Below are 143,225 nucleotides of genomic sequence, written 5' to 3' on the forward strand. Positions count from 1 at the left end.
AAGGAGAGTTTGATGTATCAGTTACATCCTTCTCCATAGCTTTACGAGAGGATTTCAGCCCCAAGATCAAGGCATCTCCCCATCCCTCCAATCTGGAACTCAACTTCCCCTTCACTGACCTTGGTGTCTTCATGTAGCTCCTCTGTGTGCCTGCACTTTGTCCTTTTCTCTCACTCGAGGGAGGATGGAAGCACTGAAAGAGTTCATATCTCACCTGGGGCCTGCAGATGTTTCCGTGACCCCAGCTGGGCTCAGTACTTGCAGCCAGACCTGCTCCCTGTTCCCTCGGTTCCATGGGGCCCCATAGTGTCCCAATGGTCCCTTGCTTGCAGGAGGCCCTGAGGTGTCATAATACCCCCTTGGTGACACCAGGCCCTGAAGGGTCACAATGGTCTCCATGGTTCCATCAGGCCCCACAGTCATAATGGTCTCTAGGTTCCATGAAGCCCCACTGTGTCACCATGGCCCCTTGGTTCCATGGACTCCAGTGGTGCCACAATGATCCCCTTGGTTCCATGGGCTCCAGTGGTGCCACAATGATCCCCTTGGTTCCATGTACTCCAGTGGTGCAACAATGATGCCCTTGGTTCCATGGGCTCCAGTGGGGCCCCAATGATCCCCTTGGTTCCATGGGCTCCAGTGGTGCCACAATGATCCCCTTGGTTCCATGAGGTCCCCACGGTGTCCCAGGAATCTTCATGCGAAGGAAAGAACCCAACCCCAGTGTTGCAGGGGCAGCCACCAGAGGCCAAGGCCAGCCAGACTTGACGGTACTGACAGATTTACCTGGGAGCAACCCTTGGATATACAGAATTTTGGAGGTGGAATCCCAATTTCAGACATGGACACCTGGAGGAGAAGGATGGTTCTTTTACATAGAAAAGAAAGCACGGAACACAGATTCAACAGTGACATTTGGGGATCCATGGGGGCTATTGCAAATCCTTTTTGCACCTCGTGACCAAACAGACAGGAGCTCCTCTAATAAACGTTGCCTGAAGCTTTCACCATGACAGGAACCCCTGTGAGTGTCTGGGACATCCTGGCTCTTTGGCAGCCTGGGGACTGCTGGGATGTCACCGTGGAGCCCCTGTGAGTGCCTGTGACAGATGGGTGCCTTTGCAGCCCAAGGTCCCCTGGGACGGCACCATGGAATGGCTGTGACTGCCTCTGACCACAGGGCTCTTTACCATCCCCAGAAACCCCTGGGAGGACTCTGTGGATCCCCTGTCTCTGTCTGTGACATTTCATCTCCTGAACAGCCTGGAGACTCTTGGAAAGTCCCCACGGAACCCCTCTGGAGGCCTGTGACAAATCTGATCCTTAGTAGGCAAACATCACCATACTCCCTGTTGCTATGGTCAGTTTCCATGGCAACAATCGCCAGAATCCCTGTTGCTGTGGTCAGTTTCCATGGCAACCATCACCAGCCCCCTGTTGCTATGGTCAGTCTCTTGGCAGCTCCATGGAGATCCCATGCCAGGGTGGTTGCCATGGACACCAGCTCAGGCCTGCAGCCAGAGCCCATTGCCATAGCAACCATTGGCAGCCCCATCCCCAGGCTCATGGGATCCCAGGACCACAGAATTGGCTGAGATGGAGGGACCCATCAGGATCCTCCAGTCCAACTGCTGGCCATGCACAGGACACCCCAACAATGCCAGCCTGGGCCTGGCAGCGCTGTCCAAACACTTCTGGAGCTCAGAGAGCCCTGGAGCTGGGACCCTTCCCTGGGGAGCCTGGGCAGGGCCCCAGCAGCCTCTGGGCAAAAACCTTTTCCTGACATCCAACCTGAGCCTGCCCCGACAGCTGCAGCCATTCCCTCCACTCCTGTCCCTGGGCACCAGAGGGAAGAGGTTCCCACAGCCCCGGCCAGGAACCGCTCCCAAGGCTGTTGCCATGGCCATCAGGGCTGGGACCAGCTGGGATGCTCGGTTCCATGGGCCGGGGTTCAGGAATGGGATTCCCCAAAATCCTGCTCCTGCTAAAACCGCGCTGCCCTCGCTGCCCTCCCGCCTCCCATGGAAAGCACAAAATGCAAAGATCCCGGGTTGGGATAAGAACAATTTATTTGGAACAGCAACGAGATAAGGAACAAACAAGAACAGAAACAATATTGATAACAGAAGGGATAAATAAAACTGTTTACAGGAAAAACTAAAACACAACTCACTGGGTCTTCCTGGCCACAATTTCCCCTTCCAGGAAAGGACACCCTTCTCCTTAGGGAGTGAGGGTTCCTTTCCTGCCCCTGGAAATGACCTGAGGTGGGAGTGAATGTAATGAGAGGACCATGGCCAGACCCCCATGTTCTTCCATCCCATATTATGTCCCTGGGAGGGGCAGGACAAGGGACTGGTGTCTTCCCAGCATGGATCACAGGGAACAAGGATCACCAAGGTTCTTCCCAACGTGGATCCTTCAATGATGGATGAAGTTGGGGCAGTGAACAAAAATCCTGCACTTGGGGCACTGGCAGTCCTTCCCTTACCAGTGCCTCCGTTGGTGTCGGGTAAAGAATGGGCGGTCTGAGAAGGTCTTCCCACACTGAGGACACTCGTAGGGCCTCTCCCCAGTGTGGATGCGCCGGTGGATGACGAGGTTGGAGTTGTGCTTGAAGCCCTTCCCACACTCAGGGCAGCAAAAGAGCCTCTCCTTGGTGTGCATCCGCTGGTGCTGGAGGAGATTGGAGCTGGTCTGAAACCTCTTCTGACACTAGGGACACTCATAGGGCCTCTCCCCAGTTTGGAGGCGTTGGTGCTTGATGAGGGCAGAGCTGTCACTGAAGCCCTTCCTACATTCCCCACACTCATAGGGCCATTCCCTGGTGTGGATCATCTGGTGGCTTATCAGGGTGCTGCTCTGCCTGAAGCTCTTCCCACACTCCAAGCACTTGTAGGGCTTCTCCCCATCATGAAGCTGCTCATGGGCCACCAGCTTTGAGCTCTGGCAGAAGCTCAGTCCAGCTTCCTGGACCAGGGTGGGTCTTTCTTCCTCAGAGCACCCTGGGCTGGGTTTGCAGCCCCTCCTCATGTGGGATGTCTGAGGTTTTTCTTCCCTGCTGGATTCCTGTGCACCAGAATCGCTCAAAGTGGCCTCTTTCACAAGGTTCTGCCATGGAGATTTTTTCTCCCTGGTCTCCATCCTCAGCTTCTTGTCTGGGGGAGGAAGGACAAGGACAAGATGGGATTTGCCTCCATGCCACAGGGAGGGGGAAGGAGATCCCCCCAGTGCTTCCCCAGCAGCATGGTGTTGGCAGCAGGGCTGTCCTGCAGTGAGGGGATTTTCTGGGCTGGGAGATGGAGCAGGAGAGAGTGGGAGAGGGGCACTGACTTCCTCCTCACCTACCTGGGTGTCCCGGGGCATCTTCCTGTTCCTCGCAGCTTCCTCCTCCATCCAATCAAGGTTTGGGAATGGGAAATCTTTTTCTGGGAGGAAAGCAAGGGCTGAGGAAATTTTCTTTTGTACTGGATTGAAGGCAAACCCGGGGAGAGTCTAAGTCAGAATTACAATTTAATAAGAAAATGAAGATCAAGACAATGATACAGAAACACTGCCTTAAACTGACAGAGTCAGGATATAACCTGACACCCTGTTGGTCAGGGTGGTGGCAGCTGTCCCATTAAATGGTGGCTACAGTCGTGTTGGAGTAATGAACGTGATTCTATCAAAGCAGTGATCCTGTAGAAGGGTCTGGTCTTCCTCCGGAGGTCCAGTGGTGGTTATGGAGCTCTTGTCCTCTGGGAATCCAGCAGGCAAGGTGCTCCTGGTGTTGAAAGCCTCAGCTTATATCCAGGTAGGAATGCTTGGTTCCTCCTCCTGGGCGGAGCATCCCACAATGGGAGGATGGAATTTTATCAGTCCTGCAGTGACACTCAATGGTCCATTCACAGAAGGTTTGGATTAGAGCTGGGTTTGGGTTAAGGGTAGACATGGGATTGGCTTTAGAGGTGGTGTTGGGATTGGGTCTGGGGCTAGGGAGACTGGGCTGGGATTAAATACAGAACCGTGAGTGTGTCTAAATGAGGAGTGAGATTGAGACCAGGATCAGGGTCAGGTTTGGGACTGAGCTCACCCAGAGAAGGACAGGAGGGATGTCACTGCAGGATGTCCCTGGCATCGTCCCAGCCCTCCTCAGGCACCTCCAAACATGGGGGGCAGCTGGGTGCTCCAAGATCCAGGTGCTCCCACACTGCCCCCCAATACCAGGTGTGCATTCCCTGAGGGCAGCCCTGACTGTGACCCCTGGGGCTCTGGGATCAGCCCTCACATCTCTGTGGGAGAAGCTGCAGAGAGGATGAGAGATTTCCTCCCCTCCCTACTTCCTGTGTAAGGGTGAAGCCCCTATTTCTTCTGATGCCTCCTCCTCTCCTCAGCTGAGGATGTCAAACTCCCCAGGAGCAGGAAAATCCCCATTCCCTGTTTGCTTGTGGCCGCAGCCTGGAACATCCACCCAGAACAAAGAACTTTCTGACAGCCCTGCTGAATGACACCAGTGTAGGAGATAGGGTTAGGCGCTCGGAAAATCTCGCGATGTCACGGAAAGCAGCAGAATTCCTCTCCCCCTAACGCCTAGTGATAAGGGATCACCCAACAATGTAGTCCCCCCTAACACTAGTAACTTTCGACTCCTTATTAACCAATTACAGTAAGGTAAGACCCCCTGACGTAGAGAAAAACCTTCCCGAGTATAAAACCCGACGAGACGGGACAATAAAGGCCTTTGAACCATCCACCACGTTGGTGTTAGCGTGTGTTCTTGGCCCGAGTGACCCTGGAGAGTTTGGGTCGCCGTGCCATTTCCTCAGAACCAGGTCGCCTTGCCTTGCATCAGAAGGCAATAACTGGTGCCGGAAACCTGGGATCGAACCAGCACCTGGGGAACGGGGATTCGTCTGGACAGAGGACGGTGGCTGCACAGCTGGCCTTGTGCAGCGGAGAGGACGCCCTCGAATCATGGAAGCAATCACAAAGGTCGTAAGTGAAGTGTACACACAATGGGGAATTGATTCTAAGCTTTAAGATATGACTCTCGCATTGCCGAGATTGATTAAGCTGGGGGCTATAGAAAGCCTCGTGGATATTTTTACACCCGGAGGTGTGGGATAATTGTACGAAAACCCTGGCCAAGGATACCATGTGTTCAGGCTCGGGGAAGGCCCTAAAATCGTGGGGCAGAGTCATCCGGGCTCTGCAAGAAGCTCGACAAGAGCAAGAAACCTGGAAAGCTGCGAGAAGCTGTTTAATAGCCACTCCACAGCTGGGGGTGGGAGCTACGACACAGACCACCCCGGAAAGTGATCAGATTACAGACGGGGATGTGCGGGGGCTAGGGGCGTCCCACCCCCACCCCCAGCCCGAACCCAAAACCCCCGGAACCCCGGGGAGACCCCCCAAACCCCCGCGAAGCCCGCCAGATCCCACCACCCCCTTGGAGCCTCTCGGCAAAACCGCGGCTCCTCTATCCATCCCCCCCCCGCCGATTGCCGACCCGACGCAGGAGGCAGAGCAACGGGCGCAGTGTTTTTGTGGGGGGCTGGTGGAGGAGGCGCAAAAAGCGGCGGGATGGTCAGAAACCGCCCGGATCGATAAAATCTCTCCACCGTCGTATGGGCTCAAAAATGGCGACCAGCCGCGTGGTCAGGGCAGAAGAGAAGAGGAGGAAAAGGGCGGAAATGGAGTCAGCCCGCCTAACATCGCATGCGCGGGAGAGCGGGAAGGGGGGGCGGTCCCCACGGTGGAGGCCAAGACCAATCAGAGCGCTCTATTCAAATTAAGCCCATATAAGGCAAGGACCTCCCCCAGCAGGGGGCGGGGAGACCCCAGGGGGAGGGAATGGTCCGCCCCCCGCAGGAGGGGGCGGGGTCGGAGCCAGAGAAAATGGCAGAGCAGCCCGGAAGTGCTCGGTCACTCGGCTTCCAACTCCAACGCAGACTCGAGCTGGGACGAGTCCGAGAGGAAGTCGGGGAGCTCCAATTCAGATTCTAGCCTTAACAAAGGGAGAGCAGCAGCATACAAGATCTCTAGTCGCAGTGCTCCCGCATGGGTGAAGGGGTCATCAGAGAAAGACCGGACCCTGCTTACAGATTGGCAAAAAATAAAGATAGCCTGCGCCGAGTAGACCCCTTCAGCCAAGCTAGTGTTCCCAGTCCATGTGGGGGAGGCAGGCGAAAACCAAAGAAGGACCTATTCTCCAGTGAATCCAAAAGAGGTACAGGCAATTGTTAAAGCGATTGCAGACAAGGGAATTAATTCTGCCATGGTTAACACACTCATAGACGGGGTTTTTGGGGGGGATGACATGCTTCCCTTTAACATCAAACAGACGTGTAAGATGATTTTCAATGGCGCGGGGATGATTGTTTTTAAACAAGAGTGGGAGGATCAATGCACAAAGGAGCTAGCCCAGATAATGGGACCTGACCATCCACTGCACGGCTCCAGTATACAGAGATTGATGGGTGGAGACCCCACTATGATCACCCCCCAGGCCAAGGCTGAGGGATTAAGGGCCCATGAAGTTATGACAACCACCCGGGCTGCCCGAGAGGCCATTCGTTCTGCTTCCAAAGTAGTGGCTAACCCTGCCCTGTGGTCCACCATAAGACAGAGTGAAAGTGAGAGCTTCACTCAGTTTGTGGACAGGCTTCAGGCAGCATTAGATTCCTCCTCATTACCCTCAGAGGCGAAGGGTCCCATGCTGGCAGACTGCCTACGCCAGCAATGCAACTCAGCCACCAAGGACATTCTAAGACCACTGCCACCTGGGGCTAACATAGCCAACATGATCAGACACGTTGCAAAGGAGGAACACCTTGCTCCCATCCAAGCAGCAGTCCACACTGCAATAACCAGTGTGACAGCATGCCTTAAGTGTGGCCAGGCAGGCCACTTGGCAGTAAACTGCCCCCAGCCAAGGCACCTATCAGTAGCTCCTCCACCACGAAAAGGGGAACTTAAGGGACTGTGCTGGGCATGTGGGAAGAAGGGACATTTAGCTAAGGAATGCAGATCCAGGCTTCGGGGGAAACGGGAGAGGGAGGGGGTGGCCAGGCCATGTTGAGCCCCCTCCCACCTGGAATATGAAGGGGCTCAGCTTCAGCAACCCCCAGTGGGGCAGGGGACCCTCGTACCCCATGCCCCCACAGGGAGCAGTCAATTTTACATCCCCACCTACATTGCAATGCCAGAACTGCACAACACCACCAGTAATGCCTTCGCACCCCCCACCGCCACAAGCCGCGCCAGTGTCACAGGACCAGCAGGGGACGCCCCAGTGCGGGATCCCTGGGTGGCCCTGGCCATGAGAATAGGGAAGGAGCCCCTGATGGTGTGGGGGACATGCCGCCTTTACGGCAGTCAGGATCCCCAAGTCATAGGACTTCAGTTTTGGGCAGACACGGGATCAGACTGCACGATTATTCCCCAACCACATTCGCCCGGGCATTGGCAATTCAAAGAAGTCCCTCCAGTGAACGGACTGGGAGGGCAGTCCCAGGTGTGCAAAAGCACCCAGCTGGTGGCTTTAACACTTCACACAAAAAAGGGACCAGAACAGACAGTAGCAAGCTACCCCTACATTTTGCAAAATTCTCCACCCTTGTTGGGAAGGGATGTTCTTTCCTTGCTAGGATTCTGGATCACAAATTTATCCTGAGGGCCACTGCCCTACACCCTCCGCTGCCAATCAAATTGACTTGGAAATCACCAGACCCCGTATGGGTTGAGCAGTGGCCCCTGACAGAGCCTCGAATGGCAGCCTTGCTGGAACTGGTCGACCACGAACTGCAAAAGGGTCACATATAACCCTCTGTCAGCCTGTGGAACACCCCTGTATTTGTGATCCCCAAAAGGTCTGGAGAAGGCTATCGCCTCATCCACGACCTGAGAGAAGTGAACAAGACGATCCGACCCATGGGTCCAGTCCAGACACTGCTACCCACGATCTCAGCCATCCCCGCAGGGCAGCCGTGCGCAGTGCTGGACATCAAGGACTGTTTCTTTTCAATACCCCTGCACCCTGAGGACAGAGAACGGTTTGCCTTTTCCGTGGTGTTTCGAAACGGCGAGCGGCCCAACCTCCGCTTCCAATGGAGGGTACTTCCACAAGGTCTCGTTGACAGCCCCGTCATATGCCAAATCACTGTGGACAAAGCACTGATGCCGGTCCGACACTCCTATCCCGACACAACCATCATTCAATACATGGACGACATCTTAGTCACTGCACCATCGGCAAGCCAAGTAGATCACCTTGTATCCACAATCACGGAAACCCTTCAGGCCAATGGCTTCGAGATCGCGAGCACAAAGATCAAGAGAGGACTCTGCGTGACATTCCTGGGAGTGGGGATCACAAACTCCCACGTGACACCCCCCAAGGCGAAGGTCTGTCGAGACATCAAAACACTCCGTGACGTGCAACGCCTGGTGGGATCGCTGCAGTGGCTTCGCAACATCATCCTAGTTCCTCCCGAGGTCATGGACCCTTTATATGACCTCCTGAAAGGAAATAACCCCTGGGATCCCAAGGAGCTGACACCGCAGGCCACGAGCTCCCTCGACTTCATCGAAAGCCAGATGGCCACTGGCATACTTGCCAGGCGGAACACAGCCGTTCCCCTGGACCTATACGTCCACTTTACACTGAAGGGGGGAGTGGGAGCACTGGCCCAAGGACCTTCTGAAAAGGCCCGATCGATTCAATGGGTGGTGCTCGGAAGACCTGCTCGTGTGTTTTCCCCGGGAATCGAATGCATCGCTAACCTCATCATGAAAGGCAGGAAACTCGCCTTGAGACACCTAGGGACAGAGCCGACAAGCATCCACCTCCCTTTCCGCAAACAACCAACCTCGGAGTCAGCCACAATATCAGAATACCTGGCCCTTGCTCTCACCGGCTTCGGAGGAGAAATCTCCTACAGAAATCTCCAAGCCACCCTGGACTCAGCTGCTGACTGTAGTCGACATGGACTTGCTGCCAAAGGTCATGGGTTGACCGCAGCCAGGACCAACGGTCTTCACAGACGCTTCCTCCACGACCTCACCCGCAGCAGCAGTGTGGCAGGCAGGAGAACAATGGCATTGTGTCAAAGCGTGTGACCCCACACTGTCAGTGCAACAACTGGAGGCAGCAGCAGTGGTATTGGCGTGCGGACTCTTCCAAGAAGAACACCTCAACATAGTAACGGACTCTATATTCGTGGCAAGGCTTTGCCTAGCCATGGCAGGACCAGGAGTGTCGACATCAGCAGCAGCCCTAATGCTAGAAGAAGCACTCTCCTCGCGACAAGGCACCGTGTCAGTCATTCACATCAACAGCCACAACCCAGTCAAACGTTTCTTCCAGATCGGCAACGACAAAGCGGACGCTGCAGCAAAAGGCGTATGGATGTTGCAGGAAGCCCGTCAACTGCATGAGTCACTCCACATCGGAGCCAAAGCACTGGCGAAGAGATGCGACATCTCGACAGCGGACGCGAAACATGTGGTAGCCACTTGCCCTTACTGCCAGAAGTCACCCCTATGGACCTGTGGGGTCAACCCGAGAGGTCCCAAGCCCTCAGAAATCGGGCAGTCGGACTTCACTTGGTGTGAACTGCTGAAGCCCTGAGCGTGGCTTGCAGTAAAAGTAGAAACTTATGCGGAACGATCATAGCCACACAGCACCTCAAAACAAACTCCAAGGCCACAATTCAGCACTGGCTGGCAGCCATGGCCTGGCTTGGTATCCCCAAACAGATCAAAACCGACAACGGTTCCAATTTCACTTCTAAACCAGTGCAAGAGTTCGCTTCAAAATGGGGCATCACATTAGTGCGAGGTATCCCGCATAACAGTACTGGGCAGGCCATAGTCGAGAGAGCAAACCAGACCCTGAAAACCAAGATAGAAGTGTTGGTGAAAGCAGAGGGCTTTGCCAATGCCATTCCCCCAGGAGATCAGGCGCGTATACTGGCAACCGCTCTGCTGGCATTGAATCAATTCCCTAGGGGAGATGAAACAAACAGTCCTGTTCAAAAACACTGGGCCACTTGAACGCTAGAGGAGGGCCCACAGGTCGTAATCAGAAACGAACTAGGCAAATGGGAACGGGGTTGGAGGTTGATGCTCACAGGGCGAGGGTACGCAGCTGTCAAAAAGGAGGGCAAAATTAGGTGGTGTCCACTTAAGTCAATTAAGCCGGACCTCCATAACGAGCAGAATGAGACTGATGAGAGTTGCGTGTTTCTGTTTACAGGACCTGCTCGTGGGACGTCCTCGTGACGCGTACATCCCCATTCCAGAGGAAAGAGACAGACCGCCAAGCCCCCAGGAAGCGCCCGAGAGACCCGCAGGGGTGGAACCCAAGCATCAAGGGTGTTTCTGTGTGATTTTGCGGTTGGGGCTTGTCGCCAGAGGGCAAGCCAGCCCAGATCACTACCCCCATCGGCCATTCAGGTGGGTCATGCAACACCTTAGTAGTGACAAAGTGCTCAAAGAAATCACCACACCAAACACCCCATCCTTCGTGCTCCGCATCACCGACCTGTTTCCAGGACGACCAAAGTAGACCCCCATTCCCCACACTCCACACACATGTACCTATCCTACTGGTGCCCAGCTTCAAACCCTGGGAAAAGCTACTGCAACCACCCAGGGTGGGGACATTGTGGGCACTGGGGCTGCGAAACCATTGTCACAGATGCCAGACCGTCGGGGCCTGGGTGGGATCCACAAGAGCCCTACAAATTCTTACAGTTCACCTGGGCACCCATCGGCTGCAAAACACCCATCTTCATACGTGGAAACTTCCATTGATATCGCCATAAAATCCCCAAATTTCGGAAATGCACAGACTACAACATGACAGTTTTGCAGCCACATCACCCTAGCTGGGCAACAGGCAGAACGTGGACAGTAGTCCTTCAAGGGTCAAAAGAAAAGGTGAATGTGCGAATTATCAGGCTCCAACCGTCGGCACCCCGAGCGGTCGGACCCAACAAAGTGATTAAAAGCGTGCCGAAAGGGAGAAATGCGACCCACCCCAAAGCCTTGCCCACAAGGGTTGCTGATATCCCGACCGGCCATGCAGAAGCCTTTTAGGTAGACCGTTTAGCCAAGTCAGACTTAGATCCAATCCTCCGTTTGTTAGAAGCTACCTTCCTATCCCTGAACGAATCTAACCCTAACCTAACCGAATCCTACTGGCTTTGTTATGATGTCGAACCCCCCTTTTACGAAGGAGTCGCTTTAAACACTCCCTTCAGTTACTCCACAGCAGATGCACCCAACCAATGTAGATGGGACACCCCCCGCAAAGGAATCACCCTGAGTCAAGTCACAGGCCAGGGCAGATGCTTTGGCAATGCAACCCTAGCTAGGCGGAAAGGCAACATCTGCACCGAAGTTGTCAAACCCAACGGGAAAAACAATAAGTGGGTAGTCCCATCCGCATCTGGGATGTGGGTTTGCCAGCGATCTGGAGTGAGTCCCTGTGTGTTCCTTGCCAAATTCAACGACTCTAACGACTTTTGTGTCCAAGTTCTGATTGTTCCTAGGGTCCTGTACCACGCAGATGAAGAAGTGTACCATCTTTTTGAGGAACCCAGCTGGCTCCACAAAAGAGAAATAGTAACAGGTATAACTATCGCAATGCTGCTCGGCCTAGGAGCAGCCGGAACGGCCACAGGAGTCTCAGTCTTAGCGACACAGCACCAAGGACTGTCACAGCTGCAGGCAACAATTGACGAGGACCTGCAGAGGATCGAGAAATCCATCTCCTTTCTAGAGAAGTCAGTCTCCTCACTCTCAGAAGTGGTCTTGCAGAACAGGCGAGGTCTAGACCTCCTTTTCATGCAGCAAGGGGGCCTGTGTGCTGCCTTGAAGGAGGAGTGCTGCTTCTACGCAGACCACATGGGAGTCGTGAGAGACTCCATGGCAGAACTCCGAAACAGACTGGCTCAGAGGCAGAAAGACAGGGAAGCCCAACAGGGTTTGTTCGAGTCCTGGTTCAATTGATCACCATGGCTAACCACCCGCATTTCTACCCTAATAGGTCCATTGGCAATGCTACTTTTAGCTATCACCTTTGGACCATGCCTGCTGAACAAGCTAGTCTCATTCGTTCAGACCCGCCTAGAACGGGCCAACATCCTGTTCATAGGCCAGCAACAACTGCTGTGAATTCGACCAGGGAACACTGCCAGTCACAAGATTTTCTACCCAAGTTTCCCAAATCCCTTTCTTTGTCAACAACCTCATGCCTCATCTCAGTACCTATGTATATGACTACTTCGTTCATTTGTGAAAAGGGGGGGGGAGATGTAGTAGATAGGGACAAGCACTCGAAAAATCTCGCAACGTCACGGAAAGCAGCAGGATTCCTCTCCCCCTAACACCTAGTGATAAGGGATCACCCAAGGATGTAGACCCCCCTAACATTAGTAACTTTCGACTCCTTATTAACCAATTACAGTAAGGTAAGACCCCCTGACGTAGAGAAAAACCTTCCCGAGTATAAAACCCGACGAGACGGGACAATAAAGGCCTTTGAACCGTCCACCACATTGGTGTTAGCGTGTGTTCTTGGCCCGAGCGACCCTGGAGAGTTTGGGTCACCGTGCCATTTCCTCAGAACCAGGTTGCCTTGCCTTGCATCAGAAGGCAACAGGTTAAGCCACGAGATCTAAGCTAAGTTAAATGCTGCTAAGAGTTGTTCTTTTGCTAAGTTGTTAAGTTTGATGTAAGTTATTATATAAGTTACATATTGTTAAGTGTTATTCCTCTGTGAAATTGCTAAGTCATAGGTTTTAGGTTAGGTTAAGTATTGTAAAAGCTGTTCTTTTGCTAAATTGTGAAGTTGAAGGTATCAGTTAAATTTAAGGTATGAGTTAAGTCCTGTTAAATTTGAGCACTGTTAACATTTTGGGCTGTATTCCTTTTATCCTTGCCCTTTGTGTCCTTTTGTCTGTCCCCCTCCCTCCATTTATCCCCTGCCACAGGGACAGTTCTTGGTTCATTTCTGGTTTGATTGCCCAGATTTTGTTTGGATTTGTTGTTGCTTTGTTTCTGTGTCAGGCTCTGGGGTTGATCTCTTGGAACATCCTCTGTGGGAGGCTGTGGCGCCAGGGGCAGGGGGACCCGAGGGGACAGGGGACCCCACTGTGCATGAGCAGGGTTGGACTGCTCTGGGGGGAGCTGTGAGGGGGGCTGGGGCAGAGTGACCTCACAGAGCTCCTGTGATGTCGGACACCATCCTGTGATGTCACAGCCCATTCTGTGATGTCACACAGCCATCTCTGTGATGTCACCTTATGATGTGAGACATCTGCTCCGTGATGTCACAAATTCATCCTGTGCTGTCACAGTCTGTTCTGTGATGTCACACCATGCTCTATGATGTCACCACCCCCTCAGTGATGTCACAAAACTCTCTCTGTGATGTCATACTGACACTCTGTAATGTCACCGCGCACATTTTCACCTCACAACCAACTCTATGTTGTAATACAGCCATGTCATGATGTCACAGCCTGCTCTGTGATGTCACAGAATCCCCTCTATGATGCTGTAGCTGCTCAATGACCTCACACAACAAACTCTCTGCTGTCACAGCCCAATCTATGACCTCACACAGCCCACTCTGTGCTGTCACACAGCCCCTTGCTGCCATCACAGCTGCTCTGTGCCTCTATGACACAGTCACAGAGGTGCTGCTGTGACACAGCCCCCTCTGGGACATCCCACAGCCCCGGCAGTGCTGAGCCCCTGTGAGCACTGTCTGTGCCCTGCTGGTGTCCCTGAGGGGCCCTGGCAGTGCCCCAGTCCTGCTGGGCTGTGCACAGGAGCTGCTCCTGGCCAGAGCTGTCTCTCTGCAGCGCTGCCCTTGCCTGGACCTGCCTCTGGGCCAGGAGCCCAATGCCCAGCTCAGCAGCACAGGCACAGCAGAGGGACTTTAATAACCCTCTGGAATTTTGGTGCTCTTTGTGTCTGCCCTGGCTAAAGTGCTGCCCAAGTTGGCTCTGTCAGGGCTGTCTTGCAGATGCTGCCCACCCCTGTGCCCTGTGCAGCGCAGGCTGTCCTACGGTGTCCCTGCCCTGCACCTCTGTCCCTGCAGGCTGTTGGCATCCCCTGGCTGCCCCACCTGGCTGGCCCTTCCTTTGCTGACAGCTCTGCCTCCTGCCTGCCTCTCCCTGCCCACACAAAGCCTTGAGCTTGATACCAAAAGGGTTAATTCACTTTTTACTGTGCCTGTGAACTTTCAGCAGAGAAACAAAGCATTCAGAGGCTGCTCTCCCAGCAGGAATGGTTGGAAGAGAAGATGAAGACATCTGGCTCAAGATTGAAGTGATAGAAAAAGCAAGGACTGAATCTGGGAACTTGGGGTTTGTTTTATGGAAATGAGGAAATTTTAATATACACATGGTGACCTATGTGTATATTAAATATAAATATGTATATTATAATATAGTGACCTATATGTATATTAAATATAAATATGTATATTATAATATAGCTTATATACTATGGTATATATTAATATGTACCATAGTATATAAGCTATACACTAGTAGAATCATGTGTCCACATAAGGAGTTATCCCCTGCTGGACCTCAAGCCTGAATAAATGATGCTCTCTGAAACACCAAATTAATATTAAGGAGTCCTATTCTGATATTTTGGCCATTTGGTGACAGCAGAAGCTCACAGAACCCAGGATCTAGCTGTGACACTTGGAACTCCATGGAACAAGGGGTTCATTGTGATGCAGTGGAACCCCATGGAACCAAAAGCTCATTGTATCAGAGCAAGGCCTCATGAAACCCAGGAGACCATTGCTGACAGTATGGAAGCTCATGGAACCATGGCGTCACTGTGAGAGTTTCGGGCTGCATGGAACCAATGGTCCATTGTGACACTGCAGAACCTTTTAGAATGGAGCCGATCATGTTAGGCTATAGAACCTCATGGAACAAAGGATCCATGGTGACACTGTGGAGCTCAGACCATTGTTGAGTGTGAAAGCTTATGGAACCAAGGGTCCATTGTGGCTCTGTAGGGCTTCATGGAACCAAGGAGACAATTTTGACACTGTGGGGCCTCATGGAACCACCTGCCACTGTGACACAGTGGGGCCACATTGAGCCAAGAGGCCATTGAGACACTGAGGAACCTCATGGAACCAAAATCTCTTGTGATGAAGTGGAACCTCATGGAACCAAAGGTCCATTGTTACACTGTGGAGCCCTGTGGATCCAATGGGACCATATTGACACTGTGGTGCTCCATGGAATCAAGGATTCATGGAACCAAGGAAACCATTGTGACAGTAGAGGGCTCCATGGATCAAAGGATTCACGGAACAATGTGGGACTCATTGAACCAAAGGTTCCTTGTGACATTGCAGGGCCTCATGGAATACTGGAGACCATTATGACACCTCAAGGTCTCATTGAACCAAGGGGCTCTGCAGGACCTTGTGGAACCAAGGACACCCTTCTGACACTGCAGGGTCCCACTGAACCAAGGGTCCACTGTGACACTGCTGTACCAAGGAGACCCCTGTGACACGGTGAGGCCTTATGGAAGCAAAGGGCCATTGTGACACTATGGGGCCCCATGGAAACAAGGGGCCAGTGTGACACAGCTGGATCCAATTTGACACCGCCATTGTGACACTGCAGGGCCTTAGGGATTCAACAAGCAGTAACAGGTCTGCTTGGCTTGGCCTGACTGGCTCAGCTGACCTCAGCATGCTTGGGTCACTGTTCTCGTGTGTCCCTGAAACACTGGGGCTCTGGGCTTTCCCTTGTATTGAAAACAACCATCTCTCCTGCCCAGGTACCCATGGCCAAAATTGGTACTTCTCCAAAATTTCCTTCATGCAAGGGTTTCTCCCAGACAAAATCTGCCAGGACAGACAGGTCTGGCTTAATTTGGCCTCTGGTGGTCGCCTCCAATCTGCCCTGGAAACACTGGGGCTCTGTGCTTTCCTTCCTGAGGGAAAGAACTGGCCTTCTCATCCAGGTGCTCATGGGCTGAAATTGGGATTCTTCCTCCAAAATCCCGTATACCTGAGATATTTATATCTGAGATACAAGATATTTATTCTGTTGCTCCCAGATGAAAGCTGCCAGGACAGACAGATCTGTCTGGCCTTGGCCTCTAGTGGCTGCTGTTTACCAGCTCCTGAAAGACTGGGGCTCCATGCTTTCCTTCCTTCATGTGGAACTATGATGACACTTTAGGGCCTCATGGGTCCAAGGGACCATTGTGACACTGTGGGCCCTCGTGGAACCAAGGACACCATTGTGGCTCTGTTTGGCCGCATGGTCCCTAGGGGCCAGTGTGAAGCAGCAGGGCTTTGTGGAACCAAGAGGCCATTGCTGCATTTCAGGGCCTTGTGGAGCCAAAGGGCCCCTGTGGCCTTGCAGGGCCTCATGGAAGCACAGGGACATTGTGACACTTCACAAACAAGGAGAGCATTGTGACACTGCAGAGTGCCACGTAACCAAGACAACACGGAACAGATCTGGCTGGCTTGGCCTGCCCGGGGCCACTTGACAGGTCCAGCTGATCTTGGAATGTTGAGGGCTGCCTCTCATCAGCCCCTGGAGAACTGAGGCTCCATATTTTCCTTCCTATGAAAAAGAACCATCCGTCTTTCCAGGTGCCCACAGCCAAAACTGATACGCCCCCTGAAAAATTCCCTATATGCAAGGGTTGTCCCAGACAAAAGCTGCCAGGACAGAGAGCTCTGGCTGGCCTTAGCCTCTGGTGCTCACCTCTCATCTCAAGGATGCCCTGAGGAAAGTATTTGAACAGGCTTGACTGCTGGGACATCAATGAGTTTCACACTCTTAGATGCTCTTTTGATCATACGTGTCTTTATTTCTCATTGTGTATTACACCAGAAATATTATTTTCAGCTAAAAAATATTCTTACTACTTTACCAGAGTTATCTGAAACAAAACAACCCCTCTACATATGGATCCTCGTCACCTTTATAAGCAAACACAAGAAAAAATCCAGCAGGAATTATTTGTCCCTGTTCCCATCTATCACATCTCCTCTGGAGCTGGAGGTGCAGCCCCAGCACTTGGGACGGCTCAGGAGGTCAAAAGCTCAGCTCCCACACAGAGAACTTGCAGACCCGGAGGTGCTTTCCTTGGCCCCTGCAAGCTCAGCCAGGCTGAGATGGATACTGATGGTTTCTGGGTCAGGCTCTCAGAGCCCAGCCCAGCTCCCTGCAAGCTCTGCCAGCTGCCCTGAGCTCTGGGCAGCACCAAGGGCCTCTCCCCAGCCCAGCCCAGCCCAGCCAGCTCTGGCCCCACAGCTCTGCTCAGGCCAGGCTGCTCTGGGCACTGCCCCATGGCCTCAGCCCCTGACAAGGGCACAGCAGCAGCTGCAGCTGCTACAGGACTCAGCCCCAGCCATGAGGGAAGGTGCTTAGCCAAGGCCAAAGGAGGCTCCCTGGCTGCCCTGCAAAGTCACAATGAACTTTTGGTTCCATGAGTCCCACATTATTCTAAGAATCCTTAGTTCCATGGGGCCTTGTAGTGTCACAATTTTCTCCTTGGTTTCAGGGTGCTACAAAGTGCCACAATTGCCCCTTGACCCAAGGTCACTATGTGACTTTGGCGTCACATAGTGTCACAATGGACTCCTTGGTTCCATGAGGTCTTTTAGTGTCACAATGGACTCCTTGGTTCCATGGAGATGCAAAATGCCACAATAGCCCTTTGGCTTCACAAGGTCTCAAAGTGTAAAAATGGCTTCCATGGTTTCCCAAGGCCGTGCTGTTTCACAATGGACCTATGACTCCATGATGCCCCAGAATGTCACAATGGCCTCCTTGGTTCTGCACTTTAAGAATGCCCCCTTGGTCCCTTGGAGCCCCACAGTGACACTATTGTGCCCTTAGTTCCATGAGGCCCTGCAATGCCAGAATGGTCCTTTGGTTCCACATGGCCCCATGTGTCACAATGATCTCCTTGGTTCCATGATGTCCCGTAGCACAGCGATGGTCTCCTTGGTTCCACAGTGTCAGAATGGCCCCTTTGTTCCATGAAGCCCCACAGTGTCACTGTGGTCCCCTTGATTCCATGAGGTCCTGCTGTGCAACAATGCTCCCTTGGTTACAATGGGTTCTGAAGGGTCATAATGGTCTCTGTGGTTCCATGAAGCCCTGCAATATCCCAATGGACCCTTGGTTCCAAGGTGGCCCACAGTGTCACAAGGCTGCCTTAGTTCGACGAGGCCCTTCAGTGCTGTAGTGGCCCCTTGGTTCCATGAGGCAAAGTAGAATCAGAATGGCGCCTTGGTTCCGTGGAGCACCACAGTGTCACCATCGTCCCATTGGCTCCACAGGGCTCCACAGTGTAACAATGGACCTTTGGTTCCATGAGGTTCCACTTCATCACCATAGACTTTGGTTCCATGAGGTTCCTTGGTGTCTCAATGGCCCCTTGGCCCTGCTGTCTCACAGTGGCAGGTGGTTCCATGAGGCTCCACATGTCCAAATGCTCTCCTTGGTTCTGTGTAACCCTACAGAGCCACAATGGACCCTTGGTTCCATGAAGCCCTACTGTGTCACAATCAAAATTTGGTTCCATAAGTTTCTACTCTGTCAACAAAGTCTGAGTTCTGCAGTATCACCATGGATCCTTTGTTCCATGAGGTTCTATAGAATAACATGACCACCTTGATTCCAGAAGGTTCTGCAGTGTCACAATGGACCATTGGTTCCATGCAGCCCCAAACTCTCACAATGACCCCATGGTTCCATGAGCTTCCATACTGTCAGCAATGGTCTCCTGGGTTCCACAAGACCTTGCTCTGATACAACGGACTTTTGTTTCCATGGGGTTCCACTGCATCACAATGGACCCTTTGTTCTATGAGGTTCCAAGTGTCACAGCTAGATCCTGGGTTCTGTGAGCCTCTGCTGTCACCAAATGGCCAAAAGATCAGAATAGGTCTCCTTAACACTAATTTGGTGTCTAAGAGAGCATCATTTATTCAGGCCTGAGGTGCAGTGGGTGATAACTACTTACATGGAGACGTGATTCTACCAGTGTATCACTTATATACAGTCTCTATGTGCATATTAAAATTTACCCATTTCCATAAAACCCACTCCAAGTTCCCAGATACAGTCCTTGCTTTTTCTATCACTGCATTCTTGAGCCAGATGTCTTCATCTTCTCTTCCACCCATTCCTGCTAGGTAAGCATCTCCTGCATGACTTGTTCCTGTGCTGAAAGTTCACAGGCACAGTAAAAATTGAATTAACCCTTTTGGTATCAAGCCCAAGGCTTTGTGTGGGCAGGGAGAGGCAGGCAGGAGGCAGAGCTGTCAGCAAAGGAAGGGCCCAGCCAGGTAGGGCAGCTGGGGGATGCCAACAGCCTGCAGGGACAGAGGCGCAGGTTTTCTCAGCACTGGAGACATCTTTTTCTTGCTTGTCCCCACCTGTCATCACTGTCACCAGTGTTCTACTCTATCTGGAACCTGGGGACACTTTCTCAGTCCTGTCCTTCAATGGGACCCATTACCCCTTCAAGAAAACTTCAGTGTTTCAATTACTTTTTGAGTTCTTGAGAAATTTTTTGAGGACACTCTGAGAGACTGAGTCTGATGCAAAGAGCACCAAAGTCCCAGAGGATCATTAAAGTCCTTGTGCTGTGTCTGTGCTGCTGAGCTGGGCCGAGCTCCTGGCCCAGAGGCAGGTCCTGGCAATGGCAGCGCTGCAGAGAGACAGCTCTGGCCAGGAGCAGCTCCTGTGCACAGCCCAGCAGGGCTGGGGCACTGCCAGGGCCCCTCAGGGACACCAGCAGGGTACAGACAGAGCTCACAGGGGCTCAGCACTGGCAGGGGCTGTGGCATGTCCCAGAGGGGCTGAGTCAAAGCAGCACCTCTGTGGCTGTGTCATAGAGGCACAGAGCAGCTGTGATGTCAGCAAGGGGCTGTGTGACAGCAGAGAGTTTGTTGTGTGAGGTCATTGAGCAGCTACAGCATCATAGAGGGGATTCTGTGACATCACAGAGCAGGCTGTGACATCATGACATGGCTGTATTACAACATAGACCAGCCTGTGAGGTGAAAGTGTGTGCTGTGACATTGCAGAGTGTCAGTATGACATCACAGAGAGGGTTTTGTGACATCACTGAGGGGGTTGTGACATCACACAGTTGACTCTGCCATCATAGAGGGTGGCTGTGTGACAACAGAGAGTGGGTTTTGACATCACTGGGTGGCTGTGTAATAACACAGAGCAGGCTGTGACATCACAGAAAAGACTGTGACATCACATGGTGACTTTTTGACATCAGAGCATTTTCTGTGACATCACAGTGCAGCTGCATGACATTCCAGGGTGACATCCCACATTTGGTTCTGTTGCATCTCAAGGGTGCTGTGTGACATCCCAGAGTGGGCTGTGATATCACAGGTGGCTGTGTGACAACATAGGGGGTTGTGTGACATCATAGGGGGGCTGTGTGGCATAACAGGGACACTGTGACATCATGGGGGGGGGCTTTCACATCACAGAGATGGCTGTGTGACATCACAGGTGGCAGTGTGACATCACAGGGGCGGTGTGACAACACAGGTGCTGTGTGACATCACAGGGGCTGTGTGAGATCACTGGGGAGATCACTCTGCCCTGGCCCCCCTCACAGTTCCCCCCAGAGCAGTCCAACACTGCTTGTGCACAGCGGGGTCCCCTGTCCCCCCAGGTCCCCCTGTCCCTGGCCCTGCAGCCTCCCCAAGAGGATGTTCCACGAGATCGACCCCAGAGCCTGACACGAGGACTGGGGGCCGGGGCCCTGGGGGTGGCACAAGGGGACAGGGAACCCCCGGCAGCGTCCCTGGGTCCCTCAGGGCCAGAGCCTAGGCCAGGGCTCCTTCACTCTGCTACAAACGAGGCCTTGAGAGCGCTGAAAAAATCCCCAGCAAGGGATCAGCAAAAACCAGATTTAATATTAACCAACAGCAGCACAAAGTTCCTTGGCAAGAGTCACTCTGCTCCTGACTGGACACTTCAGGCACACCAAGGAAACAAAGCAACAACAAAACCAAACAGAATCCAGGCAATCAAACCAGAAATTAACCCAGAACTGTCCCTCTGTGTGTGTGGGACACAAGGACAGTGAGGGCAAGGATAAAAGTAATATGGCCTAAAAGCTTAACAGAGCTAAAATTTAACAGGACTGAACTTAAAACTTAACCTTAACTGATACCTTAAACCTCACAATTTACCAAAAGAACAGCACTTAACAGTATTTAACTTTACTTATAATCTATGACTTTGCTATTTAACAGAGGAATAACATTTAATTATATTCAACTTAGCTTATAACTTCTATTAAACAAACCAATTTAGCAAAATAACAGCTCTCAGCAGCATTTAACTTCACTTCGACCGTCGTGACTTAAACTTCACTTACAGGCCTGACTGACTCAGCTATCCAAGGCACTCCAACCCCTCAGAGAGCAGCATTTCTGCCACATTTCCCCAGCACAGGCACTCCTGTGTGCACACAGATACAAAGAGTCAGTGCAAGGCACCTGTGAGCAATTCCCCTGAGGGCAGGAAATGCTCACTGTGGATCCTTTGCCATCTCCCCAGCAGGTGAAGGGTTGAGCCTGGAGGAGTGGGGGGATCGGCCCAGGCTCTGTGGTTTTTCAGGATCCCCAAGTGCAGCAAACGGGAGAGTTCCCGGCTGGGAGAGGCCCCACTCAGAGGAAGTCGTGGCCCAGGAGAGCTCCAAGGGCTCCTTTTGGAGCGCTGTTTGCAGGGCCCCAAGAGAGGGGCTTCAGTCCCAGCAATGGTTCATCCTGGCCGCACTTGGCAAAAGCAGCTTTCTTTGGCAGTGTGAGAACAGGTATGTTGTGCCACTGAGGGAACAAAAACAGTTCCCAGAGCTGCTTCTACAGAAACCAGGAGCTGGTTGGGCAGCAGCAGTGCCTGGAGCAGACAGTGTTTGTGATGAGCTGAAGAGGAGCTGAGCCCAGGGGCTGCTGGCCAAGGCCGAGGCCCAAGGAGCATTTCTCAGCTGGCAGGGTGGCCTGAGAAGGGGAGGGGGGAATGCAGCAGAACAGGACCATGGAACCAAAGGGACCATTGTGACACTGTGGGGCCCTGTGACATCAAGGGACCATTGTGACACTGTGGGGCCCTGTGACACCAAGGGACCAGTATGACACTGTGGGGCCCTGTGAGACCAAGGGACCATTGTGAAACTGTGGAGCCCTGTGACACCAAGGGACCACTGTGACACTGTGGGGCCTCATGGAATCATGGAGAGCACTGTGAAATTGCTGGGCCTAATGGAACCAAGGGGACTGTGCTGACGCTGTGTGGCTCCATGGAATGTAGGGATCATTGTGACACTGTGAGACCCCATGCATCCAAAAGTCCACTGTGATGTTGCAAGGCCTCATGGAACCATGGAGACACCTTTAAGAGACTTCATGGCCTCAGGGAACCAAGGGGCCATTGTGACACTGAGGGTACTCATGGAATCATGGAGACCATTGTGACACTATTATGCTTCATGGAATAAGAAAAGTATTGTGACACTATGAGGCCTCATGGAATAAGCAAAGCATTGTGACACTGTGGGCCACCATGGAACCAAGAGGACCATTGTGATACTGTGGGGTGTCATGAAATCAAGAGGCCTTTGTGACACTGCAGGGCTGCATGGAACTCAAGGTCCATTGTGACATTGCAGGGCCTCGTGTCATCAGTGGTCCTTTGTGACACTGGGCAACCAAAGGAGACCATTGTGACACTGCAGGGATGCATGGAACCAAGGGGCCGTGGTGACTGTGGAACTCCATTGAAGCAAGGGTTCATTGTGACGCTGCAGGGCTGCATGGAACCAAAGCTCCAGGGTGACACAGAGGGGCCTCCTGTCATCAATGGTCCATTGTGACACTGTGGAGCCAAAGGAGACCATTGTGATACCACAAACCCCCAAGGTCTAAAGGTCCATTGTGACATTGCAGGATCATGGAACAGAAGAGTCACGTGACATTGTGGGGCCTGTGGAACCACAGAGACCATTATGACACTGCAAGGCCTCATGGAATCATTGGGACCATTGTGACACTGCAGAGCCTTCTGGAACCTTGGGGCCATTTTGATATTGTGTGACTCCACTGAACCAAGGGTCCATTATGACACTGCTGGACCCCATGGAATCAAGGCACCATTGTGACATTATGGGGCTTCTTAAAACCAAGGGGACACAGAGCATGTCTGACTGGTTTGGCCTCCCATAAACTGCCTGAGTGGTCCAACTGACCTTGGCATGTTGAGGGTCGCTTCTCATCTTCTGATGAAACACTGGGGCTCTGTGCTTTCCTTCCCTATGAGAAAGAACTGTCCTTCTCCTGCGGGCACCCATGACCAGAACTGGGATTTCACCACCAAATTTCCTTATATCCAGGCATTGTTCCCACAGCAATATTGCCAGGACAAGTCTGTCTGGCAGTGGTTTCACAAGGGTCACCTCTCATCTGGCCCCAAAACCCTGGCGAAGGCTTTGTGCTTTCCTTCCTATGGATAGGAACTGTCCTTCTTGGCCAGGTGCCCATGGCCAAATTTTGGTTCCACCAACATTGCCTACTGTGACAGACTGGGGGAGATTGTTGGCTCAAAATATTTTCTGTGGGGGAAGAAGCTGCAGGTCCAGCCTTGCCCTGCCCTGGAACCCCAGCCCTGCCCTGCCCTGGAACCCCAATCCCCCCAGGGCCTCTATCCCAGCCCAGCAGGGTCTGCCAGTCCCTGGCACAGCACAGGCAATGCTCCACAGCCACCTCTGCAGCCCCCAGCCCAGCTCCTGAGGGACCAAATGCCCAAGTCCCACCTGGGGGAAGGGCCCAGGAAAACCAAGGGGTATTGAAGGCTGACCACAAGGCAAGCACACATCTTGACCCTACCTCCTCTTGGAATTTCCATCTGAACAACACTAGAATCCGGGTGTGGGCGCTTCTCTGTATCTTATTTGTCATTCTCTCTTTGTGTATCTACTTCTTCTATTTCTGTCTCCTTGTAAATTTTGATTAACTTAAAATTGAATGGGCTTACAGTTAGTGAAGTTGAATGGCCCAAGTTAATGCTTTGAGAAGTGTTTGTTTTTGATTGACTGTCATATATAACCTTTGCCAAAGTTTCTCTGATTTTCTAAATTTCTCAGTAAAGGCTGATTGGTTGTTTTGAGCTCCTGAGAATCTCTTGTAGGCATTTCCCCAGTACATCCAACTCAGAAGACACAAAGAATTGTAATTCCTTTTAAATGTCTCATTGAGAGAATTGTTTGGGGGATGGGAGTCAGGGCCTGTCTGTCCTGCTTGGCACAGCCCAGGCAGGGCTTTCCCAGCCACATTCCACACTCCATTTCCCAGCTGGAACCCCTGGTGCCTCTGAGTTGTGTGTCCCCAGCCCCAGGGAAACTCTCCTTGTCTGCCCATTCTCCCACGGTCTCTGGGCAGGGATGGCCTCAGTGGGGGCTGCTGACATCCTCAGCAACTTGGAGGCTGCTGCTGAATTTTCCTGCTCCAGAGGCTTGAAGTGTATTCAGTCTGAATAGATCATATTTAAAAAGACAGTGAGAAAACATTTTTAGGTCCTGCTTAGATTTTTCTTCCTGTTAATACATGGATATATGCAGTCTCCAATTGACACTGCTTCCAAGTACCTCCTCATGCAGTTTGAATAGATATGAAAATCAAGACCCTTCATGGCTGACAATCAATCAGACTCTGTCCCTACCCCAACCCCACCATTTCCCCCATCCAAGCCCTGGCACTCAGAGCAGCCTTGTGCAAATCTGAGCTCCCTCCAGCCCAGGCTGCACCTGCAAATTTCCGCTCCTTGGCTCCAACTCCCACCTTCTTTCCTTGGAGAAGGAGCTGCCCAAGACACAGAGGGATGTTCATTTATTGTCAGCCAACAAGGCACAGCTTCATTAAATGCAAAAGTCATTCTTCTCCCAGGCTCTGCCCTGCACTTGATCCCCAAAACCTGTCCTGTTTCTTTCATCCGTCCTTTACCAGGGACTTTGTGGGACAAGGGAGCTCTGCTCTGGCTATGGAGGAAGTTCCAAGTCCAGCCAATGGAGTGGGAATCACATGTCATCAGATTTCTGTAATTTGAGGGACCAGGAACTGGTGAGACTCAGAGGCACAGAATTATTTTTCTCCGTGGCACACATAAAAAATGTGAACATGATAAATTTTAATAATAATCAAAACATTTCTCTGAGCGCCTTGTGACATCCCAGCAACATCTGACGTGTCCACCATCCACAAGAGATTGCCATACAGGAAGGATTTTAGACACAGACATAAAAAGAGATGTGTGGAGAGTTAGGGGTCTGTGTGCGGAAGAAATTGGGCTGTACGGTCAGTCAGGACATCCCTCCCCCTGCAGTCAGACCTTTGCTCCATACCTGGCTGCACCCAGCCGGACGTGAGCAGAAGGAAATGAGACTGACTGCCCAAGCTATAAAAACCCTTGTGACCCCTCAATAAATGCCATTTGCGGTCCACCACGTTGGTGTCAGGAGTATATGGACTGAGTGACCCTGGGGTTAGGGCCACCGTGCCAGACTAAGAACCAGGTCGGCACGCCTTGAGAAGGCAACATCTGGTGCCAAAACCCGGGACACGATCACCGCCCAGGGTTTGGGGATTGCCTGGACGAGGGACCGGCGGCTGCACAGCTGGCCTTGTGCAGCGGGGGGGACGCCCCCGGACCAGCAAGGAGCATGGAGGCTATCACGAAGGTCGTAAGTCAGATCCACGCGCAGTGGGGTATCAAGTGTAAGCTTAAGGATTTTATTTTCACAGTGCCGAGACTGATCAAGCTAAGGGCTATAGAAAGCCCGGTAGAAATTCTCCATCCGGAGATATGGGATAATTGCACGAAGGCTCTGGCTGAGGAAACCATGTCCTCAGGCTCAGGGAAAGCCCTCAAATTGTGGGACAGAGTTATCCAAGCTCTGCAAAAAGCTCGGCAAGAGCAAGAAACCTGGAAAGCCACGCGAACTTGTTTATTAGCCACGCCGCAGTTGGGGGTAGGGGCAGCGACGCAAACCATGGAGGACTTTGACCCGGTCGGGCACGTGGAGGCGCGAACGTCAGAACCCCCTCAGCGACCGGACTCACCATTGGAGGGGGGGGAGCGCGTGTGGAGGTTTTTGGCAGGGGCTAGCAGAGGAGGCGTGGAATGCTGCTATAATATCGGACCCCTAAGCGGTTGATAAAAAGGCACCCCAGCCATATGCGTTTGAAAATGGTGCCGGAGCACGTGACCAGGGCTGGAATGATGACACGGGGGATGGAAATGCAGAAGGCTCACTGAACAGAGCAAGCATGGGCTAGCGGGGAGGAGGGGTAGCCCCCAAGAAGGAGCCTAAGACCAATCAAAGCGCTCATTTTAAATTAGGTCCTTATAGGGCAAGAACCTCCCCCAGCAGGAGGCGGGGGGAGCCCAGAGGGAGGGAACGGCCCAACCCCCGCAAGAAGGGGCGGGGTTGGAGCCAGAGAAAATGGCTGAGCAGCCTGGAATTGTCCGGCCAGTCGACTTCTGGCTCGGACTCTGACTCGAGCTGGGACGGGCTCGAAAGGTGCTCGGAGGACAATTCCGACACCGACTTGGGCTTTAACAAAAAGGGAGCAGCGGCATACAAGATCACTAGCTGCAGTGCTCCTGTGTGGGTTAAGGGGATATCAGAGAAAGATCGAACCCCGCTTACAGACTGGCCGAAAAAAAAAATGGCTTGCGCAGAGTGGGCTCCGTCTGCCACACTGATGTTCCCAGTCAGTGTAGGGGGGCAGGCGGAAATCAAAGAACCTACTCCCTGGTAAACCCGAAAGACGTGCAGGCAATTGTTAAAGCGGTTGCAGACAGGGGGATTAATTCTGCCATGGTTTCCACACTCATTGACAGCGTTTTTGGAGGCGATGATATGCTTCCCTTTGATATCAAATAGACTTGCAGGCTGATTTTCCATGGGGCGGGGATGATCGTTTTTAAACAGGAATGGGAGGACAATTATGTAAAGCAGATAGCCTTGGTAACGGGGCAGACCATCCACTGCACGGCTCCAGCATACAGAGGCTAATGGGCACAGACCCCACTATGATCACCCCCCCCAGGCGCAGGCTGACGGCCTGTGGGCCCATGAGGTTATGACAACAACCCGTGCTGCCCGAGAAGCCATCGGTGTTGCTTCCAAAGTAATAGCCAGATCATCGCCATGGTCCACTATAAAACAGAGTGAGAGTGAGAGCTTCACTCAGTGTGTGGACCGCCTTCAGGCAGCATTAGATTCCTCTGCATTACCCTCAGAGGTGAAGGGTCCTGTGCTAGCAGACTGCCTACGCCAGCAATGCAACTCAGCCACCAAGGACATTTTAAGATCACTGCCACCTGGGTCCAATGTTGCTGCCATGATCAGACACGTTGCAAAGGAAGAACACCTAGCTCCCATCCAAGCAGCAGTTCGCACCACAATAACCAGTGTGATGGCATGCTTTAAGTGTGGCCAGGCAGGCCACTTGGCAGTAAACTGCCCCCAGTCAGGATGCCCACCAGCAGCTGCTCCACCACGCCAGGGGAGACTTAGGGGACCATGCTGGGCACGTGGAAGGAAGGGGCATTTAGCTAAGGAATGCAGATCAAGGCCTCAGGGAAACAGGAGAGGGAGGGGGCAGCCGAGCCGTACCCAGCCTCCTCCCACCTGGAACATGAAGCGGCCCAGCTACAGCAACCCTCAATGGGGCACAGGGCTTCCATGCCCACTACCCCCTCAAGAAATGACCAACTTCGTTGCTCAATCAATGGCTCAATCAAACCCATCTGCACCTCAGGAATACCAAGAACAGCTCCCTGGAGGCGAGGCCCCTGGGTGGCTTTGGCCATGAAAGCATGGGAACGAGACCCATGGGTGGCCTTCGCCACAAATGTGGGCAAGCACCCACTGATCGTGTGGGCAGTGTGTCGTCTCCACAACAGTTCCGATGACTCAGCCATCTGCCTTCCCTTTTGGGTGGACACAGGATCAGATGTCACCATCATCCCAGACATACACTGGCCTCTGCCATGGAAGCTAGAAGAAGCCCCCATGGTGGGCAGAGTTGGAGGGCTGTCCCGAGCCCACAAAAGCACCCAACCAGTAGCAATAACCCTCTGCAGCAAGAGAGGACCAGGAAGAACTATCACCCTCACTACATATGTTATGTCGGATTGCCCACCCTTGTTGAGGAGGGATGCCCTAGCCCTGCTGGATGTTAGGGTGACAAATTTATTCTAAGGGCCACTGTTGCATACCCACCACTGCCCATCAAGCTAACTTGGAAATCAGTTGATCCGGTGTGGATCGAGCAGTGGCCCTTGTCCAAGCCTCGAATGACTGCTCTCCTTGAGCTAGTTGGCCGTGAGTTACACAAGAATCATATAGAACCCTCCACGAGCCCATGGAACACCCCAATCTTCGTAATACCTAAACGGTCTGGTGAAGACTTTCATCTCCTGCATGACCTGTGGGAAGTGAACAAGAGAATCCAGCCTATGGGCCCTGTACAAACTTTGCTGCCCATGAACTCGATGATACTGAGAGGACAACCCTGTGCAGTGCTCGACATCAAAGACTGCTTCTTTTCTATTCCCCTGCACGAAGACGACATGGAGCGGTTCGCCTTTTCTATCATCTTTCCGAACAACCAGCGGCCCAACTTACGCTTCCAGTGGAAAATGTTACCCCAAGGAATGATCAACTCCCCTACCATCTGCCAGATCACAGTAGACCAAGCGCTAGCACCAGTCCAGCAGAGCAATCCGACTGTGACCATCATGCAGTACATGGACGACATCCTGATCGCCGCACCATCAACAAGACGAGTAGACCAGCTGGTATCAACCATCTCCGAGACCTTAAAGACAAATGGCTTCAAGATAGCGAGTGTGAAAATAAAAAAGGGACCGTGTGTGACCTTCCTAGGAGTGGGAATCACAAGCTCCTACATAACTCCTCCCCAGATGAAATTCCACTGAGACATCAAGATGCTCCACGACATGCAGCAGCTGGTAGGGTCCTTACAGTGGCTCCGCAACATCGTCCTGATTCCTCTTGAGGTCATGAACCCTCTAAATGACCTCTTGAAAGGAAATAACCCATGGGAGCAGAAAACCCTGACACCAGAAGCGATAAGCTCTCTCAACTTCATCAAACGTCAGATGTCAGTGAGCATGCTCACCAGATGAGATTCAAGTGCACAAGTCGATTTGTATGTCCACTTCACAAAAAAGGGGGGAGTGGGAGCCTTAGCCCAAGGACCCCCCGACAAAGTCCAACCGATACTATGGGTGGTCTTGGGGAAACCGTCACATGCCTTTTCCCCAGGAGTCGAGTGCCTCAGCAGCCTCATCATGAAAGGCAGGAAACTCGCCCTAAGACATCTGGGCATCGAACCTTCCAAGATATACTTGCCCTTCCCCAAACAGCTCTGCGTGCAGTCAACAACAATATCTGAATATCTAGCCATGGCCCTTGCAGGCTTTGGAGGAGAGATTCACTACGCGGCAAAACCCCCTTGGACTCGGCTGCTCACGGTCATCAATATCGACCTCCCACCAAAGATAATCGACCGACCGCAGGCAGGACCAACCATCTTCACGGACACATCATTGCTGACCTCCACCGCAGCGGCAGTATGGCAGTCAGGAGAACAGTGGCAATGTGTCAAGACAACCGACCCCACGCTTTCAGTCCAACAGCTTGAAGCAGCAGCCGTAGTGCTAGCGTGTGGACTGTTCCCAGAAGAACACCTTAACATTGTGACTGACTCCATATTTGTGGCCAAGCTCTGCCTAGCCATGTCTGGACCAGGTGTGTCAGTGTCCACAGTGGCAATGATGCTGGAGGAAGCACTCTATTAATGGAAAGGCACCATATCAGTCATCCACGTCAACAGCCATGACCCGATCAAAGGATTCTACCAAATTGGCAAGGACAAGGCTGACGCTGCCGTAAAAGGCGTATGGACACTGAAAGAAGCTCGTCAGTTGCAAGAATCCCTTCACATTGGAGCTAAAGCACTTGCGAAAAAGTGCAGGATTTCTACCGCAGACACAAAGCATGTTGTTGCCACATGCCCCGACTGCCAGAAGTCACTTCTGTGGTCAAGTGGCATCAACCCCAGAAGCCTCAAAGCCTCAGAAATATGGCAAACAGACTTTACACAATGCCAGCTGTTGAGACCCCGAGCGTGGCTTGCAGTTACCGTAGATATGTACAGCAGTATGATTGTGGCCACACAGCATCCCAAGACTGATTGCAAAGTGACCATCCAATATTGGCTAACAGCCATGGCATGGCTTGGAGTTCCAAAACAAATCAAAACAGACAACGGCACAAGTTTCGTCTCAAAGACAGTCCAAGCATTCGTCTCAAAATGGAACATCGCCTTGGTACATGGCATCCCATACAACAGCACCGGACAAGCCATCGTCGAAAGAGCAAACCAGACTCTGAAAACTAAACTGGAAGTACTAGCAAAGACAAAAGGCTTCACCAATACCATTCCCCCGAGTGACCAGGCGCGCATACTAGCAACTGCGCTGCTAGCGTTAAATCAATTCCCTAGGGGGGATGAAACAAACAATCCAGTGGCCCAGAGACACTGGGCCGCTCGAGCACTAGAGAAAGGCCCACGTGTTGTGATCAAAAATGAACTTGGGGAGTGGGAACAAGGAGGGAGACTAGTGCTCACGGAGCGGGGGTATGCAGCCGTTAAAAAAGATGGGGACATTAAATGGTGTCCACTCAAATCTATTAAACCAGACCTTCAGAGTGAAACTCATGAGAATTGTGAGACTTTGTTTGCAGGACTGGATCATCGGACGTCCCCGCAACCCATACGCCCCACTACCAGGAAAGAGAGAGAGACCACCGAGCAACCCGACATCACCTGAGAAGGTCACACCATCAAAATCAAAGCAGCAACGGTATCTCTGTGTGATCTTGTTTCTAGGGTTAGCAGGCAGAGGACAGGCAAGCACAAAACATTACCCTCACCAGCCATTCAGAGTCCTGTATCGCCAGGAAGAAGAGGTGTACTGCTTGTTCGAGGAACCCAACCGGCTCCACAAACGAGAAGTGATAACAGGCATCACCATCGCAATGCTCCTCGGTTTAGGAGCTACTGGCGCTGCCACAGGCATCTCGGCCCTTGCAACACAACATCAAGGACTGGCACAACTGCAGATGACTGTCGACGAGAACTTGCAAAGGATCGAGGAATCCATCTCTTCCCTAGAAAAATCCCTTTCCTCGCTCTCAGAGGTTGTCCTCCAAAACAGGCGAGGACTGGACCTTTTGTTCATGCAGCAAGGAGGCCCGCATGCTGCCTTGAAACAGGAATGCTGCTTTTATGCGGACCACACCGGAGTCGTTAGAGACTCCATGGCCGAACTGAGAAACCGACTAAACCTAAGAAAAATGGACAGAGTAGCTCAACAGGGCTGGTTCAAGACATGGTTCTACCGGTCCCCATTGCTTACCACCCTGATTTCTACCCTAATAGGCCCACTCACTATAATCTTACTAACCCTAATCTTTGGGCCTTGCATATTAAACAAACTGGTGCTATTTGTTAAAAAGTGATTAGAAACGGTTAACATTATGTTTGTCGAGCGCCGACAATTACTTTAAGGCGTGCCAGTTACTAACACACTTACAATTTTATACTAATTTTACTAGCCCATGAAATTTTGTAACCTCTACATTTTATAATTTTATATGATTTTTACTAATCATGAGGGAGGGGGGAAATGTGGAGAGTTAGGGACATGCGTGCGGAAGAAATTGGGCTGTACGGTCAGTCAGGACATCCCCCCTCCTCTGCAGTCAGACCTTTGCTCCATGCCTGGCTGTACCCAGCAGGATGTGAGCAGAAGGAAATGAGACTGACTGCCCAAGCTATAAAAACCCTTGTGACCCCTCAATAAACGCCATTTGCTCTCCACCACGTTGGTGTCAGGAGCATATGGACTGAGTGACCCTGGGGTTAGGGCCACCGTGCCGGACTAAGAACCAGGTCGGCACGCCTTGAGAAGGCAACAGAGCTGATATAAAAAATAAAACTAAAACTAAGATGCTGACTATGGAGTTATTTAATCTTCTGTAGAAATGGGCAACTCCCTGAAGCTCAAAGCATGAAGCCACTCAAGGGAGATGCATTGGAATGACCAGAGAATAGCTGCAGGAGGAAATCTGGAAGCAGCAGGAAGGACATAGATCGAGCTGATCCCAATGAAGACACATCCTTAGACAAGGTCATTTAAAAAGGAGAGCTAGAAAGACCAGAAGGAAGAGAGTCGTGACATATTAGACTGAATGTTGGTGGCAATGGTAGAGAGGAAGATCTGTATTTCTTCTCCTGCCATCAGTAGAAGAATCCAGTAGATCTCCAGGAAATCCACGCTCCTGGTGGAAAAATTTTTCTATTTCTTAAAAGTACACAAGTGACCCAGATAATAAAGATTTTCTGGTATACTGGGAAACTAACAGGTACTAAAACCTGTGCCCCTTTCCAGGCAGGCATCAGTTGTGTGCCCATGAACAGGCAATGCCACTTGTGCCCTGAGGTGCCCAGCTGGGATTGGATCTCTCTGAGAGCACCTGAGAGAGAGCAGAGCACCTTGCAAGCTGCAGGTCCCTGACAGCCTCGCAGGGCTCCTGTCCCATCAACATCTGCTCCGCTCCAGTCTGAAACAGGGCCCAGCATGGTGCCAGGATCATCAGAGAGCTGAGGTGTGTGCTGGAATTCAATGCCCTCCCAATCCCACAGCAGCCCTGCATTTTCCTCCTGCAGCCTTGGTCTCCAGAACAGCCATGGAGGCTCTTTGGGCTCTGGAGTGTTCCTGCAGCCCCCAAGAGCAGCTGAGCTCTGGCTTTGGCACAGTCAGGCCTGGCCAGCGCAGGCCATGCTCAGCAATTGCTTGTGTGTGCCTGGCCTTGCTGTCAGCCCCGGCAGCAGCTGCGTGGCCCCTTTGTGGCCCTGTGCTGGCCCAGCCATGGTGGCCTGGCCCCTGTGCAGGCCCAGGCCAGGCCAGGAGCATTGCGGCTGGGAACGGCCCCTGTGCCGTGGTGCCCACAGCAGCCTTGGGGCTCTGTGCCCCATGGCCTCCCTGCTGGGCAGCCTGGGCCAGCTCCTGCAGAGCCTGTGGCACCTGTGGGGCTGCACAGACAGCCCTGCCCCAGGCTCTGCCGGCCTCAGGGCCATCAGAGAGGCCAGCCAGGGCTGGCCATGGCCGGGAACAGGCCCTGGGCCACACAGGAGGATGGAGCTGGGCCACAGCCAAACTCAGCCCAGGCCAAAGCTGGGCTCAAGCAGCCAGGGCTGCAAAGGCCTGGGCACAGAGGCTGGCGCTGACAAATGTCCTGGGCCCCCTCTCTGCTCTGTCCATGCCACCAAGGGCACAGAGTAGCCTCCTCTCTGGGCCACTTGCCTGTTTGCAATGCCTTGCACAGGCGCAGGCCCTGCCCCACAAGGCCTGGCCTGATTCCTGCCCCTGCACACTCAGCCAGGCTGAGATGGACACTGATGGTTTCTGGGCCAGGGTCTTGGAGCCCAGCCCAGCTCCCTGCAAGCTCTGCCAGCTGCCCTGAGCTCTGGGCAGCACCAAGGGCCTCTCCCCAGCCCAGCAGGCTCTGGCCCCACAGCTCTGCTCAGGCCAGGCTGCTCTGGCCACTGGCCCCACAGCCTCAGCCCCTGGCAAGGGCACAGCAGCAGCTGCAGCTGCCACAGGACTCAGCCCCAGCCATGGGGGAAGGTGCTTGGCCAAGGCCAAAGGAGGCTCCCTGGCTGCCCTGCTCCCCTCTGGCTCAGGCACTGAGAGCTCTGCAGCCCCTGCTGCCATCCCATCTGCCCAGGGCAGCACAAGAGCCCCGGCCTTGGGGCCCTCAAGAGCTGCTCCTGCTCCAGGCCCAGGGCCCATGCCAAAGCTGGGGCAGCCAGAAAGCTGTGCCCATTTCTGTTCATTGCTGCTCTGATGGGGATGGATCCTCAGCCACTTGGAGGTTGCTGATGAATTTTAATACTCCAGAGGCCTCTTCTTTCTGGAGCTCCTCAGTTCAGGAATTCAGTGAGCAAAGCTCATAAATATTTGTTCAAATACCCAAACAGGAAAAACCACTGGGAATAATCTATGTTTTCAATTCTTCTGTGGTTAATTAGACAGACTTCAGAAGAGTATTCAAAGTGAATCTTCTATATTGAAAACAATGCACGTTTGGTTTTCTTTTCCTGTTTATAGATTGATATCAGACATGTCCAATTGATATTAACCCCCAGACTCTTCTAAAGCAGTCTGAATACACATGAAAATCAAGACCCTTAATGGCTGACAATCAATAACACTTTATCCCCACCACCACCCCCACACTTCCCTCATACAACCCCTTGCACTCCTATGGATCTGGAATGGTGTGGCCAACAGGAACAGGGCAGTGATTCTTCCCCTGTGCTCAGCACTGGTTGGGCAGCACTTTGAGTGCTGTTTGCAGTTCCGGGCCCCCAATTTAGGAAGGACATGGAGGGGCTGGAGCATGTCCAGAGAAGGGCAACAAGGCTGGGGAGGGGTCTGGAACACAAGTCCTGTGAGGAGTGGCGGAGGTAGTTGGGGTTGTTTATCCTGGAGGAGAGGAGGCTCAGGGGAGACCTCATCCCTCTCTACAACTCCCTGAAAGCAGGGTGCAGCCAGGTTGGGCTTGGGCTCTTTTCCCAGGGAACAGTGACAGGACAAGAGGACACAGCCTTCAGCTGCACCAGGAAACATTTAGGCTGGACATTAGGAAATATTCTCCATACAACTGGACATTGGAATGGGCTGCTCAGGTAGGTGGGTGAGTCAACATCCCTGGAAGTGTTTAAGGAAAGAGTGGATGTGACACTCAATGCCATGGCCTTGGTGACAAGGTCGTGTTGGGTCCCAGATTGGCCTTGATGCTCTCCAAGGTCTTTTCCCACCTGGTTGATTCTCTGATGATTGTGACAGTGCAAGGCTCTGGGGAAGCAAAGGGTCACTGTGACACTGCAGGGCCTGGTGGCACTAAGAGGACCATGGTGACACTGTGTAGACATGGCAGCACAGAGTCAAGAGGCCATTGTGACACTGTGGGGCTGAATGTAAGCAAGGAGTCCATTGTGACAGTCTGGGTCCTGGTGGAACCACAGGCCATTGTGAACATGCAGAGCCTTGTGGAACTGAGGGGCCGGGCCATTGTGCCACTGTGGAACCAAGGAGACCCTTGGGAGAGCCTGAGGACAATGGAATCAAGGGGCCATTGCTCCATTGCAGGGACTCTGGGAACTGAGGAAACAATTGTGACACTGTGGTGCCCCATGGAACCAAGGGTCCCGGGTGACACTGCAGGATCTTGTGTCACCAGGGCTCCATTGTGACACTGCAGCACCAAGGAATTCATTGTGGCCCTCTGAGGCCTCATGGAACCAAGAGGCCACTGTGACCTTGCAGGGCCTTGTGGAACCATGCAGAGCATTGTGACAGAGCAGGACCTGGTGTCATGATGGGGCCATTGTGACACTGAAGGGCTCCATGGAACCAAGGGGCTAGTGCTGATCCTCAGGGACTCCTGGAATGAAGGAAACGTGTTTGACACCATGGTGGCCCTTGGGACCAAGAGGCCATTGTGACATGGTGGAACCAAGGAGAGCATTGCTGCACTGCCAGACCTTGTGGAACCAAAGATCTATTGTGACACGGAAGGGCTTTGGTGGACCACGGTGCCATTGTGACATTGCAGGGCGCAAGGATCCAAGGGACTTTGTGACACCAAGGGGTCCCATGGAACCAAAGGGGCATCGTGACACTGGGAGGCCTCATGGAATCATGGAGACCATTGGGACACTGGAGCCTCATGGAACCCTGGTGACACCAAGTTGTGTGGGAGTGTGGATCTGCTGGAGGGTTGGAGGGCTCTGCAGAGGGCCCTGGACAGGCTGGATCCAGGGCCCAAATCAATCAAGGTGAGGTTTAACAAGTCCAAGTGCCGGGTCCTGCACTTTGGCCACAACAGCCCCTGCAGCACTACAGGCTGGGGACAGAGTGGCTGGAGAGCAGCCAGGCAGAAAGGGACCTGCAGGGACTGACGGACAGCAGGCTGAACATGAGCCAGCAGTGTGCCCAGGTGGCCAAGGAGGCCAATGGCTCCTGGCCTGGATCAGGAATGGTGTGGCCGGCAGGAGCAGGGAAGGGATTCTTCCCCTGTGCTCAGCACTGCTTGCGCAGCACCTCGAGTGCTGTGTGCAGTTCTGGGGCCCCCAATTTAGGAAGGACATGGAGGGGCTGGAGCGTGTCCAGAGAAGGGCAGCAAGGCTGGGGCGGGGTCTGGAGCACAAGAGCTTTGAGGAGTGGCTGAGGGAGCTGGGGTTGTTTATCCTGGAGAAAAGAAGACTCAGGGGAGACAAGGCGGTGTCAGGGCACAGGGTGGACTTGATCGCCAAAGTAGTTTCCAACCTTGCTGAATCTGGGATTCTCTGAAACCACCCTTGGAGCAGTTGCAGGATGAGCCCCGGGCTTCCTCTTCAGAAGCTCCAGCAGCCCAGGTCCCTCAGCTTCTCCTGCCAGCCCCAAAGCCCATCCTGTCAGTCCTGCAGAGCCTCTTCAGCTCCTCCTCACTGCCCAGAACAGGGAGCCCCAGAGCCAGACACAGCAGCCCAGATGTGCCCCCCTGGCCTGGGGTGCCTCTGGCAAGGGAGCAGCACCAGGCACTGCAGGAGCCTGCAGACAATTCCTGCAGCACTTGCAGGATGATCCTGCTTTCCAAGGGACGTTCTCATGTTTACTATAGGTGGCCTTTCAGTCCTAGTAAAATATCTGTATTGTACTTGAATATCTGTATATAGGCCTTGCCCCGGTAAGCCCCGGGTGTTCTTGATGGGCTGCAGCTGCGATGTCCTTACTTGGGCTGCAGCTGTGGCTAGTGAAGATACCTGGGATAAAAGGGTGTGGTTTGGCAAGTCAGGGAGAGCCTTGAAGGAAAAACGTGTAGAAGGAATCTGCGCCGTGAAGATCTGTAGCCGTAAGAAAAAACTGAGGACACATGGGACTTTAGCAATATGATACCAACAGTATGGGACTCTAGAAATATAACAACACCCATGGGGCCAAGTCAGGAACGGCAATGGGGAGTGGGGCCAGAGAGGAAAGGGCAAACAGGGATGGGCTGTTTGCAGGGGAGGGAACAGGGGTGGGCAATGGGAATTAGTATGTACAAGGGAAGAGGAAAGAAAGCAAAGGTGAAGCCAAGGAAATGCTCAGGGAAGTTTGGGAGTGGCTGCCAGGCAGCCCTGGCTCTGAGCAACAGCGTCTGCAGTGGGACAGGAAACTCCCAGCTGATGGGAACAAACTTTCTGGCTGAGTGCAGAGGCCAGGACAAAGGTGAGTGATTTCCCTGGTGTCCCCAAGCCCTTGCTGGCCCCAGGGGCTGATGGCATTTGTGCTCCCTCAGGTTCATGTCCCCACAGCAACAGCGTGAGGGTGCTCCCCCTGCTGTGTGCAATGCAAACAGGGGCTGCTGAGCCAGTGCTGCTGTGTCTGTGCCTGCAAGGATGGGGCACCTGTGTGAGCTGGGGGAGAGGCCAGGGCTGTAGACGGGAGATGTTGTTGGCAGCTCCATCAGGACGCTCTGGGACGCTGCCCTGGGCTGTGCAGTGCACTGGGGATGGATCAGCCCCTGCTCTGCTGCTCCTTCCCCTCTGCCCCAGGGCCCTTGCAGAACACCAGCTGTTGCTGTCCTCAGCTGCCATGGCAACCCTCAGGACAAAGCGGTGCCAGGGCTGTTCCAGGTACAATTGCAGTGACACTCCTTGGTGCCACCAGGTGCCATGGCAACGGCCACAGGGACCCGTTCCTTGGTTTGGTGCCATGGCAACCAATGCCCGGAGCCCTTGTGATGGTTGGTGGCCATGGAAAGCTGCCCTGGGCCCTTCCTCAGGGCTGGTGTCAGTGCCCCGAGCCAGAGGAGATCCCTTGCTGGGGGCTGTGCCATGGCCACCTGCCCTGTGCCGCGCTGGCCGCTCAGGCACCAGGAACCAGCAGCCACCGGCACTGCCAGGGCCAAAGGCCAGCTCAGCCAGACAGAAAGGGGCAGGGCTGGGCACTGTTTCCATGGCAACCGGCACTGGGGGGGACACCTGGGTCACCTGGCCTGGCAGTTGCCATGGAAACCCCTGGCAGGGACTGAGGGCACCGCCCCTGGCACTGAGACACTGCTGGGCCGGGTGCTGAGCACAGGGCTGAGCACGCAGAGATGGTTTTGTGGTTTTGTTCTTGCTGAGCTGCAGCACAGCCAAGGCCTGTCCTGCCCCTCGTCCAGCCATGCTGGGGAGGGGCTGGGGCTGCGGGGGAGCTGGGCAGGGACACAGCCAGGACAGGGGACCCCAACTGACCCCAGGCATACCCCAGACCAGAGCACATCATGCTCAGGGTATGAAGGGGGGCATTTTGGAGGGAGGGCTTTTGCCTTCCCAGGTAACACTTAGGCAAGAGGGGACCCTGTTTCACCAGTGTGCAGGGTCACTACCAAAGACACAGACACCAACTGAAGGAATTGTGTCATTTATATCATGCACAGCTGCAGAGATTTACAAAAGGGTAAGCTCAGCAAAGCACATCATCATTAGCAATGAATTACAAAAAAAGCTCAGCAATCCATTATAACTCATCATTACATTTTGATGACTAACCCCTTGGTGAAACACCAGAGGTGTTTGTGGCAGACAAAGATTCTGGCTGACTATCAAGGTACACCTTACAGACATCAGTAGTACTTTAGTGACACCGTTCTTCATCCTTTTTTCTCAATCTCATTCGAGTTAGGAACAAGAATTCTGTTGTCCATGGAGCTGGCACCTTTTTAATTCCAGAATAATGCCCCAAGGCCCTTTGCTGTTCAGCTTTACCATGCTGTCTGTGGCTAACAAGGCTTGGGGGGGCCCTTTCCGCTCTGGCTGGAAGGGGCTGGGTCCCAGTCCCTGAGGGGCACCCAGGCTCCTGGATGGAATTGCTGTGCAAGTCCCTCAGTGTCACAGCAGCCTTCACATGGAGCCCTGTGGATCAGAGCATTTTCCAAAGGGGCCCTTGGGGCATACAGGGAGATCTGGTCTGGCAGGATGTGTAAAACCATATCCTGTCAGATCTACTTGTTCTCACACAGGATCCTTGGATGCAGGGACACATTCCATTGTTCCTTCCCAGGTTTCAGGACTCAGAGTTGCCTTTCCCAGGAGTTGCTCCTTCAGCTGCCTTGGGAGGGCCATTTGGCCTCCAGACCCACATTCTGGCTCCATTATTAGGGCTGCTGGATCCAAACCATTTATCTCCACAAATGGTGGTGACTGGAGGTGGATCTCCTTTTTCACAATCGTTCTTAAAATTGCAAGATCAATAATTGTGCTACCCTGTCATGGGGTTGAATAATCCAATCTTGTTCATTATAGTTTAAAAGAATTACTGTAATTTCTCCTTGATATTCTGCATCAATTCCTCCTGCCATGACAGGAACTCTTTACAAGGCCAAGCTCCAAGGGAACAGTTCCCAAAGCAAAGTGTCCTGGAGGAATCTGAATTCCTGTTTCAGAATTGATAGCTCTCACTTGCTTTGAATTTCTCCTAATGTATTCCAATGCATGAAGGGCCAACCCTGCAGCCTCTGGGCTGGCCCTGCCAGGGGCCATCACAGCCAGAACAATTTCCCAGACAGCTCAAGTCTCACTGCCCATGGTTGGATTTGCAAATTGGGGGCAGCCGTGCACAGCCAGGGGGTTCCATTTCCCCAGTGGGCCATTGTAAGGGCATGGAGCACATCTGGGAGATGGGTTCTCCATGGGCAAAGGTTCCTATCTACTCATTTTTTCCAACTGCTCTTTCAACAACCCTTTCACCCTTTCAACCAATCTTGCAGTTTGTGCATAGTCTGGTACATGAAAAACCCTGCAGGCAAAATCACTGTATTTGTCACAGGAACAGACAAAGCACTCTGCATCACAGTATCAGCACACCCTGTAAAAATTGCCAATTTCCTCCCTTCCTCCCTTTTTCATTGTATACAATCTCACAAAGTTGACCACTGACATGAGGGTCCTGGCCAATCCTGTTCTGTAGGGTATTTAGTGTTACATCCCTGAGCACCAAAGATACCAAATTATTAATGTCAGCACTATTTCACATTATTATTATTCTATATGTACATATTGATATGAAAATATAGATATAGACATATCTACATAAATCCATAAATATAAATATGAAGATCTTATTATCCTATAAATATGTATATAGTTATTTATTATATTGATATTTCACTTGCACAGGTGCATATGAGCTCAAGATTAAAACCTTCTCCTGTTGCTCCATGTGGGAGCATTCCAACAATTATTGTTCCTTCTGAAGGTGCTGTTTCCTATGTACTCTCAATAAATTCATCTCTGTCTGCCCAAACCCACAGGGTCTTTTCCTTTTCCATGTGCAATTTTTGGATGCATTTGATGAAATCCAGGGCTGCAGCTTCTTTTACCCGACTGCCCCACTGCTCCCACGGGGCTCCAAACTCAGCCCACTCCAGAGCCAGGGAACTCCAGGGAAGGGCTTCCCAGCTGGGAATTTCTGATGGGACTGATTCCTCAAATTTACACTGAACAAGTGACATTTTGTTAGCATCTGGCCAGACTGTGCCAGTTTTGTTTCACCAGTGGGCAAAGTCAGCACCAAAGACATAGACTCCAACTGAAGGAATCAGTGCCATTTCCTGCAGTTCAGAGCAGCAAACAATCACAAAAGGAGCAGCTCACCAATGCACCCAGCCATCCCCACCAAAGATTGCCTGCAGTGATTAACAAAGATCCAGCAGCATTTACCCTCAGGCTTTACCATCCCCTAGACCCACACAGCAGCTGGGGAAGCTGTCACAGCCAAGGGCTGCAGAGCCACTCCTGGGCACTGGGCAGTCCTGCAGGTGCCTCCAGCCCCAGGTGAGGCTCCAACCCTTCTGGGAGAGGGCCCAGCTCTGACAGTGCTGAATGAACAAACTGACAGCACTGCTAGTGTGGCAACATCTGCTTTCATCCTCCTATTGGGTCCCTCCCAAAGCCTGGCCAGGGCCCCAGGAGGAACCAAAGGAACTGGGAGCTTCAGCCCCAAACAAGGTCAGATGTCAGATTTCATGGCCTTGTCTGGCTTCTAAATACACAAAGGTCAATACATGTTTCACTAAGGAGTGGCTACATCTATCACAGTGCCATTGACCATGCATATTTTATCAGGAAGCAGATACAAAGAAAACCTTTGCTTGGAAGGCTCATCCAGAGGCCATCTTTGGCTCAGGGCCTGCTGTCCAGGCCGCACTCAGGGCTGGTGTCCAGGCCTTGGCACTTCAGGGACGTGGTTTAGTGCTGGGCTTGGCACTGCTGGGTGAGCGGCTGCACTGGGTGAGCTCAGAGGGCTTTTCCAACAGAAAGGATTCTGTGATTCCATGATTATATCCACTGCATTCAGCTGGGTCTATTTTAGCAGCATTACTTTGCTCCAAAAGTTCCCTCTTGCCCAGCTCCTGTGGCCTGAGGCTTCAGCTCCTTCAGCTCCTGGTGCTGAGCTGCTCATGCTGAACGAGACGGCTTGGAGGGAAGAACACAGTCCATGCAATTCCTTCTGGGACATGGAGAGGGGAGGCTGTAAAAACAGGAGCATTGTTTGGTGGGGCCTCCTCTCTGCCCTTCATGCCTTTCAGCGCTTTGAACCAGCCAAGAGCTTTCTCCAAGAGTGCAATGGAGCAGCTGCTCCTGCTCCCAGGCCTGGCTCTCTCCAGTCTCTGCCCTTGCCTGGTTCTGTCCCTCTTGCTGTGCCCTCTGTTTCCCCAGGGCTCGCTGGCTGCTGCCCAGGACTGTGGCACTGGCACAGATCCAGTGCTCCAGAGCCTCCTTTCTGTGCCCTTGGAGCTGCCTGGGCACAGCAGCCTTTTCCATCTGGAAGCTCCCCATGGACAGGGAGTGCCCAGCTCCGTTCCCTGCACAGCCTCCAGGAGCCCAGGGCTGCCATCTCCAGTCCCTGCTGGCACTGGGGGCTCCCAGGTGCCTCAGGCTGCTGTGACACCGCTGCACATGGGAGGGAAGAGGGGCAGGGGCTGTGCTCAAAGTCAGCTCCATCTGCTGCTGCTGCTGCTGCTTCTGCTGCTGCTGTGGGGTCATTTGTGCAGCCTTGGCCCAGAGTCAGGGATCAGATCCTGCCAGTCTCTTCCAGCCCTGGCTGATCAGAGTTTGGGCCTTGGAGCCTCAGGCGGCCAAAGGCAGCTGCTGCTGGTCCCTCTGTGTGCCCGTGTTCAGCAGTGCTGCTCCATCAGTCTGTGCCCAGCAACGGGGATAAGTCTCAGCTCTGCAGGGCCAGGAGCTGCCGCGCTCTGCCTGAGCAGCTCAGCCAGCAGGAAGGGAGCTGCTCCACACGGGAACCAGGAGCAAAGGACATTCCTTTTATAGGACATGTTTTCTATTGAAAGGAAAAAAAGAAAAAAGGAAAAAATTAGGTAAATTGTAAAAGATAGGAATAAAATCCAGGTGTTAGTGAAAAAACATAATGTTAGTGAAAAAACAAAACACAAAGGCTAAGTTAAATTCTTTGCATTAAGAGGTAAATGATCTTTTTCAAAAGAGAACTCAGTTCTTTACATTGTAAATGTGCTGATGGCATGGATCCATCTTACTGACTTCAGCAGCCTTTTAAAAGATTTTGGGCTTTGTTTCTAAACATTTGAAATTTGTATTTGAAATTGAGGTTGAAGCAAGAGGAAATTGCTTTGTGCCCTTCCAGCTCCAAGCAGGACTGGGAATGGAAACTCTGTCAAACCCCAAATCCTTTAGAAGATGACCTTCCTTCTCAGCCTGTGAATGAGCTGCACATTCCCTTTGAAACTGCCAGGAGTTTCTTAGACACACAAAGTCCCACTTACAGCTTTTTGCTCTGGTTTGGAAGTGCAGAAGGGCAATTCTCCATCCACCAGCTCCAGACTGCACTGCCTCAGGAGCACGGCCTGCTCGCCAGCTTTGGCCCACTCGTGGCACTTCTAGAGGAGGAAGAAAGTGCAATTGCACAATTCCAGCCAATCAAGAAGGAAGAACGGGACACACAAAACACCCTGTACAGATCCAGGCATTCAGCTGGGACTGTGGAGAGTTTGGGTCCTTGCCAGTTGCATGTGTGTCCCCAGCTGCAATCTCTGGGCCTGCAGCAGAGTCTCACTCACCTGCCAAAGCAGAAAGCTCAGGCGCTGTGCTCGCAACAGGCTCGTCTGATGCAGAGCTGTCAGAGCAATGTGAGGGCAGAGCCAGCCCAGCTGGGCCCAGGGCTGAGCCCAGCAGAGCCCTGGCAGAGCCCAGAGCAGCCTCAGCACCCGCAGAGCCCGGCTGCAAGGAGAGAAAGCAGAAACTGCCCGTCAGCTGAGGGCTCCTGTGCCCTTGTGCCAAGGCCTGCGGTGCCCAGGCCATGCTGGCTGCGCCCAGAGCTGTGCCCAGAGCTGCCCATCCCTGCTGCCTTTGGCAGAGCAGGAGGGCAGGACATGTGTCCAGCCTGCAGCCAGTCACCGCACATCCAGCTCCCGGCAGTTGCCCAGAGTAGGATGCTCCTGTGCTCGCTGCCAGCTCCCAAAAGCTCTGATCCCACCCTGCCAAGCACACAAGGACCCACCTCACGCCACCCACGGCTGGAAGAAAAGCTGCTCCCAAACCATGTCCTCAGCCTTCTCCAAGGGCATGGCCCATCCACGCCACAGCTGCTCCCAAGCACTTCCCCATCCACACTGGACCACCTAGAACGCTTCCTCTGCTAAAACCAACAACACATTATTGAAAAGAGATTAGATGCAAAAAGGGAAAACAAGAAAAACGGTAAAAACTCCCATGTCTGTCAGGGCCTTGAGGAAGGCCGAACCCCTGCATGTCTGAGAAAAACCCAGCCACGGCTGAGGGAAGCCCACACTTTCTCTCTTCCCCCCTGCACTGGCCCCCAAAATCACGATGATCCCAAAGCAAACAAGGGCAGTGGAGCAGCCCAAGCCCTTCCTTGCCTGCACAGCAAAGCAGCTGTGCACAGGTTCTGGACTCCCACCTCTGCTCCCACCATGGGGCTTTGTTTGTGTCGGGCTGGCTGCCCCAGCCCCAGCCCCAGCCCCAGCCTGGGGCATTGTGGGTGCTGGGGGCTGTTGGCAGGGCCAGGAGCCCAATCCCATTTCGTACCCCCCTCAGCCCAGGATCCAGCCCTGCCAAAAGCAGCTGGGCAGCGACTGAAGAATGAGTTGCATCTCCCCCAGCAAAGGGGGAGTCTTTGGTTCCCCACCACGCTGGGTCATTCCCAAATCTGGGAGAATTTCCCCGGCTGGGGACTCATCTGCAAATCCCCTGTGGAGTTTGGCTTTGAAAAAAGGTGCCAGAATCAAAATCCATCACCTTCAGCCTCCAGTGGCGAGATTGAGAAAGAGCTTGTCATCCTTGATGTCACCCTCGCTGTCTCCAGCAGCAGCAGCAGCAGCAGCAGCAGCAGCAGCAGCAGCAGCAGCAGCAGCAGCATCCCCACTCGGTACAGCTTCTCCAGGGGCTCCTTCTCCTTCCCTGGGGGAAGACCAGGCTCTCAGGGCTCTGCCCAGGGCCCCAGCTGTCAGGGAACCGGGACAAGCAAAACCAGCTGGGATGGCGGCCACCAGTGCTGGGCAGAGCAGCTCAGCTCCAGCACAAGGGCTGCGTGTTCCCATTCCATGACTCCGGTGCAGTGACACAGGCAGCACAAAAAGCTCTGGGTTCCTTTGCTTCTCATTGCCATGGCATGTGTGGGGCTGGAACTTACCAGGGCCCTGGATACTCCAGGGACCTGGAGAACCATTCCCAGCAATTGGGAAAATCCTAGGTGCTCCATCCACCCATAGATGAGGTCTCCAAAATTGCCTCGAAATTGGGTCCAGCTTTTAGAGGCCAAAAAGAACAAGTCCAAGTGTCCTGATGATATTTTCAGCCCAGAAAGCCCTGCTGCTGATGGCACACTCCACAATCACCAGGGGACACAGCTAGGCTAAAGCCCAGACCTCTGCTGGGAGCCTTTCTCCTCAAATACCCTTCAAACAAACCTCCATGCAAGTCACTTGGGAAAGTTTCTTCCAATGATCCATTTCTGGCACATAACTACACAGGGTTATGAGAAAGATTCTAAAGCAGTTGCTCTGGAGTCAAAGAGCCATCACTAAGAGTCCCTGTCATCTATTTGTAGCTAAATTCCACTTTGGGGGAGTTGAAGGAGTTTGGAACGAGCTAGAGAGCGGATCTCTGAGTTTTTTACATGATGCCATTGCTTTTTCTTCTCCTCTACATAGACAGGAAGGGTGAGTTTGGCTCACATCTCCACCATATGGCTCACAAGGCCACAAGACTTGTAGTTACAAGAGCTTTGAAGGATTTCTTGGCCAAGAAGACACGGCCAACAAGGATATTTGTGTTTTGGAGCCAATCCTTCAATATTTCATCTTATGGACTCATGCTACAGTGTAAGCTTCCTTAGCCAATCATGTTATGACACACAAATCTACAGCACTGCATTCTAAGCTTCTTGTTTTCCATTGTAACTACTTTTATTTTTTCTAGATCTTGGACTCCAAAACTCTAAACTTTCCTCCACTTCAACATTCCTCCCCGTGTCTCTGCGAGAAACTAGAAATCTTCATTCTCGCTTCTAGCACCTAAGTTTGGAAGCCCTTTCCAAGGTCTCCGATCAAATCCTGTGTTTAATTCTAAGCTTTGCTGACAAGACCAAAGGTCTGTGATTTCCCTGTATTTGGGTTTTCCACAGCAGCAATGCTGTTAGTTGCAGAGTGCCCAGGATCCGTCTTGCAAGTCAACTTTGTCAGGATCAAGGCAGCTGCCAGGGGGCTGCTTGTGGCCTCTGACAGCCCATTGCTCAGGGCTTGCCAGCACCCCAGCCCCTCAGGGGCTGCCCCAGCCTGGCCAAGCTGCCCGGCAGCAGCGCCGCAGCCCCACAGCAGCTCCAGAGCAGCCCCATCCAGAGGCACCTGGGAGCCCTCAGCAAGGCAGCCAGCAGCACACGGGCAGGAGGACACGGATGGCGCTTCCTGCCTGGCACAGGGCTTGTGGCCATCTCCAGGCACCGCTCTGGCAGGGATCCCCGCAGCCCCGGCCCCTGCCCAGCCGCTCTGTGGGCAGCACAAAGGCTTCAGCAGCACCAGCAAAGGCCAAGGGGCTTCTGGCCATTTCCCCTTGCCCACTGCACACCTGGGCAGCTGGCTGAGCACAAGCACCCTTTTCCCCCTTCACTGCTCCTTCTGAACAATTGTGCCTACAGGGCCTCATCACCCCTCAGCCTGCTGTGCTGCTGAGCACAAGCTTCCTTTTCACTCTTTCCTGCCTCTTGCCCTGCAGACCTTGGGCAGCAAAGAAAAGCTCCTGGCAGTCTGTGTATCATAACACATTCTAGAATTATTTATAGTAATCTATAATCTATAATAATATATACAATTCTATATACTCTATAATTTATTTATTTACAATATAGATAAAAAATGGAAAAGAAGAAAAGAAAAATCTTAAAGAAAAGGAAAATTACCCCTGGCTCAGGTTGCCCCAGCAAAGACAGCCTCCCAGATCAGCTCTCCTCCTCAGTCATCTGGCAGTGCAGCAGCTGAGCCCCGACAGACGAGGACGAGTCGTCCATGCCCTGCGCAGCTGATCGTACAGCCTCTGGATGGTGGAATATCGCTCACGCTGTATTGCCAGGAGGACATGCAGTGTTTCAAGTGCCAGCTGTGACACAGCACTGCTCGTGTCCTCCGTCAGGCGTTCCAGGGCTGCAAGAGAGAGGAACAGAGGCACGGTCAGAGGCGGACCTGCGAGGACCCCAGAAGAGCCCCCTGCAAGAGCCATCCCAGCTGGCTCTTTCCATGGCCAGGAGGGAGCAGGGAGCAAGGGGATCAGCCCGAAGCTGCTGGCCACTAATGGCCCATGTGGCCCTGAAAGCTCCGTGTGCTCTGCCCATGGGAGCAGAGCCCTCCGCAGGCGGGGCAGGGCTTGCAGCTCCCCCCAGCAGCCCCTGCTGTCAGCCGGCTGCCCTCACTCACTCACCAGTGCCGATCAGCTGAAGCTCTTGCTGCTGCCCCCTCAGGCGCCGCCCGGCCATGCCTGTGAACACAGAGCCTGTCACGGCCCCAGCGGCACAGCTCCCTGCCAGCGGCGCTGCCGGCGCTCTGGCCACACGGGCTGCTGGCCCGGCAGGGCTCAGCCCGACCCTTGCCACACGCTGCCGCCCCAGGGCATGGCTGCCAGAGGGCGGCAGCAGCAATGCCCAGGCCAGGCGGGGCTCCATGGCGCTGGGCCCGGCTGGTGCTGCCAGGGCAGAAGCTGGGGCTGGGGCCGAGCTGCGGCGGGCCGGGGAGGGAGCCCGGACTCGGGACTCACCCATGAACCTGACGGCCGCCTCTCGCAGGGGCTCCTGTGGGCTCTCCAGGTAGCGCAGGGCCTGGTGCACATGCTCGGCCGCTCTGCTCCTGTCCTCTGCCAGCTGGAGAGAGTGGCAGGAGGGAAGGGTTGGCGCGGGCTCAGCCCCTGGGCCGGGCGCTGCCTGCACCCAGCCCCAGCCTCTCCTGCCTGCTCAACCCTGAGACGCGGCCAGCAGCTGCTGGCCAAGGGCTCCCAAGGGGAGGGGGCAGAGGGCCGGCTGCTGCCCGGGGAGCCGCGGTGCCGCACCGCAGCCGCGCCGGGCCGGGGCTCCATGGGCACCCGGCTTGGGGCCATGGGAGCCTGGAGCAGAGCCCGCACGGCCTCTGGGTGCAGCAGCGGTCAGGGGCACAGCTGCCAGCCCTGCACACTGAGCACCACCCTCAGGGGCCTTCTCCAACCTGAGGCTGGGGCTTGCAGGCCCTCCTTACCAGGAACTCAGCGAACTTCCACAGCTTCTTCTTCTTCAGCAGTCTTTCAAGATCCCTCCTCTTCAGGAACTCAGCCACACAAAGCAGCGTTTCCTGAGAAGCCTGGAGAGCAGCAGAGACATGGAGATGGCCCCACAGCCCAGGGCACAGGACCCGCGTTCCTGTGCTAAGGCCTTGAGGAGGCTGCAGTCCGGCAGGCGCCAGGGCAGGAGGCAGCCGAGCCCCCTGCCAGGAGGAAAGCAGCAGCCCACGAGTCCTCACCTGTGCCACACGCTGATTCTCATCATGGCAGTGGAAGAAGAGTGGCAGCAGGCTCTGGCGCAGGGGTGTCTTCAGGTCCTTTTTTGCCATTTTCTCTGGATGAGTCACCAAGGTTTGGAAGAGCAGTATGGAGATCAGCTGCACCTGGCTATTGTCCTGTATGAAAGGAAGAAAAAAAGACCTCAGCATCAGCTGCATGGGACTCAGCCTGGCACAGGCCTGCAAATTCACAGGGCATAAAGTGTCTGGGCAGCACCCAGTGGCTGTGGCTGGGAACAGTGAGCCTTACGTGGTCAAAGAGTGGCAGCAGCGCCTCAAGCAGCTGCAGTGTGATGGGGCTGGGCAGCAGCCTGTCACTGTCCAAGATGATAGAGTTGAGTAGCATGACTATCATCATAACTATCTCTCCATCCCACAGGAGCTCCACAAGACTTTCAGTCAGGCTCTGCATGCTCTTGGTCTGTGCAGAATACAAGTTTATGAAATGCTATCTGCTGCCGCAGGGCCTGGAGGCCAAAGGCCTGTCCTAAAGCACTTGGGCAGCTGAACCGGGAGGCAGGAGAGCTGGGAGCAGCTGCTCCAGCACCCAAAGCCCTGCCAAGCCCAAGTGACCGCATTCCCCAGCTCAGCTGCTGCCCCCTTCTCACCATGCAGGGATCATCAGTGAGCTTGAGAAGGGCCCTGAGCGCCAGGCGACGCCTCTCCCTGCATTCACTCTGCAGCTGCCTTGACAAGATTTGCAGGACTCTGTTAACGCCGCGTTCACTCAAGTCCAGCCACTTGAGGACCTGAAAGGCACAGGGCAGTGACAGGGACCCAGCGGGCAGGAGCCTGGAGCTGCACAGGGCTGGGCCCAGGCAGCAGCACAGGGCGCAGGCACCGTGCCAGGCAGCTGTGGCCACGAGAGGGCAGAGAGCTGGGAGGCAGCTCAGCCAGGCAGCGCTGGCCATCAGGCTCGCCTCCACAAGGAACGCCAGGTCAGGCAGCTCCCAGCGTGGCTCCTGTGTGCTGAGCAGCCGGAGCAGGTAGCGAGTGATCCGGGAACACAAGGGGATGGAGACACAGCACATCCTCCTGGCAGGAGATAAAGTAACCAAGACTGTGGGACAGGGGCACCAACCTCTGCCAGGACTGACACACACAGGTCTGGTCTTTCCCCAGCATCCTGCAAGGGGCCCTGGGCTATTTGGGAGGTGGCTCCCTGTGGGTACCCCCCTCTCCCAGCCTTTTCCAATCCACTTGGCCATCCCTCAGTGACAAGGCCCTCTGGCCCACGACCTCGGGGGACTGTGTGGAGCTCCCTGGGCACAGAGCACACATGTCAAAAGGCAGTGGGGACAAGGGGGTCTCACCTGGCCAGCAGACCCACGGCATAGTGGTGGGTGTCAGCACACAGCAGCGTGTCCCAGCTACACCTGCGTTCCAGTGCCAACACCACATCCTCGTGCTGCATTCGGCAGAGCAGGGACTTCAGGGTCTGCACTGCAAACCTGTGTGCACAGCAAAGCCCAGGTCATGCTGGGAGCACTGGCTCCTGCCCAGGGACGTGGCAAGGACAGAAGGAGTGGGATGGAGCACCTGTTGGGGCTGGTGGCAAGGCCGTGCTCTTCCTGGCATTGCTTCCAGAAGGTATCCAGCTTCTCTGGCATATCCAGAGTGCTGAAGAGCACTTGGAAGAGCAGATGCACAAAGAGGTGGAGGAAATGTGGCTCTACTACAGGTAGGACAGGGGGCTCCTCGAGGATCTTCCACATCACCACGGTTGCCTGCAAAGGACAAAGCCCCCCAAGACAGCGCTCAGTGCTGAGGTGTCCGTGTAGCAGGGCCTGAGTGTGTCAGGGAGAGGCCAGGAGAGACCATGGCAGGGGGAGCACGGGGCCTGGTGGGCCTGAAGCTGCCCCTGGGGCAGGTTTCAGGCCAGCACCTGAGGCAGGGACATGCAGTGGGGGAAGGAGGATGGAGAGCTGCTGGAGAGGCGGCCTTGGGGCCAGCAAAGGCCAGTTGCAGAAACTCACAGCCAGGGCAAAGACACCCATTCTGTCCCCATTGGAGGTGCACATGCTGCACTCTGGCCAGCTCCCCAGGACATCCAGGAGTATTAGCAGCGCCGGCTCTGCAGTCCTGGGCGAGCCCATGATGGTCTTCCACATGGTGATGGCAGCTCTGTAGGGTTAGAGCTCTGTCTCAGGGGGGGTCTCAGACACGGCACTGTGGCCTGGGCATCCCTAGGGGCCCGGGCTGACTGCTGGCTCTGCCTCTGCCCACTGGCCCTGGCCAGCAGCACCCAGGCAGCCCAGCCCTGTGGGGACAGAGCCCTGAGGGGCGGCAAGGGAGCATGGCAGCAGGCTTGGGGGCTGACGTGCCAGGGCTGGGAAAGGCAGCAGCCAGAGGGCCGTGGAACTCTGTTGGTGAGACACCTGGGACAGGTGGTACGGGGTGATGGGCTGGGGAGGCCTGAGCCCTCTGGGCAGGTGGGCCCCATACCTGTCACAGGACGGGGCCACACGCAGGAGCGTCATGACTGCGTCATTTGGCTGTGCTTCGGTGAGATCCAGCAGGGCCTTGTCCAGCCTGTGCTCGGCAGAATCATTGGCCATGAGCCAGCGGTGAATGTACCTCACCATGGCGGGCACCTGGAGAAGGCACGGGGAGACTTGGAAAGCTGCCAGGGGGAGCAATGTCCCCAGGGTCCTCAGAGAAGTCCTTCCCTTCCCAGCGCACTGCCACGGCCTCAAAGGCTCCCAGGGACCAGCAGGCGTGGTTGGGGAAGCCACGGGACTCATGGGGAAATTGAAACCTGGCCCCAGCTGCTTACTTGTTCTGGCCTGGCAACACCCTTCTCCAGCAGCAAATCCAGCATGGCGGCACTGGTCTCATGATTGAGGAGCTCTGAGTGTGCTCTGAGCCCAGTGCCCATGGTGCTGGTCTCTTCCTGCCAAATGCTCCTGATGAAGTCGCAAACAAGCTCTAGGAGAAGGGCAAGAATCCGGGGATGTTGCATGGAGTGCTGCACACACGGGGCTGGACTGAGCAGGGACAGCAGGCCCAGCCCAGGTGGGGGTGGCTGCAGCTACCTGCACTGTTCTTCGGAAGCGGCCACGGCTGGACTCCTGCTCTTGTGTGCGCTCCAGGGCTGCATCTGGCAAAGAGCGAGCGCAGCGAGAGCTGAGGGGCTGCGGGAGAGGCCGGAGAACACAGCCCAGCCCTGTGCTCCCCAGGCAGGGAGAGCCCCGGGATGCTCCAGGGGGAGGGAGCACGGCCCCTGCGGGGTGTCTGCCCGGCCCCTCTTCCATCCTGTCCATGGGCATTTCCCCAGGGGATGGGATGGGATGGGATGGGATGGCATGGCACGGCATGGCATGGCATGGCACGGCATGGCGTGGCATGGCATCCCATGGGGCCAAGCTGGTTGCAGCCTCCAGCCCTGCAGCCCAGCTCAGCCACTCACCCTCCTGCGGTGGTTGGAACAGCACCACCTCTTCCATGTCCTGTGCTGGGGCAGCTCCAGGGCCTTCTTCCTTCTCCTGCTCCACCCAGGCCAGCTTGGGCACTCTCGGGGCTCTCTGCTCCATGTCTGTGCCTGGAGCGCGCCCCAGCAGCGAGCCCAGCCGGTGCCGCTCCTGGAGGGCCTCCTGCGCCTTCCCTGCGGGCGGGACGCGGCTGTCAGCGCTCGGCCCGGGGCCAGCAACGGCCCCCGAGCGCCCCTCACCCGCCCCGGGCCGGCCATGCCCAGGAGTTCGCTTCCGGGAACGCGACACAGGAGGCTGGGGGCTGGCGGCCGCGCTGCCGAGCGGCGGAGCTCGGGCCGGGGAAGCCGCAGCGGAGGCGGCGGGAGCGGCCGCGCCGCCTGTGTCCTCCGCGGGCCGCGGGAGGAGCCGGGGCCGGGGCCGGGGCCGGGGCCGGGGCCGAGCTCGGGCCAGGCGGAGGCAAAGGGCGGCGATGCCGCCCCCGCCCCAGGCACTGATGCCCGCCCAGCAGCGCCACCGCCAGTACAGCCAGAGCCGGGCGGAGGCGAGACCGCGGCGGGACGGCCGGGGCCGGGCACGGGACAGCCCCGCCCGGGGCCGGGGGCGGGCCGGGGGCATGGCCGAGCCCGGCAGGGGAGAGGGAGGCGGGGAGAGGAGAGGGACGCCGGGCAAGGGACCCTGAGAGAAGGGTGCCCGACAGCGGGAAAGGAAGAGAAAAAAAAAAAGAAAAAGAGAAAGAGGAAGAAAAACAAAAAGAAAAAGAGCATTCTAAATTATCTGTTTTGTCGCTGCCGCTGCCGCTGCTACCGCCGCTGCTGCTGCTGCCGCTGCCGCTGCTGCTGCCGCCGCTGCTGCGGCCGCCGCTGCCGCCGCTGCAACTGAAGCACCGAGGCCGTTCGTCCCCGTGTCCATTCCCCGCTCGCCCCACGAGCCCCACGTTCGAGCCCCGCGCGCCCCGGGGACAGCCCCTCCATCTGTCCAAACACGGAAACTTTGCAGCGCTGAGCCCAGATGCAGAGCCCTGACTCCTGCACACTGGCACAGCGATTCCCTCTCTCGCTGCTGTGCATTGTCCTTGCTGAGGGTCAAACACTGTCGGGTCACCTTCCCTTGGGGTAGGATTCCTACCTGACCCCAGCACTGCACTTACATATCCAGTGTTGCTTTCCAGTAAAAACAGGGGAAGGAAAACTGTGTGTGGCTCATGGTGTTTTAGAGTGTCTAAAAATCACTAAGTCATCGATCCTAGAGGTGAGGTGCATCTACAATTACTGGGATGCCACATGGAAAAGGAGAGCATAGAAACAAATAGAGGGAAATATCTTGGATTGTTTCTTTCATTTTCATTTCACTTCTGGAAAGCTGTTTCAGTTTTCCAGGAATCTTCTCCTGTCTGCTCTTCACAAGAATCTCTCATGGAGAACGAGGTCAAGCTTCTGTCACAAGATTTGCCACCAGGAAATTATACCACTGGTGCAATTTTCATGATGACTGTTAGTGCTGGCTTAGGGCAAATTTTGGGAGGAAACCTCCAAAAGGGGTTCATCTAGAAAGCAAGTTCAAGCAGCCCCTACACCTACTAGTTCAGGAAAAGACTTCCCTGGAGAAAAGTGAAAAAACCCTCAGTTTATTAAACAAGTAAAGTATTCACAAGCATGGAAAATGAATAATATTAAATAAAACCTTGGACAGTGCTGAAGAGATGGCAAATTCAGAAAGTCCTTTTTGTGGTTTGTAGTTGGCTCACTCGGTCTCTTCTAAGTCCCTCTGGAGCTGGAATGCAGCGTCCCAGAACTCGGTGGGCCACTGGTGTGAGCTGCTGGTGTTTTTCTGGGTTTTCAGTCCAGAGCAGGTTTAAACAGTTCCAAGAAAAAGGAAAGTCACAGACTTCTCTGCCTAAGCTAGCTAAAACCAAATTGCTAGACCTGGGCTGTGAAGGCATCGGGAAATTTCCAAATCTGGGCACTGGCGGTCCCAGCAAACACAAGATCTGGATAGTGCTGGTGCCAGAACCTGCAGATTTCCAAACTTTGGCTTTCTGTGCCAGCAAATCACTGGACTTGGGCTGTGCCAGCACCGGGAAGTTTTCAGATCTGGGCACTGGCGCTGCCAGCAAACACCAGATCTGGGTGGTGTCATTGCCGGCAACAGAAATCTGCCAGATTTGGGCTCTGCTGGCACCGGGAAATTTCCAAATCTGGGTTCTGGTTACATGAAACACAAGATGTGGGTGGTGCCAGACCCAGTAGCAGGAAGCTGCCACAGGTTTTGGATTTCTGTGCCAGCAAATTGCTGCACTTCGGCTGTGCCAGAATAGGGAACTTTCCAGATCTAGGCACTGGCAGTGCCAGCAAACAGCCCATTTCAGGCTCCAGGCCCCAGGAAGGACTGGATCTTGATGCCTTCCTCTTTTCTTTCCTTCTTTCTTTCCTTCTTTCTTTCCTTCTTTCATGGGGTCCTGCTGCCAGCAAACTCCAGATTGGGTGGTGCTGGCAAGGGGAAATTGCCAGGTTTTAGCTTTCTTTGCCAGCAAATTGCTGGACATGGGTGGTGCCAGAAGAGGGAAATTGCCAGATGTGGGCACTGACAGTGCCAGCGCACACCAGATCTGGGTGGGGAATGTGCTGGCACTGAGAAATTTCCTGATGCTAATTTTCTGTGCCAGCAAATTGCTGGAATTATGCTGTGCAGGCATCTGAAAAATTCCGGATCTGGGTACTGGCAGTGTCAGCACGAGACACGGGTTGCTGTAGGTACCAGGTATTTGCTTGGTTTTGGCTTTCTTTGCCAGAAAATTGCTGCACTTGGGCTGTGCCAGAATATGGAAATACCAAGATGTGGGAACTGGCAGTGCCAGCAAACACCACATTTCAGGAAGGATTGGATCTGGACCCATTCCCTCCCTGCCTCCCTCCCTCAACAAGGTGCCAGAGGGGCTGGACAGCAGCCAGGCAGAAAGGGACCTGCAGGGACTGATGGACAGCAGGCTGGACATGAGACAGCAGTGTGCCCAGGTGGCCAAGGAGGCCAATGGCTCCTGGCCTGGATTAGGAATGGTGTGGCCAGCAGGAGCAGGGCAGGGATTCTTCTCCTGTGCTCAGCACTGCTTGCGCAGCACCTCGAGTGCTGTGTCCAGTTCTGGGGCCCCCAATTTAGGAAGGACATGGAGGGGCTGGAGCGTGTCCAGAGAAGGGCGACAAGGCTGGGGAGGGGTCTGGAGCACAAGTCCTGTGAGGAGTGGCTGAGGGAGCTGGGGTTGTTTATCCTGGAGAAGAGGAGGCTCAGGGGAGACAAGGCGGTGTCAGGGCACAGGTTGGACTTGATGATCTCCATGGCCTGTTCCACCCTTGCTGATTCTGGGATTCTCTGAAACCACCCTTGGAGCAGTTGCAGGAGGAGCCCTGGGCCTCCTCTTCAGGAGCTCCAGCAGCCCAGGTCCCTCAGCTTCTCCTGCCAGCCCCAAAGCCCATCCTGTCAGTCCTGCAGAGCCTCTGCAGCTCCTCCTCACTGCCCAGAACAGGGAGCCCCAGAGCCAGACACAGCAGCCCAGATGTGCCCCCCTGGCCTGGGGTGCCTCTGGCAAGGGAGCAGCACCAGGCACTGCGGGAGCCTGCAGACAATTGATCTGAAGGCCAAAGCTCCTTAGCTCCTTCTGAAAGAGCAGGAACAGTTCTTCATTGCAATGTGGTGGAATGCCGGGCACCCCAGCTCCAGGCGAGGACTGGACACAAGTTTGCTCCCACTGAGTGCTGTGATGGGTTCTGCAGGAGCTCTGGGCTCCTGTGCTTGCCAGGCACAATGAGGAGAGAAGGAGCCAAGTGCACTGATGTGGGAAATGGATTTGTAGAAAGCTTTTAGGGCCTAGTAGAAGGCCCACAGAGTATGCATCTGTATATAAACCTTGAGACAAGAAATGCTAACTTAAAAATGCCATGGAATAGGACAGATATTGTTGAGAGAGAAATGAAGCTGGAAAAAATTTCCAAAAGATGGCCTTGCAAATAAGATTTTGGAAAAACAGAGCTATGAAAGATGCATTGTAGTGGGACCCACGAGGGGTAGTTTTAAATAATTGGCTTTAGGGCATCTACAACGTGGCATGGCAAAAGGCTGATAGACCAAGAAACGCTTATAATGTATTATAATTAGGAAATAGTTGGCTTCTGATTGTGATGGCGTGAATTATAAGATCTGTATTGTCTCACCCTTCTCATGAGAGTGAAAATGGAATAAAAGTTATTAAAACACCTCTCAGTTTCCCCATCTCTAGGTCAAGAAAAGAGTATTATCCAACACACTGACATACCTTTGCCTCGAGCATAACCCAGCCTGGACCAAATACACTGAAACGTTTCCCCTTTGGCCCATGTCTCGAAATATCAGGTCTGCTGTTTGACAACTCAGGTTGGGTTGGTGTCAAGGAGTTTCCCTCAGAAATACTGGGTTTGTCTTCCTCTGTGCCTTCCCCTCAGCAGCCTTGGGGATGCTCCTATGTGAAGCCATCTGTCTCACACAGTTTGAGACAACTTCAAACAGGATATTGTGCAATAGGTTGTCTCCTCTAAAGTGTTCCAACAATCCCTTTCCAGCAATAGGAAATTATTACTGATAGATGAAAGTGGAAAACCCCCAACAGTTTATCACCAAACAGAATCCCCCCATGACATGCGTTACAAGAAGGCGCCGGGGTCTCTCTCGGAAGAACAGGAGCTGTCACGGAGCAGTTCCAGCAGCTGATGGAAGCTCGGGGGCTCGTCCGGCGTCGGCTTTCTCCCATGGCACAGCTCCATGGAGCGGGCAGGGCAGTGAAGCAGCTGGGCTGGAGCCCCTCGCTGCCTTTTCTCCCCGGCATGGCTCAGCTCACAGACTCTCGGGCTGGGAGCGGGGCCGCTCCGCTCCTGCCGGCACTGTGTCCCTTGCTTGGACAAACAGTTTCCTGCCAGGAGAGCCCTGCACACTGCTCCACAGATCTTTCATAAAGGCCCAAACCAACTGCAAACACTCTGTCTGCAGCAGCTTTTCACAAAGGGCTGCAGAAATCCAGGACAGCTGCAAGTGAGTGTCGGAAGGCTCTTGTCTTGTTCCTGACAGCAGAATTCTTGATGATCTTGTGCAATTTTATTCAGATGTAACATGAGAGCCGAGGTTTTTTTGTTAAAATACTTTATGATTAATAACAAGCCTTGGGAGCATGAGGTACAGGACTGACATGCGAAAGCATGAGCATATCCTCCAAAGTGGCCAGTTTCATTGTCCATTTTATTACTCTCGTATTTACTCCACACTAATAAGGAAAACCAAGCTTTGCTTGGAGGCAAAACAGGCATGGGATACACTACGGTCCCTCGCAGGCTCAGCAGGGCTGGCAGTGACACAGCAGGCAGTCTGCTTCATTGTGAACCACTACAGAGCTACATCCCAATCTGGTTGAAGTAGTGTGGTATTATTAAGAGCTCCTTTTCTGCATGAGACACAAAAAGGAGATCCCAAATGATCTTCATGCAAGCATGCAGTAAAGAACTGCTCCTGCTATCCTAATGAAGTGTTTGCTTTGGCAATTACATTCTTCCCATTCATCTTTTGATGCAGACACTTCAGGTTTTCCCCCACACCCCTGCAAGGCTGGCAGTTGCTGTTTCCCATTTCCTGTTCTTCCCTAGAGATGGTGCAGTGGCTGCTTTGAAACAAAAAGCCCTGGGATCTGGACAGCTTGAAGGAGCATGAAATGCTAAATAAGTGCTCATATTGGTAACACCCAGGTGTGCACTGCCCAGTCTTCTGCAGCAGCAGCAGGACCATGCATCATTCCTGTTGGTGGATGTTCATGTTTCTGGTGTGCAAGATCAATGACTTTGAGGAGGGACAAAAATGCCCCTCTTCAAACACTGGCTGTGCAAGGAGATGTGAAGTTTCACAGCCTTTTCTAGGATATTTTAGAAAGATCGAAGAGAATATTGTGGCATGGAGTAGGTCCCTAATTTTGTCTCCAGAGAAGTCCCCAAAGGGCACATTCACTCTGCTGCTGAAGGCAACCCCATAAGCTCATGGACCAGTTTTCCCTGCAATGTGCCACCCTGCCTGGGCTTTACGAGGCTGGGACTAGACCCAGAGCTAAGCAAACACATGCAGCCAGGTGACATTGTGTAACATCAGAGGCTGCAACCATGAGGACTTTGCTGTCAGAAGGTTACATTTTGCACTGGGCCCAGAAGTGTTTTTCCCTAAGGCAAAGCAAATTGAAATGTGAAGTTTAAAAGCTTCAAATGACTATGAAAGGAAACTGCAGAATAATTTCTGGAAGTGCAGCATTGTCAATGATCATGCAGCCCACCAACAGCTGGAGCTGAATCCCGAATTGCTTCTTCCAGCTGTGCAGGAATTCATTCCACTGGCAAGCACTGGTCCATGAGAACAAATGATCCCCTAGCTCTGGGCTGAATGGCACCCAGGCTGCAGTGCAGATTTGAGGAACCCTTGTCACTTGTTATTGGCCTCCCATTGCACTCATCCTTCTGCAAACAAGGTGCAAACAACACAGATGCACTGCTGTCCTGGGTAAATATACATACAGGTGGCTTTTCCGAAGCAGTGCATCTTTTCCCAGTGAAATACATGACCTCTTCTTACCTATGGAATTGTGATTGAGGACACCTGTGAGCCAGATCTGTGGGAGATTTCAAAGGAGCAAAGCTTTGGGATTTGGGCACACTTCTCTTGGTTTCTTTGCTCAGGCCTTTGGTGAGCACAGAACACACCTAGGTAGAAAACCTTTGACTAGACAGGATCTTTTGGATCCATTGTCCCCCAACCCAGACCCCCCTGCATCTCTTCATCGAGCACCAACGCAACCTTTTCCCGGCCTCCCCGCCTCTGCCAGCCCCCAGCCCCACCCTTTTCTCTGGCCTGGGACCAGAAGTGCAACTGACTGAAAACAAATGTGACAGAAAGCAATAATTTTGCGCCTTTTATTTACTATTGAAATACAATTTCCTCCCTTTCTCACAAATTTCCTCCCAGTGTCATTCAGCAGGGTGGTCAGAAAGTCCTTAATTCTGGGTTGGTGTTCCAAGCTGCAGCCACAAGGAAACAGGGAATGGGGATTTTCCTGCTCCTGGGAAGTTTGACATCCTCAGCTGAGGAGAGGAGGCACCAGAAGGAAAGGGCAGCTGGGCTTCATCATTCCACAGGGAAGAGGAGGGGAAAATCTCTCATCCTGTCTGCAGCTTCTCCCACAGGGATGTGAGGGCTGATCCCAGAGCCCTAAGGATCACAGTCAGGGCTGCCCTCAGGGAATGCTTGCCTGGTATTGAGGGGCAGTGTGGGAGCACCTGGATCTTGGGGCACCCAGCTGCCCCTCATGTTTGGAGGTGCCTGAGGAGGGCTGGGATGATGCCAGGGACATCCTGCAGTGACATCCCCTCTGCCCCGCTCTGGGTGAGCTCAGTCCCAAACCTGACCCTGATCCTGGTCTCAATCTCACTCCACGTTTAGACAAACTCACAGTTCTGTATTTAATCACATCCCAATTCCAAACTTGTCTAGCCCCAGACCACAACCCAACCCCAGCCCAAAGCCAATCCCATGTCTAGCCTTAACCCCAATCCCAGCTCTAATCCAAATCTCAGCTCCAACTCCAACCCAGCCCCAATTCCAGCCCCTTCCTAAATCCTCAACCCCAAACCAAATCCCAGGTTCTGCCGTTCTGGGGGTTTGCGGGTGTCTCTGTCCCTCTGACACCGATGATGTTTGGCTGGGGTCACACCAGGGCTGAGAGGGACAGAGACTGCCCCGACCTCCGCAGGTGTGAGAAGGTCGGACAACCCCCCCCAGCCCCAAGCACCCTCATCCGTGAGCAGCACCCCTGCCGTGTCCTTTCTCTGGTGACAGCACAGACATTCCTTTGTGCCCAGGTCTGTGCCAGCCCCGCACACAGCACTGCTCTGCGGCAATGGGGACACCGGAAACGGTGCCCGTCGTGTGTCCCCTTTGTGTTGCCGTGTGTCCCCCCATGTCTGGCTGTGTTCCCCTGGCCAGGGAGCTGCTCTGGCCCGGGATGGCCGGGTCCAGCCGCCAGGCCTCGCCGGCAGCGGGCAGGAGCCGGCCCAGGCTGCGGGACACTGCGGGGCTGCCCGGCTGGAAAGCAGCTCTGGCTCCCGCCAGGGAGCTGTGGGCAAGGGGCTGCCGGCTGTGCGGGAGAAAAGCCGCTGGGCCGGCCCCTAAAGCTGCCCTGCAGAAAGGAAGGGGAGGAGGGAGCTCGGAATGTGGCAGTGCAGAGATGAAGGGACAAGTGCCCTTGGGGGCCGCGGGTCGGGGCCAGCCCTCAGGCATGGCTCCGAGCGGCTCCTGAGCCGGCATGAGGGCTGCCTGTAAGGATTGCAGGCGGCAGCCAAGAGCAGCAGCGCCGGCATTGCCAGCCGGGCCCCATGGCCATCTGCCCGTGCCTTCGCAGCCCGTGAGGGCCGCGGGCTGTGCAGCGCGGCTCCTGCTCCCACAGCCGGCCTGGAGCCTCAGGGCTGCCCCGCAGGCGCCGCAAGAGCAGCAGCGGCCTCAGGGCCCGGGGGCAGAACCACAGCAGGGGGGAAGGAGCTGAAGGAGCACCAGGGAGCCTGGGGAGAGGCAGGCTGTGAGACAAGGCTCTGCCCGTAATTTTAACAGTTTTTATTAACCTAATAACTATATACAACTAACTTAGTTATTATATACAAGTAAAAAGTCAAGTTCCTTATGACAGTTGTCACAGGTGTTTCTCGCTTCGGACAAGATGTCCCAGGTTGAGCATTGGGCACTGAGTCCTTTCCAGCTGGCCGGGGGCTGTTGATGTCTGGCGGGGCTGGAGAGGCTGCTCAAGCCCTGGGGCCCATGAGACCTGTCGAGGAGCTGTGCCTGGCCGGTGCTGTCCTGAGGCGGCAGGGCCTGGGCGGTGAAGGACAAGGGTGAGCCGCCACAGGTGCTGGCCCCAGCGCACCAGGACTCAAGGTCTTGTCCCACACTGGGCATGGCCATTCTCCCACGTTACTCCAGCTCCAAGCTCAGTTGCCCCATGTGCCAGTCCTCCTGCTCCATTCTGCCCCTTCCTTCTTACCCCAGACGCAAAATACCCATGCCACGTTACCCAGCTCTGTACACAGAGCCCTACTCATCCCCCAGCTAGCACCCTGCAGATAATCAGCCCCCTGTCGTCACTGACCCCCTCGCCCTGACAGGGCCATATCTGACACATCCTGTGTCCTGATCGCCGTTTGATGCTGGTCATTACGGCCCCTCGAGATGTGTCCATCACCGTGCAGCAGGGTCACACTAGGCTGAGGAGGAGAGGGCAGCTGGCTGCAATGCAGGGCCCAATCCAGCACCCCCCAATAATCCTCCCAACCCAGGTCTCCCTGGGGACTGAAGGCACAGATTCCTCCTGGATAGTCAGCAATGCTTAAAGCCTCAGTCACCATTCTGTGTCTCTACCTTCATCACACCTACCTTGTTGTGGTGTACCAGGAGACGCTGCAGCTGTGCACTTGTATGTGGGGAAGCCTTGATGTTCTGCATCGTGAAACTGCTGCTTTGATGGTCCCCAGAGATCTGAGGCATACGGGGGACACTGGCACAGACCAGCGGCCTCCTGTGGGATGGGACAGAGGAGGCTCAGTGCCCAGCCCTGTGGCATGCAGGGCATCACCCTGCTGTGCCAGGGAGGGCACTAGCAGTGCTGCTTGCAGGGGCATGTCCCTGCCAGCTCCTGTCCTGCTGCTGCAGGAGCCCCGAGCCCATCCCACCAGGCTTGATCTGCTGGCTCTGTCCCCACAGCAAGGTGTGCTGGCCATGGCCATGGCAGGTCCCTGTGCACAGGACACCAGCTGGCAGGAGCTGCGCTATCCCAGCTGCAGGGATTGGTTTTGGGAACTCCTTTCACAGGAGGCACACAACTCCCCACCAAGCCTGAGCTCAGACTGAAAACAGACACAGCTCATCAGATGTGCTTTCAGCAACCTTGGGACAGAGAAGTGGGCCAGACAGAGCAGTGCAAGGCAAGGAATGCAAAAGCCCCCAGCCCTGGGGCAAGCACTGGCCCTCCACAGCTGCCTTCTGCTCCCCTACCCTGCTCCGTCCCCCCAGGCTCTTCTGCCCCAGCCCAGGTGCAGAGCCCTCCTTGCTGTGTCAGGGCTACCCTGCACCCCAGGCGCGGGGAACGTGTCCTCAGAGCCCTTACCTTCGGCTGGGCGGTGGCTCCTTGCTAGGGGGCATCGGCTGCAAATACGGGAGTTTTTCGGAGTGCCTGGGGAGGGCAGGAGTCACAGGTGTGTGGCAGGGTACAACGAACCTGTTCCTGTTGGAGGCAGCAACCCAAGGCCATGGGATTGTAGCCCATGGCATCTCACTGCCTGTAGCCCTTGGGATGAGCCCCCATAGGCCCTGCTGATGGGCAGGGCTGCACAGGGGCTCCCCACATCAGCCCCTCCCAAGCAGACACTGTCACCCCTGTGCCCAGCACAGCGGGTCACTGCTGGCACCCACCCCCCCCCCCCCCATGCCAGCCCTGCTGCCCCTGATGCACTGGTGCTACTCACTGGCCAGGAACCTGCACACTGAGCATGCGGTCACAGGACAGACATGTGAAAGGGACTGGCAGCTGCCTATGGAGGGTGAGGGAAGAGGGCCGGCTGAGCTCCTGGGGCCACAGGCCTGCAGCACACAGGCAGCAGCTCCCTGCAGCAGCCAGCTCCTGGGCAGGTCACTGCACAGGCTCACGGCCATTGCAGGGTGAACCGTGGCCTGTTGAGCCTGTTTCTCCCCATCCCCAAGGTGCTGGCTGATGCCAGGTGAAGGGCACAGGCACCCATGCCACCATCTCAAGCAGCCCCTGCAGCGCTTTCAGCCCCTCTCTGGCACCAAAGTGCCCCCGTGTGCACGGCCAGGAGGGCAGGGCATGGCCCAGCTCAGGGGCATGGTGTGTGACAGCCCTGCCTGGGAGGAGCAGTTGCCATCTCTGTTCCCAAAGCCATCAGAATCTCCATTGCACTCACTTCTTAATCCCAGCGGCGTTTTCACGCAACAGCCTATCCTCGAGTTCCTCCATGTTCCTGTTCCAGGAGTCCTCCAGGTGTTTACGGAAAGTCTTCAGCTTCAGGCGATCCAGCTGTGAACAGGTGCACAGCCTCAGCCAGCTGCTCCAGGATGTGACATGGAGCTCTCCAGGGAAAAGCCTGGAGGGGGAATCCTCAGAGGGATGCTGCCGCAGGCTGTCAAGTCCCAAAGGTGCCAGTTCCTCATGGTGGGGACGAAATACCCCTCACCTTGTCTTCAATTGCATTGCTGAACTGCTGCTGCATGTTGTTCCAGTGCTGCTCCTGGCCTGAAATCTGGCTCTGCAACTCCTGCATCCTCTCATCCAGCTCCTCCATGTTCTCTTCAAACTGGCTGCAATTGACTTTGCTGTCCAAGGCAGCTTTGTCCGCCTTCTAGCAGAGGGGAACGGCAGGAGAGCAGCGGGGAAAGGGATGAGGAATGCCAGGCAGGGCCAGCGTGTGAGGGGCAGAGGGAGGAGTGCTTCCTCCAGGCCATCACGCCCCTTTCAGGCTGCTGTGGCCCCATTTGCCCCATCACCCTGGTGAGCTTGGTCCCACCATGTGAAGGGTGAGGGACCCCATGAGCTCAGGAAATTCCCCCTCCCAAGGGGACAATTTCTGCCACCCAGCCCCCAAGGGACAAGGGGCATTTGTCACCCTGCCCGGGAAGCCCTGGGCTGGCACAGAGGCCCCTTAGACTGAACCATGTCCATTGCAGCCATCATGTCCTGCTGATCTGCACCTTCTCCAGAGACTGGGACAGCATCTTTCAGCACAGAAAGGAACCCATGACACCACAGCAAGGCTGGGGCACACCCCAGGATGTAGGAGCACACTCCTCTCCCCCTTGTCTGCACACACTCTGTCCCTGATTTGTCACAAGCCTTCTGCCCAGTTGGGTCTGTTAGAGACGAGCAAAATGGACGACAAACAGGGTTCACAGGGTGAACAAAAGGGTTGATAGAAGCAATGAGCAAAGCAATGATAAAAAGGACGAGCAGCCAGACGGCTCCTTCTCCTTCCGAATCTCTTGCAGGACTGAGGCCCTCCTCAACACAACTCCTGTTGCCAGGCAACGCACCCCACTCCACTCCTGGGAGCCAGTGGGTCCCATGAAGTCATAGATTAATGGAGTCTTGGAATGGCATGGGCTGGAAGGGACCTAAAAGATCATCTCATTTCACCCCCTGTCAGGGACAGGTAAAGGAACATTTTCCACTAGACCTGGTTGCGGCAAGATCCCATCTAAGCTGGTCTTGGATGCTTCCAGGAATGGGGCAGGCTCTGTTAAGGCATCACCATGCTCACAGGGAAGAATTTCTTCCCAATATCCCACCTATCTTTCCCCTCTGTCATTGTGACGCCATTTCCATGCCAAGCCCTTGTACAAAGTCCACCTCCAGCCCTTTTATAGTCCTTTTAATTCCCATAAAGTGCTCAAAGTTCTCCCAGGAGAGTACAGCCTCATTGTTTTTCTTTTGATCAGTTTAAGATGTGCATCACATCTGAACCAGTTCCCCCACTGCTGCAAACCCTCAGCCTGGTTTGGAGCATCCATTGGGATCAGCCTTTGCCAGGGGGGCTGTGCATGAACCCCTGGCTGAGCTATGTGGGGGGAGTTGTTGGGGCACAGAATCCTTTCTTCTCAGGAGTTCAGGGCAAAAAGTCTCTGTGGGTGAAGCCTTTGGACATTTTCCTCCAAGTCAGGTTTTATGTCAGCTTGACAGTCCATAAAGAAGACAATGACATAATTTCTCCTGCCAATGTCCCCAAGACTGTTGGGGAAGACAAATCAAGTTCTTCCCTTCAATACCTGCCATTTACTAAATGTTCTACTTTAGGTGTCCACAGAGCCCCATAATTACCTTGGGCCGCCTTGATTTGTTACCAAGTTCTCAAGGTAGCACTGACTGTTCCATTAACTGCCACTTTTGCAAAATTTGCTACAGTTTCAGTGAGGTTTTATTGTCCCCTGGGGAATGGCTTGGGGTGACAGGGACAGGGACAACCCTCCCAAGCCCCTCCCAAGCATCCCCCAGGGCGAGAGGCACAGAGACCCCTTGAGCACCTCCTGGGCACTGGACAAAATAAACTTGGCAGAAGTCAAACTTAACTCTGCATAAATCACTTTGAAGAATATTTGCTCTTCCCACAAGTAACTTGTGATGGAAATGCAAACAAATCCCAAATATGAATAAACTGACAATCCAAGCAGTGATGTGGCAATTCCAAGTTTCATTGGTTCCTGCACAGCTCCAGTTTAGCTTCTGGCAGGTTCTGATAGAAGAAAAGAGAAAATTTGGCCCAATACAGATTATTAAAAGGAAGGGGAAGCGCTGTGTAGCTGTCACAAAGGTGACAGGGATCAAGAGAAAAATGATTCTCACATTTGGCAAAGAACCCAAGCCTGGGAATTCAGGAGATATTCAGGAATTTAGGTACTTGAGCTGGGCTTCTTGTAGGACTTTCAGCAGCCTTATGTTCCTCACTGTGGGGCAAATGAACCTTGTCAGTCTCGCTGGTAACATTTGCTCCCTTTCCTCCAATGATTTTAACACACTTTTCAAGGAAGAACAACAAAATATTTTCTTTTCACTGGCCACCCACAACAGCCATTTTCCTCATCAGTTCTCCCGTAAGTTGCTCAGAGGAAGCTGTGTCCAAGTTTCCAAGAGTTCCTCCAGAGAGAACCACAACCTCCTCAGAGGACAGGAACAGTGCTGTTGTCAAAGGCACTCGGGGACAGACAACAGTGCCCTGAACTCACTGTGCCAAAATCATGTCGCAATCAGGTTAAGAAAATTGTTAGAGAGATGCCTCAGCCCCAATTAAGGCGCTAACAAGACCAAATCCAAAGTGGATTTTATTGAACAGTAAATGTGAGGTAGAGAGAGAGATGGAAAGAAAGAGAAACAGGGGGTAGAGCAAGGGAGTGACAGGGACAGAGACCTCCCCTTGAGCAGGTGTAAGAGTCTGTCCAAATTTTCCCTCACCTGCCTCACAATCGTCATTTGAGGACCACTGAAGAGAAGATCCCCCCGTCTCCTCTGTAGGAGAAAGTCATATGCCACAAGGCCCTGAGACCTGAGAGCATTGCTAAGCTACTGTTTCCACAGGTGTTGTTTGCTGTATGCTACACTGAGCCCAATGAGAAGAAGAGGGCACCGTGCCCTTTTTGCAACAACAGCCTTGGAAGCTGCCCCACCTCTCGGTCTGGCTGGACTTCTCCTGAGTGCTGGAACCCTACAGAAGACCCCTCTCACTTGTTTGCAACCACCGTGACACACAGACTGAGATGTAAGAAGCCTCTTCATCAAGAGACCGAGACATCAAACCCCCATGTGAGAAGGCCCCCTCTTATACTTTCCAAGGACTGGGACTGAGACCCCTGAGGAAGCGAAGGGAGTTGACCACATCCTTATTGATCAGCATCGAACTCTGATTTATTGATCCCACTTACACACTTTTAAAGTGGTGTTAATTAAGCTTATACATATTACAAACCCGAGCTCATCATTGGCCACAGATTACACACCAACCCCTCCTTTGTTGCCGAAACCTGTGGTTTTCTTGTTGAGACTAATACTTGTTTTCCTCATCCTGTTATTGACTTGTTATTTATCATTCAAGGCCTCCATGTTTTCCACCATGCCTTTCTCACCACTTCCTCAAGGATGTGGTGTTTACTGTTGTTAAGGGAAAAGCCTGAGAACTTGCTGCTTACAGCTGCCTTTTACTTTTTAACCAGCTGTATATGTTCATGGCCTTTTTTCCTTCAAGCCATGTCTAAGCAAAATTCTCCAACAGACCCCCAACCCAGGGGAGGTGTGTGGGGAGAGGCAAGCTGACCAAAGCGAGATGGATGCTGCAGGTGTGAGCATTGGACCACAAAAACAATGGTTCACGCCCACTGCCGAACATGGACTGTGTGTACCCTTTCAAAACACCATTCTTTCCCCAAAACTACCTTTGATTCGGTTGCAAAATTCATTCTCCCTTCCCCCATTGAAAAAGAGTATAATTGAGGTCCAGATGAACTGCGCCTCTGAGATCTCCCTGACGTAACAGGCGGATCCTCAACTGGACTGGACCAAAGGAGTTCATCTTTACGTTTGGTAGCTGTACCCCCCTCTCCCTCTCTCTTTTCTCTCTCTTTCTCTGTATTTTTCTCTCCCTTAATCCCTCTATCGCATTTTGCTGTGGTCATTCAATAAAGGTGCATTTGTTTTGATTATTACTGCAAATCCCCCTGTACTGTGTCGGCTTTTTGCACCCTGAGATCAATCCATGAACGATCACGAAACCCGTTCATAAGGATGGATTGTGACACTGGGGTTACTGGGAGCTACCAGGCCCATGCTGGGAGCTCTCTGTGCACACAGTGGGAGGAACTGGGAGCAACTGGGAATGGCAGGATGCATGCTAGTGACAACTGGGATGTCCTGGCAGTGACTGGGATAAAACTGGGGGCAGCTGAACCATGCTGAGGTAACTGGGAGTGCCTGGCAATGACTACGAGAATGTTCAGGGCAGCTGGGATATACTGGGAGTGCCTGAGACCATGCAGGGGATGACTGGGACCGGACTAGGAGCGACTGGGAGCCACTGGGAGCGTGCTGCAGGGAACTGGGACCCTGCTGGGGGCAACTGGGGGCAAGTGTGAATGACTGCGGCCCTGCTGGGAGAGACTGGCATCATACTGGGAGTTACTTGGGGCTACACTAGGGGCAACTGGGAGAACTGGGAACACACTGGATCAAAGAGGGAGCAACTGAGACCAACTGGAACTGTGCCAGGGGCAAATTGCATCATAATAAAGAATGACTGGGAGCAACTGGGATCATACTAGGAGCAGCTCCTGGGTGACTGAGTTCTACTGGGATCATCCTGGCAGTGAGGAGGAGCAGCGCGATGGCTCCAGCGCTGGGGCTGGGGGTGCTCCTGGGGCCCCAGGGGGGAGTGGGACCCCCAGCACAGGGACCCCCCTGCTCCCCTCATCCGGCACAGGGACCCCCTGAATCCCCCATTCTGGACATCAGGACCCCCGGCTCCCCTTTTCCCGGCCATCCCATGGCTCCCAGCCTCCAGACTTGCCATGGGCGTCACCCTAGGATGCCCTGGAGCACCTTGGATCCCCATTCCTGCCTTTCCCAGCTCCCAGCCCCACCTTTCTGCAAAAACAGAGACCCCCTGAACTCCCCCTTCCCGAACATCCTGAGTGTTCCCACCCTGGTCCCCCCTTTATGGGAAACCCTGGACTCCCATTTCCTGGGCTCAAGGACCCCCTGGAATTCCCTTCTACCTCTCCACGTCCCTGCCCCTGTCTCCTGTCCCTCAGCTGTCCCCTGTCCCTCGGCTCTGTGAGGCCAGGGACAGCAGCAGGACCCAGGGCAGCCCAGGGGGAGAACAACCCTCAGCCCCAGCTGGGTCAGTTCCCCCAGTTCCCCCCAGGTCACTCCCAGCATGGGCCCTGTGGCTCCCAGTCACTTCCAGTTACACTCAGTGTGATCCCAGTATCATCCCAGTCACTCCCAGTATGATCCCAGTATGATCCCAGCATGGTCCCAGCACAGTCCCAGCTGTTCCCATTCACCCCTACCATAGTTCCAGGCACTCCCAGTATGGTTCCAGTCCTTCCCAGTATGATTCCAATATGAACCCAGTCACTCTCAGTACAGTGCCGTTTGCCCCCAGTATGATTCCAGTCACTCCCAGATACTCCCAGTATTATTCCAGTAACTTTAAGCTTTCTCTGTGATCCCAGTCACTCCTGGTCTCCCCCAGTATATCCCAGTTGTCCTTAATGTGTTTCCACTCACTCCCAGTTGCTCCCAGTAGTTTCTAGCATTATTCCAGTTGCTCATAACCACTCCCAGTCACCTCCAACATGATTCCTGTCACTTCCTGTATATCCCAGTTGCCCCAGCATGGTCCCAGTTGCCCTCAGCCTGCTCCCAATCACTTCCAGTATGATTCCAGAAGGATCCCAGTCACCCTCAGTGTGGTGCCAGTTGCTCCCAGTATGATCCCATTGGTCCCCAGCATGTCCCCATTTCCTCCCAGTGTGATCCCAGTTGCCTCTAGCACAGACCCAGTCCCTCTCAATATGATCCTTCTCTGATGCCATGATGATCCCAGTTGCTCCTAGTATGGTCCTGGTTGCTCCCAGTTGCTCCCAGTCTGATCCCAGTTGCTCCCAGCGGCCCTGTGTTATGCTTTGGAGTGGGAGGAAATTTAGGGAAGTGATGCAAAGTTTTTTGTGTATCTGACAGTCTGTTGAGCTACTGAAAGCTAGACACGCTTTTGTGAAACACACATGGTAAAGACGAAAAAATTCAGAAACTTTTTTTTCTTTGTTGGTCAGCAGGGAGCTGCTGGGTTTTGGCTTCTGCTCTGTGTCTGGGCTGGGCTGGGCTGGGCAGTCTTGCTGCAGGCTGGGCTTCTTTTCTATTTTCTGGGCTGCTTGCTAGCTTCTCTCTCCATGGGCTCTGGTTTGGCCGGGCTGGGCTTCAGCAGCTGCTGGGCAAGGAGACAGGGGAGGCTGTGGAGCTTTAGCCAGAGCAGGGCTGGCTGTGGCTGTGAAGATCTCACTGTCAGGCTGCTTCTTCTTCTTCTTCTTCTTAGCGTGGCTGAGACCAGAGACTTCTGTGGCTGGTGTAGAAAACGAAACACTAACTATAAAGCTGATCTGAACACAACTGAGCCACAGCTTTCTGTTAGTAGTAATTGGTGGGTTAGGTAGGCCTCATGCGTGAAGTTAAGTTTTTCAGTACTTCAGTCTTCTTCTGAGTGAGAGAAAAGAACAAAATGCAAGTATATAAAAAACAACATGAAGACACTAAACTCAATAAAGAAGAAGTTAAGTCTTAGATGAGAGGGCTGAGAAGATGCTTTGTTTTTAGAGCTGAAATCTTCTTGTAAGCTGTAAAGGAGAGGAATAGTGGATTTGTTTTTACTAACAATCTGTGGGTCTGCTGGTAGATAAAACTAGCTCTGGAAGATAAAAGAAATAATGGGAAGGATTCCACTGATTGATGAATGGAAAAAGATATTTGCTTTTACAAATACACTTTAGGTTTGCTGATAAACGAAATGAGAAATGAAAGAAACAATGGGGAAGAAAAACCCCTAAATACCGTAAGAATTAAAAATTAAAAGGGAGGGTTATACATTAGAGGGAAATCTTTGGGAAATCTTCGGTTTCAGGTGTATCAGGGCATCTGTACCTCTCAAGCACCTCAGCCAAAGGGAAAGAGAGAAGGGAAATGTGGCCAGGAAATTAGGATAAAAAGAAGGCTGCATCCTCCAAAAATTCAAGAGATCCCAGGGGAATGCCCCATGGCCTCTCCCTTTATTGGAATAAAGCCAGAAAGGACTCCTCTGTCTCCTTTGTGGACATAAACCTCTGGTGTTTGTGGATTAATTTTCCTAACAACAAGAAAATACTCTTTTTCTTCATAACACATAAAACTATAAGGAGATGAAAGTGTTCAAATTGATATCAAGTAAAGGCTTCTATGTTAAAGAAAGCAGATGTTAAAATAGCTGTAATCCCATGAGAAGTTCGAACAGAGAAAGAGTAGTCTTGTGCTTCTAAAAAACGAAGAAAGGGCTGGGAAAAGGTTGAGTTGGTGCCGGATAAAGGGGTGTAGGGGGGTCTCAGTACTGAGCAAAGGGGTAAAAGGGCATCTGGGTTCTCAGGAATGGGGGTGCCAGGGGGATCTCAGGGTCATGAAAATGAGGGGGGGAGGGCAGGGACGTGGAGAGGTAGAATGGAGTTCCAGGGGGTCCTTGAGCCCAGGAAAGGGGAGTCCAGGGTTTCCCAAAAAGGGGGGACCAGAGTGGGGACACACAGGATGTTCGTAAAGGGGGAGTTCAGGGGGTCTCTGGTTTTGCAGAAAGGTGTGCCTGGGAAAGGAAGGAATAGGAGACCAAGGCGTTCCACGTTGTCCCAGAGCCAAGCCCACGCCAAGTCTGGAGGCTGGGAGCCATGGGATGCCCTGGAAAAGGGGAGCAGGGGGTCCTGATGTCCACAACAGGGGAATTCAGGGGGCTCCTGTGCAGGCTAAGGGGAGCAGGGGGGTCCCGGTGCTGGCAGTGGCGGTTCAGGGTCCCGGTGCCGGGGGTCCCACTCGCCCCTGGCCCCCCCACGAGCGCCCTCAGCCCCAGCGCTGGAGCCATCGCCCTGCTCCTCCTCACTGCCAGTGTGATCCCAGGATGATCCCAGTAGAACTCAGTCACCCAGGAGCTGCTCCCAGGATGATCCCAGTACAGCCCAGTCACTCCCAGTCCTGGCATCCCCCCAGGCCTCTCTGCGTTCCGACCTGTCCCGGCTCCATCCCCGCCCCTCCCGGGGGCTGCGAGGGCTGCGGGAGCGGAGGAGGAGGAGGAGGGAGGGAGGAAGAGGCGGAGCGGGGGAGGAGAGGGGGAGCCAGGCGGCTCCGGCGCTGCCTGAACTTGCAGCAGCCTCTTGTCCCCTCCTTTCAGGGAGTTGTGCAGAGCCAGAAGGTTCCCCCTGAGCCTCCTTTTCTCCAGGCTGAGCCCCCTTCCCTGCTGCCTCAGCCCCTCCTGCTGTTCCAGCCAGGGTCGAATACTAGTGCTGCAAAGAGCACTGTACAGACCTGGCATAGGTGCCTTTGTCACCACATTTTAACCTTTCATTAGTTACACAAAGACTCTTGGGAAGGCCCAAACTGCAGTCAGTCGCCGCAGTGCCAATCTCCTTTGCAAATCCCTGCGGCCCCGCCCGGCCCCGCTCTCGGTGCCGCGGTTGCCCGGTAACCGCGCCCGGGCCCTCAGCGTCTGTGACAGCGGCGCGGCCTCAGTTGCCTGAGAGCGCGGCCCTGGCTGGGTGTGCGCAGCCTGGGCTCCTGCAGGCGGCTGCACCGGGCCATTCGCCAGGTGAATTGTCGGCGTAGAGAATTGCTAAAGGTGCAGAGCATTGGCCTCTGCAAAAAGCTCCGCAGCGTGCAGAACACTGGTGTCTGCTAGGGAGTCCTGAATTTCATTTGAAGGTAAAGACCGACTAAAGTTGAACTTTTTGGTTTTGTTTCATCTGTGCTCTGAAAGAGAATACCAAAGGGAAATAGAGGATGTGATCATGTCAGTGTTCTGGCGCAGTAGTTCAGTGACATGTACACCTGAGAGGATGGCCAATAAATGGTCTACTGATAGTGCTTTTTTCATTGAAGAAATGCAACATTTTCTAAAGATAGTAGTCTATACATTTTTGTCCTATAGTAACTGCTTAAACTGCTTAAAAGTGAATGAGTTCTGTTCAAGTTTCAGTGGGTTTTATCATCTGGGTTTTAAAAGTTTTAGGGAGATGCCTCTGTGTTGAGGTGCAAACGAGACCATATGTCAAAGTCAATGGTCTGGATTTTATGGAACAGTAAATGTGAGGGAGAAAGAGAGAGAAAGAAAAGAAAAAGTGGGAGAGGGGTGGAGGTTGGGAAGGGGGGGAGGAGAAAGAGAGTGACAGAGAGAGATTTAGTAGAAAATATCAGCATTCCATGGATCCCATTGGCCTACCATTAAATCCTCTTGTGGTCTTCTCTGTGGTGAGGTCTGGCAAAATGTAAGACTCCAATGGATTAATGGAGATTTGGGCAAGATGATACCTTGCCCAGGTACCTCCCGGGGGGGGGCAAGTTGGACTCTGTCTCTTGCTACGTTCAGAAAATACAAAATCTTTAGCACCCATATATCCTTTGAGTCTGCCATGAGTTGGGTTCTAGATTTTCAGATTTGTTGTGTTGCTTTGAATGCCTTGCAGCCGTCTGGTGCAAGGCCTCAGGAATGGGTCTGGAGGCACTGTGGAGGTCTTTGCTGGGAGGTTTGTGTGCAAACCTGGCCTCAGCAGAAGAGTCTGTGGCTATGACTTCCCCAGCCTGAACCCAGACAGAGGTGATTTTCAGGCCAGCTGCTGGGTTTGGCTTTGTTGCGGATAGGTTTTTCTCCTCAGCCTTGTTTACTTCTCCCCAGACCTGAGGTAATGGGACAATAGTGTCACCTTGATCTTGTCTCAAGTTCCCTTAGGCGGCTTAACTCACAGTGCCTAGTTCCAGTCAGGAGGCATTTTCAGGGAAGGGTGGGCTTGGGTGGTCGCAGCTTCTTTATACAGTTTTGTCACAATGGGCAGAAAGTCCTTTATAATGATATTTAAGCCATTAGCCATAACATTCCAGTCTCTCATTAGTGTCTCAGCTGTGAGGAGCAGCTGATAGAGCAAGGCTGCTTTAGCCTAAAGAAGAGGAGGCCCACTCTAGCTATTTTTGAGTAATATTTAAGCTACAGCTTTGTCTGTTCAAACTGTTATTAATGTTCAGATTTTTTGCACCAGGTTTCAGTATGATCTAACTTTGAATTGCACAAGGTAGCCATATAGTTCAAATAAAGTTCAACTAACGGCCTAACTATACTGGCTACTTGCACCAAACAAGCGCTTAGCTACTTTCAAGTAATGTAACATTTTTAGCAGCAGAATATGCCTTGAATCTGCCATGAATTGGGTTGTGGATTTTCAGAGTTCCATTGTTGCTCCTTCCAGTTTTGTTGAGGCATTGTCGCTGATCTGCGACATCGTCCCTTTGAAATGGCGTCTGGATTGCCAAAGAAGACACCAACACCTCGTCTTTTGTCCAGGCAAGGGCTGAAGCCTAATACTGTGAGTACCCACTGAGGCTGTGTTAAGGCTGGCGCTGCCCTGGTGTCCCTGCTCTCCCTGCCCCTGTTGTCCAGCAGTGCTGTGAAGCTGCAGAGCCCCTGCCCAGCCCTTTGTGCTGTGCTGCTGTTGCTGGGGCTGTCCTGGTGCAATAGGGAACACTGTGGGATGCTTCAGCTGTGTCTTGCCTGTCTGTGCCAGCAGAGCCGAGTGAAACCAATGTACAGCTGAAGGCCTGAGCATGTGTTCTGTCCCTTTCCCTTTGCCACAGGAATTCCTTCTGTCAGGCTGGGCACTCACCTGTGCTGCTCTGACCATCCTGCCCTTGGGCACCTGGGCATGTCGGGGGGGGAAGCTCAAACTCTGCCCAAAGCCTTGAGAGCCACGGCTGGTCCCAGCTGGAAGAGCTTCCAAAGCAGCTGTTCTCTCCCAGCTCCTGTGTGGGCACAGATGCAGCCCTGCAGGCAGCGCTGGAGCCAGGGCCTCAAAGGTCCCTTGCTGTCTGCAGCTCACTTGGCTGAAGATGCCCCACTGCTGAGGCTCTGTCAAGGAGATGCCTCTGTTTTCTTCTGTGGAGGGCTCTGTCAGCCCAGACAGAGAAAACAATTAACAGGGAGAACTAAAACCTGGACACGTTCCTGTGCACCTCACTCTTGGTACAGTGTTCCTTTCTTGCATCTCTTGGTCTCATCCAGCAGCGATATCTCCTTGCTGTGAGTTCTGAGCGTTGTGCAGGGATGGAGTTCAGGCAGTTCTGAGAGCTCCTCCCCATTCTCTGGAAAGGTCACTGCCTCAATCCAACGAAACGTAAGAGGAAACAAATGCCCAAAGAGCAGAAATCCCCAACCATGTCCCATGCAATCATGGAGAAGCCAATGGGACAGAGCCATATGGCTGGAGTATGTGTGTTCCACTCTGTATTATTAATTCACTGACGCTAAGTATTTCAGCAGGAAACTCCCAGGGCTTCCAGGACTGTCCTAGTGGCTGTGATCACAAGTTATTCAGCAGTGCCACTTGTTCAAGAAAAGCCTTTCTGAACAAGCACAACTCTGAGGCTCTAGCTGGTTTACTTTTGCTTTTCAGCTGCTTCCCTCTAAGTTCCAGAGGGAGAAGTTTCTCAGCAGGAAGAAGGAGGCCAGCACTGGGGAAGGTATCCTGCCCAGAATTGGCCCATTTCTAGACAGGAGTGAGACTCGCCCAAAGGTAGCCTTTTCCTGCTCTTTTTCTTTCTGCTTCCCATGAAGTTTGAAGAGGGTGTGTGTTTGTGACAGGCTTGCCTCCAGCAAAATACCTCAGTGTCCAGGTCCTGCTGTCATTGCAAGGTGCTGGGAGTGGTGGACTGGGAGTCCTGATCTGCACTAAGGCAACACAAATACCCTCTGCTGAAGCTGCTGGGGTGTGCTGGAGCGCAGCTGCCATTGCTAAAACAATGGGAGGAAGGCTGGGGACACAGAGGCCCAAAATTGCCCTTTGCCATTCTCCTGCTGAAGGAGCCACCTCTTGCTTTGGTGTGGTCACCATCAAATGCTTGGGGTCACAGGATTCCCTGCAGAGTGGCAGCGTTGGCCTTTGAAGGCCAAGGATGTGCAGGAATTACTTCAGATTGAACACAACAAATTGCATTACTGCTTTGGGCTGGAACAATGTGTTGGACCCTGACGGGGTGTTAGATTTTGCAGGCTGCCAGATGTCCAGGGGACTGGCCCTGGGCAGAGGGGAATGGATGTGCTTTATCTGGATCAGTGCCTACTCAGAGGTGTGTTTAAAGCTGCCTTTCTGGCAGGACTAGCTCGGTATAAAGCACAGTCCAAACGGGTAGGTGACTGAGGTGGGCTGTTGAGCAGGAAATTGGCAGCAAGAGACACAATCCAGGTAAAGGATTGTCCTGGAGAGGAGCCTTGGGAAGACCTCAGGGAAGGGCACAGCTAAGGGACAGTGTGCTGCAGCCACTCCCTTCAGCGGAATGTGTCTGCTGTGAAGTCACAGAGGAGAGCTGCTTGCATCTCTGCAGTGACAGCAGTGTGGCTGGAGAAGGCAGAGAAAGCAGGGCAGAGTTTTCTCCAAGCAATGTCTCTGCTCCAGAAGCATTTGCTGTTGTTGTGTCATTCCAGACGTGCCTCTAGAATGGCATGAAATAAGATCGCAGTAATGACAAGAAAGTACCCATTTAAAAGCCATTGAAAAAGGAGATACCAACTCTACTTTTACCCAAGTTGCTGAGAAAATAACTGAACCTTATCCTCATTCAGCATTCACCTCACTTGTCTTTTTATTTTCAGCTCATTTGTCTTTTTATTTTTGCCTTTTCCTCTCTTTGGAACACACAAACTTTTAAATACAATGAAAAGGAACAAAATCATCAAAGCAAAAGAAAAGTGTTTCTTAGTAAGGATTCAGCTGAGCCGGGGATGTCTTCCTCCCTGAGAGCCAAGCGCACGCACACAGACCCTCTGAGAAAATGGCAATCTTTGTATCCCCTTTGTACCCGGCTGGGGCGGTCCCTGTGCCCTTTGCCATTGGATGGCTACTCAGGAGCTTCCATTCTCTACTGAGCACCAACTTTTCTGTCCCCTCCCTTCTCGTCCTCCTTCCTTTTGGTCAGGTCTTCAACCCTGTCCCTCTCACTGTGACACTCAACAAACCAACCGGAACAAATGCAAACCACAAATAACACACAGAACCAACAAATTCCATTCTTTTGCTTAATAACCTTTTGGCTTCAGCCAAGTGTCACTGTCAGATTTTGGGGCTGTTTAGATGGTCTGGGAAAAGCCCAAGATGGCCTTGGGTCGCCCGCGTTCCAAAGGACGAGAAGAAACTTCAGATTTTTTCTCGGTCTCGGTGTTTATTAATTGCTTATCTAAAAGATTTTCTCTTGGCCTGACAGAGTTCTGCTCAGCAGTCAGCCATGGGCACACACTGGGAGCCCCTGGGGCGGCCACCTATCTTTATACCCGGAGTTACGTATACAATATTTATCATTTTTCTCCAATACCCTCTACCCTTATTAACCAGTGTTCCCCTAGTAAGGTCCAATCCCAGAGTGCCAACACCACCACAGAAGATGGAGGCCTAGAGGAAGAAGAAGAAGGAGAAGGGCACGCCCCAATTCCTCCATCTTACTTCTCTAGACCCCCCTGTACAGAAATCTTAAACTCTTTATCTCACACTCCAATTAACTTATCCCTTCACCATTCACCCCGGTGAAATCCTCCTGTCCTCATACTGATGTCATCTCCCCTGTGGGATCAAAGTCCAGCCACCAGACATTTCTGGCAACATTCCAGGACTCCCGAGCCCCCCAGGGGTGGTCTCGTTCACCCTGCACCCCAGTTCTGAGAGACTGAGATCCCACATCTCCCCCTTCTGTTTGCACCAAAAAGATCTTTTTCGCCATCCGATTCATTGCACGTTTTAAACATGCAAATATGCATGGGACAACAAGTATGAGGACTAGGAGAACTATTAAAACATAAAACCCTATCTTTAAGATTCCTCTCCAAATGGGAGAGATGTCAAAGAATTCTTCCAGTTGATCGATCCATGATCCTGTGATCTCGCCAAGCTTATTTATGCTGTCCTTTATATTTTTGATATTTTCATGAATTGACTTTGAATGATCTGAGAGATTCATGCAGCACATCCCCTCGAACTCTTCACACCCATGTCCATGAGCGAGCAATAGATAATCGATTGCCGCTCTGTTTTGAAGAGTCGCCTGTCTCACACTACTGACGTCTTTTAACATGTCATCCAATGTGACAGACACAGACCGCGCATGTTTGCTCAACCAACAACCCATGCGGTCGATCTGAGTCAAGGCCACCCCCGATGCTGTCTGAGGTGAGAAGATTGCTGTAGCAATACTCGTTTTCTTGTCCCAAGAAAACATTTCATCATTGCAATCTGCCGTATATTGCTGTATTGATCTTTTTTCTCTGTGCCTTTCCTCTCTTAACATGTTCAAATCAGGCGATAGCATTGAAATTTCCCCAATGCTGCATGGACCTCCCGTGGCATAGCAGGAATGCCGTGCCAAATTCTGTCCCCGCAAATTAAGAACAGACCCCGCGGCAGTTGCACCGGAACTTGGATCGATCCTTTGGTAGTTCTCTTTGTATATTTACACCAAGCTGAGGCATTCTTATAAAATTCATGAGTGGGAGTTAAATCAATAGTTTTCGCCTTTGTGACTTTCGGAGCTTCAAACTGCATGCAGAGTCTCATTGTCATGGACCCAAAAATCTCCAATTCCTGAGGTTCTGTAGAAGCCACAGGAAGCAGGTGTGTCCAAGCACACCACTCTTTTATAGGATTTTTAATGACCTGCGAAATGTTAATTGCAGAGTGCCCTGGAACTGGCCATTCGTCTACTGGCAATCCAACCATGCATGCTGAAAACGGTTTACCTGGTCTTGAATGTGTCAGGCAGATAGTATCTAAATTCGCTGCCCGAGCTAAAGCCTCCCATACATTTTGCCTTGGTTGACTAACAGGTAAATCTCCCCCACTGCTTACTGCAATGACTGAAAGAACGATGCACATAAGCATCATGAAACCCATTACTTCGCTTTTATGTGAAAACCCCCTGGGGTCCTTAGTTTCTTTTTATTTCTCTTCCGGGTCGTTTTTCGCAGTCTGAGTCTCGACTTCTGTCTGAGTACTCGTCTCTTTGTTTCTTGGATCAGCGTTCTCGCGTTCTCGCGTTCGGAATGGCTTCACATGCCGCACCGACACCCACTTCAGACCTCGATCTGTGGAAATACAAGCGAAACCCTTTCCCCAAGAGATTTGTTTGAAAGGACCCTCTATTTGACCTGTTTCTGGGTTTCTGATCAAAACCAAAGGATCTCCCTTTAGCTTTGCCTGTATGTTGTTTAGAAAATGTCTCACGATTGGTGGATCAGGTTCCGAGGATGGATAATCCCTTTGTTGTGTTAACATTTTCTTCTTCGAGGTGCTTTTCTCTTTATATATTGTTGGAAAAAATTGCTGCATTGTTGCAGTCTCGCCACAAGATGGCGCTGTGGCTCCGCTGAGACGACCCGGCATGTCGTGCACTTCTGCCCTCCTGCCACTAGGTGGCGCTATCACCGGCCTCCCTGGCTCGGATGACGGAGCAATCTCGACTGCCCCACTTCCTCTTCCTGCTCGGCGTCTCCCGTGAGGGGAAGGGACTGGGACTCCGAGGGTTTGAACCAAAGGCACCAGATCTGGAGACGGTGTGGAGCCCCGGGACGTAGAATCCCTAACACGGCCCCTCCTCACCCGCGACGTCACAGGGGACCGAACTTGGGTCCGCCCGCGCCCTACTTTCTGCGCCTGCGTGCTCTCCGAGCCGCTCCCTGTGTCCCCCAAGCTGACGTCATCGTCTCCCCCCTGTCCCACCTCCGAGGTCCCCGCCCCTCGGTCTGTCCCTGAGTCCACCTCCTCCTCCTCTGACGTTGTGTTCGCCTCTCCCGCCGGCACTCCGGCTCTCCCCGCGATTCGAGCTGACCTTCGCACCGGGTCTGACGTCACAACCGCGCGCCTCCTGCGTCTCACCACGGCGGCCCTCTGAGGCTGTACATTTTCCCTCAGTCCGCCTCCCGCGTTCGCCGCCCCCGCGCCCGTATGTGAGTCTACACCCCGGTTTTTGCGAATTTCGCCCTCCGCGCGCGTCTCCTCATCTTCACCCGCGCTGCCCGCGTTTGCCGCCGCTTCGCCGCTTTGCCCGCCGCGAACGAGCGCCCCCCCCCCCCGATCCCTTATCTTCCTGCTCCCCCCCTTCTGCTCCTGACTCCTCTACACTCTCTGGAGTTTCAGGATGCCCTTGGGGTTTGTTGCGTTTTTTGATCGGGGGTTTTAATATTTTTTCCTGCTCTCTTTTTTCGAGAGCCCTTTCCCCCTGGCTTTTTAAAGCCAGAGCTAATTTTTTCCCGGAGCTCAGCCCCGTCCCCACCTCTGAGGGTGCCGCAGCTTCTCGCTGCTTTTCCAGTCTTTTAGACTGCACTGAGATGCCTTGTAACATGATTCTTGCCGGCGAGAGTAGCTTTAACGCTGTCTCATCTTTTTTTGTTGCTAAAATATATAAATGCCTATTAATTTCTTGCCAAAACCCCACTTCGAACAACAGACATGTCTCTGCAAGTGGATAATTAAGCCTTGCCCATAGTAACAGCTGTTTTAATTCTTTCTTTGGGATCCCTTCTGTATATAATTCTGCTACACTTTGTAAGGTGGATAAGATTTCCCGTTGTTCCTGGGAGAGTGTGGCCCCCATGATCTTATTTTGGCCTTCTTACCGAATCTGTCGTCAGAGTGGTCTGAAGGCTCCTGTTCTCCGTCCAGCAGATTACAAGAGATGGGTCCAGAGACGCCTTTCTGGTCCCAGTCCAGGCCGCTCTGCTACGAACTGTCTTCGGCAGAAGCTGAGAGATGAAATTCTCAGTGACTGCTGATTTTTGCAGTTCCTCCTGGCCGGTTTTTTCTTTTTCTTCTTTCTTTCTTCAGGCTTCTCTCCTCTGGAGTTATGAGTGCTGTCCTCTTGGTTCTTCAGCTCTTCAGGGCTTTTCCCCCCCCCGAAAGGTTTGGTGGGAGATAGCCCGCACAGCGGACGCCAGTTGTCGGATTTTGGGGCTGTTTAGATGGTCTGGGAAAAGCCCAAGATGGCCTTGGGTCGCCCGCGTTCCAAAGGACGAGAAGAAACTTCAGATTTTTTCTCGGTCTCGGTGTTTATTAATTGCTTATCTAAAAGATTTTCTCTTGGCCTGACAGAGTTCTGCTCAGCAGTCAGCCATGGGCACACACTGAGAGCCCCTGGGGCGGCCACCTATCTTTATACCCGGAGTTACGTATACAATATTTATCATTTTTCTCCAATACCCTCTACCCTTATTAACCAGTGTTCCCCTAGTAAGGTCCAATCCCAGAGTGCCAACACCACCACAGAAGATGGAGGCCTAGAGGAAGAAGAAGAAGGAGAAGGGCACGCCCCAATTCCTCCATCTTACTTCTCTAGACCCCCCTGTACAGAAATCTTAAACTCTTTATCTCACACTCCAATTAACTTATCCCTTCACCATTCACCCCGGTGAAATCCTCCTGTCCTCATACTGATGTCATCTCCCCTGTGGGATCAAAGTCCAGCCACCAGACATTTCTGGCAACATTCCAGGACTCCTGAGCCCCCCAGGGGTGGTCTCGTTCACCCTGCACCCCAGTTCTGAGAGACTGAGATCCCACATGTCACCTCATCTCTCACACCTCCTCTGGTCCTGTGCTCTTCTTACTGATGTCTAAGTTGTAGAGCAAAAAAGATATTTGCAGTTGTGTGGGCCTCGGTTTCCCTGTCTCAGAGTAAAAGACATCCCAAATCCTTTCCCATGGAGTCTCCTGTAAATTCATGGGTTTTACTTACTCCTTGAGTGCTCAGTCAGTGCCCCAGAGCTCTGTGACCACATGGGCACAGGGCTGTGTTTTAGGAAAGTGCTGCCTGGCATTCTGGAGAAAGAAACCTGGAGAAATCCATGCCAGAAGAGCAGCTTGGCTTGAGCCTGCTCTGTGTGGCCCAGCAGCTGTGGATCAGCTCAGAGCAGAGGTGGGTGAGCCGCTGTTTGCCCAGTGTGGGCTGGGCAGACGTGCTCCCCCAGAGTCTGTACTTCACTGGGGATCAGTGGAAGATTCTCCTGCATGAACTTTCCTCCCAGCAGCTGAAGCTCTCCCTGCTCTCTCTCCTCTCCAGCTGCCGTCAGCTGCCCCGAAACAGAGCTGGTTTGGGGTTTCCCCACCAGAGCTGGTATTTCAGAACTTCGTCGCTCAGGAGGTCTCTGAAATGGTGCTGTCTCTCATGAATAAGGACAAGGTAAGTGCTGGCACGCGAAGCTTTAACACTGTGCTGGAAGAGGAGAGTGCTGTCATTCCCTCAGTGTAGAGCAAAGCAAGTTATATGCTGGAGCACATGCAGAAGAAAATGTCTCAGCACCTTCTTCTGCAAGATGGTGGAAATCTTCCTGCTGGGAACTGTCCCCAGATTTTGGCCAGGCGTTGATGGTGTCTATCCCAAAGGAGTTTCCTTCTCTTGAAAGCTCTGGATTGACAGGAATGTTGAGGGCTGTACAGTTCTTACCTGCTCTCATGCTTGGCCTTGGGTCTATAGCACACCCTGGGTGTCCTTGGTTAATCTTGGCTCCTGGTAGGAATCTCTGCCTCTGTCAGCCAGTTTGGCTCCCTTTGTGCAGCTCACAGGCAAAGCTCAGGGGCTGAGCCTTCTGCACTTTATGCTGGAATCACTTCTCACTAATGGCATTGGCCCTGCAGGAACCGTGTTCTGCAAGAGCCCTGCAATCAGAGTGATGGAGCAGAAGCAGTGAGAGGCCTTTAGGTGCCACTTGAGGCTCCTGCTCAGCTTCACCCAGTTCTGCTCAGCTTTTCCAAAAGCAACACGGTGCGCTGCTTTCCCTTTGCAGAAGCACAGCACATCCACAGCCATGTGCTCCTGGAGGTTTCCACCTTCACCTGAAGAAATTGGGATTGTTTTGCAGTTTCCCAAGAGAGCTGAGAGGGAAACAGTTGAAAAATGTCAGTTGTGTTCCACTGTAAAGAGGAAAACTTGAGACCATTTTAATTTCAGTCAGGGAAACATTTTCTCAAGTGAGGCTAGTGCCAAGAGTGGGCTGGTGGGAGGAGACAGGAGGGAGTCCAAATCATCTGGTTTAGACTTTTGGAGAGCATTTTGGTGCTCAGGGGTTGATGATATCAGTGTGCTAGAAAATGCATGTGTGCTCTGTCTGTGAGCCCCAGAGGGCAGAACCTGGCCTGCTGGCTGCAGGCAGGAATGCCCGGCAGCCCAGCTTGCCTTCACAGGCAGCAGGAAGCCCTGGAGAGCCAAGATTGGCTTTGCATACTGGAACCACACTGTCAGTCAGTGCTGGTCCTGTTTCTCCAGGCAGAAAATGCCTCTGAAGCCCCATGGTCAATAGACACGGCCTGTCTGTGTTTCTGTCACTTTTGGCAAGCTGGTTGCTCTCATGGTTTTATGATTCTTCCTTGCTGCTTTACTGCCCATTTAAATTCTCTTTGCCATCTCCTTGTTTTAGGGATTGTCTTGCTGTGTTCATTCCTTCTTTTGCTTTTCAGGTTTGCTTTTATTCCCAGTAAGACCACAGTGTTTGGTCTCCTGTCTTGCTGCTCTGCCTGCCTGACTGTATCCCCCAGAAAGTCCCTACCCAAACCTGCTCTGCCAGAAGGGAATTTCTTCCTTGCCCCACAGTAATGTGCTGGTTTGCTTTTAGGTAGCACATTCCCCCTCTGGAACATGACAACTTGATGCCTGTGTGCAGGCAGAAGCCAGCAGGTTTTTGGCCTTGTTGAATATGCAGGTGACTTGGTTCAGGTGCTGTGTCTCCATCCTGCTGGTGCTGACCTGCTCAGCCCTTCCTTCCCAGCAGGCACTGCCCTATGGCCCTGGCCAAATGCTGGAGCCAGAGAGAAGGGATTCAAGTTCAGCCTTGTGAATGATGTGCCTGTGCCTGCTCAGCTGAAAGTGCTTTGGAAAAGGGGCAGGGGAGGGATGGTAGCAGGGCATGGACAGGTCTCCTCTCGTCCTGTTTCCACAAGTGGCAAAATGATAATTTCATGTCTTTGCTGCAGTTTCTTCACGTGGTGAAGGTCTCCATGGAGAGCTCACCTTACTTCCAGCTGGTGAGCTCCAGCGATGCGTACTGTGCCGTGCCGCCGGGCGCCTCTGCCCCTGTGCGCATCCGCTTCACCCCCAGCAAGAACCAGGTGAGGCTGGAGGAGCCAAAGCACACAATGATCTCCACAGCCATTGTTTTCCCTGCACTCTGGCTCCAGCCCATTGCATGCTGTGAGCTGGGCTCCAGGCGTGGGCAGGCAGCCTGCAGCCAGTCACACCTTGGCACTGCTGGCAGGCACTGCAGCCAGGCCTGACAGGCTCTGCTTCCCCTCCCTGCACATTGCTGAGCATTGCCAAGGGAAGATGCACAGGAAACAGGATGAAAATGACAGAGGGCTGTTGATAGATGTTGGGCCATCTCTAGGTCCAGTGGAAGGGGTATCATTCTGATGGAAAACACCAGAGGAACAAAGAGGTCAGAGAGCTTTCCTCCTTCCTGGACTGCCAACAGCTTCCCTGCGTGCCCCTGGGGTGGAGCAAAGCCGGTGCTTTTTCAGCCCCTCTGTTGTGCAGCCTTGCAGCTGTGCTGTCCCAGAGCACAAGTGAGCATGGCACAGCTGCAGGGCCAGGGCAGAGGACGTGCTGTGCCCGTGAGCCCGGCCTGGCACAGGCACACTGGGCTCTGGGTGCCCTTGGTCAGCAGGAGGTTGCTGAGCTGCAGGGGACTTGGACACCTGCCTGAAGGAGCTGGTGTAGGGCAGGTACAAGCTGCAGGCAGAGCTGTGAGCCCAGAGCCCGTGGCAGTGACACTGCTGGGGCTCTGTCTTCATGCCTGTCGCTGTGCTTGCTCTGTCAGCTGGCACCCATTCTGTGCCAAAGCTGCTTTTGTGGGGAGGTTTGAACAGCAGTGCTGAGGCCCTGGCAAGTCTGATCTCAGTGCTGGGATCTGGAGGGTTCATGTTCTGATCTGGAGGCTTGTTCATACAGAAGGGTTGAGGGCATGGCATGGAAGGGAGGAAGCCTGGCAGGGAAACAGAGAGGCCTTTTCCAACAGCATCCTGCTACCTCTTAGCACTGTTCTTCTCCTGACTTGGTTGGACAGGCAAAGTTAGAGGGGAGTTGTGAGCCAACCGATGTTTCTGCACCAAGCCAGAGGTGCAGGATGTCTTTGGGTGCAGCTGTTTTCTCCTCTTCCTTTTGCTGCTTAGAGTCAGTTGAACACTTTGTCCTATTCTCAGACAGTGGGAATACAGAAGCTTAAAGAGCAATGTCCTGTGTTCCCCAGCTCCATGTTGCTTAGAAGGGGCTTAGGAATTCTTTAACATCATTAAAGTTTAGAGTAAAAATGATGGTGGCCTAGGGCTGTTATCTGTATGACCCAAGTGACACAAGAGCTGAATGCCACTGAGACAGATTTTGCAAAGTGCACTGGTGCCTTTAAAATGTGACATAGTAGTAGAACTTCGTGTTCATTTGAGGGTGCAATAGGTAAATTGATGGCCTTGAAGGGGTATAGGAAATGGTTTTTCTTCTGCCATGGGGATGGCACTAAATGTCCTGTGCTGAGCCAGTTTCTTTTCCTGCAGGATTATTGCCACGAGCTGGTGTGCCTCACTGCAAGGGAAAGGATCGTTGTGCCAATTCGGGCCATTGGTGCCCGAGCTGTGTTGGACTTCCCTGCCCAGCTGGACTTCTCCAAGTGTCAGGTCCAGGTCAGCACCCAGCAGACTCTGCTGGTGCGCAATGTCGGTGCCCGGGCAGCTCGGTACCAGCTGAGCACCCAGAGGTGAGGCAGCTCATCTGTCCCTGTGCAAACAGCTTTGGGTGAGAGCGGAGTTGGGAAAGAGCTACAGAAGGAACCAAGCATCGGATCTGCTGCCCTGCAGCCTGGCTGGAAGTGAGCAGGATGGAAGGCATCTGCTCTTGCTTTCAGTGGCCTTGGAGCTTTCTGCGTCCCAGATTTCCTGGAGGCTGCTGGAACATGTTGGGAGCTGGCTTGCACCCTGCTGAGCACAAGCAGCTTCTGAAATGCTTCCTCAGCACTGTCAGCCAAACAGAGCCATTCTCTGGTGTCGTATTTTGGTGCTGTCTAGATGGTCTGGGAAAAGCCCAAAGATGGCCTTGGGCCCCCGGGGTTCGAAAGGACAAGAGGAAGCTTCAGAATTGTTCTCGGTCTCAGTGTTTATTATAAATTGCTTATCTAAAAGATTTTCTCTTGGCCTGACAGAGTTCTGCTCAGCAGTCAGCCATGGGCACACACTGAGAGCCCCTGGGGCGGCCACCTATCTTTATACCCGGAGTTACGTATACAATATTTATCATTTTTCTCCAATACCCTCTACCCTTATTAACCAGTGTTCCCCTAGTAAGGTCCAATCCTGGAGTGCCAACTCCACCACAGAAGATGGAGGCCTAGAGGAAGAAGAAGAAGGAGAAGGGCACGCCCCAATTCCTCCATCTTACCTCTCTAGACCCCCCTGTACAGGGATCTTAAACCCTGTATCTCACACTCCAATTAACTTGTCCCTTCACCATTCACCCCAGTGAAATCCTCCCGTCCTCATACTGATGTCATCTCCCATGTGGGATCAAAGTCCAGCCACCAGACATTTCTGGCAACATTCCAGGACTCCCGAGCCCCCCAGTTCTGAGAGACTGAGATCCCACATCTCCCCCTTCTGTTTGCACCAAAAGACCTTTTTCGCTTTTATGTGAAAACCCCCCAAAGTCCTTAGTTTCTTTTTATTTCTCTTCTGGGTCGTTTTTCGCAGTCTGAGTCTCGACTTCTGTCTGAGTACTCGTCTCTTTGTTTCTCGGATCAGCATTCTCGTGTTCTCGCGTTCGGAATGGCTTCACATGCCGTGCCGACACCCACTTCAGACCTCGATCTGTGGAGATACAAGCGAAACCCTTTCCCCAAGTGATTAGTTTGAAAGGACCCTCTATTTGTCTGGTCTCTGGGTTTCTGATCAAAACTAAAGGATTTTCCCTTAGCTTTGCCTGTGTGTTGTTTAGAAAATGTCTCACGATCGGTGGATCAGGTTCCGAGGATGAGCTATTTAGGAAATTCAGCACATACAGTGCCTTATTTAATTTCATGTGAGGTGTTGCCTCTGGCTCACCCCTTCTCTGTCTGTCCAGAAGGGATTTTAGGGTGTGATGTGTTCTCTCAATGATTGCCTGACCTGTGGGTGAATGCGGAATACCAAACGTGTGTCTGACACCCCATCTTTTCAGGAATCTGTCAAGCACCCTGCCTGTGTATGTTGGACCATTATCTGTTTTTATCTCCTGAGGCACACCTAATGCTGCAAATGCCTGCAGAAAGTGTCGGCAAGCATGGTCTGCTGTTTCCCCAGCATGTGCTGAAGCAAAGACTGCACCTGAGAATGTATCTACAGAAACATGAACATTTTTGAGCCTCCCAAAAGATGGGTATTTTGTGACATCAGCTTGCCACAATTGAAGACTTTGCAGCCCCCGCGGATTGATGGCCCCGGTGGAAGAAGGTGGCTGCACAAGCTGACAGTCTGGACAAGCACTAATGATCTCCCTCGCCTGACTCTTTGTGAGACGAAAGGACTCCATTAGTGCTTGCGCATTCTGATGAAAGAACGCATGACTTAACCTTGCCTGCTCAAAAATGTCCGGCAGTGTTTGCAAAATGGGCATTGTCAACCTGTCCGCCCGAGCATTCCCTTCCGCTAAAAACCCCGGAAGTGTTGTGTGCGCTCTAATGTGTGTGATAAAATACTCTCTTTCCCTGCTCTCTAGCAGTGTTTTCAAGCTTGTCAGGTATGAGTATAAAACCTCATTACTGACTTCTTTCAAGAGCGAACCCTCCAATCTCTTGACCACACCCGCAACATATGCGGAATCTGTCACCAGATTGAGAGGCTGTTTGAACAACTGAAATGCTCGGACAACGGCTGCCAACTCCACAATTTTTGGAGAGCCCTGAACCATCCTCACGTCTGATTCCCAATCCCCTGTCATTGAGTCTCTCCACGTGATCACTGACTTGTGTGTCTTCCCCGAGCCATCCGTGAACACGGTGATCCCGTCCAAAGGTTCTTCACTTATCTGTGGTTTTGCTCTATAGCATATTTGCGATTGCAGTATTCTGTGTTGGGGAAAGTGGATTGTGCAAGCTCCTGGGAACGCTAACAATGCGATTAACAGGTCTTTCGATTGTTGCATTGCCCAATCGAAGTAGTCTTGTTTCAGAGGTAACCTGATGACTGAGAATTCTCTTCCTGCCATTGTCAGCAGCCTTGTTCTCGCCTTTATGATGATTTGTGCTGCCATCTCCAGATCTGTGAGAATCGTTTTCGCGGGCCTGTGCGGTAGGAAAATCCACTCTATGATTATCAAAGAGTCCTTTTGTGATTCATCCCATTGGAAGATCAAACCATGGAACTGCGTTTTCTTCCCCAGCACTGCCAACTGAAAAGGCAACGATGGAACAAATCGGTGTGCCTGCCTTTTCTGTATCGCGTCCGAGATTTTCTCCAACTCTTTTCTTGCTTCTGGTGTGAGTGTCCTGGGAGAACGAATGTCTGTGTCTCCTCTCAAGAGATCAAGCAGTGCTGGAATGTCACTATTTGTGATTCCCAAAACTGGTCTCATCCAGTTGATTTCTCCCAAAAGCTGTTGCAGATCATGCAAATTGTTGACCTTTGTGCTGATCTCCACCTTTTGAGGCTTTATTGTTTTCTCTGAGATTTTCCACCCTAGATATTTCCAAGGTGCAACCTCTTGAATCTTTGAAATGCTGATTTCCAGACCTGCCTTTTGCACCTCTGCGATCACACAGTCACGAGCTTCTTGCAGCTCCTGTCGTGTTGATGCTGCAATGAGCAAATCATCCATGTAATGAATGATCTTCGCCTTCGGAAATTTCTTTCGTGCTGGTGCCAAAGCTCATGCCACGTACCATTGACAGATCGTCGGAGAATTTTTCAGGCCTTGTGGAAGACAGACCCAATGGTACCGCTGCAGAGGCGTTTCCCTGTTGATACTCGGGACTGAAAAGGCAAATCTCGGAGCATCATCTGGATGGAGTGGGATACTGAAAAAGCAATCCTTGAGGTCAATGACCACAAGCTGCCAATCTCTGGGAATCATCGAGACAGATGGAAGTCCCAACTGAAGTGGCCCCATGTCTTCTATGACTTCATTGATCTTCCTGAGGTCGTGTAACAACCTCCATTTGCCCGACAGCTTTTTCTTGATGACAAACACCAGAGAATTCCAAGGGCTGTCTGTTGGCTTGATGTGTCCCTTCTGCAATTGTTCTTGGACCAGGTCTTTCAAAGCACTCAATTTTTTCCGCTCAAGGGGCCACTGATCCACCCAAACTGGATCATCTGTTTTCCATGTAAGCTTCAGTGTGGCGAGTGCTGCAGTGACCCCTATTAAAAATCCATTTCGATCTTCGCGCCCCATTGTGCCAAAAGGTCCCGACCCCAGACTGTGATCGGCTTTTGAACGACAAAAGGACGAATGATCGCCGTCTTATCTCCTGGTCCCGTGACAACGACGGAATTCTCACTTTGCAGACACAGAGATGCTCCCCCGATGCCTGAGAGAGAGCCCAATGGCGCGACCAAGCTCCAATTGCGTGGCCAAAAGATGTACGATATTACTGTTACATCCGCCCCTGTGTCGAGCATACCTCTGATCGATATTGTCCTGTCCCCACATGTCAATTGGCACGTGAGCGTGGGTCGGTCTCGACCTATGTGCTTCACCCATGTTGTATGTACTTCAACATGCTCTTTCATAGGGAGACCTTCTTCGTCGAAGATTGACATGACCTCTCCAACTGCGTGTGGTGGCAATGCAAAGGCTCTTGCAACCACAGTATTTTCCGGCACAGTCAATGGTGGACGAAGCGCTCTTGCCAAAACTGTTAACTCTGTATTTTTGTCTGCTGAGACAACTATCGGATAGACAATGAGCCCAAGAATACTGCACTTATCTTGTCCAATTATCAAAAAATCTTGTTTCTTGTATGAGTCCCCGCGGATACCTGTTGGTATCTCCGCATGACTTTCATCTAGAAAGCATACTAGTTTTGAAGCTGCCAATGCACACTGTGCCCCTGGTGGGAGGAGGTCTGGGTCACTGTGGAATCGACTGAGGGTTTTGCTGAGGGTATCTGCTTGTCGCTCACTGATGACTGCCCTGTCTGTTCTTGTGACACAGCCAGTACTTGTGTCGGAGCACGCTGGGGATTTCTCGCGCTCAATTTCCCATTTCCCAGATGCGGCAACGGATTTCCTTCCACATCTGTCCGGGAATAACATTCTTTCACAGAGTGTCTTCCTCTTCCGCACCGTGCGCAAATTGGTCTTTCCGCTCTCTGGGCTGGCGTTGGTATATGTGTCCGTGGGCAATTCCTTTTCATGTGCCCAGATTCCCCACATCCGTAGCACTGTCCTCCTTGGGGTCTGTTCTTTTTCTGCATTGCCGCAAGAACTTTGTTGACATTTTCATCCTGTTGATGGAGTAATTTCTCGAACATCTTCTCCAATGTCTTGTCCTCTGATTGCCCTTCTGAGCGTCCCTTTAGCTGTTTCTCCCATTCCTCTTTTAATTCATTCTTTACAATCGCTGCGACGTGCTGAGGCGTCCCCACCTTGCTGCATGCCTCCACCATCTCTGCCAAGGATGGCCGTCCTGGCATGGTGCTAATCACCCGTTGACAATCCGGGTTGGCATTGCCGAAAGCTAAATTCTCCAAGAGAGGCCTCTTCACTTCTTCTATTGTCACCTGTCGATCCACGGCTTGCGTGAGTTGGTCGATGAATGACATGAATGGCTCTGTGGGACCTTGCCTGATGCAAGAGAACGGGACATCCGGAGCTCCTGTCGGCGTAATTTGCATGATTGCCAATCGCGCTGCTTCTTTGATGTCGCCTAACACTCTTCGTGGAAGCCGCGCTGCTTGTTCCCCTGGATTGTCATCTGGAGGATCCCCTGCTAATTGCCCTTCTGTGAGGTTCGCATTCGGCCCACCTTGGTATCTGTTCCGCAACTCAGCAAGATATTTTCTCCACCTTTTTTCCCAGATAAGACTCTGTGTATCAGTGAGGATCATTGCCACAATACTTCGAATGTCATATGGTGTGAGATCATACATAGAGAATGTCCCTCTTAATAGCTGTTTGAAGTATTGTGAGTTCAGCCCAAAAGTCTGAGCTGCCTTCCCTAAGTCTTTGAGTGTCTCATGACCCATCCTTTCCCACCTTGGATTCTGTCCCTGGGCATCATATGTCACTGGCATTGTCAAATCCCCTGATCCCGGGAATAAATGCTTTTCCTTTTCCAATGCTTCTCTGATTTGCCTCCAATCCATTGTCTTCACCGGCTCTTGAAACCCCTCTTCATCAGATTCCATTGGGATTTGCATGAATAATGGTGTTGTAGATGTCATCGGTGATTCATGGTGTCTCATTTTTCGCCTTGAGGTTTTTGGCCTTGCTCCTAAATCCGAAAAGGAAACTCGAGGATCCTGTTGATATTTCTTCTTTACTGTATCGAATGAATGCAAGAAGCTTTTTGCTGCTTCTGCTGCTGATAGCATCCATGTTGGGACACCTTCCGATGCTGTGATCCTTATGACATCTTCCCCTTGTAGCTGTTCTTCATCTGAGCTTTCATCTTCTTCATGAAATCCCAAAGTGGATGGATAATCCCTTTGTCGTGTTAACATTGTCTTCTTCGAGGTGCTTTTCTTTTTATATATTGTTGGAAAAAATTGCTGCATTGTTGCAGTCTCGCCACGAGATGGCGCTGCGGCTCCGCCGAGCCGACCCGGCATGTCGTGCACTTCTGCCCTCCTGCCACTAGGTGGCGCTGTCACCGGCCTCCCTGGCTCGGATGACGGAGCACTCTCGACTGCCCCACTTCCTCTTCCTGCTCGGCGTCTCCCGTGAAGGGAAGGGACTGGGACTCCGAGGGTCTGAACCAAAGTCACCAGATCTGGAGACGGTGTGGAGCCCGGGGACGTAGAATCCCTAACACGGCCCCTCCTCACCCGCGACGTCACAGGGGACCGGGCTCGGGTCCGCCCGCGTCCTACTTTCTGCGCATGCGTACTCCCCGAGCTGCCTTCTGTGTTCCCCAAGCTGACGTCATCGTCTCCCCCCTGTTCCACCTCTGAGGTTCCCGCCCCTCGGTCTGTCCCAGAGTCCAACCCCTCCTCCTCTGACGTTGTGTTCACTTCTCCCGCCGGCACTCCGATTCGAGCTGACCGTCGCACCGGGTCTGACGTCACAACCGCGCGCCTCCTGCGTCTAACCGCGGCGGCCCTTTGAGCCTGCACATTTTCCCTCAGCCCGCCTTCCGCGTTCGCGTGTGAGTCTACACCCCGGTTTTTGCGAGTTTCGCCCTCCACGCGCGTCTCCTCATCTTCACCCGCGCTGCCCGCGTTTGCCGCCGCCGCCGCGTCGCCGCTTTCACCACGAACAGGCCCCCACCCCGATCCCTTATCTTCCTGCTCCCCCCCTTCCGCTCCTGACTCCTCCACACTCTCTGGAGTTTCAGGACGCCCTTGGGGTTTGTTGCGTTTTTTGATCGGGGGTTTTAATATTTTTTCCTGCTCTCTTTTTTCGAGAGCCCTTTCCCCCTGGCTTTTTAAAGCCAGAGCAAATTTTTTCCCGGAGCTTTGCCGCTCCGCCCCCTCTTCTGAGGGTACCGCAGCTTCTCGCTGCTTTTCCAGTCTTTTAGACTGCACTGAAATACCTTGTAACATGATTCTTGCCGGCGAGAGTAGCTTTAACGCTGTCTCATCTTTTTTTGTTGCTAAAATATATAAATGCCTATTAATTTCTTGCCAAAACCCCACTTCGAACAGCAGACATGTCTCCGCAAGTGGATAATTAAGCCTTGCCCATAATAACAGCTGTTTTAATTCTTCTTTGGGATCCCTTCTGTATATAATTCTGCTACACTTTGTAAGGTGGATAAGATTTCCCGTTGTTCTTGGGAGAGTGTGGCCCCCATGATATTATTTTGGCCTTCTTACCGAATCTGTCGTCAGAGTGGTCTGGAGGCCCTCAGTCTCCGTCCAGCGGGTCACGAGGGATGGACCCAGAGGCGCCTTTCTGGTCCCAGTCCAGGCCGCTCTGCTACGAACTGTCTTCAGCAGAAGCTGAGAGATGGGATTTCTCAGTGACTGCTGATTTTTGCAGCTTCTCCCGGCCGGTTTTTTCTTTTTCTTCTTTCTTTCTTCAGGCTTCCCTCCTCTGGAGTTATCAGTGCTGTCCTCTTGGCTCTTCAGCTCTTCAGGGCTTTTCCCCACCCGAAAGGTTTGGTGGGAGATAGCCTGCACAGCGGACGCCAGTTGTCGGATTTTGGTGCTGTCTAGATGGTCTGGGAAAAGCCCAAAGATGGCCTTGGGCCCCCGGGGTTTGAAAGGACGAGAGGAAGCTTCAGAATTGTTCTCGGTCTCGGTGTTTATTAATTGCTTATCTAAAAGATTTTCTCTTGGCCTGACAGAGTTCTGCTCAGCAGTCAGCCATGGGCACACACTGAGAGCCCCTGGGGCGGCCACCTATCTTTATACCCGGAGTTACGTATACAATATTTATCATTTTTCTCCAATACCCTCTACCCTTATTAACCAGTGTTCCCCTAGTAAGGTCCAATCCTGGAGTGCCAACTCCACCACAGAAGATGGAGGCCTAGAGGAAGAAGAAGAAGGAGAAGGGCACGCCCCAATTCCTCCATCTTACCTCTCTAGACCCCCCTGTACAGGGATCTTAAACCCTGTATCTCACACTCCAATTAACTTGTCCCTTCACCATTCACCCCAGTGAAATCCTCCCGTCCTCATACTGATGTCATCTCCCATGTGGGATCAAAGTCCAGCCACCAGACATTTCTGGCAACATTCCAGGACTCCCGAGCCCCCCAGTTTTGAGAGACTGAGATCCCACACTCTGGGAGGCCACGGGCACGTGGCTTTGCAGTGGTCCTGGAGGGGACCTCTGGAAATCATCTGAGCAAACACACTGCTCAAAGCAAGAGCAGTGTCTGGGGGTTGCAAGGTGCCATTGGGAGACATGGACCTGTCTTTTGATGCCATACAAGGAAACAAACATGTCAATGGACCTAGTTATAAAAGCAGAAGAAAACAACCTTTTAAAACCCCTCCATACCTTATCTTTACTGCCTGTCAGGTGCAGTAGTGATTCATTGAGAGGATGGATCTAACAGGATGGGAAGTGTCTTAAGGAGCAGCTCACAATTAACAGAGAAAAGCCCAAAATTTAGCTTTCCAGGCCTATGTCTTGGCAGTGATTTTCCTTTGGTTCTTACAGTGTCAGGGATGTCTCCTTCACAGCTCTTCTAGCTGTGGGCTCAGGGAACAGTTTAGGGTGTTGGCTGAAATTCAGAGGAGTTAAGTTTAGCTGTGGAGCTTGTGTCTTTGGGTCTTGGGGAGCCAGGTGTGTGCGAGAGATGAGTGCTACAGCAGGAACAGAGGAGTCTGGTGGGTACAGCCCAGGGATGGAGGAGATGCGGGGGCTGATTTGCACTCAGTTTTCCAGACCTGACAGCTGAGTCCTGAACTTGGCTGGATCCTCTTCTCCTGATAATTTGAAAAGAAGAATACACCTTCTTTCTCAGGCAAGCTCTGAAGTCATCCCTGGAATGTTATTCCCATCCTGCCACCTGAAGGCAGGAGCATGTAACATGGGGCAGGAGTGGGAAGGGAATGGAATGGAAGGTAGTGCTGAAGCATGGCCAGGGATTCCCCTAACTGGCAGCTTCTCTATTGCGGTGAAATTTCTGGCCAAAGACTAAGAACAGAATGCTGTGCCTTGCCCCCAGCAGGCCCTGATCCCCCCAGCCCCAGCAGAGCTGCAGCCGTGCTGGCATCAGCCCCGGGGCAGATGCAGGAGCACGAGCACTGATCTGGCTCTGGGGCTGCTGGGGCCTTGTCTTTCCTCCCCTCCCTCCAAAGTCTCACGTCCAGCACATGAACATTGCTGGCCCAAGGCTTCTCCATCAGCCAGCAGTGATGTTCTCACCAGTGGCAATGGGAACAGGTCAGCCCATAATTACAGCAAGAGGTCCTTAATGAGCAGAACCTGAAGCGAGTTCATCAGCTGTTACTACTGACATGAACAAAGTTCAGCTTGGCGGATGTTCTCTTTGTTTTTGTGTGTGATGCATTCATCAGCAAAGTCCCCAGAACACATTTGAAGTGACAGATTGACCAGCAACAAAGCACCAAGGCCAGGAATTTTTGTTTCCTCACTGGGGCTGTAGAAGGGCACAAAGCCCAGCAGCTGCTGGGCAGAAGCACATTTCCCCTGAGCTGTCCCTGAGCATCAAAGCACAGAGTCTTGTGTTTGTCAGGCAAGAGCTGTTTACCTGGTGACTAAATCCTGATTGCTCCTGTTAAATCCAAAGTGCACCAACACATCTGCATCATTATTTCCAACACATTGCACAGAGTTTCTCTGCTGGGCCAAGCAAACAGTTACCAGCCTGCATGACAGCCCAGAGTCCCAGACTGCATTGCTGGTAAACACACAGAAACCTCCTGTTCTGCTTCCTTGATGTGCTCCTTCTCATGGTGCTTCATTTAGCTGGGATTGGACCCTTCAGACTGTAAATGGCATCATCCTTTTGGGTTTCCATGTCACTGTATTGCTCTAATCTGCATTTGCACTCTTTCAGAGTTTTGATTGCTCCTTTTCTTAGAGCAGCTTTCATTGAAATGCTTAGAAAAGTTGCCCCTTTTAGGCTAAATCACGATGATTTCAAGGTAAAATAAACCAAAGAAGCACACTGCAAATGCAACAGGAACTATTCCTTGGTCTTCAGGGAAAAGTTCCTTCTCCCTGTCTGATTCCTAGGGTGTAATCTCCCAGGACAGGGAGTGCCCTAACATTTTCATCTCTTGAGATGAGTTTTATAGGCAGCAGGAAAAGAGAAATTCCTGAGGCAGTCAGTGTCAAGTTGTGCATGCAAATAGCTCTGAACCCTCTCTGTGCTTTTCACAAACCATTCTCTGATGGGATTGCTGGCAGTGGGAGCCTTGAGGCTCATTGCAGAGAGCTGGATGCAGAGTATGGGGAGCTGAGGTCATTTTACCCCCAGGATCTTGTGAGGGCTGGATCTTGTCAGCAGTGGCTCGGTGGCTGTTTGTGATCCTGTCTGTTCTGTCTCTTGTGCTGCCTGTGCTTGGTTTGCTCCCTGCTTGGCCAAGGGCGCTGCAGGGAGCTGCAGTGCAGCAGGAATCTCTGGCCAGGTGTCCCCCAGGCCTGACCCCTCTCTCTGTGTTGCAGTCCTTTCTCCGTGGTGCCGGCCACAAGAGCTCTGGGCGCTGGTGACACCGTGCAGGTGACAGTGGCATTTCACCCGCTGGCCAGCGGTGCCCATTGCGGCTCCCTGGCCGTGTGCTGCAGCTCAGGTGAGTGCTGGGCCCTGCAGGGCACAGGACAGTTCTGCACATGGCTGCCTGCTGTCCATTCCCTCCAGAGGTGCCTGCCCTGTTCACCTTTACCCCAAAGCAAACTGAGAACTCCTTGGTGTTTAGGGGCTTGAGAAAGGCAAAGATTTTTGACTGCTGTTTTGCTGGGACTTGCTGAGTGGAGGAAGGAGGAACTCTGATTCTCCACTACCATGTGGCTATGCCTGGGTGAAGTTTTATTTGATTCCTGGGCAGTGCTGTAGGTGAGGTCTCCATCAGACTCTCTCCAATGCAATGGGTTTCTTGCACAACTCTGTCCCATATGCTGCTTCTCCACTGGCTTGCCAAGGACCCTTTCTCTATGTGGCCCTTACACATAGATGTAGTTTCTGCCTAATAACATTTTCAGGCCCTCAAGTTCCTTTTTTGTGTCGAATCAAAACAAATTTTTCCCTGTCCCCATTTCCCAGGCTGTTCAAGCTGTTACAAACCTCTCACATCTATCTCCCATTTGATTTCTAGACTGAGGGATCCCATTCAATCTTAATGTAGAAACTGCTCGGTACTCACTGATCTTTCCTTTGTCCCTTTCTTATTTGATTTGCAATGCTCCAGCTTGGTTTTTCAGATCAGAACAGTATAAAATATTTAAAGACTGATGTGGCTGTGGGTTTGGACAGGGAGATGATTTTCATGGTGCTCATTCTGTAGTGGTTTTTCACATTGCAGAGCCAGGCTGGTTGTGTTTCCTCACCTGTGTCCCCTCCTGCTGTGGGCTGTCACTTCACTTGTTCCTCTGGGCCTCCTTTTGCTGCCCACCTGCCCCAGGCATATTTGCTGGTCAGCAAGAAGGGATCCAAGGCATCAGGAGAGACAGGAGTCTCCTGGGATGCCCGGGGAGAGCCTGGGCAAGGCAGGACTGAGCAGGGCTCCTCAGCCCTGTCACCTGAAGGACTTGGATGCAGAAATCCTGGTGATCTGAGTGGGTCACTGGAGCACATGGACCAATCTCCCTGTCCATCCTGTCACCTTGGGGCCAAATCTCTACAAACACCCTCAGAAATAAGGTGTTTGAGGAGGTGCCCAGGACATCCTCACGCTGTACACACAGAGCTGAAGGATGTGATCAATGGAGTGGTCCACAGTACTGCTCCTTCAGCGCAAAACTGGGACACTTTCTTCTGTGCCCTGTGCCTTGCTCTGTTCCTTGTGCTTCCATCAGCCAGTGAGCTGAGCAAAGACTCCCCTTTGCTTTGTTCCAGGTGAAGAAAGAATCCACACAAAGCTCCAGGGAGAAGCTGTAGATGTCAACGTTGGGCTGAGCACAAATTCCCTGGAGCTTGACACGACTTTCACCACCATGTCAAGCCACAGAACCCTGTTCATTGAAAACAGGAGTAACATCACAGCCCACTTCCAGTGGAAGGCTTTTGCTGCTGAGGAAGAAGAGAATGAAGAGAAGAGGAGGTTGGTTTGAAAGATGCATTTCAGTGAGATACAGGCCCAAGACTGAGCTAACATGTGGCCTCAGGGGATGTTGGTGCTTTTGAATGGTTTAGGCCAAGTAAACCATGCCTGGCACTGGGGTGTGTGTCCCTGGGCTTCAGGAGCTCAGCACTCAGCATTCCAGGTCATTTATACTCCAACCAGGGATGGCATTTTGGGAAGGAAAGGTTGGTTGTGATGACTGGATTTCCTCAGGTCCTAATTGGGCTCTTGTCTCTCTTCTCTTCTTTCTACATGACCTGGCAACATCCTTTAACATTTCCTGAGTTGCCAGTCCCTCTTTCCAAAGGTGACACACCCTCTTTTTTCCCCTTAGTTCCTTCAAAAGCTCCTTCCCCATGCGGGCTGGTTGTGTGTCCCTGTGCTGCTGTCAGAGAGGTTTTAAGCTCTCAGAGCAGAGAGGATTTTTTGTGAGAGAAGATAGCGCAGGATCCTTTCCCTCTCAGGACATTCTAGTGCCATGCACTGGGATGGGATCCAAAAAGCTCTGGCTCATGAAAAGGTCTCTCCAGGAGTTTGCTGTCTCCCTCTTGCACAACAAAGTTCCTTCCCCTCTCAGAGGCTCTGTTTTCATGCATATTGCATATATAAAACTTGAATGTCCCTGAAGGGATTCGGTGCCTGAATTCATCAATTTCCTGTGGAAGTGCTCTGGGATGCTCTTGTGAAAGGCAGAGTAGGGAACCGGGTAGGTCCAAAATGGAAGAAACAAAGAGTGATGCTGGTAACACGTAGCTGCAAGCCAGCTTTGTCTCCCCTTGCCAGGAAAATGCTGCAGTGGGTGCTCTATGATCTTTCTGTGCCCTCCCGAGCAGCTGAGTGGGAGGAAAAGCCACTTGAAATGGCTGGTTGATTCTCCCTCAGCTGTGGCAGAGGCTTTGAGGCAGGAGGTTCTCTGGAGGGATGCTGTCTTTGGAAACCTCTGCTGAGCTTGCAAGTGTGGAGTGAAACTCCCTGCTGGGCCAGGGAACAGCAAGTTGTCCTCTGATCCCTGTGGGACCCTCATGGCTTGGGCTCAGCCTTTGCTGGGGAGCTGCTGCTGCTCCTCCTCAAGTGCTTTGCTCCCCTGCGCTCACACTTCTCTCTGCAAATCTGTGGCTCATGAAACCATCTGCTGGCCTTGTCTCTCCCTGGGGCTGCAGGAAGTGTTTGCTGTGGCTGCCGAAAGAGGTGTCCCAGGAAAACTTCCCAGAGGAGAAAGAAACAGAGAAGGTGAAGGGCTCTTGTGGAGATCACAGTGCCCTCCTGAGCAGCATGGTCCAGGAGAAGATGGCAAAGGTGCAAGAAGACCCCATCCTGTTCTCTGATGACATTTTTTTCATTGAGCCAATGGTAAGTGATAGCTGAGAACATTCTCTTCCTCCTTCCCCCCCCGTCCTCCCACCCACGCTACTCCCTACACCCACCCCTTCCCCGGCTGCGGTCACTGGGCAGATCCTCAGCTGGCCCCATGTGCTGGCAGGGAGGACATGGAGTTTCTGGTGAGGCTGCAGGGCTCGCTGTTGAAAGCATTTGTGCCCTGCAGGCTCCAGGCAGGGCTGGGAGCCTGACAAAGCCCAGCTCTGCTGCCAGGCTGGAGCTCAAGGCACTGCCTGCGTGTCCTGTCAGTGTCCCAGGGAGCAGTTCTTGTAGGCAGGGGCTCCCCCCACACGTGGGGCTCAGCAGAGGCTGTTGGAGCACTGCCAGCTCACACACTGACCTGGAGCTTGCAATTGTTCCCTGGCAAAAGGAGGCCAAATTCAGCCCAAGGTTAATGACAGAAATGCCAATCCCCTCCTGTAACCATGCCTTGCACTATTTCTGAGTGTCCCTTCCAGCGTCATCTGTGAGCCTGGACACAAGGGTGGAAGGTTGAAATGGGCCTTTGGAGTTGTCCTGCACACAGGGACAGAAAACCTTGTCGTTTTCTGGTGATGCAAGCAAACTGCCACATGCTCCCATCAACCAGAGCCTTGATTCTGAGTACTGGCATTGTGAGAGATGATGAATGCCTGGTGTGTGCACAATGCAACATCCCTTCTCATGTTGGAGTAAACCCTAGAATAATGCCAGCCTCTGCTTTCTTTCAATACAGGTTAAACTAATATTTTTATTTCCAAGGACGGGGATCATGTTCTCTTCTTGGTTACAGCTATGGCCCATCTAAGGCCAAGAGCCAGCAGGGCACAGTGGCAGTTGCATCCCACTGTAGCTGACAGCAGCATGATGTGCCCAAGAGCTTGTGTCAGAGCAGCAGGAATATTGTGGAGAGTGGGAGCTGATCAGCTGAGCATTGAGAGCTGTGTTGGGCTGGGTTTGGAGTGTTTCCTTGGCTCCTTGTGTTGTTCACTCATCACTGATGCTCTAAACAAAGGCTTACAGGAGGGTGGTGAAAACAAGCAATGTGAAGTTTGCAAAGCAAGGTTTTGCTGTCTCTTTCTGCTGTAGGAGGGAGAAATCAGGCCGAATTGTTCAGCTGAAATCAAGGTGACCTTCAAACCCCTGGAAGCACTGGAGTATGGAAGTGTGGCTTACTGCAGCATCTCAGGTGCAGCTCCTTTGCCCTGCCTCTCTCCCCCTCAGTGAAGCCATGGTGCCAGCCTGAGCCCGCTGGGCTCCCATGGAAGTGCTGGGAAGAGTCCCTGGTCAGCAGGGCAGTGCTGGCACATCCCCCCTGGCCCTGCAGCTCCCAGGGAGTCTCCCGTGCCAGGCCAGGGCTCAGGATGCTGTGTGTGCCTGAGTGATCCCAGAACAGCCCAGGCAGTGCAGGGAGAGGTTTTCATGCCATGGCTTTGCCAGCATTCCCTCAAAGGCCAGAGAACTCCAGAGCAGAACAGCTTTAGTGAACAAGCACTCAGCCCCTGCAGGCCCCTGGCCTCCAGGATGGCTCCATTTGCCATGGATCCATCATCAGGTGGTAGGAGCCGAGTTAGAAATGGGCTCCCTGAGCCTGGATCACCTCCCAGTGCCCAGACAGCAGCAGAGCAGAGGGGGCTGAGCCCCCCTGAGCCCGGGCTGTTGGTAGAGGGAGCAGCCTTGGCCAGCAGCTGCTTCTCTCCCTGTGTGGCAGTTGTCACCTTGCAGCTCTCAGTCTGTGGCAATAGAACACAGTGCTGAGTGTCACAAGGGGAGCACTTGGGCAACAAAGTCCTGTGCTCCTGGGCCAGGGAGTTTGGGAATTGCCAAACTCCATAGGAGCTTTGTGCCTGCACTGAATGGATTTCAAAGCTCCTCTAGGTGCATGGGAAGGAAACCACAGAATCACAGTATGGTAAGGATGGAATGGACCTTAAAGATCATCTAGTCCCAAGGCCCCTGCCATGGGCAGGGACACCTCCCTCTAGAGCAGGGCGCTCCAAGCCCCATCCAGCCTGGCTTGGAACACTTTCAGGGCTGGAACCTCCACAACATCCCTGGGGAACCTGCTCCAATGCCTCACCACCCTCACAGGGAAAATTTCTCCCCTAATGTCTCACCTAAATCTCCTTTCTCTCCATTTCTACCCATAACTCCATGGCCTGTCACTACAGGCACCAGAGATGTTTTAAACTCAGCAAACTGGTGGCTCAAATTGGAAAGCAGCCCAGGAAATGGGTTAGAAATTGCAAGTCAGCCTCAGGGGATATGTCCTGAGGGAAGAGAAGGGTGCATATCTTCTCCTGCAGCATCAGGAGCTGGTTGCATCCAGCTCAGAGTCAGGGACTAGCACTGAGGCAGCCTGGAAAATGCAGTGGAGCAGAGGGAATGATTGTACTGCAATGGACATCTCTCCCCAGGCTGTGAGAGCAGGCTGCCCCTGCAGCTCAGAGGGGAAGGCCAAGGACCCTTGGTTGAACTCAGCTCTCCTACTCTGAACCTTGGGAACGTTTTCGTCAACACCCCCCATGTCTATGAGGTGAGCAGCAGGGCTTGGGATGGATGCTGATGGCTCCTGAGGCAGCAGCAAGCCTGGTGCAGCTGTGGAATTGCTGCCAACCTGGGCAGCTGTGAGCAGGGAATATTTGATGGACTGCTGAAATCTGGGCGTCACAAAGGTGTGTCAGTTGTTCCTGAAGCCCCAGTCCCTGCTTTTGGGCAGCCTTCCTTAGGGATCATCTGGGAGGCTTCCTGCAAAACAACTCCTTGGCACGTGAAACCCTCACTGGCTCCAAAAGCTGCATGTTCAGAGGCTTTTGTGGCAGTGCCAGACACAAGGCACCTTTGCACTGGGCTCTGCAGAAGCAGCTGCAACAAACTGGCTGCCTTTGAGCTTCAGCCCACTGCCAACAGCTCCCAGCCAAGTGTCTTCTGCTTATTGCTGCAATCACAGGAAATCCTTGGGAGTTCTCTCCCTTGCTGACCAGTCCCTCACCACACTTCAGCCTCGGTGCATCTCTGGCTCTAGAAAGAGAAAAGTGTTCCTGGGCATAAAGCAAAGGGTTTTTCTACCTATTTGCCTCCCCCCCACTAGAGTCAAGCTTGCAAAAACTTCATGAGGCACTGCATCATGGCCGACACTTTCAAAATCTTGGGCTGTGGATGGGAAAGACGCTGAGTTTTCTCACCAAAAGATGGTGCTGTCTGTACGTTTTGATGCTGATGCCTCATTCTCAACTTATTGTTTTCATGGTCTGGAAAAAGTGAATGAGCAGATGGTGCTGTTGGAGCTGTGCTCACTGGGGCAGCAGCAGCTCTGGGGTGATTCCCTACGCAGCTGCAATCAGTCCACGTTGCTCTCAGGGCCAGCTCTCAATGCACTTGGTGCTGCTGAGCAGAGGGGCACTGCTCTGTGTCCATGGGATAAGCCCAGGGTGACTGCAGTTCTGTGGAGTTGCCACTGCTCTGCGTGAAAACCCAAAGGCAGAACTTGTCCTGTTGTATCTTTGGACTTCTGCCATTCAGCAGCACAAAGCATCTTCTGCCTTTTCTGGGTGTTCATTGCATCATTAGAAAATTACTCACAAGAAGGGAAGATTCCACACGTATTTCCATTTTGCTTTCTTGCTGCTGCAGGTGAAACTGATGAACCAAGGAGCTATTGATGCTCCCTTCACCTGTCTCCCTTCAGCCACCAACATGGGTTTGTGTTTCAAGTTTGCCCCCGAGGAGGGCATCATTGCAGCAGGTGGGAGCCAGAGTATGCAGATCTCCTTCAGTGCCACCGTGCTGGGGAGCTTTGAGGAGGAGTTCCAGTTCAGTGTGGCTGGATCTCCTGTGCCTGCCATCCTGACCATCAAGTAAGGACCCTGGGAGCTGGGTGGGCACATCTGTAGCTGTCTCGGGAACATCCCCCACCTACCTCTTTTTGGGGTGGAGCAGAGGAAAAAGGTGTTTTCTGAGGTGTGAATCTCTGCTCTGCTGCTGGCATTGCTTTAGCGTGAGGCTGCCTGCTGCCCTGTGTGGTAGCTGGGAGCTGGAATGACTCCTCCCTGCAGGGATCTCCCTGTGCCTTGGGCCATGGCAGGCAGTGGGATGGATCAGCTTTGGGCAGCAGCTGCTCTGGGATGTCCCACCTGAACCCCCAGCAAGGCCCCCAGGGCTTTGCAGATGGGCCAGCCTGGCTGATTCTGCAGCAGCAGCAGGGTTTGTAAAACCTTGTGTGAATAATCCATGCCAGATGGGCAGCAGCAGCCTCAGCTCACCTCTCATGGCCATGCTGTGGGGCACAAGCTGTGCTCCCAGCTCCTGTGCCCAGAGGGCTCTGGTGCCTCCTTTGCACAGCCAGCAAAGGGCTGATGTGGGAGTCAGGAACTGTGCACCAGGAACTGTGCCAAGGACTGGGGCACCATCCCGTGGGCAAGACACAATCCTGGCCCAGCCAAAGGGAGAAGGGCGGGTCATAGGAGAGGCAGAGCTCAGTGCTCAGCACTACAGCAGCGTGAGGCCTTGTCCCTGCCAGCCTAAACCATGTGCTGCAGGATAATGGAGTGGAAGCAGGAGAACTGATGCTGGCTGCTCTGCAGCTTTGGAGCTGGGCTGCTGCTCTTGGGAGGCACTGGCTCCAGGCAGTGAAGAAATGAAAACAATCTGCACTGCATGATGCCAATGAGATATGGGAGATGGTGAAGAGGAACAAGGAAGTTATTCCTTAGCAAGAGAAAAGTGGTGAGCAGGTGCGCCCGTAGTGGAAAAACAGTGACGCTGCCTTTGTTTTTGGAGGAAAAGTGCTGCTTTTTCATTTGGAAATCAAGAGTGAACCTTTCACCATCAAATAATTGATTCTCCTCTGTCCCTCCCCCAAAGTGGCCATGGGGTGTTTCTGCATAAGCAGCTTGCTCCTTGAGCAAGGGCAGGTGTCTCTTGTTGAGATGTGCAGAGCAGAGCCAGGGGCAGTCCTGTGAATGCAATAGAGAACACAGTTCACTGGTTCTTGATTTTGAACCAAAAGGCAGAGTGGGCACTGATTGGCATCAACCATGAAATCAACTGGTGAATGTTGTGCAGCTTCAAGTGCTGATTTCAGTGGATGTTGGTGGCTCTTGGAGTGTGTCTGCTGAGTTGAAGGACAGGTGAGGTGCTGTGCTAGATTCAGGACAGCCATGTTTGGTTGTTGAAGCTCTTGCTCTTGGCTGTGCCAGCTGGTGCACTGCTGACAAGCTGGTCCTTTCCTCTAGGATTCATCTGTGCCCTGGGTAGAACTGTTGCTGCTCTTTTCAGAGGATGTTTGGGAATGTCCTGGACTCGTGTCTCAGAACAGTGTCTGTAATGATTGTGTCATTGAGAGAATTGAGAAAGCTCCTCCATGGGAACAGCAGTTGCAGCTCAGAAGGAGCAAAGCAGGGAAGCTGTGGCTGGAAGGGCTGCTTACAGAAGTTTGTGGGGACACCTTGATGTCCATACCATTGCAGATGGGGAAACTGAGGCACGGAGCCATGTCTGGGTGTGTGTTCAGGGTCCTTCATGGGACCCCCAGCAACCCGGGGGCTTCTCCTGCCTGCCCTGTGCCCAGAGCCCATCAGGGGCTGTTGGCTGCTGCCCCTTGGCTTGAGCTGCCTCCTGTGCCCAGGGCCCTGTGCTGAGCACACGGGGCTGTGTTGGTTGGAAACCCAGGGTGCCCTGAGCCCAGGTTTTGTGCCCCCGAGCCACGACAGCCGCACCTTTGCAATGCCTTTAACCGAGCCATTGCGTGCTCTGTCCTCGGCCTGCAGGGGCAGCGTCACGGCACCGAGTTTACACTTCGACCTCGCTGAGCTCGACTTCGGGGACATCTCCTTTGGTGAGTGTTCCCTGGGCTGGGACACAGCCTCAGGGATGTGTGCCTTCCAACAGAAAAGCATCCCTCACTCCTGCCCTGCCCCAGCAGCCTCTTCAGGCTGTGAACTGCAGGGCTGCTGCTGCTGCTGCTGCCTCAGGGGGCATTTTGCCATTGTGGGATCCAATGGAAGCAAGGAATAGGAAGGCAATATTTTCTGGTGTGTCTGTGCTGCTTTAAAGGACAGATGTCTGCCAAGGAAGGTGGGAATCTTGCTGCAATGGAAAGTTGAGCCCCTCCCTCCAAATGATTATCCCTTTGAAATGACAGGGCTCCCAGGCAAAACTGTGGGAAAAGGAATAACAGTTCTTTGCTAGACTGTCTCAGGAGAGCACAGACAAGAAGGCAAGAACAGACATTTCCCAGATGCCAAGTCCTGTTTTTCCCCTTTGGTAGAGGTCTGGTCACAGCAGGAGGAGCTGTGGGCGCTGGCAGGGCAGGGATCCCCCCCAGCTGGTGCGGAAAGGGAAGGGAAGGAGGAAATGCTCCTTTTGCAAAGCCCCAGAGGGCAGGGGGATGTGGGCAGTGCCCAGCAGCAGCAGCAGCAGCAGCGGGGCAGGCAGGCAGGGTCGGTGCCAGCGCTGAGCTGCAGCCAGGGCAGCCCCGGGCCAAGCACAAACCTCCCGCAGCAGCAGCGGCCGAGCTGCGACCCCCGAGCGGGAGGAAGGGAAGCTCCGCTCCCTGCCCAGCCTCAGCTCCCACTGCACAGCCGCCCACGGCATCATGCCACAACTCCCAAAACCTCCAAGGGAAAAGCCCAGCCCAGGGCCGAAACCCCCCAAAACCCCCCAGAACCCCTATCCCCCTTCCCAGACCAACGGCAACATTCACTGCCAAGCGAAAACCCAGAACAATGAAGTTCATGAACTTCTGAAGGAAACTCATTGCCTTTTTTGAGCTGCTTCTTCCCCAGCCTGCTTTACCACGGAGGCACTTGTCAAGTTGCCTTTGGAAGGAAAGAAACACGAAAGGCAAGAGATGGAAATATGGGTCTGAAGCAGGAGATTGATCCTGCTGAATCCAATTTCATTCCTAAGGGCTCTTCGGCTGAAGGCAGCTGTTGTGTCTTTGCTTCTTTGTAACTCTTGACTGTTGTCTGCATGTGCTGGCCTCAGTCTCCTTGGAGGTTTTGACATCTGGGTTTGTCCTTTTTGTGCCTCTCTTGCCTCCCTGCTGGAGTCCCTGCTGGAGCTGGCAGTGGCCACTTGGATGGGCACAGAGAAGCTGTGGGCTGCAGCTGCAGTTGTTTTTTCTCCCCATCTGTGTCCCAGATGCTCTTGGTGAGCAGGCCTGGGGAGAAGTCTCCTCCCCACAGAGCTGGCCAGCCCAGCCAGATGTGCAGTGCAGAGCAGGCTGTGGCTGCTCTGCGCGCTCTGCAGGACATCCCTACCATGAGTGGCTGTATCTCTGGCTTTGCAGGATGGAAAGCAAATCTCAGAGCCTAGGTGGGGTAAACCCTTGCAGGCAGCACTCTCAGTGAGCAGCATGGCTGTGATGTCCCCGTCTGTTGGGTGAGGTGGGACCTGGTTCCTAATTGCTAATCTCAAAGCAAGGCTTGGCTGTGCCCCCAGTTGAGTGGGCTCTGAGCTTTCACGTGCTCAGTCTGTTTGGCCCAAAGCAAGAGATGCCTTAAGGATCCTGCAGAGAGAAGCTGCATTAGGGTGCTTTGCCTCACGTTCTAGTTCCTGATTCCATCCTCCCTTTATTTTGCTGTAGCTTCTTCTCACTGACAACTCACTCTTTATATGTCTTGAAAAAGGTGGGAGTGTTGGCAGGCTGAGCAGGGAATTGGACAGCTTGAATTCTCAGAGTAAATGCTGGGTCTGGGTGCACACTCATCACTGAGAGAGAACTGGTGCTGGTTTGGGGCAGGTGAGGGAGCTCGTCCCCATCCCAAAGAGAGAAGCTTGCAGTGTTCAGCAGGGCTAGGAGTGGGCATTTTCAAGGCTGCAGTCTGGAATCTGTGTCAAAGGGAACTAAGTGACGATTAATTCCTCACGCAGCTTCTGGGTGAGCTGTAGTTCAGACCATAAAGAGCTGAATTCCAATCCCACTTTGATCCTGCCAGGATCTTGCCCCCAGGATCATGCCCTGCTGGGTGCCTGAATGGATATTTGTGTCCTTGCCCAGGCTTTCCCTACACGCAGCCCTGCCGCCTCACCAACAGCTCCGCGGTGCCCCTGACGTTCCAGCTCCGCATGTCGGACGATGGCACGCAGCCGGCTGTGGACAGCGTGGATCAGATCCGCAGGGACACCGACCCGGCCTGGAGCAAGGGAATCCATTTCCATGTGGAGCCCAAGGAGTTCACCCTGAATCCCAGCCAAGGCACCATCCTCCCCCAGGGACACCAGGACATCGAGGTACGGCAAGAGCCCAGCCACAGCCGCTGCAGCACCAGGGCTGGAGCTGCACTGCAGGGTGGGAGGGCTTTAGCTCTGGTGCCAGCTTGGAGCATCCTGGCACTGAGAGATCTGCACTGCTGGGGGCCTCTGCTAGCTGGCTTACTCGGGATGTTCCTCAAAGAGCACTGTTTGCTTTCCAAAATCATATGCCTGAGTTCACAGACCTTATGGTCAAGGCCTGAAGCCATTCTTGTGTTTTTGAGAGCGATTGATTTGATTGCAACGGGGCAGAGCAAGGATGAGGGCAGAAGGTGGCTGTCAGAGAGATGTCATTGTATCAAGCAGTGAGCTTTTCTTCGTGGTGTCATTTCCCCCCTCCTGGGGAGCAGAAAGAATTGTGTTCACTGCAGGAAGCTCCAGTGGAGACAAAAAAATCTGCAGCCATGTGTAGCGGTTCAAATTTATTGTATTGATTCCTTGTTAAGTGGTTTGTTCTGTTGTACCCCGTGTTCTCCCCGAGTTGGTTTACCCCTGGGATTTACCTTCCCTCAAAGCTGTCCCTCATGCCATTCCCTGCCCCTTGTTCCAGCTCTTTCCCTGCCTGTCAAACCCAGCCCCTTTTGTTCCCCAACCTTCTTTGCCAATTTAACCTGGAGCCAATCCCTGTCTGCAATGCCCCTTTGGAATTCCCCTATTCCTGGAGGCCCCATTGGCCCATGTGAGCCATCCTCCCCACCCTCCTACCCAAAGTGGCCCCAGACACTTGATGTAATCCCCTCAGTGTTCCCCTGAGGATTCCCTTTTGGCTTGCTGTTTGTATTCACCGCCTGATTTGTATCTGTACAAAAGCCCTTGCACAGGAGTGTCCAGGGCTCTTTTGGCTTTGATCCTTTTGCTTGGAATAAACCCTTCCTTGTGGAACTTCAAGACAGAGATCCTCCTCCTTTCTCCTCTGCCTGGTCCCATTGGTGGCTTGTCTCTTGTGGCATAGAGCAAGAGGCTCTGAGGGTTCTGCCTGTGGTCAATGCCCAGCCTGCGGCAGTTCTGGTTCTGAGGGTTCTGCCTGTGGTCAGTGCCCACCCTGGGGCAGTTCTGAGGGTTCTGCCTCTGGTCAATGCCCACCCTGGCACAGTTCCCCACTCCTGGCGTGGGGCCGCAGTTCTCAGAGCCAGCCCGGGCCCGGGCTCCCAGGGCAGCCATGAACTGCCCAGCACCTGCTGGGCCACACTTTGCCCTCAACCTCGTGCTGTAAAGCTGAACTCATTGTGGTCGAGTCAGATTTCCTCTGCATGGATGTCTTTGTAGCCAGATGAGAAATTGGCCCCATAATTTGAATGCAGTGGTGCATGGAGCTGTAGTCTAATGTTTTAATGTAGCTGACCTGTGCCCTGATAGCAAGGTGTGTTTAGCAAATCTGGTATTGCCAGAAGGCTTTTGTTACTCTGAGACTGTGCTCTACACATGGAGCAGCAGAAGAATAAAGGCCAAATCCTCCCTCAGGAACTGGAGGATATCACCCGTGGGTAATGAGCTTCTGTAAGGAAGCATTGACTGTTCTTCTCTTCCACCAGGTGACCCTGTGCTCCAACACGGTGATGGAGTTCTACCGGAGGTTGCTGGTGGACCTGGAGGGTATTGGCAAGGGAGTGGCAGCCCTGATCATCACAGCCAGGTACCAGCCCTTGCCTGGCCTCCCGCAGGCACTGCCTTGCCCAGGCTGTGCTGGCTGCAGCTGCCAAGGAGAAGTGCTGCTGAATGCCCTCATGTTGTGCCAGCTGGACATGAGAACAGCAGTGCTTGGGCAGCAGCCTGTGGTGAAAAGCACATTTGCTCACAGCCCAGCATGGTCCTGAGCCCTCTTCTAAAGGCACCAGGAATGATATCATTGATTGGCCTTGTTTTTGGTGCTTGAGGTGGAACAAATTTCCTGAGGGCTTCCTCTCCTTCAGGCTGCAAGAGGTGGAGTTGTGCTGGTTGTGAGCACCGTGCATTGGTTTGGGCCACAGCAAGCAGCTGCTGAGAGTCAGGCTCTGGCTCTGTCCGTGGGGGCACATGGCAGGGGGGAAGTGGCTCCCAGCAAGAGTGGGGAGGGCAAGGTCTGACAAGGGGAAAGCAGCCCTTGATGTGGCAGGTCAGCTCCAGTTTTTGTCCTTCCCTCTGCTTCCCGTTTTGAGCTTTAATGTCGTCAGAGTTGAGAGCAAAAGTCATTGTTGCTGCAGCAGAATTCCATGCTGCTGTGCTGCTGTGGGTGTCAGTGTGATGGCCAGAGGGATGCAGCTCCCTGGTGCTGTTCCCTGTGCCAGGCAGAGCCATCCAGGCAGTGCCTGGGCTGCCATTGTGTACAGCAGGTGGAGCTGGGGCCAGGCAGTGCCTGGAGCTGTGCAGTGAAGGAGCCAGGGAGCTGCAGGGCCTGGCAGGGGCTGATCAGCCCCTCTGTGGGGCAGCTGCTGTCTCGTGCCCTCCAGGGCTGGGGCAAAGAGCTGAGTTCTCAGGCAGGGCAACAGCACCATGGCAGAGAAGGGAGTCATTTTTACGGAGACCCTGGAGTTGTGTGTTCCTTGAGCCTTAGGGAGCACTGATCCTTGTTGGCAAGGCTCCCCCAGAGCTCGTGGGTCACTGGCACTGTTCCAGGAGTCCTTGCAAGCCTTCTTGGGTAAAGCAGGGGCTGAGGCAGCTGTGGGGCAAAGTGCTCTGCCTGGGGCACTTGGCAGCCTCTGGGTGCTGCCTCTCAGGGTTTGCCCCTCCTTGACAAGACATGTTGGAGTGGGAAGAGGTAGAAGGCAATTTATCCCTGTAGGGCTCTTCAATGTGCATTTGACAGTGACCAATGTATTCTGCTCCATTTCACAATCTTTGGGGGTAGGCATTCTCCATTCTCTCAGTATCTCTGATTGTCCTGGGGTCATCTCTTTGCCCAGATGTCTCGTTCCTGAGCTCCAAGTGTCCTCCCCAGTGCTGCTGTGTGATGAGTGCCACCTGAAGGTGCCCTATGAGAGGAAGATCCTCATTAGGAATCCCAGCCACCTTCCTGGCTGCTACCGGCTTATTCCCCAGGTTTGGCATCACATCCACCTCCTCCTGTCAAATATTCCTGAGGAGATTATTAGGGGAACAAAGGGTTTGGATAAGACCTTGCTGCTTTCTATTCAGTCTTAAAGATCTGCTGAGAACACGATCCTACCCAAGTGTAAACTTGAGGAGGCAGTTTAAGCTCCTGAAAAAACAGTTGATGTTCTAGTCATCAGGGTGTTTCCCTGTGGGAGATCTTAGAGGGTAGTGAAAAGCTGCTGCACCCACAGACACCAGTGCCTGTGCTGGCAGCCTCCTTGCAGGATGCCCTGGGAGTGCTAAACCTACAATACTTGCATCTTGTTTGTGCCTTTGACCTTTGTCCTGGGGAGTTTTAAAGGTGTGTGTAAGTTGCTGTTGTGGTGGATGTTAAGGAGCCTAAAGTTTCTTGAGAAGTCCCTCTGAATCTGCGTTTCATTGTGTCCCTTCCAGAAACGCAAGGAGGACTCTGCTGTGCTCTACTCCAGCCCCAAGCCCTGTGGGATTGTGCAGCCCCAGAGCACAGCAGAGATCCCAGTTGTGGTGGCAGTGCAGGCCCTGGGCACTCATCGCACCAACGTTCTCATCGGCGTGTTCGGGGATGAGAGAAACCCCCTGGTGAGGGCAAGGGGAGATGTGAGCCTGTGTGCAGCTGCTCCTGGCAGGGTGCACAGGGACAGGGATTGTGCCCGGGAAAACAGGCACAGGCTGCTGGGGAGAAGGACAAGAGGGATGGGGGCACAAACAGCTCCTGCCTTAGAGGTGGGAATCTCAGTGTCTGACACAGAATGGAGTTGGGCTAAGCTGGAATCCAGGGGCATTTGAGTTCATTATTCTTTCAAATGCTGTTAACTTTGGAAACATCTGTTTGAAAATGTCGTCTCTCTGAGTGCAAAAGAGGATGTCAGAAGACTTGTGGGAACCTTGAGCTTTCTGTAAAAGAAAGGAAAGCTGGCATTTGAAGAGTGTTTGCAAGGACTGAAACTTCGATTAAAACATATGGAAATGGCAATGCCGAATTCCCTGGATGGCACCAAACATCTGAACCCGGGCCATCGTGGCACTGCCTGTAAATCAGTGAACAGGAAGGAAAGGCAATGCAGGCTGTGCCAGGGAGCCTGAAGTTTGACCAAACAGTTGCTTTCAACTATCAGGCTGCTTCCCTTAAAGAGGAGGGTTTCTCCCCACCAGAAGAACCAGTTGTTTAACTGTCAGGCTGGTCTTACCTAGAGATTTCTTGCAAAGATAAAAGCTTTGGGCCAATAATTTTTAGTTTGAAAGGTTCTCTTACCTTAATCCTTTTCAATTTGGAGGTGAACATGTAATTTTCTTTTTCCCCAAAAGCCCAGCATTTCAGCTGGAGAGTGGTAGCTGTCAGGTTGAGCTGTTGAAGCTTTTTTAGGTTTGTCTGTTGTGGTTTGTTTTGGGTTTTTTTAAAATCTTTCTTGCTTGCTTCCTGGAACAGAGAGCACAATTACGAAGCTCAGGACGGCTGGCAGAAATCTCCCCAAGCCCAAGGCTGGCAGAGCTTGGCAGGATCCCAGCACCACAGCCTGTGTATATATGGAAGGATGGATGGATGGATGGATGGATGGATGGATGGATGGATGGATGGATGGATGGGCAATGCGACCTGAGTCACCTGGGAGTGTTGTAAAATGTCAACCAACCCCCCAGCGGTGTCAGGGGAACATTCCTGATAAATCCCCGGCGGAGCTGCCGAGTTTCTGGCCTTGGGCACTGGGTGGGCTGTGCTGGCTGGGCACTGGCTGGGTCTGCCCCTCGGTGTCTCAAATCTCACCTTTTTGCTGCCTTCTCTGTCTTTTCCTCTCCCACTGTGCTTTTTGCATCCCCACCAGGTGTTAATGCCTGTCCTCTGTAGTTGCTCAATGCAAGCAGGTACAGCTCCTGCAGCACCTCAGTGCCATCCCTGGGCTGCCTTTAGAACAGACCTGCCCCAGCCTGGATTGGGAAGGGCTGGATCAAACCATTTCTCAGTTCAACGTGCCAGCACTCAGCCAGGGGCTGCATCCTTGCCAGGAGCTGCTCGTGCAGGTGTCCCTCCCTCCCTCCCTCCCTCCCTCCTTCCCACTGCAGGTCCCTGGTCATAGTTATTTGTTTTCCAGAGATGAGCTCCACCCACCTAAATTCAAACCCCAGCCACCGAAGGAGAGGAGAACCAGTCTGGATTGCCCGGCAACTCGATGGAGGCACTTCAGGACTGGAAAGGAGGAGGCAGCCAGAGCCCTGAAAGAAGTGCAGGATTTTACCCACTCTTCAGGAGCAGAGGTAGATTTTCTTGTACACCTACTGCTTGCTTTGCCTCCCCAGCCTGCCAGCACCAAGTCCTGCTCATGCTGAGCTCCCTTTTTGCTGCCCTGCTGTGCTGTGCCCTGACAGTGGGCTGGGCAGCAGGGCCAGTGGCTGGACATGGGCTGAGGGGGAGGGAGAAATAGGAGAGTTTTCCTTGGAGAAGCTGGCTCAGATCCTACAGGCCTGTGCTGAGTGTGGGATTTTTTGCCTTGTTTCCTTCCCAATGTAAGATGAGGCTTTTCTCTGCATCATCATGGTAACACCTCCAGCTTCCCTCCCAGAGCAAGCTGGGATGATCCTGATCTCCATGGAGCCTCTTCCCAAAGCAGCCAGACTCCCTGTTTGCAGGGCTCTGCTTTCACCCAGAGCTGCTATTGCACTGCTGGCCCTGGAGCTGTCTGACAAAGGGAGACTTTGCAGAGGGGCTGTCTCTTCTTCCCAGCATAAAAAATGGCTTGTTTTTTGGGTGCCAGCACCAACTCCTGAGCACCCTCACCTGCCTCGAGGCTTGGAGGGATTCAGGTGCTCCCTGGACGTGGCGCACACTGCCCTGGGAGCAGAGAAGGCAAGAGGGAATCTGTCTCCCTTGCCCATTGTCAGTGTGGCAAGCAGGGCTGGAGCTGCCAGTGCCACTGGGGGCCCTCAGCATTGGCCACAGAGGGGCCTCCCATCCCTGCAGGCCCATCACAAAGTGCTGCTGGAGCAGCTGCTTGTTGGAGAGGCCGTGCAGGACACGTTGCAGGGCTGCCCAAGGACGCTGTGCAGCACCTGTGGAGGGCACTGCTCCCCCTGGAACTCCTCAGGTGCTCCACAGGAAATTTTTGCAGGAGCTTTTGCTGTAGCACCTTGAGAAAGAAGCATTTAAATCAGAGAGAGAGGGGAAGAGCCTGAGGAGTCAGATGAGCTGGGCTGGACTCCTTCCCTCAGCTCCAAGAGCTCTCACTCTGAGTCTCCTCCTTTTCTAAAAGCAGGTCGTTTTAAAACTTTTTAAAGGCAATTTGTGCATCAGAGAGAATTTCTACTGCCAGGAGACATCCTAGTTCACTTTCATGTAATGTACTAATTAATGCATTGAGCTGTGAGTATGGGAGAAGATTTTCCCCATGGTCCCTGCACTGGTCAATGGCATGGATGCAGGATGAGGTGAGGGTGATTCTGGCAGTGTTTGGGGAATAGGCCCCTCTGGCTACAGCTGCACTTTGCTCCAAGATGCTCCATTGGATCCATTTCCATGCTCAACACCTCAATCTCTCCTGTCTTCCATCCAGGCTTTCAATATCCTGCCACTGGCAGGTGTGCTGCAGCCAGGAGAGAGCCAGCAGGTCTCCTCCACCTTCTCTGGCGACCTCAACACCACCTGCAATGTCCCGGAGCTGTGCCACATGGAGGCAGGCTCCACCTCTGAGGTGCTGGTGCCCAGGGAGGCCTCACGTGTCAGCTCCTCCCTGAGCCCCCAGGAGATCAGCTGTGGCTCTCAAGCCCCTCTCAGGGACAGGTGAGTCAGCCTTCCATGGGTTCCTGCTCTGCCATGGGTTATTGTCCCTGCAGGGCTTCCCTGCTCCAAGGCCTCTGAGCTCAGAGGAGCTGCAGAGCAAAGGCCAGCAGCAACACAGGGATGGCCACTCTGAGCTCCCTGGCTGCCAAGAGAGGAAGGACCTTCTTCTGTTGAGACAGAACATCTTCTTCTCTATTTGAGTTCTGAGCCCTGCTGGCTTAGCTGCTGTCTGCGGGGAGCTGGGCTCTGGGCTTGCTTTGGCACCGCATCTAGAGGTGTCTTGAAGTCCATGGCGTTGAGTGGCATCTTCTTCATCATCTGCCTTCTTCACCAGAACAGTGGGATTGTGGTATGGGCAGGCGTGGGGCACAGAGCAAACCTTGCTTTGGGTCCTGCTCCTGCCACAGATGAAGTCCTTGCACTGCTGATCTGCCAGGGTTCTCCTTATGGTGGTGCAGCAGCCAGAAAAGCTCCTGTCCTTTAGGCTCCCCTGGAGCTGCAGCCGTAGGCAAGCACAGGAGAAGCTCAGCTCCAGCAAGGCAGCCCAGCTCAGGACACACAGGCCAAGTGTGGAGCTGGGAGTGGAGGTGCTTAAAGCAAGCCTGTGCATCAGGACTTCTTCAGGCCAGACTGGAGTTGGTTTCATGGGGAGGAGATGGACAAGGCTGCTTCCAGTGGTTTCCATGGCAGCCAGCACTGGTTTGCTTGGTCCCAGCTGGGTTACAGCAGGAAATCTTCCTGACACGAGCCTGTCTTGCAGGAGAGGAGTTCCTGCAGCCTTTGCTTTCTGACTGATAGGATTGTTCTCATGAAGGAGCAGGCTAGGAGTCGTTAAAACCAAAGATCACGGACAGAGACTCTCTAAATAATTACAGTTAGACAGTGGGATGTTTATTAACACCAGCAGGCGGCACCAGAGCCGTCCCTAAAAGGCGTGCCTGCGTTGTCCGAGGTTCTTTGCCCTCTCTTTATTTCCCAAGATCTTACATAAAATACATCTGCACAACCCCAGCACCTCCCATCCCTGCTCTGTATGAAAATGAGGTCATTGGTCCTTCACTCCTGTGCAATTCTTCCCTTGAATTGGGTTGGTGGTCTCGAATTGGGTCAGTGGTCTTAAGGGATGAAGTCAGGAATGTCTTCATCAGGTCTCTGTGACCCTCTGGCACCATCCAAGGTCCCCTGCTTAGTGATTGATTGACATCAAGCCCAGGTGCTAACCATTGTTCTACTGGTTTCAAGATGTTCTTATAACAGTTCACTTCCTCCACTTCCCTCTAGAAAGAAGCTCCTAATGGTAAACAATAGAACAATCAGCTCCAGCTTAAGCATCTCATAATCATTAACCTATGGTCTGCCTATCTAACCTACATCCTGATCAATGGGAATTGCTTCTAACCCTCAGCTGAAATCTGAACTCTTTAAAATCATGCTTCAGCTATGCCCAGGGAGAAGGGGGCTGAATGAGCTGAGTAAGAACTGTAGGAGAGCTAAGCAGATGTCAGCAATCTGTGCTCTGCTTTAAACTGGGAAGCCAAGAGACAAAGGGCGTTTCCAGGCACCAGTGCAGAGAGCTGCTGGATCCGCCTTTGGCAGGGGCTGGAGGGGTCTGGCTGTGCCTTCAGAGGGAGCTGGCACAGTCAACACCTTATGATAGCAAAGCTCAGGTTTGGCTGGTCCTGGAGGTCCGCTTCCACCCATGCCCTCACTTGGGATGTTCCCAACCTCTGTGGGTTGAGGAGAATTCACGGAAATGGCCTCAGGGTCAAGGAATGAAGTGCAGGGCCAGTCAGGACTAGGGAGCCCAAGGTTCTGGTGGGACTCTCAGCCATGTTTTCTGTTTTGTCTGCAGAAGGGAGCTGAAGGAGCCAGCTCAAAAGCTTGAGCAGGAGGAGGCAAAAGCCTTAGAGGAGGAAGAGAGGAGGAAGGAGGAAGAGAGGCAGAAGAAGGGAAAGAAGAGTGTCTCTGTTGGCAAGCAACCTCCAATACCAGTAAAGGGGAAAACCAAGACCCGAGAGAATAAGGAAACCAAAATCCCAAAAAAGGAAACCAAAATCCCAGAGAGGAAGGAAATCAAAATCCCAGAGAAGAAGGAAAGCAAAGCATCAGAAGGGAAGAAAATCAAAGCATCAGAGAAGAAAGACACCAAAGCATCAGAGAGGAAGGAAACCAAAATCCCAGAGAAGAAGGAAGACAAAGACCCAAAGAAGGTGGAACCCAAAGCTCCAAAGAAGGGAGAACCCAAAGCCGTCAAGAAGGGGGGAACTGAAATCCCAAAGGACTAAGCTAAGATGGAGAAGAACTCTTTATTCTTTATTCATACAACTCATTTTACACAGTTTAACAGACCTTGTGTGCACCTTTAGTTCGTTCAAAGATTTCTTATCAGTTAGTTGAATATTGGTTAATAAAATAGATTTTACTTGTGCATCAAATCTCTCTATTGTATTGTTTACCTCTTCACTGATTCTCATGGGACAAATTACTTGTTATTGCAGGTGCATTTGTTTTTCACCCTCAGAATAGAATGGTCACAAAGTCTCATTCTCAAAATAGCTTCACATGGGAACTTGTAACTGCTTAGTTGCACACAGAAGAGATGATAGGCCAGCTATTGATATGGCTGAACAAGGCTTCATTTCAAAAGGCTTTTCTTTTATCATTATTCTACCTGTCTATGACATCTCCCGTGGTGTCCTTGGACCCACATTGTCACAACTGACCCACGGTTCCATGAGGTTCCCCTGTGTCACCATGGTCACTGTCAGAGGCTGGATGAGATCAATGTCCTGAGACACCCTGGGATGAGCTGTCAATCAGTCACACAGTGGGTACAGTGCTAACCCAGCCCTGATTGCCTGTGTGATCAGAAATCCCACCTGGGGGAGGCTCACAAGGGCCCGGCTGCTTAAAAACATAGAGCACAAGGTGAGCCCCTGGTATGGACTCTGCCTTCTCCTGGGGTTTGTGTCGCACCCACACTGGAACCCTACGAGCTGTTAGTCATATGTGTGTCTTTCTATAGAGCTTCTGTCTTTCTGTCTCTCTCTCTTTCTTCTCCTTCTAATGCTCTTTATATGGAACATTTTTGGATACCCTAACAGCTTGCGTGTTTTAATGTTTCCAGGATAAATGGGCTAAGTTAATGAAGTTACTGCTATGATAAGTGTTTTATGTGTAATTTGATGTTGCGTTAAATCCTCTTCCAAAGTTCTTGATTTTTTGCACTTTGCCAGTAGAATTTTGTGTCATTTTGACCTCTTACGAATATCTGCTTGGTGTTTATCCTGTGCACCAAACTCGAGTAAAGGTGGCAGATGAATTGGTGAATTGGCATGCAAACCCCAAACGGAGCTCTGGGTGCGTGGAGGATCGGGGCAGTGTGAGTCGCGCACAATCCCTGGAGTGCGGGGACACGGGTCCCTACCAGGGTTTGGGGTGCCCCGAGTACAGCAGCAGCACTGAGTAGAGCCAAGAGGGCCCCAGTGCCCAGGGTGGAACGGCGGTGCTGGGGGTTCAGTGCGCCGCGGTTCAGGTAAAAACCATAAACCCACTGGAGGCCCCTTGGGGTCACACGGCAGGGAAGGGCTGTGCTTACAGGGCAGGGCAAGGCTGGACCTGCCCCTTCCTCCCCCCTCCACACACAAAATGTTTAGAGCAGACGATCTCCTCCAGTCTGTCACAACAGGCAGTGTTGGAGGTGAAATCCCAATTGTGGCCATGGGCACCTGGCTGAGAAGGACAGTTCTTTTCCATGGGAAGGAAAGCACAGAGCCTCAAGGTTTGGAAGGCAAGTGAGAGCCTCAGCAGGCCAAGGCCAGCTAGACTTGTCAGTAATTGCAGAGTTTGGATTTAGGGAATTTTGGAGGTAGAAACCCAATCTCAGCCATGGGCACCTGGAGAAGCAGGACAGTTCTTTCCTTAGGAAGGAGAGCATGGAGCCTTTCCCAATGTTTTGGGGACGGATGAGAGGTGACCCTTGTGAAACCACTGCCTGCCAGACTTATCCTGGCAATATTCCTATTGGAAGAATCCCTGGATATAAGGACCTTTGGAGGTGAAATCCCAATTCTGGCCATGGGCGCCTGGAGCAGAAGGACAGTTCTTTTCCATTGGGAAGGAAAACACAGAGCCCCTCAGTGTTTCAGCAGCAGATGAGAAGTGACCCTCAACATGCAAAGGTCAGTTGGACCAGTCAGGCAGTCCATGGGAGGCCAAAGCAGCCAGACTTGTTCTGTGTTCCCTTGGTTTTGTGGGGCTCCATATTGTCACAATGGTTCCTTGGATCCATGGGGCCCCGCAGTGTCATAATGGTGACTTGATTCCATGGGTTCCAGAAGTGTCACGATGGCCCCTTGGTTACAAAAAGACTTGCAGTGTCACACTGGCCCCTAGGTTCCATTGGGTCCCACAATGTCACAGTGGCCCCTAGGTGTCATAAGGCCCTGCAGTGTCACAATGGTCCCAAGGATTCCATGAGCCCTTGCAGTGTCACAATGGTCTCCGTGGCTCCCCAGGCCCCACAATGTCACAGGACTCCTCTGTTCCATGAGGTCTGGAATGTCACAATGGACCTTTGGACCCTGGGGTTTTGCTGTGTCACAATGGTCTTCTTTGGCTCCACAGTGTCACTATGGACCACTGATGACAGGAGGCCACTCTGTGTCACCCTGGAGCTTTGGTTCCATGCAGCCCTGCAGTGTCACAATGGTCTCCTTTGGTTGCCCAATGTCACAATGGACAACTGATGGCAGGAGGCCCTGCAGTGTCACAATGGACCTTTGGTTCCATGCAGCCCTGCAGTGTCACAAAGGCCTCTTGGTTTCATGAGGCTCCACAATATCACAATGGTCCTCCCAGGATCACAATGGTCTCACTGATTCCGTGAGGCCTCACAGCGTCACAATGGTCTCCATGTTTCCATGAGTCCCCTGAGTGTCACAATGGTCTCTGTGTTTCCATGGTGCCCCTCAGTGTCACCATGGCCCCTTGGTTCCATAACACCCCAAGGTGTCCAAGTGGTCTCCATGGTTCCATGCAGCCCCACGCTGTCAAAATGGCCCCTTGTTTTGATGAGGCCTCTCAGTGTCACAATGATCCCTACATTCCATGGAGCCACACAGCGTCAGTACAGTCCCCTTGGATCCATGAGGCCCAGCAATGTCACAGTGCTCTCCATGATTCCATGAGGCCCCACAGTGTCACAATGGTCCCTTGTTGTCACAGGGTCCCACAGTGTCACAATGGTCCCTTGGTGTCACAAGGCTCCACAGTGTCACAATGCTCCCTTGGTCTCACTGGGTCTCACAGTGTCACAATGGTCCCTTGGTGTCACAAGGCTCCACAGGGTCACAATGCTTCCTTGGTTCCATGGCCCTGTGCTGCTGCATTCCCCCCTCCCCTTCTCAGGCCGCCCTGCCAGCTGAGAAATGCTCCTTGGGCCTCAGCCTTGGCCAACAGCCCCTGGGCTCAGCTCCTCTGCAGCTCATCACAAACACTGTCTGCTCCAGGCACTGCTGCTGCCCAACCAGCTCCTGGTTCCTTTAGCAGCAGCCCTGGGAACTGTTTTTGTTCCCTCAGTGGCACAACATCCCTGTTCTCACACTGCCAAATAAAGCTGTTGGTGCCAAGTGCGGCCAGGATGAACCATTGCTGGGACTGAAGCCCCTCTCTTGGGGCCCTGCGCACAGCACCCCAAAAGGAACCCTTGGAGCTCTCCTGGGCCAGCGACTCCCTCTGGGTGGGGCCTTTCCCAGCCGGGAACTCTCCCGTTTGCTGCACTCGAGGATCCTGAACAATGACAGAGCCTGGGCCGATCCCCCCACGCCTCCAGGCTCAGCACTCTGCCCACTGGGAAGATGCCAAAGCATCCTCAGTGAGCATTCCGTGCCCTCAGGGGAATTGCTCACAAGTTCCTTGCACTGACTCTTTGTGTCAGTGTGCACACAGGAGTGCCTGTGCTGGGGAAATGTGGCAGAAATGCTGCTCTCTGAGGAGTTTGAGTGCCTTGGATAGCTGAGTCAGTCAGGCCTGTAGGAAAGGTTAAATCACAAGGCCTAAGTGAAGTTAATTGCTGCTTAGAGTTGTTCTTTTGCTAAGGTGTTCTTTTGCTAAGTTGCTACCTTTAGTGTAAGTTATAAACTAAGCAAAATATTGTAGAGTTTTATTCCTTTGTAAAATTGCAAAGTCAAAAGCTTTTATTTAGGTTGAATGCTGTTACACTCTGCTCTTTTGCTAAATTGTGAAGTTGAAAGTATCAGTTAAGGTTAAGATATAGGTTAAGTCCTGTTAAGTTTGAGCTCTGTTAAGCTTTTAGGCCATATTCCTTTGATGCTTGCCCTCACTGTCCTTGTGTCACACACACACACATAGGGACAGTTCTCAGTTAATTTCTGGTTTGATTGCCTGGATTCTTTTTGGTTTTGTTGTTGCTTTGTTTCCCTGGTGTGCCTGAAGTGTCCAGTCAGGAGCAGAGTGACTCTTGCCAAGGAACTTTGTGCTGCTGTTGGTTAATATTAAATCTGGTTTTTGCTGCTCCCTTGCTGGGGATTTTTTCAGCGCTCTCAAGCCCTTGTTGGTAACAGGGTGAAGGAGCCCTGGCCCAGGCTCTGGCCCTGAGGGACGCGGGGACGCTGCCGGGGGGTCCCTGTCCCCCTGTGCCACCCCCAGGGCCCCGGCCCCCCGTCCCCGTGTCAGGCTCTGGGGTCAATTTCGTGGAACATCCTCTGGGGGAGGCTGCGGGGCCGGGGGCAGGGGGACCCGGGGGGACAGGGGACCCCGATGTGCACGAGCAGGATTGGACTGCTCTGGGGGGAGCTGTGAGGGGAGCCGGGGCAGAGTGACCTTCCCAGTGACCTCACACTGCCCCTGTGATGTCACACAGCCCCTGTGATGTCGCACTGACCCTGTGATGTCACACTGCCATCTGTGATGTCACACAGCCCTTGTGATGTCACACTGACCCTGTGATGTCACACTGACCCTGTGATGTCACAGAACCAACTCTATGTCCTCTTGTGATGTCATACAGCAGTGCTGTGATGCCACAGAAGTCTGATGTCACAAAGTCACCCTGTGATATCACAATCTGTTCTGTGATGTCACAGCCTTCTCTGTGATGTTACACCGCTACCCGGTGATGTCACAACCCACTCCCTGATGCCACAGAGCCACCCTCTCTCATGGCAGACTCTGCTCTATGGCTTCACATCCTACTCTGGGATGTCACAGCCAGCTCTGGGATGTTACAGCCAGCTCTGTGATGTCACCATCCCCTCAGTGATGTCACAGAACCCTCAAGAACTCAGTTCTGTTGAAACCCTGAAGTTTCTTGTACTTTGAAGAGATCCCTGTCAGGGACACAACTGAGAAAGTGTCCCCAGGTTCCAGCTAGAACAGAACCCTGCAGGCAGTGATGCCAGGTGGGGACAAGCAAGGGAAAGCTGTCTCTGGTGCTCCCCACAAGCCCCACATTGGCTGGAGATTGTGCCTGTGAGACTGAGAGTGAGTGACTGAGTGGCAGAGAGCTCCCAGGGGTTTGGGCGTCTGATTTTCTGTTCCTGTGGGTGTGCATTCCCTCTTCCATTGGGGGCAGCTACGGGAAATACTCATTCCCAAGCTGAAAAGGATGTTTTTGTGAAGTTTTGGAGAGTTTTAAATTTAGAGGGGAGTTATATTTCTGAAGGGAGTTTAAAAGGGATTGTTCATGGTTATTTGAGGAGCTTCCTGATATCTCTATTGATTCTGTCTATCAGTTATCGTTTTGGGATGCTGTCGGGGAAAAGCTTTATATTTTACAAACACAAGGGGTTTTAAAAGTTGGGAAATTTTATCTGTTGTTTCATTCAATTTATAGGATCATTTAAGGAGTTCATGGTTCCAACCCTTTTCCCTGGTTTATTCAACCCGCCCTTCACGTTCCCGAACCCAGGTTCCCTGAGAACAGGATGGGAGATGGCACCCGCCCTTTGGCACAGACAAGCCATCTGCTGTCTGCCATCTCCCCTCCTTTTCTGTCCTCTCCTCAGGGTGGTAGTGGCCATACTGCCTTGAGATATTCCCTCACCCACATTCCTTCATTCCCTAGTTCTAATCCTCCTTCCTATAAATCATAAGACGGCAATACTCCTGTTAGAGAGACCGCCATTTTAGATTCCCTCCCACCTTCATCCCCATTTCCCACCTTTGCTTCAGGTGCCTCCTCTGTGACGGGTCTCGCCTTAATGTTGAATTCCACCGCTGCATTGGGTCCCTCCCCTGTCATCAGAAAGCTCCTCCCCGGCGCAGGCTCCACCTCTCCACTTCCAGACCCCTTCTCCAGTCCAGCTTCTTCCAGTTCCCACATCACTGGAACCGGACATGGGGCCAACTGGAAGGAAGCCATTTGGGCTACCAAAGGCCTTCAACGCCAGGCATTGCTGGTTGGCAGAAAGGCCTGCGCCTGTGCCAGCAGACCTGCCTCCTCTACAGAGGAAAAGTGATAGCTTATCTGAGAGTGAGGATGAGCCCAAGGATTCTTGGCAGAGGATGCGGAGAAAAGCTGCAAAGGAGGGGGACTGGGAGGTGATATCCAAGATTCAGGTGGTGTGCAGTATAAGCAGGGGCCAAAACCTAAATGGGAATCCATAGGGAATAGATTCCCATTTAGGTTTTGGCCCCTGCTTATACTGCACAGGTGCCACCTGAATCTTGGATTCCCTACCTCCATAGGGAAATGAATGACTTAGTAAAGGCTGCCAAGGATTATGGGAGGGGTTCTCCCTATTTTAACAATTTGCTGGACATGCCATTTACTGCCCACACAATGGTATCACAAAATTTAAAACGGTGTATGAAAATTATATTGTCACCCGATGAATTTATTTTCTGGAAAGGAGTTTGGATAAAAAAAGTTCATGAGTTACCAAAAGGTTATGTTGAGGAAGAAGGGCGACAACACCTCACAATGGACTGCATTACCAGGGAAGGAGACTATACTAGACTGCAGTATCAGGCTGAAGTCTTCCCCCAGTCAATACTGGAAGATCTCAAAGGCGCTGCATGGTCCACCCTCCTCCAAGCACCTGATAATTCTGCCCCCCACACTGACTTCACTGACATTCACCAGGGCCCGGATGAGAACTATATCAAGTTCATAAAGCACCTTATGAAAGCCCTGGAAAAACAGGTAGATGATCAAAAGGTCCAGGATGATCTTATTAGCAAATTAGCTTTCTATAATACCAGTATTGACTGCAGAAAGGTTCTTCACAGCCTCCCCCTTGACCCTGAGCCTACCATTGCTCAGATGGTTGATGCTTGCATATTCCAAGCGGTCTCAGACCGTGACTCCAGCCTAGCCAAGGCCACCAGCCAGGGTGCAATTGAAATGCTGGTTGCAGCAAACGTGCTTCCCCACAATACAGAATGTAATAAAGGCAGTGGAAACTGTTATAACTGCAGGAAAACTGGACATGTAACAAAAGATAATAAATACAAGAATACTGTTCTGGTTTTTTACCCAACCCTCAGTCCTACAGCCATTACCCAAACTGTTCCTGAAGCCAACAGCACTACCAGCCCTCGGGAAACTCCCAGCAGAGCACGAAATGACACCAAATATGAAGTTATTTGGTCCCACCCTTCCATTGGTGAGAGATGACCTAGGTTACAATATAAAGATGTACTCTATTCCCATCCTCAAGAGCTGTTGAAACAGGAGGGGTATTGTTTTATTCCTTATCTCCTGTTAATAGGCCTATCAATGCCTTTCTGCATGACTCAGAGATAATGCCCTCCAGGAGCCATTTCTGTTTAATGGACCCACCTCATGACTCATAGAATGATATCAGCCCATTGTGAGATGCTCCACCCAGGGGGGAAGAGCTAAGCATGCCCCCCTGGATATTATCTGGGCTTTGGGACAAAACAAGCTGCCTTTCCACTGGATTCCCCAGAGCAACAGCTGCCATTTCCACTGGAACTTCAGAGGTAGGCTACACCCTGCTACAGGATCACTGCTCCAACATAACCACATCTGCCACTCCAGGAGGACTGCAGCCACCATTCCAACTGGACTGCTATCAGCACCCTGACCAAGAGAGTGACAGGTTATATTCTGACTTTATCAGTGTTTTTTCTTATGTATTATTGCATGATTTTTGATTTTTTTTTCCTAATAAATTGTATTTCTGACATCGAGTCTCTCTCTGGTTTTGCTTTCAAATCAGAACAAATGGAAAAGCCTGAGTGGGTTTCCTGAAAAACAAACCCACCTCAGAAACAACCTGCTCAGTCCAGACTGCCTGGAATGATGTCACCTTTCTACAAGGGACAGTGTGAGCAGAAATGATCTCTGGGAGCAGAATTCTCTGAGTCTTGCACCTGAATTCTCTGTCCCTGTCGTTTCCCTGGATCTCTGTTGCAGATGAAGCTGCTCCTGCCATCCTCACCTTTTACCTCTCTCTTGAATGCAAACAGATGTTCCCAGGTGTATTGATTTTTCAAAGTTTCTACAAAACTTTTTTGTTCCTCATGGAGCGAAGGGACCATTTTGGCACTGAGGAGGTGACGTGGAAGCAAGGAGTCAATTATGACCCTGGGGTCCCATGGAACCAAGGGGCCATGGTGACACAGCAGGGCCACGTGGATCCAGTGGTCCATGGTGACACTGTGGATCCAAGGAGACAATGGAGACACCCCCAGAACCTCGTGGAACCAAGGAGTCCATGGTGACCCAGCGGGGCTGCATGGAGCCAATGGCCCATGGTAACACTGCCCATCCAAGGAAGACATTGTAACAATGAGGAAGCTCATGGAGCGAGGGAGGCCATTGTGACACTGAAGAACTTCATGGCACCAAATATCCATGGTGACACAGCAGGGCATCATGGGAACCAAGGAACCGCTGTTGGCAGTAAGGACACTCATGGACCCAGGGGCCCTTGTGGCACTGCAGAACCAACAGAGCTGCTGGACCTTGTCCACTGGCCCTGCAGAGCTCCTTGGGAAGCATAGCAGGAGCAGCACCCTGGGAGCCTCGGGAATGCCCCTCTGGGATCCATGGCACACACTGCCAGGGGCTGGAATTCCCATTCCCAGGCAGGAAAAGATGCTCCAAGTGGAGCATGATCTTACAGTGACATTTCACTGCCAGCCTTCATAGCTTCACCTGTGGTTGTTGTAGCTCTGGGAGTGGGAAATAAATCAGGGCAGGGTCTTTGGTGGGAGCTGCCCTGGGTCAAGAGAGACACTGAGAGAGAAACAGAGCAGGCAAAGAAAGGCAGGAGAGAAAGAAGGGCACAAACACAATCAGCTGCGAAGGTGGCACTCTGAAAAACAAACTGGAACTGACAAAAAATGAATGGGACAGAAATCAGTCATTCTGGAAGTTTTATTTACTATCAAAATACAGGCCACACACCCAGCCCCACACAATCCCAATCCCACACCCTCAAATTTGGATGCCACTTCTCCCAATCTCCTTCCAACCCCCTCTCACCCTGGACACTGTGGAATCAAGTAGATTTGTCATGGGACTGAATTTTTCCTAGGTGGGAATAAGGCATTTTGACATGGATTGGTCAATTTTGGGGTAAAATTGAGGTGTTTTCAATGGGATTGAATCATTTTGAGGTGACAGACCAATCTATCTGGAATTCTGGAGTGCAAAGATATGGAGAACACTTGCTGAAATCCCCCAAAAACCCACAAATCCTACAGAACAAATGTTCACAAACCATAAATTCCACCTCAAATACCTGTTAAATGGTGGGACTTCAGACATCCTTGATCAATTACTTTCATTTTAGTCCTGTTTCAGGTGTTTTTAAGTGATAAAGACAAATCAGAAGAAAATTAGGGCCAAAAGGATAACCAGCCAGGTCTCCTCCCAACATGGATCACTGGGAATGTGGGTCACCAGTGTTCTGACCAATGTGGGTCCTCCCATGGGGGATGAAGCTGCGCCAGCGCACAAAGCTCCTCCTGTAGTTGGAGCACATGCAGGGCTTCCCTTACCGGTGCCTCCGTTGGTGTCGGGACAAGGTAGAGCTGTTTGAGAAGCTCTTCCCACGCTGGGGACACTTGTAGGGCCTCTCCCTGGTGAAGCCCTAAAGCAGATAGCCTTCCAGAAGTAATGGGTTAAAACATAGAATAAGAAGCATGTAAAGAAGGGCCTGGCACTAGAACACACGGAGAAAGCACAGCACCAGGAAAACAGAGCAATAAATTAGATAAAAGGTAGAGCATCATGACAGGGGAAGAGATAAGTATAGGAGAAACTAATAAGCTGAGCAGGTTTAGAGCCAGCAATGTCAAAACGACCCTATGGGTTTTGCCAAGCCACGGGATCCAAGCCAAATACACCGGGAATTGACCAAATTAGGAAAAGAGTTCAAAAGTTTAAAGAGGAAGACTCATCAGAAAGACCCCGTCTATGATGAAGGCAACAGGAACGACCACCTGAAAATTCCCCAAAAGAGATGTCTCCACCTACGCTCCGCCCACGCTCCGCCTACACCACGCCCCATATGAATATGCATGATTATGTACCTGATCTGATGTAATCCTATACCCAAAATTGTATATAAGACTTGCTTTGCTATGAGAACTTAGAAATCCATTTTGTGATTTCTCCGACGCGTCGCTAATAAAAATACCTCCTGCTTAATTGACTTAAGCTGAGTCTGATTAGGCAGTCACCCTGCCTGTTTGGGGCAAAATTTGGCATCATTTTCTGGCGACCACGAAGGGACGTATGGCACCAGACAGGAGATCCAAGCCTTAAGGGTCCTCCCCCGGGCCCGGGTCTGGGGTCGGGGTCTTCTGGGCGCCTCTGACGGCTTTTCGTCGGGAGAAGCTCCTTCCCTGGACCGGTGCTCTCGGATGGACGCTGGCTGCATCTCCTGCTCAATTAAGAGGTATTTGAATTGCCTATTGGCTTTAAGAGGTATTTGAATTGTTTGTTAGTTTTGGGATAAAGCGCTTTGTTTGGAAAACGAGGGTCAGACGTGACCGCTCGCAGGGTAAGCCGGAGGGACGCCTCGGTAAAAATCCCTGATTTTACGGGTTAAAGTCCCGTAAATACGGGTTAAAGTCCCGTAAATACGAGTTAAAGTCCCGTAAATAGAGTACAAAAGGAAACGACTAGGTTATGGTAGAGAAGAGTTGAACTTGGTATCCTTGGTTTGTTTTGCTGTATGGGAGATTGCCTATTGTTCTTTGAGAGCGGGAGAAAGATGTGTTAATTGGTGGTTTTATGTGTTTGTCTTATGTGTCCGCTGTAAAATTTTATAGGGGATGCTTTTATTACTTTCTATGTAAACAGATTGGAAATGTATGTGCATGAACTTGGCAAACTGGTATCTCACGGTCTGCAGGCGACCTCTCGTGGCCCTACCTGGTAAACGGTCCGTTCTGATATAGACCATAAGGCAGGAACTGTTTCATAAAGATGTGTGGGTGAGAGTGAATGAGACGCAGCATCGCTGCGAAGCGAGAGGGAGTCCCGCTCCGCATTTCCTGTTCTTCGCGAGAAGCCAGGTCGGAAACGGACAAAGCGATTGGAAATTGTGTGTATGAAGAGTTAAAATCAATTGACATACAGTATTTGCGAAAAGAGACTGTTCCGGTTAAACAGAAAACGCAGACACAGGGAATAGCCATGGGAAGCCAACAGAGTAAAGATATAAATATGAAAACCCCTTTAGGATGTATCTTAAAACACTGGAAGGACCTGGGAGGGATTCCAGGGGGAAACATAAGTAAAAAAACACTTCTTAAGTATTGCACACAATGGTGGCCTCTGTACCGTCTTGATGACGGAGAAAAGTGGCCACCAGAGGGGACAACTAACTATAATACCATTTTACAACTTATGCTCTTCCTCCGACGGCTCAATAAATGGGATGAGGTAATATACGCAGACATGTTTTTCACCCTAAGGAATAAACCTGAGTGGCAAAAGGGATGTGGAATTAATGTAGCCCCTCAGGACCCCCTAGTATTGGCTTTGGAAAGAGATAAGAAAGGTCCGAAGTCAAAGGACCGTTGCTGTGATGCATGCAGTATTGGACAGCAGTGTCTCAAGTTAACAAGGAGGGATAGTGGAAAGGAGAGCGAAATAAGCTTGTGGGAATACCATCCATTCGCTCCAGGGCGAGAAGGACCCCTTCCCGGACCAAAAGAGGAACAAGGGGATCCTAGCCCATTAAAGGAATTGGAGCAGTGGTGGAAATCTAAGTCTGGATGCAGTCCTCAGAAACTAGACAACGGCTGGGAGGAGGGTAGCCCATCAAAATCGGGGATTAGCGAGGGAAAGGGCAGCCCTCAGGAACTAGGTAGCCCACAGGGGTCGGGGAGCTATGTTGACAGCCCACCCAGACTGGAGCTCGAAAGGGAAGAAGGCAGTCCATTGGGAGAAGAGAGCCGGGGGGAGACACGCAGCCCGCCCAAGCTTAGTCCATACGGGGATAGTAACACATCCAGAAATGGGGGTGACTGTAGAATGGAAACTAACACACCAAGGACTGGTGTTTGCAGAATGGAAACCAGCACACCAAAGGCTGGGGACAAGAGCGACTCATGGGGGGGCGACGTCCCTGAATTAAAATATAAGGGGAGTGGTAATGTGACATGCGAAAAGGAGACAGAGAACAACTCGCAGAGATTGAGTATAATAATACAGATAAAGGATAAAAGAGATGGGAAAGCAGCAGAGGATGAGAGGGGTAGTAGCCCGGGGCAGGATAAGGGTCGACAGATATTAGGGGGACGACAGACCCAGGACGGGAGTCGGACAGACTGTGTAATAGAGATAGGAGGTGAAAATGAAGAACTGGACATAGAGGCACAAGAAGAGAACCCCGGGGCAAGGACCAGTCACTCGCATTATACCAGATCTGTGGCACGGGGAGAAACAAAGCAAAGAGAGGAGGGGAACCATACGATAGCTCCTCTCCGACAAATTATGCCAATGGGGAAAAGACTAGAGTAAAGGTGCCGTTCTCGACAAGTGATTTGAACAATTGGAGGGATGAAGCAAAAAATTTTAGGAGAAATCCGGAGGGAGTAGCAAAGAGATTTGAATTAATGGCGAAGAATTTAGATATTGATTGGGAGGATATAGAAGTGATGCTGTCGGAGCTGACAGATACAGAAAGGGGGCTTGTGTTGGAAACAGGGAGACAACATGCTCAAGTGTTACCGGGGAGAATAGAAGATAATTTTCCCAGCAGTAAACCAGAATGGGACCCAGGTAACGCGGATCATTATCAACGGTTGGTGCAGTATAGGAAACTGATAGCGATGGGCTTGCGTAATGCAATCCCTAAGGCTATCAACTGGTCAGTGCTATATAACATCAGGCAGGGAAAGGATGAGACCCCATCGGAGTTCTTGGACAGACTCAGGGCGGCAATGAGACAATACACACCCCTAGACCCGGCAACAGAAGAAGGGAAACAGCACCTGCTAGGGTTAATGATGGGACAGAGTAACCCAGACATCAGGAAGAAGTTACAAAAGCTTGAGCACCCAGCAAACAAAAACCTAGAGACACTGCTAAATGAGGCATGGAAGGTATATAATAATAGAGAAGCAGAAGAGAAGAAAAAGGAAGACAGGAGGATAGCCCGAGTGGTGGCTGTAGCAGTGGCAGCTCAAAAGACAGGTTACCCGGAACCTGGAACTCGAGGAAGGGGTAGAGGCAACCCAATGGGAAGGGGAGGGAGACTCCAGCCCCACCCCACTAGGGTAGGGCCAAATCAATGTGCGCACTGCCTACAGATGGGGCACTGGAGGCGAGAATGTCCCCAACTGAGGGAAAGATTTATGGCCACTACCACCACCACACATCAGGATAGTGAATGACGGGGACCGGTGGGCCGTACCCTAGCAGACCCACTGGTTAAAATGGAGCTAGGGGAAGGTAAAAAGGAATTGCGATTTTTAATTGATACGGGAGCAACTTTTTCGGTTTTAAATCAGGAATTGGTACCTAAAAGTGATGAATTTGTACAAGTTGTGGGAGCAACAGGCCAACCAGAAAAAGCTTACTTTTTGAAACCCATTAAATACAAAATTGGGAAACAAATGGGAATACATCAGTTCCTGTATTTACCAAATTCGCCAAAGCCCTTATTGGGAAGAGACCTATTGGAAAACCTGGGAGCCATAATAAAGTTCAACAAGGACAAATTGGAATTTCAAGTAAACGATGAACAACTGATTACAGCCCTAAGCCTAACAATCAGTTGTGTGGAACCCAAACCTGAGAACCACAATTTCGAGCAAATCCTGAGGAAGACTTATCCATTGGTATGGGCTACAGATATACCTGGAAAATCAAAACGAGCGACACCGATTGTTGTCGAACTTAAGGTCGGGGCAAGACCGGTGGTAAGAAAACAATACCCTCTGAGGATAGAAGACAGAAAGGGAATTGAGCCCATAATCAAAAGGTTTTTAGAACTAGGGTTATTGGTAGAATGTGAATCGGACTTTAATACACCGATCTTGCCAGTAAAGAAACCTAATGGAACGTATAGGCTCGTTCAGGATCTGAGGGCAGTAAACGAAATAACCAAGACATTACACCCGGTGGTTGCTAATCCATATACGCTTTTAACTAGGCTAAAGGATAGCCTGGCCTGGTTCACCGTATTAGATTTGAAAGACGCATTCTTCTGCCTTCCCTTAGCCCCCGAGAGTCAAAGGATTTTTGCCTTTGAGTGGGAATCAGTAGATAGGGGGAGAAAGACCCAACTTACCTGGACACGGTTGCCCCAAGGCTGGTCTAACTCGCCCACGATCTTTGGGAATCAGTTAGCCAAAGAATTAGAACAATGGGAAGGGCCGCCGGGAGATGGCGCTCTCCTGCAGTACGTAGACGACCTCCTAATAGCGACAGTGACGGAGGAAGAATGCATTGAATGGACTATTTCCTTGTTGAATTTCCTGGGTTTAAGTGGATATCGAGTCTCTCAACAGAAAGCACAACTGGTGCAAAAGGAAGTGGTGTACTTGGGATACGAAATCTCCAGAGGACAGCGATCCCTGGGAGCAGCCAGGAAAGAGGCCATCTGCCAGATGCCCAAACCAGAGACGGTGAGAGACCTGCGCGCCTTTCTGGGGATGACAGGTTGGTGTCGGCTATGGATCTACCAGTATGGGATACTCGCTAAACCATTGTATGATTTGCTAAAAGAAACCAAGAATGTCCTAGTTTGGACTCCCGAGGCGGAAGGGGCCTTTAAGAGGCTGAAGCGGGAGCTGATGAGAGCACCAGCCTTAGGTCTCCCAGATGTGTCAAAACCATTCTGGCTATTTTCCCATGAGCGGCAAGGGATGGCCCTAGGAGTACTGGCACAGCAGTTGGGACCACACAAGAGAGCTGTGGCCTACTTCTCCAAGCGATTGGATGAAGTAAGTAAAGGATGGCCAGGCTGTCTGAGGGCAGTGGCCGCAGTAATAATTAACATAGAAGAGGCCAGGAAGTTTACGCTGGGCCAAAAGGTGACTGTGTTAGTATCCCACACTGTGTCAGCTGTGCTGGAACAGAAAGGCAACCATTGGTTGTCGCCTTCCAGATTTTTAAAGTACCAGGCCATCCTGGCTGAATCAGATGATGTAACCATTCAGGTAACTAATATTGTGAACCCAGCTTCATTCTTAGAAGGAAGAGCTCCAGCAGAACCCATCGAACATGACTGCCTGGAAACAATTGAAGCCGTCTACTCCAGTCGCCCAGATCTCAAGGAAGAGCCGTTCGAAGGCGCGGACAACTGGTTTTCGGATGGCAGCAGCTTCGTGAGGCAAGGAGTAAGAATGGCTGGCTATGCAGTCACCACTACAGAGAGGGTAATTGAGTCAAACCCCCTGCCTGCAGGGACTTCATCTCAAAAAGCAGAGCTGATAGCCCTGACCCGAGCCCTGGAATTAGCAGAGAACATGCAAATTAATATATGGACAGACTCTAAATATGCCTTTTCTGTCGTACATGCTCATGGAGCCATCTGGAAAGAAAGAGGACTGTTGACTACACAAGGAAAAACAGTCAAACATGCAGGAGAGGTTCTGCGACTGCTGGAGGCGGTCCAACTCCCAACACAGGTGGCCATAATGCATTGCAAGGGGCATTTGAAAGGCAATACTATTCCAGAAATAGGGAACAGGAAGGCAGATACAGAAGCTAAATTGGTGGCCATAAGAAATAAGGAAGCGGAAATAGCGGCCCTAATACCAGGGGAGCTGGATATCAATATCCAGCCAGATTACCAAGAATCAGATCATAAGTGGATTCAAAGGAATAAGGGCAAAATACTAGAAAATGGTTGGGGTCGATTAGAAACAGGACAGTTAGTGATACCAGGAAACGTGATGTGGCAGTTTGTGAAGGCAGAACATGAGAAGGCCCATTGGGGCCTAGATTCGCTTTACCAATATTTGCAGACCAGAATAGCAGGACCAAAATTATTTACTACTATAAAACACGTTACGTCCCAGTGTGAACGGTGTCTGAAGAACAACCCAAACACAGGAACCAAAGTACACCTAGGAGCTATAAACCGAGGTAAATTCCCAGGTGAGATATGGCAAATTGATTTTTCTGAACTCCCAAGAAAAGGGGGGTTTCGGTACCTGTTGGTATTAACTGACACATTTTCTGGGTGGCCTGAAGCATTCCCCTGTAGGACAAATAAGGAAAGAGAGGTAACTAGAGTACTATTGAATGAAATTATTCCACGGTTTGGGGTACCGAAGAGCATTTCTTCAGATAGAGGTACACATTTCTGTGCAAAAGTAGTGAAAGCAATAAGCAAAGCATTACAAATCAATTGGCAATTGCACACGCCCTACCGTCCACAGGCCAGTGGGCAAGTGGAAAAGATGAATCATCTTATCAAACAGCAAATTGCTAAAATATGCCAAGAGACTAATTTGCAGTGGTATCAAGCTTTGCCTATTGCTCTGCTGAGATTGAGAGTCAAGCCAAGATCGAAGGAAAAGTTAAGTCCTTTTGAAATTCTATATGGTAGACCTTATGCTATGCAAGCTGTAAATGGGGATGTCATAGACCAGATTGGTAATCAATACATTTACGATTATGTAATTACGGTGGGGAAACAGTTTGATAAGAATGCTGCTGTGATGATAGAGCACCAACCTAAGCAACCGGATTACAAATTGCATCCGTTTAACCCCGGGGATTGGGTGTATGTTAAGAATCTTTCAGGAAAACCCCTACAAGAAAAGTGGGAGGGACCTTTCCAAGTGCTGCTGACTACCTTCACCGCGGTTCGGATCAAGGAACGACCTACGTGGATCCACTATTCACGGGTCAAGAGAGCTCCGGAAAACCAACAAGAGGAGATTAAACCTGCCCTAGATGTACAGACTTCTGAGTCAGCTGTCTCCGCAGGATCACGTGAGAATCCAACATAAACTAACATTGACTTTGCCAAAACCTTTATCTCTCATAGCAGAATTTAATGCCGAAGCTAGAGCTGCATTGCGTAGCACGCCAATACAGTGGATAGGGTGGGTCGAAACGTACAGTCAACAAGGACCTGACCCACAGGGCCCTATTCACGATCGGCCGTGTTTTGGATGTGGGGAAAGAAATTGTGTGGGACTAATTGGATTTCTTTGTGGAGGTTGCGATAGAAAATTTTGGAACGTACAAAGTTGTTTACTGGACCTCCAATGTTATGAGTGTAGCTGCAAAGAAGCAAGGGAAAATGACGACTATTTGGCCTTAGAAAAATTCGCCAACAGACCCATTTTAGAGGCTAAGGAATTGTTTGAAGCTCCCGAACAAATTGTATTAGGGTGGTGCCATTGGAAAGTACACCGCTGGTTACAATATTGTTTGAAACTTAGTCGTTCTAAGGTTTTATCGACCCGTTGCTATTCTTCTGTCCCACGACATCCACTAACAAGTGACCAAATTGGACCCTTTAAAAAACAAAGGGATTTAGACACTGAACTAGAAAAGGCTATTTTACGAGTAGAACAAATTCACATCAAGCAACGAGAACGCCAAAAGAAACAAAATTGACAGCCAGACATTATGACCCCGACTCCACCCCAAACCTTTACAACTCTGATCATTGGACTCTCGATAAGTATAGCTCTTCCCCAAGACTCTTCCCCAATAGACCCATGGTCTCATGCACATCAGTGTATCCACCCGGAATTAGGAATGAGCGGACCCTACTTCGAGGTTTATGCCTTACGTAACAATCAGCCATATGCAAGTAAAGTATGGCATCAGCCCTCCATGATAGCATACAAGGGAGACCAAATCCAAATTGGGTGTCGAGAGCTTGACCCAACAGGAGAAAGAGGAGGAAAAACAAGGCGGCTGGTATTAACAATTCAACCCTCGATGCCAGCCTCTAAACAAAACCTAATTACCTTTAGTCTAGTGAAAATGGGCAAACCCATTGCCTGGACTCAACAAAAGGGCCCAATTTCATGTCAGTGGAGCGACTTCAGGGAAGATCCACCTGGATCACAACCCCGAAACTCGGTGATTTATAGAGCATCTAGTGGTCCTGAGGGAGGAGAAGCACTGTGTGAGATGGTATTTAGATTGGATCAGTCAATGACGTTCACATGTGAAAGGGAGTTAAAAACACTGGGACAGGGTTTTAGCTCCCTCGGGCGTGTTTTCGGGCGTGCTGCCGAATATAGGATACAATTACCAGAAGATGTGATCCCATTGTATCCAGATCTAGACTTGCCTCAAGAAACCACCCTACCAGTGGAGTGTAAAGCAGTACACAACCTAACCTTTATAGGGCCTCAGGTGATAAGAAAATCTAACGAACTAAAATTATTGTTGGACCCCACTTATTCCCTGAAAAAGGTGCAAATGAACATTCACACCGATATTACTTATTTGCAAAAAGATTGTCGACCATTTATACAGCAAAGCCTTAAGAGATAGAATGCATAGCTAGCGACAAAGTCTCATCACAGAAAAACAAAAAGAGATCTAAGTAAGTAGATTGGCACCAGATTTGGCATAGTAAACACAATAGATCAAGAAGTATTAGTAAACAAATTAAGTACCGTCACATCGAGCTTAAGAAAGCTTAAGGTGCCTCTCAGTACATCCATGCTTACATTAGCTGAAACACAATCGCTAGTGGTGAAATTACTAGCCATAGTAGCAAACCATACTGCAGAAGATTTTGTAAAGCTCACTGACTACACAGGAGAACTCAGCAGAGACGTTGCACTCGCTATCCAATGCTCTCAGACGCAACAATGAGTACAATCAGTAGCAGCAAGAATAATGAGAGAAAGAACGTCAAGTATATTACCTCAAGAAATAAGGGAAACAATATTAAAAGACAATCACACTACACAATTTGAGAGAGACCATCAGGCTTGGTGGCAACTAGTGAACTTCACCTATGAGCCTCAACAAGAACACATTGAAGCCTATGTCCTCACCATTAGTGCAGCAGAAGAAAGAGCTATCTTTCCCATCCTCACTCTAGGGACAATACACCAAAAAGTCGTTGTTAAGCCAATAAACCATAACGTCTAGGCCAGTTATGATTACACCAAAAATAGATGGCAATCGGTTAGCACAGAAGCATGTATCCCTAGAGGACAATTAAGCTATGTTTGCGAAAATGCTGTAGTAGAAGCCAAAGATTTATGCTTAGATGCTGAAAATAGTGTATGTACCTTAGAAATGCTTCCGCATGATAAAACACAATCACAAGTTTACTATATAGGAAATGGGTGTGCTTGCGTAAGGACAGTTTGTGACAACGTCACTATAGATAATTGCCTAGAAGAGACTAACAATACTAACTTTTGTGTATGCAACTTTACCAAGATCATAGGTTGTGATTTTCATTACACTGTCCCAATAACTACCCAACAGCTAATTAACACAAATTTCGACCTATATCAAGAGATACCGAAATTACAAATAGGGATGGACGTCAAAATCCTCAAAGCAATGTTTGCACACCCTGAAGTAAAGAAATTGGTGCAAAAAGTGAATCAAACAACTAAACGAATGGTATGGCAGATAGAACACAATTCAGAAAAGATAAAGAATGTCCTGACCGAAGTAGAACAAGTAGGCCAGCATCACTGGTGGGACATCCTTACAGGATACTCCCCAACAGCTACACAGGTCTTCCATTACCTGGTGCACCCAATGCTAGTAGTAATTGTAGCTTTGTTATTACTAACTCTTACAAACATCTGTTTGTGGTGGAAATTAAGGGGCATAATGAAGAGGACCCAAATGATTTGGGCAATGGTACGAGCCTATCAGCGTCCTGTGGGACCAGAACTTGACGAAAGAATTCGTAAGTTACTAGGAAAAGGGGGGAAATGAAGCCCTAAAGCAGATAGCCTTCCAGAAGTAATGGGTTAAAACATAGAATAAGAAGCATGTAAAGAAGGGCCTGGCACTAGAACACACGGAGAAAGCACAGCACCAGGAAAACAGAGCAATAAATTAGATAAAAGGTAGAGCATCATGACAGGGGAAGAGATAAGTATAGGAGAAACTAATAAGCTGAGCAGGTTTAGAGCCAGCAATGTCAAAACGACCCTATGGGTTTTGCCAAGCCACGGGATCCAAGCCAAATACACCGGGAATTGACCAAATTAGGAAAAGAGTTCAAAAGTTTAAAGAGGAAGACTCATCAGAAAGACCCCGTCTATGATGAAGGCAACAGGAACGACCACCTGAAAATTCCCCAAAAGAGATGTCTCCACCTACGCTCCGCCCACGCTCCGCCTACACCACGCCCCATATGAATATGCATGATTATGTACCTGATCTGATGTAATCCTATACCCAAAATTGTATATAAGACTTGCTTTGCTATGAGAACTTAGAAATCCATTTTGTGATTTCTCCGACGCGTCGCTAATAAAAATACCTCCTGCTTAATTGACTTAAGCTGAGTCTGATTAGGCAGTCACCCTGCCTGTTTGGGGCAAAATTTGGCATCACTGGTGTGGGTGCGCTGGTGGATGCTGAGGTGGGAGTTGTGTTGGAATCCCTCCCCGCACTCAGGGCAGTGGAAGGGCCTCTCCTCAGTGTGAATCCGCTCATGCAGGAGGAGATGAGAGCTGATCCGAAACCTCTTCCCACAATGGGAACACTCGTAGGGCCTCTCCCCAGTGTGGATGCGGTTGGTTCCTGATGAGTTCTGAGCTGCAGCTGAAGCCCTTCTTACATTCCTCACACTTGTAGGGCCATTGCCCGGTGTGGATCACCTGGTGGCGGATCAGGGTGCTGCTCTGCCTGAAGCTCTTCCCACCCTCCAAGCACTTGTAGGGATTCTCCCCATTGTGAAGCTGCTCATGCACCACCAGCTCCGAGCTCTGGCTGAAGTTCCGTCCACCTTCCTGGCCCAGGGTGGGTCTTTCCTCCTCAGAGCACACTGGGCTGGGTTTGCAGCCCCTCTTCCTGTGGGATCTCCAGGGCTTTTCCTCTCCACTGGATTCTTGTGCCATGGAGCTGCGCAAAACAGCCTCTTCCACGAGGTTCTGCTGTGGGGATTTGTCCGCCCTGGTTTCAATCCTCAGCTCCTTGTCTGGGGCACGAAGGACAAAGAGAGGATGAGATTTGCCTCCGTGACAAAAGCAAGGGGAAGGAGATCTCCCCAGTGCTTCCCCGGCAGGACGGCATTGGCAGTGAGGTTGTCCTGCAGCTGGGGGCTGTGCTGGGCTGGGAGATGGAGCAGGAGAAAGGGGGAAAGGGGCACTGACTTCCTCCTCACCCGCCTGGGTGTGCTGGGGCATTGTCTCGGTTTGAATAGACAGGTGTCTGCTAAGGAAGGCAAGAGCCTCCCTTCAAATGGAAAATGTAAACAACCTCCTTCCAAACAGTTATAATTTTGAAATTATGGGGCTCTAAGGAAACAGATATGGGAATAGGAATAACAGCTATTTAGCAGGAAAATTAAAATATAAACACAATAGTACAAAGAAAAAACACTGACAGATTCAGAATACGACCTTACACCCTGTGGGTCACAGTGGCGGTGGCAGGGATCCTGTAGAACAGTGGGGTTTTCCTCTGAAGATCCAGTGGTGGTGGTGTTGGGCCTGGTCTTCCTCTGGCAATCCAGTGGAAAAGGCTGACTCTGGTCTTCCAGCCCTCTGATTATATCCAGGTAGGAATGCTTGGCTCCTCCCTCTGGGTGGAGCTTCTCACAATGGGATGATGGAATTTTATCAGTCATGCAGTGGCACTCAATGGCCCATTAACAAAAGATATCTCCTGGGAGGGAGGTTGGGTTGTGAAAGAGATAAAGAAAACTGCCCAAGTAACATAAGATAACTGCCCCATCAGATAGGAATAGAATACACCCCCACTGTCCAACCTAAGATAGCTGGGAAATGCTTTGCAGTATTCTTTGTCTGTGTGTCTGTGTTCGTGTGTATTTTACACTCAAAGTCCCCCAAGTTTCCAAGAGGTTTTCTTTGGGGTGTTGTCTTGTCCCTGTGTCCATCTGCACCTCCCGTCACTCTGTCACTGTCACCTCCAGCCATCTCTGAGCCCACCGGCGCCTCCCAGGTTTGCACTGAATCCCTCCCTCCTGCCCTCCAGCACCAGCAATGACCATGGCAGGGAGCTCAGAACAGGAGCACCCAGGCCAGGGCTAACGCCAGGATCAGGAGCACCTGGCAGAGGCAGGAGGAATTCCCCATTCCAGGGGCTGCAAGGGCTGCAAGGGGGGCACCTTTGTCCCCTCCCAGCCCCAGGGCTACAGACCAGGGAGGAGATGCCTCAACTGCCTCAGCTGAATTGCTTCCCTCAGCCCTTGGCCCAGGAAGTCTCCGGCTGGAGCACAACCTCTAGAGGAGAGTTTCCACAAGGAAGAGAAAATAAAGGAACTGTTTCTTCCCTTTCTCTCATCCGTGCCCTGTGTGCTCATTTTCTTGTCATCTCTTAGCAAAACCAACAAAAAAGCATCTGCACTGAGGTGTTTCCCAGGGTCGGTTCCTAAATAAGGCCAAAGGAAGGTTTTCTGCCACGGAAAAAGTGACAAATGTGGGATTTGTTCAGACAGTTGAAAACATGACAATTTCTAAGCACTGGAAATCCAAAGACTATAAAAACTGGAGTTTGCAGTTGTAATGGTCCATTGTCCTCCCTCTTCCCACTGCTGATTTGTCACATCCCAACTCTGGAGGAGCAGATTATGGAAAGAAGACCTGCAGGGAGTGTTGGAGGCCTAATCCCAGAGACTGGAAGAAAGAGTGAAATCAAGAAAAGATTTCCAGTTGTTTTCTTATCATATTGACCAGAAATAGCTCTATAGTCCATATGCAATATCCAGATGAAGAAGCACGTTCCTGGTTTTATTTCCAAATTGCAGTACTTTGGAACATCTTTCTGGATGAGAACAAACCACAGGCCAATAATTGACCCACTTTGGTTCCCAAAGCAGAAATCATTCAACTTCTACCAAGATGTCTTCCTCTGCAGGTGTCCCAGATTGCAAGGCAAAATGGATTTTATTTGCCATCTGTATGGCAGTTTTCCTTATCTCTTCCACAACTACTCCTCCCTCCAGGGGTGAAGGCATCTGCTGATAACAGCCTATTGAATGTCACTGCATGGCTGATAAGAATTACAGCATCCCATTGGGAGATTCTCTGCCCAGAGGGAAGAGCCAAGCATTCCTAACTGGATAGAATCTGGAGATTCTGGAATAGCAGCACAACTTCTCCACTGGATTTCCCAGTGGAATAGCAGCTGCCTCTTCCTCCACTGGACCCTCAGAGAAAGACTACACCCTTTTCTATGGGAGCCCCTGCACCAACAGAACCACACCTGCCACTCCAGGAGGACTGCAGCCACATTTCCAATTGGATTGCTACCAACAGCCTGACCAACTGGGTGTCAGGTTGTGTTCTGACTCTGTCAGTGTTGTTTGACTGTACTGCATTGTTGATTTTATCCTTTTATTTTCTTCCCTATTAAATAACTGCTATTTCCGGCTCCTATACTTTTTATTTTTTGCCTGAGAGCCCCTTAATTTAAAATTATAGCAATTCAGAGGGGGAGGGTTCACATTCTCCATTTCATGGGAGGCTCCTGCCTTCCTTAGCAGGCACCTGTCTTTCAAACCAAGACAGCAGGACAGAAGGCACTTTGATTCCTTATGTCCCAAGTTTCTCCTGAGTTCATGACTCATGACTTCAGATGAACTGGAATGGTCCTGACTGCACAAAAGCAGCCACAATGAGCAGGATCAAATGCCCAGGTCACCATTAATTGCACTCGATCCACGCCTTGCACAGCCCAGCAGCAATTCCTGCCTGTGTCCCCAGCTCTGGCTCAGCCAGAGGGGCATCGCTCTGGTGTGTGCGGGACCGGCTCCTGCAGGACACAGCGCTGGGAGCCGCTCTGTGTCCCACAGCTTCAGCATCTCAGGCACCGCTCCACAGCTGTGGGGCTGTGTCACCACTGTTCCATGGCTGTAGCTCCTGTGCCACCACTGTTCCATGGCTGCAGTTCCTATGCCACCACTGTTCAATGGCTGCAGTTCCTGTGCCACCACTGTTCCATGGCTGTAGCTTTTGTGCCACCACAGTTTCATGGCTGTAGTTCCTGTGCCACCTTTTCCATGCTCACTCCTTCCTGTGCCACCTTTTCCATGCTCACTCCACTGCTGTTCAAAAGCTGTGTGGTGCAGTTTCAGCACGGTTCCTCAGCTCCTCCACCAGTGCTCCACTGCTGCTCCAACACTGCTCATCTACCACTGTTCCACTGCTCCTTCTCTGCTCCTCCCCTGCTCCCCTGTTCTTCCACGGCTGCTGCTTCTGTTTTAGTTCTGCTGCCACAGCTGCAGTGTCACAGAGAGGGGAACGTTCGGGCAGCAACCGCTGTGGGGTCACAGAAACTGGGACAATGGGACTGCCACAGCTGTGGTGTCACAGAGAGGGGAACACTGGGGCTGCCACAACTCAGGTGTCATGGAGAGGGGAATGTTGGGGTGGCTGCTGCTGTAGTGTCGTAGAAGGGACAACTGAGGCTGCCACCACTGAGGTGTCACAGAGAGAGGAACGTTGTGGCTGCCACCACAATGGTATCATACACATGAGAATGCTGGGGGCTGGGGGCTGCCTCTGCTGTGGAGTCATAGAGAGGAGAATGTTGGGGCTGCCAAAGCTGCAGTGTCACCAGACAGGGGACTCTGGGCCTTCCACTGCTCTGGTGTCACAGAGAGGGGGACTTGGGGCTGCCACAACTATGATGTCACAGAGAGGGAAATGTTGGGGCTGACACTGCTAGGGTTCCACAGACAGGGGAATTCTGGGGCTCCCACTGTTGTGGTATCATAGAGAGAGGAATGTTGGGGCTGCCATCCTTGTGGGCTCAAAGACAGGGTAATCTTGGGGCTGCTGCCCCTGTGGTGTCCTACAGAAGTCAATGCTGGAACTGCCAACTCAGTGGTATCACAGAGAGAGGAATGCTGGGGGAGTCACTGCTGTGGTGTCACAGGGGAGCATTTGGGGCTGCCACCCCTGCAGTGTCACTGAGAGGGCAATGTTGGGCTTGCCACTGTGGTGCTGTCATAAAGAGGAGAATGCTGCGGGTGCCACCTCTGTGGTGTCACAGAGAGGGGAACACTGGGCTTGCAATTGCTTTGGTGTCATAGACAGGGGCACATTGGTATTGCCACTGCTGTCATGTCACAGACAGGGGAACTTTGAGGTTGCCATCATTGGGGTGTCACTGACAGGGGAATGCTCGGTCTTGAACATCTGTGTTATCTTAGAGATGGGAACGTTGGTGTTGCCACCACTGTTGTGTCACAGACATGGAAGCACTGCCAAACCTCCCCTGGTGCTGTGCCCACTCCAGTGCTGCTCCTCTGTGACACTGCACTGCCTCCTGGGGACATTGTCACACTGCAGTGTCTCCTGGGGACATTGTCACACTGTGAAGACTCATAGGACTGTAGGGGCCCTGTGACACTCCAGGGTCTTGTAGAATCCATGGAAGCAAGAGGAGACTGTGAAACTCTGGGACTTCATGGAACCATCCATTGTGATACCTCAGGGCCTCATTCTTTCCAGGAATCCTTGTGACACTGCAGAATAAATGGAACAAAGGGGACATTGTGGCACTGTGGAGTTCATGGAACTGAGGGGATGCTCTGAGACACTGGTGCCTAAAGATGCTCAGGAACCATTGTGAAGCTGTCGCTTGTGGAACCAAAGGGACACTGTAGCACTGTGGAGTCTCAAGGAGTCCAGAGGCCCTTGTGACTCAGTGAGGCCAGTTGGAACCAACGATCCATTGGGATCCCCCAGAACCTTGTTGTGTCCCGGGATTCTGGTGACATTGTGGGGCCTCATGGAACCAAAGGGACACTGGGACACTGTGTGATCGCAGGGAGCCAAGGGGACTCAGAGACACTGTGGGGCCTCCTGGCTCTCAGTAACTTCAGACACTTGTGTCCATCTACAAGGGGGCAAAAGTCAGCAGCCTGAGCCTGTTGATCCAGAATATTCCTATCTCCATGGAGGGTGTTCCTGCCAGCTGTGGTGTTTGTGTTCTCTCTGCTCTCTGGGGGAATTGCATCCTACAAGAGACACTGACCACTCCAGCAGCTGACACCACAGGGCCTCCTGTGGGGTGGGGGCAGAGGCATCTTTCACTCCATTATGTTGCTCAGAGCCCATCCGAGCTGGAATGTTTCCAAGGATGGGGCATTCACTGGCTCTCCACCAAGGCTAACGGAGAAAGCAGGGCACTGGGGGAGGCAGCAGGGAGAGCAGACGCTGTGCTGGATGAGCGAGGGAAGAGGATGAGTGCAGAAGGCACAGCCCACCAGGAGGCCACCAGGCAGAGCTGTGGAGCCTCCCCAGGTGAGAGTGACCTGCCCAGGGAGTGCCCTGCTGCCCTCAGGACTGTGCTGCCACCCTTGGCAGAGGTGTTTTCCCAGCAGGATGTCCCCTGGTCACCCAGGGCCGTGCCGCTGCCCCCGGCGGGAGGGCGCCGTCAGCTGAGTGTGCCGTCCCTGGAGTCAGTGGTGGAGGTGCCTGGAGCAGCCTGGCTGTGTTAAATGAGCACCCTGCAGCCCCTCCGTGCCCTGCCGTGGCTGCCAAGATTCCTGAAAGGACTGGCTGCTGTGCCCTCTGCTGCGGCTGTGCCCTCTGCTGCCCACCAAGGGATGTCTGAGTGCTCAGCCTCATTCCTGTGCCTGCAGGCAGATCAGTCGATAGAGCGACTGGGAGATGGGGGTTCGCTATCCAATAGAGTGGCCGTTAGCCACCCTGGGGGTGGGCGCCAGAAGCGAGAGCCCCCCTCAGGGTTTGCCCCCCCCGCCTCACCGGGTAAATGAAAAAGCAATCAGAGTAGTGGTATTTCACCAACGGCTGGGACGCCAGCGGGCGGGTCACCCCGCACTGCCGAGCGCATGCCCGGCCTCCCACTTATTCTACACCTCTCATGTCTCTTCACAGTGCCAGACTAGAGTCAAGCTCAAGAGGGTCTTCTTTCCCCGCTGATCCTGCCAAGCCCGTTCCCTTTGCTGTGGTTTTGCTGGATAGTACGTAGGGACAGTGGGAATCCGTGCATCCATTCATGCACGTCACTAATTAGATGATGAGGCATTTGGCTATTTTTCAAACACATATAAATAATATATGTTCCTTTTCCGGGTTAAATAAAGGTGGCCCGTCCACCTTGGAAAAATCCGGTAAATTGTTTCAAATACAGTAAATTGGTCTGGATTGGGTGGTAATTGATGCGTTATGAATTAAAGTCTTTGTCCCTACTCACTATGAGCTACCTAACTGGCTTGTGGCTTCCTTACGAACCTA

The sequence above is a fragment of the Melozone crissalis genome, unplaced genomic scaffold (genome assembly GCF_028551555.1).
Source record: "Melozone crissalis strain CALT ecotype California unplaced genomic scaffold, PUWL_Pcris_2 ptg000043l_1, whole genome shotgun sequence".
In the NCBI taxonomy this organism is placed as follows: domain Eukaryota; kingdom Metazoa; phylum Chordata; class Aves; order Passeriformes; family Passerellidae; genus Melozone; species Melozone crissalis.